The sequence below is a fragment of the Archocentrus centrarchus genome, chromosome 2 (genome assembly GCF_007364275.1).
Source record: "Archocentrus centrarchus isolate MPI-CPG fArcCen1 chromosome 2, fArcCen1, whole genome shotgun sequence".
Taxonomy (NCBI): Eukaryota; Metazoa; Chordata; class Actinopteri; order Cichliformes; family Cichlidae; genus Archocentrus; species Archocentrus centrarchus.
In genome coordinates this window covers 14,543,487-14,665,382 of record NC_044347.1, presented here as the reverse complement: position 1 = coordinate 14,665,382, position 121,896 = coordinate 14,543,487, and the positions used below count along the sequence as shown (strand labels likewise).

The window sequence follows — 121,896 nt, the reverse complement described above, 5'->3', positions numbered from 1 at the left end:
TCCTTTGGTTTATGCTTTCCTATTTTCCGTAAAACTTAATGCACTTTCAGAATTACCCTGCTGGGTATAAATGTTCAGGGGAAAGCCTGTTGTAGGCCTTTAGTGGCTGCAGCGTGAGACTCTGATACATTGAGAAGCCATATGACGTTTGGATCTTTGAGGGGACACAAAGTGGCAAAATCTCATCCTGTGCTCAGTTTATTCATTTTTGACAACTCTTCTAATTCATCCAGCAGTACATCGTGGATTTCGTGGACAAGTTGGATATAAACTGAATAAATCAGATCCATCTTGAACACCTATTAAACGTTGCAGAACACTGTGCATAGATAGCTGACATTATCAGGTCTAATGCATTATTTTTACAGTGCCTCAGTGCCTCTTTAAGCGATCTGAATATTTGCGTCCCAATTGGAAGTGACAGATGATTTGATTTTGTTGTGGTTTATGGGCTATTAAACAACCTGTTGATATTTAAATGGGGGGTTATGCCGCGCCTGAATGCGCCACGCGGATGCAGCGGTTTCTGTCTTTCCATGTGTTGCTGCAGGAAAGCAGAGGGGGTGAGAACATCTGGCCCAGCTGCACACTGCGTCTTTAAAGCCCCGCTGCTCATAAATTAGCTCACCGATCAGCTGTCGCTGTCCAGCGAGGGAGGTGCTGATTTCGGAACGCTCCCTCTCTCCGTCCCCGTCCTCCTCCTCCTCTCACTCCTCCTGTTCTCTCTCTCTCTCTCTCTCTCTCTCTCTCTCTCTCTCTCTCTCTCTCTCTCTATTGCCGCCGACCTACCGATCGACACTTGCAGCCATTTTACGCAGGACTAACCCAATCATGTCGTGAAGAGGGAAGCTCGCTGGTCACCTGGGCAGAGCCAGCAGCCGCCTCCGCCGCGCGTCCCGGTGATCGCACATAGGCAGGCGGGCACGCAGGTCCGGCCAAAATGGTGAAGAGGAAAAGCCTGGATGAAAACGAGCCGGAGTGCGGGAAGGGAATACCGTTCCCGATCCAGACCTTCCTGTGGAGGCAAACCAGGTTAGTGACATTGATAACAGGTGTTTGCCGATGGTGAAAATGAGGGGGACGAAGGGTTTGTCTCTGCCTCACACATCAGATTTTGATCCTGAGAGGCGTCAAAATAGATGTACTACATGTTTGTGTGAATGAGAAACCCTGTCACTGAGTGTCAGCTCATTGACTGTTTCAAATGGAGGAAGATGGGGATGTACATTTCTGTGAGGTGTTAACTGTGAATGGATACAGATTATATGATGTCACACCTGTAAAATTTACCAAAAAAAAAAAGTGGGCCACATAAACAAAATCGTCTGCTGCAGTGACATCTGCTCCTGTATGTCATGCACAGCATGGAGATTTAATAGTCTATAACCTACATTTGTCTTTTTTTCTATCACAAGCATTTTGTTTATATCTTTCAGTGCATTTCTGCGGCCAAAGTTGGGAAAACAGTATGAGGCATCTTGTGTGGTAAGTCATTTCATAATACCATGCTCACGATGAGAGGAAATAATCGCTTCCCTTCCCAGTAATCTGTTTTTACCTTAATGCACCTGCAAATCAAGTGAGCTCTTGATTTTACATTTAGCAAATTAGTTTTGCCCTCTGCTTCCTCCCATTACCCGGGAGCTAGACTCATATCCATAATGACGCTTCTCCAGATCCCTTTGGATCTAAACAGAGCCGCCACTGTCTCTCCCACAGGCATTTCCTTGCTTGGGGCCATGTGGGACACTTAGTCAAAGAAAGAGGCTTAAGTTCCCCGCCTGATGTCTCTCTTCTCCTCTTTTTACTCTCCCTTGGCTGCCTCCCCAGTCCTTTGAGCGGGTGCTGGTGGAGAACAAGCTCCACGGGCTGTCGCCGGCCCTGTCAGAGGCGATCCAGAGCATCTCCCGCTGGGAGCTCGTCCAGGCGGCGCTGCCTCACGTACTCCATTGCACCTCCATCCTGCTGTCTAACAGGAACAAGCTGGGTGAGGACACGCAGGACACAAATCGCCGCTGCTTTAGGCAGTCGAGTTGACAGCTTTATCCAGGTTGTACTCATTCATCAAAGCACAAAATTGGATGTTTCTTTCAGTTTCAGAGCAGGCTGGTTTTAGAGCACAGTCCATCACGGTTAATAACAGAGCATCACCTAAACGGGCAGAAAGGAAACTGATAGAATTAACATTATATAAGAGGAATAGTTAAGACAAAAAGTGTTAAACACAATTTCCTAAAGGAATCTAAATCCACAAGTTATGCAGCTGACAAGCACATGAGATAAAGAAAAGCAGCAAATCCTTCCATGTGACACGCTTGAAAGAGGTGATGTTTGGTGCAGAGTACAAGTTTTCAAATTATTTAGCTGGAGGTGGTAGACTTTTAACTAAATTGTTAAATGGCTCCAGGTGGAAATCACTGGTGCCTCACACTGCCTCACTGGTGCCTGGGGTCAGATTCTGTGTGAAGCTTGCATGTTGTCCTTGAAGGTTTTCTCTGTGGGAGCTCAGGTTTCAAGCAAAAACATGCTAGATTACTTCTCCTGTCACTATGCCCTTGACCAAAGCACTGGCTTAGAGCTGGGGTTGGTCCCTGTGTGCAGCATAAAGGCTGCCCACTGTGCTCTACGAACAGGCACCTGCATATGAATATGAAGAGTCTATAAGCGTTCAAGATTTTTGGCAGTGGAAGGTTTCTGGCCTTCAGAACTTCAACTGTAAGTGGACTAAAGCCAGGAACCAGTCACAGTTCAGCAGACAGTCCATATGGAGACCAAAATATGCGTTGAACTGGCTGAAATGCAGCCTCAAGCATTATCTGTGTGTTTGTCTTTTGGTTACATCAAAGGTCACCAAGACAAGCTGGGCGTGGCCGAGACCAAGCTGCTCCACACACTGCACTGGATGCTGCTGGAGGCTCCGCAGGAGTGCAACCATGAGCCCAGCCTGAGCCACGGCTGGTCCAGGGGCAGCAGCAGCAGCGCCTTTCTCCAGCCCATGGGGAACCAGGGTTCCTCCCCGGGAGCTCCTAGCTCCTGCTCTGGCTCGGCCCTGGGTGGATTAGGACAACAGCACAGCGGCTCCCTGGTGGAGGAGGATGAGCACACTCGCACCAAGCTGTTCCAAAAGAGCATGGCCACAGTGGAGCTGTTCGTGTTCCTGTTTGCGCCGCTTGTTCATCGGATAAAGGTCTGTGACTGCTGATACAAATGTGTACAGCCTTGGAATTGATTTTTGCAACAGAGAGCCAAGATACCAGGCTGACACATGCATCGTTACTCAGCAGTGTTAGTCTATTTCTACCAAACAAATAATGACTTTCTCAAGGAAATTTTGAGATGAAATTAATTTTAGCAGCCCTGAGTTGCTTCATTCAGTCATGACTCCAATGCCAAGCACTCCACCCACAGTCAGCATCACCATATATCTATTGATCTGTGTGTGCAAACAGATAAAAGGGTCAGCTTATATTACTCCTGGGAGTGCACTGTTTCACAGCTGTGCAGTGAATTACTGTCTTGTCAGCATGTTGTAACAGAAGTGTAAGAATCTTAACAACACAAAACATTTAAGCAAGATAGAACAGTTGTTGATTGTTGTTTACAAGTTGCTTTTTGAGAGAAAAAAAAAAAAAAGCTAAATATGTCACATTTTTTAGGAGTCGGACCTGACCTTCCGACTAGCCAGTGGTCTGGTAATATGGCAGCCAATGTGGGAGCACCGCCAGCCTGACATCCCTGCCTTTACTGCCCTCATCAAACCTATCAGAAACATTGTGACAGGTGAAGAGATTCCCACTTATACCTCCATGAAGCCCATAAAGACAGTGGTTCCTGACCTTTTTCTTAAGATGTACCCAGACAGCTATTCCAGATGTTCCTCCTTAACATCTTTCATGATTGAATATGTGCAACAGATCCCATCTTAAACTGGATCTGAGCAACTTTTAGCTTAGTATTTCTCAATTATAGTTAACAGTTTCAGCTGTCTTACTATTTCAACTATTCATTTAACAGCCACTCATTTAATTGTGTTTAGTGATTATTTTCAAATGTTTGTGTTATTTTTGTCTAGTTAGCGAACAACGTAAACAGTTTAACACTTCATTTTTTGTTGATTTTTCAAACTGTTAATTCACAAAGTTAGCTCTGATTCTAACAAAAAAATTGACATTTTATTCTTAGCTTTAGCTAACTGCTGTATTTCAACTGTTTATCTGTTACATTAAGCTAATGTGTCACTTGTGCAGTTAGCTCACATTTTTGAGTATTTAGCTGTCTGTCCTTTTTTTTTGCTATTTCAACTGCTAATCCATACAGTTAGCTAATATTTTACTTTTAGCAAAATAATTTTTCCCTTAACTTTTGCTTCTATATTTAAAATGTTTTCCATTATTTAGGTAAAAGTTTTGTTTGTACTCTTAGCCAACCGTTTGGACTGTTTGTTCTTGCCTTTTCGCTGTTACACTGAAAAGCTACAGTTACACTAGGAAAAACAGTGGTTAAAGACTATAGCATGACCCAAATTATTGCAACAATGTGCAATGAACTTGCGACCTCGTTGCGTTTGAAATGGTTGCTTCGAAGATGGAGACCTGAGGAATATACTTTGAAGGAAGCTCAAGACAGCCAGGCTTCCTTTGCTTTTGCTGGCTTGACAAAACCTAAAAGCCGGGTTGGCGATAACGGGCATCACAATGCTGGTTATGAACTCTCTCTGTTAAGCAGGCTGTTGTGCTTCAAGCTCTGTGCACTCTCAAATAAAAAGGGGCATTTCATGGGTCATGTGAGTGGTAAAATAAGCATTTTAATTCAAGTTAATTATTTTATTGCTGAGTGCATTCTCAGTGCTTGCTGTTTATTTCTAAGGTAACAAATACACATTAAAGCACTGAAACCTTTCTGCCTAATAAAGGAGACATGGAAATTGCTTTAGTTTGTCGACAGATCGGAGTGAAATTGCATTTTTAGAATCAAGCATAACAAGATTTATGGGTTTTCTGCATCACCAAATGAATACATGCACATTCCTGTGACAATGCGTTGCACTTCATTCAACTTGCACATATAAAATGTATCCCCCAAGCAGACAATCTATAATGCATTTAAAACATGCTGAAAATAAAAGAATAACAGAAAATGTGGTGCTTCTAGCAGATTTTAAACTGAAACACAACCAGCTCCCAACCAATCACTCATCTGTCTGAGAGTGACTGCAATTGTTTGACAACAGGTTGCCTCCCACCACCTATGCAATTGCAATGCGATCAAAAGTGGTTACCCAGAGGTTGGGGTTGGTGCACGCTCAACCTCTGCGTAACCAGTTAGTCACTGACAGCAAAAAAAAAAAAAATTCAGTGCAGTGACCAAGCAAGCATGCCATCCTTTTTTTGCTCTAGTGTGACTGAGCTATAACGTGAGGTAACAAATTTACACTTTTATCTTGTCTTTGCGTTTAAACAATGTTTTTCTAGTTCTGTATATGTAAACAATCTAAAAAATATATATTTTTGATCCCAAACAAAAAAACACACTGTTGTAGAACAAAAAATCATTCTAAAATCCACAAAAGCAAAGTTTGACCCGAATAATGGACATTTTCTGTTACATCCTGTTACATAGTGTAATCCATAATGTTAGCTAACAATTTAACTCATAGGTCCGCTCAACTCTTCAGTTACTGTAGTACTAATCATTCCAAGTATCCACTGCCTGCTGCAGAAGAACCCCCTGGGGTACTTGTACCCCTGGTTGGGAATTACTGCTTTAAGAGATAATCTATTTTTATTTGTTCACAATTAAGACGTGTAATCTGTTATGCCTGTCTCAACAGCAAAGAGGAACTCCCCAGTCAACAACCAGTGCAGCCCCTGTGGATCAGGGAACCCGGGTCCCATGGTGAGCTAACATTTTTAGCCCAGATCTTGTCAGATTCTGCTTCCCATGTTGATTGAATGTGCTCAGGCAAGAGTCTGAGGCTTCTTCCCCTCCCCTTTTCAATGCTCCCCCTGGGGCTGGCTGTTAATATTCATTAGCATGGTGAGCAGGGGTCATGACAGAAACCACACTCCAACCTCAGAGCCATTAATTATCAGGAACTGACTGCCTGTCTGTCTTCCTGCCTGGAAATCGACCCATCTATGGTATCTATCCATCTTTCTCTTCCCGCCCACAGGGCTTCCAGGTGGTTTGCGAAGCCGCCCAATCCGATTCCTCCTCCACGTCGGCCGGGGAGCAGAGCTGTCGTCGTGGTAACTCAGTGGAGAAAGGTGGCCCTTCTCAACAGCAACCCCCACTGGTCAAAGGCCCTTCCAAGAAAAAGTGAGCATTCTGTTGTTCAGTTTCCCCTCAAGAAGCGGTGAGATGGTTTGCTGGTGCATCATGGATTGTTGATTATGGGGTCACATTGAAGCATCATTCAGGCTTGATGCACTGAGTTGGAGAGAGCCTTTTTTTCAACTTTACTCACCAAACAAACAAATATTACCATGGAGGAAATCATGCAAGTGAACCCCATTAATCTTTTCTTTTTAATTTATAATGATCAATATCACACGTGCTGCTTTCAGAAAACCTCTCACAGATGACAAATTTTTCTGTAATGCAGCCAGTTGTGGGTTGAAGCAGCGCAGAAGGGATTTATAAGTGACCCACGCTGACACGGAGCTGGTGGCATCATCTTGTTGATGGCTAAACACTGAGCCCCATGGCAGCGTCTGTCAAACACACTGCACCACACAGCTCGCTCCACCAGCTTGTGATGAGCTGGGGTATATGAATAGATCCTCCTTCCCCTGTGTAATATGTTGCTTCAAGCAGTACTGTCTCCTCACTCAACACACACACACACGCACGTGCATGCACACACACACACTCACAGAGCTCTTTTCCTGCTTGTGCATCAGCAGACCCATGTGACATTTGCCCACATAACCAGGGTAATTACGCTGAAGTAATGTGCTACATGTCTAATGCTGGCAGAGTCCCTGGCCTGGCACGACACGGCCTGGCTTGATTTGGTGTGCCCAGGGCAATTCTTCACTGCCAGGGCCATGCTTAGTCTCTCAAGCTCAAGCAAAATTGCAATTACACCAAATCCGATGTGCAAAGATTCCCCTGATAACCACCTGAAAACATTTGCATTCTGTACATGGGGTGTGGGTGTTTCTAAGTTCATCACTGTAGGTTTGTTTCCATCCTAACCGGAGAGAGGTTCATAAGCCATCCACTGCTCATCTCAGTTCATTCTGACAACCAAACATGTCGCTCCAACACTTTTTCGTGATCCTTCTGACAGCCGGCAGCTGGCTGAAAATCAAAACAAGCCCGGAACACCCCACGCCCCCGCCCCTCTCCCTCGAGCCAATTATATCCTCACATATCCGAACACCAAAGGGTTTGAGCAGCGGTCACATGGTAATGGATTTATCCCTACTGTTTTCCTGCTTAATGATGACAGATTAATTGCTTTCTTCTTGTGTGTGGTGGGACTTTCAGGCTGACTGTGGGACCGAGGAAGACAGTGAGCTGAATGTAAATTAGATGTGCAGAAAGGGAGACGTTTGGCATTTGAAGGGATTTATTTCTTGCTTTCCTGACCAAAAATAATTTTTTTTTTTTTTTTTCATTAGCTCAGGGTTTATATTTACATCTGCCCGTCACCACGTTGCGCACACGCGCCTCTGCAATGTACCGCGCAGATAAAATCATTTCCGGCATCAGGGTCCTGTGATTAATGCAGTTTACTCATCCCCGCAATCCGCGCCACCTCTCGCAGCACTGCTGTTGCTGAGGCAGTTTCTATGGCAACCGCTGGTTGCTGCATCCTCTCCTACCGCATGGAGTCGGAGGACCGGGGCGGCTGTCGTCACTCGGTCTCTGTGGCAACCTGACACAACAGCAGTAGGCAGAGTGTGTGTGTGTGTGTGTGTGTGTGTGTGTGTGTGTGTGTGTGCGTGTGTGTGTCGGCTAGACGGTGAAACATGATACAGCCTCCCTCTGCTGTCCGCTCTCAAAGTGATTCATGTAGATATCGACCATCGCTTCCTGCTCCATTTATTACAGCAGCCGGGATTAAATGCCCTGCTCTGTCTGCCTCTCTTATAGTATCAATATGTTTCTTCACAGTTTGCGGCACTCCTCTGCAGCTCGCCGACTGCTGACCTTCATTCCGGCTTATTTATAGTGGACTCACGTAGGCTGAAGCTCCCCCTCTCTCTTTCTCGCTCTCTCTGTCTCCGCTCCTCTTCCAATGATGCTGAAGGGGGGCTCTGCCCTTGTTTATCATCCTCCTTTGATGCATTATTAATGAAGCAACGTGGCGGGAGTTGATGGCAGGCTCGTATAACACAAAAGGCCGTGATGTACTGTAATTGCATTTGTAGTTATGTGACAGCACAGAATCTATTGTGATACCTTTTGGCATTATTGTCATGATATTCAATTTAGTACTTATTAGGCAGTTTACTGTAGAGTCACTTTTACTGCATGTATCTGTTCTTCATTGCCTTGGCATTCCACAATTTGTTCTTCAACGTTCATTTTCTTTACCTGCTGCTATTAACCACTTGTATTGAGGTTTCTAATGTGAGCATGCACAATTTGCTCTAGAGTTGTCCATCATATTGGGCGTGATACCAAACACCAGTTGCTAGGAAAAATGTGTATTCCTCGACTGGTTGGCAGTGATTCTTGGAGGTTTCTGGCTGTTGCTGGAAGAAATCGATTGCAAAGAAAGTGCTGCACCCAAAACAAGCTCCAAGTGATTGCTTTGGTTGGTAGCAGAATGCCACGGTTGCCTGTAGGTTTTCACTTTTGTCTGCATATACTCACCAACTACCAGGCCAACATGTTTCTAAGTGCACAGCCACCTCCTGTGCTCTGTATGGGGGCTTTGCTGCAACTCTCCCCACCTTTTAGCACTGCTTTGTGTTTTCTCTAATGTGGCTCCCTCTCTTCATTCACCTTCTGACTTTCACAGTCACCACAAGGGCCTGATTTCTTCAGTATACCTTAAAGTAATAAAACAGAGCTTAATTTTGACACGCCAATAATTCCCACTCAATAGAAGAAGTTCCTGCAGTGTAAGAACTACTGTTTATGGCAAGAAACCAATTTTAATAAGACTGCTGAAATTATTAAGAGCTCTTTTCTAGGTGGGTTTATGAACTCTATCCTTGATTGATGTTATAGATTGATTTACTCTGTATGTGTAAAAAGGAGGATTTAAAAAAAAATCTAACTTCATCAGTCTGGTTTAAAAGGGTGAACCTATGAAACTTATTTTGTTTCCTCCCGCTTCCTCCAGGACATCAGCCCCTGCCGGCCTGCCAGTATCTTTGGCCCAGCGGGCACGTTATGCCACTTACTTTGACGTGGCCGTGCTGCGTTGCCTGCTGCAACCACACTGGACGGAGGAGGGTGTGCACTGGGCCTTGATGTACTACCTGCAGCGCCTCAGGCAGATCCTGGAGGAGAGGCCCGAACGCCCCCCAGAGCCCCTTGTCGCGCCTCTGCCACGGCCACGCAGCAGCTCCATGGTGGCTGCAACACCCTCGCTGGTCAACACCCACAAGACTCAGGTCGTTCATTAAACACAGCTGTCACTGATTCGCCTCCATGTCATCTTGAGGATGTCCATGTTGCTCTCACAGCTTCTTTACCTTTGCCCTCTGCTTTGTTTTGCAGGACATGAGTTTAAAATGCAATGAAGAGGGAAAATCTCTGAGCACAGAGACCTTTGCAAAGGTGTCTCTGACTAACCTTCGTCGACAGGCTGTCCCTGACCTGTCCTCTGACCTGGGCATGAACATCTTCAAGAAGGTCAGAGACCGACCTTGTGTTTTAATTAAACAAAAATGATAACTAAAGATTCTGAAAGAGAGGATTGTTGTTCTGCTTCAGTTTAAGAACCGTCGTGAGGACCGCGAGCGAAAGGGCTCCATCCCCTTCCATCACGCGGGTAAGAAGCGTCAGCGTCGTATGGGGGTTCCCTTCCTGCTGCACGACGACCACCTGGACGTCTCTCCCACCCGCAGCACCTTCTCCTTCGGAAGCTTCTCTGGCCTGGGCGACGACAGGCGGGCTCTGGAGCGCGGAGGCTGGCAGGCCACCATCATGGGTAGGCAGAATGAGACTGCATGCCACCAGTTTGTAGTCTTGCTTCCACTCCACTGAGCTTTCATGAGTCAGAGGATTTTGTCTGGATCTGGCTGTCAGCTAGTGAATTAGGTCACTTCATTAACATTGGTATTTCTCACTGAGTAGTGAGATTAACATTCGCTCAAGGCACAAAGACAGTTATTATTTTTATTATTATCCAGAGTTAGTGACTTTTTAAAGCCTCATTTCCATGAAACTGCTCGCCTCTTTTACCATGCAGTTACAAAATTTAAAATTTCAAATAGCCGGTTACTATATAAATATGAGATTCTTCTTATGCTGTTTAAAGTGACACTAAAGTTTTATGCAATAGAGACAGAGCACAACATGCTATAATTTGAAAATGGCGCCCACTGGAAGAGAAAACTGTTGGTCGCATTGTTTGCAACTGAGAATAGAAATTCTAATAAAAGGCCTGTAGCTCCCTGAAAACATTAGATATCACAATTCAAATGATTTTTAGCTTTAAGAAAACTGATCCACTGATACAAGGCAGGATGGATCCATGCTTTCATGTTTACCCCAAATTCTGACGCTATCACCCAAATATTGCAGCAGAAATCAAAACTCATCAGACCAGGCAACATTTTTCCAGTCTTCCTTTGTCCAATTTTGATGAGCCTGTGTGAACTGTAGCCTTAGTTGACTGTTCCTAACTGAGAGGAGTGGCACCTGGTGAGGTCTTCTGCTGCTGTAGCTCATCTGCTTCAAGGTTTCACAGAGGTGTTGTGTGTTCTTCTGTCTACCTTGGTTGTAACAAGTATGTAGAACAACCATTAGAGTTACTGTTGCCTTCCTATCAGCTCAAAGCAGTCTGGCCATTCTCCTCTGACCTTGAAACAGGGCATTTTCACCCAGAGAACTGCAGCTCATTAGATCTTTTCTCCGTCTTTGGACCGTGGGGAAAAATCCCAGTAGATCTGCAGTTTCTGAAATTCTCAGTCAAGCTGCTCTGACACCAGCAACCATGCCACATTCATAAATCCCCTGTCTTCTCCATTTTGATGTTCAGTTTTAACTTCAGCAGGTTGTCTTGACCATATATAATGTGGCTGTCAGCTGACTGTCTTTTCTCCACGATTAGTCTCGGTTGAAAAATAGTTCCAAAATGGAAAGTTGTGCACACCTCAGCGTCTGCTGCACATGTTGCCTTGATCTTCTTGTTAGACTTTGTAGCACAAGAATTAGTTCATATTAGATTCAATAATTTATTGTCATTATACGTCAAGACATACAATGAGATTACATTCCAGAAAACCCATCCAAGAAATACAACCAACAAAATATCGGAAAAAATTAAACAAAACACTTCTGATAGAGAGTAGAGAACACCAAGAAAAGGAACAGAGAGGCACATATACGCATGCGTCACAGGTTCATAATGCTGTGACAGTCCAGAAAGGCTCAGTTTTTCAGTGTGGCAGCTTATAAGAAGTTTTCAGGCATTATTCGATGAAACTGACAGGGGAGGAACTTGGGATATAAAGTCGGTGGAGAACCGTGGTGAATGGATGCAGCTGGAGAAATGTTTAACTGTGAGCTCAACAAACACCAAAGCCCACAGAGACAGACACTCGGGGGTACGCAAGACCGAAATGCACTCTGTCTCTCTGGGCTTTGATGATTGCTGAGCTAGAAGTTAATCGTTTTTCAGCAGCATCTGGTGTCCACTGTTTCTAAAAAAAAAAAAAAAAAGAACGAAATGTATTTGGTTGTTTTGTTGCTGATCTGAAACGTGTCCATTTGTTGCATCACTTTCCAGGCAAATTCACACGGCGGGGCAGCACGGACACAGCTGCAGATGCAGACAGCCTGAGCGCCAAACACTCTCATTCCCACCACTCGCTGCTCCGGGACATGCCCGACCACTCCAACAGCCACAGCGATAACACCGTCAAGGAGGGTAAGGAGAAAGCTTAAATGTGGACCAGAGCAGGTAGTTGAGAACACCTACAGTTAAAATCCTACATGTTACAACACCTAAAGGAGTCTTAAAAGGGACATATTATGAGTTTCATAATTTTCTGTCATATATACACTTAAAATGATAGATGCTCATATAAGACAAGGCCAGAGTTTCAAATAATGAGCTGTGTAATAATCCCAGTGAACTCAGACTGCTCTAAATGCTTGGGTTCAGACAGTTTTTTTATACTCGTAGAGAGAAGATATGCCTAATGTGGTCATCTCAGAGCACCCAATCAGAAGAAAGTTGGATTAAAGTGAGTGGGATTTCAGACAGTGGATGAACTGAGGGGCTGCACCAAGTCCCATTATGAGATAAATAAGCATTATTTTGAACCACGAACCACACAAAACTACTCAGGTAGAGTCTAAGAATAAAAATATGGAGCTGGAAATTAGTATAGTAAGTAGACCAATGATGATGATTTGTCTTTTGTATATATAACTAATCAACAGAACATTGAGGATGTTACTCACACAGTTTAAATACTGCCTTTTGTTGGTCCTTGGTCAAATAAAAAATAAAAAATGTAACGCCAGCATACAACAGTGATTGAGGTCCAAATCAAAATTAGCTCCCAGAGAGGCTGGCAGAGTGTAAGAAGAACAGCAAACATGCACTTTATTTGTAAGTAAAGCAAAATAAACACATTACCAACTGATGATCATATTACTGTCCATCAGCTACAAGAAAGGGAGTTCAGATGCTGCCGGCTCCTCTGAGGCCCGCTGAGCAGAGCAGAAATAGGACAGGATTATATAACAGCAATATTGCTGTGACAATGCTAATTTACACACAAACTACACACACAATAAGAGCGCTGGCTTTAGACTCTGATCCACACTGCATCGCATGCTTTCTTTTGGGTTTAGCGAGACAGGAGATAAACATAGTTGGGACTGAATTTGAAATGAATTTGCAGAGATTGAACCCAAACAGTATATATGAGTAGAGGAAACAAGTAGCTGTTATAGAAATAACTAAACTCAAATACAAGAATGAAATGGCCTCTTTTCTTTTACACACATGGCCTTCCAAATGAACCATTCTTACTTCTGTATTGCTTGCCAGATGCAGCAGCAGGGTGAACAAGCTGTTCCTGAGATGGTTATTGTCTTTTAGTGTCCTTTGGGCTCTGAGCAGACACCTCACCTAATCTCTATCATTGACCCAGTGAATCAAATCACCCACCAGAGCCTCCCAGTTTTCAGCTGTTCAAATCCCATCCCAGTTAATGCTGTTTCCAGTTCGGATGCTTTCTATTGCTTCTCTGTAAAAGCTAACAAGAATTCTTTGTGTGCTGCAACACTACAGTAACACATTAATCATTAAAGGTACAGTCAGCAATTTTTTTTAAAAGAAAAAAAAGGATATTGTACTCATAAATATACATAAATCACTTTGTAGTTATGTCAAATTGATGCATTCTCATGAACGTATAATTAAAAATACACAGGAGCGGGCACCAATTTGTGGACACCGCCATCTTTCCCCACCATCGACTAATCACATTTTGTGGCCGGTCTCTAGCCACATATGTAGCACGGCAAATGCTCAAGTGTTCTAAAAATCGCACTTTCCCTCTGATAAACTGTTTGAATACATTCTCACACCGTATGAGTTACAATGTTACACCCACTTCAAAGACAGTTTCACAAACACCGGCTAACAGCAGCTAACAGAGGCTAACAGCAGCAAAAACAACAGCGCTTACCTACAGAAAAGTTCAGGATATCCTCAACAACTCAATGCAGTAGTACTGTCATTGGTCAGACGTGAGCTTCATGTAGTCGTTGACCTGTACTGGACGCCTTTCACAAGTTTTACAGCCTCCTCTAGAGTAAATAAATGTGGACGCTTCTCAAGTGTTGATATTATTCAAATATGTTAAAATATAGTGTGTACAAATATGTGTTTTTTACACAAACAGTAGTAGAAACACACCAGCCATGGCCATGGGATATAGTCTAATTTTTATTTTTTTGGTCACTCTCTTGGCTGACTGAAGTATATTTGTCCTACTGCAGCCACCGTAGCTAGGATTATGCACTTGAATTGGGAGGGGTAAGAAATCAGAATTCAGTTGACTCCGATCTGCAATCTACTGACATCTAGTGGTGAAAATTTTACACTGTAAGTTTTTTTTGTTTTTGGCCACAGCAGCTTTATATCCAGTGTAGACAGACAGGAAACGGGGGAAAGATAGGGGGAAGACACCCAGGAAAATCAGCGACAAGCCGGGACTCGAACTCACGCCACCCACACCACAAATCGGCATATATATGTGGTCACCTGCTCCACCACCGAGCTACCCGGGCGCCTACACACTGTAACTTTAAAGTCTTTAAATCAACATGCAAGCTTAATTTTTTTATTTTCTACAATGACAATACAGAAAGTAAACAGCAAAACATGTTTCACACTTTTCTTCACAAGTACATCATGGTTTAATCAGCACAACCGTCTGGCTGTCTCATCTCTATCAGGGTGCTGCTGACCACCAAAGCCCAAAAAATAAACCGAAAAGAAGAGAGCAACAGCACATGACATATTACACCATGTTATTATTTATTAAAAAAAACTATGCCAAAATGTAGAAGCAGTGTGTGAAAACTAAGTACACCCTTACTGCTTCTATAGCAAATCAAATGCACTTGAGTAACTGATCATCATCAAGCGTGAGCACCTCTGTGAAAGCTGAAGTTTTGACAGTTTGCTGGTCTGGAGCATTCAGGTGTGTTAACACGATGCCACAATCCTCCTACGAGTGGATGTCCCAGCAAAGTCACCCCAAGGTCAGAATGTGTAATGCTCCAAGAAACTAAAAAAAAAAAAATTAGAAAAAGACTGAACAAGTATGATTTGTTTGGACGGGCTGCCAGGAGAAAGCCTCTTCTCTCTAAAAAGAACATGGCAGCACAGCTTTTGCAGCGACCCGGTCAATGCCCACACCTCAACCTGATTGAAATGCCATAAGAGAGCTGTGCATGAAGAAATTCCCATAAACTTCAAAAATATTATCCAGGACCATACATTAATTAAAATAATTTTTTCTGTTACCTAAAGTTCGATCTCAGATCTCCACCATCACCATGGCAGCATTCAACACAACCGTTGCGTCCTTTAACGTGGGCTACGCCGACTTCTTCACCGAACACATGAAGAAACTCTGCAACCCCGTGGCAGTGCCGGAGATCCCTATAGAGCCACTGGCGTGTGCCAACCTGCCGCGCAGCCTCACCGACTCCTGCATCAACTACTCCTGTCTGGAGGAAGGCGAGAACATCGAGGGGACCAATAACTTTGTGCTCAAAAACGGCATGTTGGACCTCACAGTGAGTAATTTAATTTGCCCCTGGGGCAAATACAGCTATTAGAATTTATGGCCCTATTCTGCTCCTCTAATAACCAGTTATGTCACCAGTGGGAATCTAAACTGAATAATGATGCTTTCCTTTTAAAGTCATAATATGGATGCTTTACAGTTTCCTTTATGGTAGATTTTTCCCTTATTTTCTCACTTGTATTATTGTGAATTTAAGTTTTCAAAATCTAAATGTAAGTTTTCTGGGTCAGACAAAGTTATTCTCTAATTTTCACACTCTTTTTGCCTCCCTCCTTGCAATTTAGGCTGTTTTGCGGGCTCTTTATGCTGTCCTCAGCCACGATATCAGTTCTAGGATCTGCGATGTGGCTCTCAACATCATCGACTGCCTGCTGCAGCTGGGCGTGGTGCCCGACATGGGCAAGAAGCTGTCCAAGCCCGATAACAAGGAGAACCAGGAGGCTCGTGCCAAAGACGCGGCTGCTCAGGGCCTCGGAGGAGTCACCCAGGGAGGAGGGCCAATTGCGGGGGCTGGGGCAGGTGGAGGAGGAGGTGGTGGTGGTGGAGGAGGAGGAGGAGGAGGAGGAAGTGGTGGAGGAAGCGGGCAGGGGAGCAAGGATGATGTGAAGAATAATAAGGATGATGACAAAAAGGTGTGTTCGAACAGGTGTGTTTAGATGTGAGATAATAAATGTGTAGGATGCCTAAATATATCAGCTGTGTGCTTCTCTTTACTGTGAACAGGAAGAGGGTGCTGGCCTCAGCCCCCACCGCCTGGCTTTGACCATGCTCATAAAGATAGTCAAGTCTCTGGGCTGTGCTTACGGCTGTGGTGAGGGCCACCGAGGACTATCAGGAGATCGTCTCAGGATGCAGGTTCGTCTCTGTTTTCTAATTCTTTGAATGTGTGCAAATAAATACAGTTTCTAATGCCGATATCTATCCTTTACCTATTAATTATTTACTGTATTGCTCCTTCAGTGGAATAAAAGTTTAATGAAACTGAAACTCTTTCACTGGGCTGAGTTTCTAACCTCATTGAGAGACAGCTACAGTTCAGTTTTAATTCTGATTGAACATTTTTATTAATAAACAAAAATCAAGCATAGTGTTAGTTGAGACAGACCGCAAAATCAAGCTTAGTCTGTTGGCTCAGCCGGTAGCCTTCTACACATCTGTTTGAAGTTGCTGTAGTTCCTGCAAGCCACTTTGGAACCCACCTCCACTCCAGCTCCATGGATTTTCATGCTATTTTCATCTTTGCTGTCATTGAAGTCTCTTGATCCCTAGCTTGTTTTTAAAACAAAGCAGGTTGACCTCCAAGAACTTTGCTCTTTGCTTAGTAAGTTACTTTAAAAATGTTTTTCTTTCAGGCTCAGAACTGCCTGACCAACCTGTATCAGCTGGACAAGCTTCAGTTTCGCCAGACTATGCGCGAGTACGTCAACAAAGACTCCCTCAATAACATAGTGGACTTCCTGCATGCACTGCTGGGCTTCTGCATGGAGCCCATTACTGACAGTAAGTGCTGCGTGACCTATGTGAGTGTGAGTGTGTGTGATGGGATGGGCCGCAGATACGGTACAGTCACACAGAAAAATATCATACGTGCGCATAACAAGTGCAGAAGTAGGGTGAACAACACTAGTTTTGAATCCTTATGGTGATGGGATTAATACTCAAAAAAGGTTAAATCCTGTGCAGTAGGGCTGAAAACAATTATTTCGATTGTTGATAAATCCAACAGTTATTTATCGATTAATCGCCTTGTCAACGAAAGGTCGGGAAATGCAAATGTTTACAGCCATGTCTGTTATTGAAGTCTTAATGGTACCATGCTCACAGTAACACCGAAAACATCATTTGCACTTGCTAAATAGTAGCATGCTAACATCTGCTGTTTCGCAAGTGTGTTAGCATGTTCACCATTGAGTTTATTGTCTGCATGCTAATTTGCTAGCACTTTGTAAGCACCTGCTAATCAACGTTTCCATCAGCTCAGCGCTAATTTAAATGTTTTTTTTCTTTGCATGCTAACAGGTGAAACTAAGATACTGAACATGCTAACATTGCCCGTCTAAACATCAGCATGCTGGCAGTATATGTGTGAGCATGTTAGCATCTTGAATGATGAATAAATTTAGCATTTTAACTGAAGATTGCAGTGAAAGTTAACAAAATAGAGTGCCACAGGAATGAGTCACACCACTAACAAGTTAGTATTGAGCACTTTTTTTTTTCTGTTTTTTTTTAGTGGCTACCTGAAATAAAATATATGGTTAATATAAAGCTTTGGACAAGCTTTTGTAGTCATATGAAAAAGAAAGCAAACCTTTTTCAAAGTTTTACATATCAGAACATAATTGGAGATCATCTGGTCCTTAGCAGGTCTTAAAATTTGGCAAATACAACCTCTGATGAGCAACAACACATAACATATCAGACTGTGTCATTATTTATTTAATAAAAACTAAGCCAAAATGCAGAAGCAGTGTGTGAAAAAGTTGTTTATGCACAGATCTTAAGGTCCCACAACAGCATTTCAGTCAGCTTGAGGTCTGGACTTTGACTTGGTCATTGCAACAGTTATGCTGTATCATAAACCTATATTTATGATAAACCTGTATTTTTAATCAAAGGCTTAAAAGATTAATCGGTTCAAAATAATTGTTGGGTAATCAAATCACTGTTTCATCATTGCTGTGCCGATATTTACGATCTAGCAAACCCTGTTAGGTTCATTTTACTCAGATCTTTCCCATTAGAAGGTCTAGTGTGGACACTACATTACAAACAATATATATAATATATATGTAATAACACCACATTAAAAGGTAACAATTTTAAGCTCTAGAGTGGTCGACAAAGCTGAATTGTCCTGCCGCTGTCTCACCCCGCACTTCGACTTTGCATTCCAGCGCTATCTCTGTTTATATATGTGTTTCCCCCCTTCTTCCTTCCACTTGTTTCCGCTCCTCCGTGTCCCTTTTTGTCATCCTCCTCCTTCCTCCTGCCTTCCATCCTCCTCCTTTTTCTTCATCCACTTCAACGAGCTGAATCCTACCTTCCTTACTCACTCATCCATTCTGTACACTTGCCAATCCAGAGCTTTGCCCATTACATTCCTGCTCAATCAGTGGTTTTTATCGCTGAGCATTAAGACACATCCTACATGCCAATTCAGTTTTGCACTGGAATTTGAAGCATTTTGCACAAAAGACAATTGGCAAGTTACTGAACCGATGAGTGCTTTAATTTTGAAAGTGAACAGGGCACCTTTGTTTAGTTTTCAGTGTGTGTGTGTGTGTGTGTGTGTGTGTGTGTTATTTTTTTGAGCGTGTGTGCATCTTGGGGTTCACCTCCTCGCGGAGGTGGGGTGCCACTTCCTTTCTGACACCGCCTTACATGTCTGTGCTGGCCTGATGTCAATCAACTTGTGCCCCGCCTCTTTTCTCTTGCAGAGTACGGCAGTGCAGGTGAGAGGTCCAGGAGGGCGAAAAAAGAAACATCGGTAGATACACATGATCAATAATCAATAACAGTTGATAATATAAGCAATAAGATGGCTACACTGACCTGATCAGACCCTTCCCTAGGCACCGCTTTCATTGCTGCACCCCTCACTCTGTCCGAAAAGTGACAAACTCGCCTGCAACCCTAAAAGTTATGGTTGAATCTGGCTCATATTTTGTTGCATAGACAATAAGTTTCATCTAACTGGACCAAGAGAATAAACCCCCAACTGTATGTTTTTAAAGCAGGCCTTAGTCACTTGCATGTATTTCTTACTCCCTACTCAGAATCCTTTTCAGTTTTGCTTCTCCCCCATATGCTTTATGAACCCCTTTCCTTTGCCCCCTCCCCTTCCTCACCTGTTGTTTGGGCTCACTGTTTTATACTCAGTGCTGTCAGCAATGACTAAACCACCTCCTGTGTCATCCACGGTCTCTCCTGCCTCCCTGCTGCTTCCAGACAAGGCGGGCTTCGGAAATAACTTCACCACTGGAGACAACAAATCTGTGGCCCAGAATATGGAGGCCGTGGTGGTGGGCTGCATGTTCAAGTCCCTCATCACCCGCTGCGCCTCGACCACACACGAGCTGCACAGCCCTGAGAACCTGGTGAGTGATGTGTGAAATCGTCTGCGCGTTTGCCTCTCGCTGTTTATTTTTCCAGTTCCCGGAGAGATCGCTTGATTCATTCATTGCTCCACATTAGTTGTACTCCCATTAGATTTATTAGATTAACCGTAGTTAAATTAATGCTTTGTCATACATAATGACAATAATTTGTAATAGACACACTACTTAAGCTGTTCTCTGGTCTGTTAGTACATATATTTTCTATACAGACTTATCCAGTGTAATTTATTTATATTTTGCTTCCAAGCAGCCAGACTTTCTTGTCATTTTTTAAAGCAACATTTGTCATTTTCTTGAGCAACAATTCTCCAAACTTTGTGAAGGTCCTTCAAAGCTTTTCTTTGGACATTGGCTGCTTTTTTACTCATTTTCAGTCCAGTCCTTTTACCTGACCATTTTCAGAGGGATGTTTTCTTTTTGTTTAACTACTTTCCGCTGACTCATGAATCATTCAAGCATAAAAAGGCAACTACCGTATTTTCCGGAGTATAAGTCGCACTTTTTTTCATAGTTTGGCTGGGGGTGCGACCTATACTCCGGAGCGACGTATATGTGACATTTATAACACATGAACCAAAATACTCCAGCCACTTGACATCTCCGTGAACCGGAGCTTTAAGGCAGTCTTGCGTAACCTGTGGGCGCAGTGGATGATGGATGGAGAGCACAGCTTAACGGCAACTGGGAGAATGCGCCACCCAACTTTCCTGGAAGTCATTGGATGGATCAAGAAAACATGGGCTTCAGTGACAACCAAACCATCCTGTTGGGATTCAGAAAGGCTGGAATAATTGGAACTGCAGCTGACGACGAGTCTGACTAACGCGACACAGAAGAGGAAGCGGCGCTTCGTCTACGGAGTGTACGGAGTTGTTTAGAAGTGACACCAAGGATGAAGAATTCAATGGATTGATGGTTTGGTTAACTTGTTAGTATGTTCTTTATGCTATGGTTATCTGAATAACTTAATGTTACGTTAACATACCGAACACGTGTTCGTTGTGCGTCATGTAGCTGAATGTGCTAGGTGCCTGTCAAAAAACACATCATTTGTTCCCATTTGTTCAGTTGAATATATGAGAAATGTGAAAGATAACAGTTTGACAGGAATGAAATCATATATTTGACCCAAGAAGGTGATTTCCAAAGAGCTGAAAACATGGCATATCTCAGCATGGTGTGCAGTTCAGTTCAATTCCATTTTATCTATATGATACATGTACAACTGCCTAAAGGCAACATAGAGACCCTGCACTAATACAGAGAAAACCCAAACAATCAGATGACCCCCTATGAGCAAGCACTTGGCAACAGTGGGAAGAAAAAAACTCCCTTTAACAGGAAGAAACCTCCAGCAGAACCAGGCTCAGGGAAGGGCAGTCATCTGCCGCGACCGGCTGGGGGGTGAGGGGAAGGAGACGGGACAAAAGACACACTGTGGAAGAGCCAGAAATTAATAATAACTGATGAATAAATACAGAGTGGTGAAACACTGCATCATGGGAACCCCCCAGCAGTCTAGGTCTAATCCACAGAAGAGGGGCCTGAAAGCTGAAGGCTCTGCTTCTGACTTAACTGTCAAGATCAATATCCCAGAAGGTTCTGGCTTGAGGCAATACTCTGATTAAACAGTGTTCCTTTCATTTTTTTTTGAGCAGTGTATAAGTGTGATGGTTCAAAAAAGGAGAACTCAGGAAACAGGAAGCAGGTAAAAAGTCCACCAGGACTGTGTGAACCCTACGGCAAGCACGGCTAAATTTTATGTCAATTCCTGTATTTCAGATAGATGTACAGATAGATAATTATTTCAAATATAATGAATTACTACAGGATGCCACCTGTGCAACAAGTCCAGTTGTGAAATTTCCTTGCTACTAATACTAAATTCCTTGCTTCAGTCAACTGTTAGTGGGATTATAACAAAGTGGAAGTGACTGGGAATGGCAGCCATGTAAAATCACAGAGTGGGCTCAGCAGATGCTGAGGCACATAGTAAACAGAGGTCTTCAACTTTCTGCAGAGTCATGTGGCCTTCAGAATAGCTCAAGAACAGTGTGTAGAGAGCTTCATGTAATGGGTTTCCATGGCCGAACAGCTCCCTTATGTCACCAAGAACAACGGAAAGCGTCGGACGCTGTTTGCTTTAGCATTAAGGGTTTTGGACAATTTCCTGCTCCCAACTTTGTGGGAATAGTTTGGGGAAGTACCTCTCCTGTTCCAACATGACTACGCACCAGTGCATAAAGCAGGTCTACAAAGACATGGATGAGTGAGTTTGGTGTGGAAGAACTTGACTGACCTGCACAGAGTCCTGACCTCAACCGGATAGAACACCTTTGAGATGAATTAGAGGGGAGACTGTGAGCCAGGCCTTCTCATCCTACATCCCTACATCAGTGAAGAATGGTCAAAAATTCCCATAAACACTCCTAAACCTTATGGAAAGCCTTCCCAGAAGAGTTGAAGCTGTTATAGCTGCAAACGGTGGGCTGACATCATATTAAACCCTATGGATTAAAGAATGGGACGTCACTCAATTTCATATGTGTCTGAAGGCAGACAAGTGAATACTTTTGGCCATATAGTGTATATCAGCATATCATTTTTACATGTATATGTCGTTATATATATATATATCATTTATAAAGAACCAAATTTTTGTCAAGATAGTCAGAATAACAAGATAAATCAAGCAACAACACAAAAACATAAAATAATTGAGACACCAAAACTAAATAAGAATCAGAATTCAAACTACTCAACGACTATAGTGCAGCAACCATACAAAACCTAAATCTTCAAGCACTAGAACAGCAATAAACACCGGGACCACGACAGGCCAATGCAGGCAGAGCAGCGTCATAGACAACAGATAAGTCAGACACAGCATGAAAGAGAACTGAAGGGAGGGGGGTTGCAAAATGGCTTGCAGGTGAGTAACAACTGCAGGCTAAAGCACCTTAAATAACATGACCAATATGAGATCTACCAATAGGTAGGATGCATACTATAGTTAACTACTTTTATATAGCAAAAATGTTTGTCATTTTAATCCCGTAGTAGATCACACTGCTTTGTGGGTAGTGTTGAAACTTGTGTTCTCAGCTACAATTATAGTAATGTTAGCTTGCAAATTATACATTAGCTATAAAGTACAGTAACTTCACATTGGTGTAATTTTCAGATGCTTTTTAGGATTATTGGATATGAAGTACAAGTCTTAGTAAACCTAATGTATAATTAAGAAATGTCTTGAAACTGAAATCACATCTGGTTTTATCACATGTTAAATTGTCTTGCTGTGTAAAAGAATTAGATGAGTCATGCACCTGATTAAAATAGCATGAACCCACACATTTAGGATTGTTAGAGAGCCACTTAAGGAATATACTTAAGCTGCCAAAATTTGTTCTGAATTCACCAGGAAAAAAAAGGTCTTTCACATTTTTATATCACTATTTAAGTATTCAAAATTCAATTTTTTCCAGTCAGAATTATTATCAACTATTGTCTGCACCCTCTGTAAGTGTACTAGGATCCTTCCTCTGAAAGCACTGAAGTTCCTCGGCCTCTCTGCAGCATCTATAGCGCCTTTAGGCTGGCGTGAGTGGTGTATGTTGGCGGAGGATGACACACTTTTCAAGGCAGGCTTTGTTATGGCACGAAATCAGAGGCCACCCACTCACAAGCTGGAGCTGGTGACTTGACAAAACACGAGCCTGCTCCTGCACACCATGCACATTCATACACATACAAATGCGCAAAATTACAAACTGTTCAAAGGTGCTGGCTGCTAATTCTCTTTTCTCTTTCACACTCAGCTCACACATCCCTTTGCTCTCACTTTGTTTGTCACCCTCTGTCCTTTCCCAGGGTCTGTACTGTGACATCCGCCAGCTGGTCCAGTTCATTAAGGAGGCCCATGGAAACGTGTTCCGCAGGGTGGCACTGAGCGCGCTCCTGGACAGCGCGGAGAAGGTCACCGCCACCAAGAAACCTGATGAAAAGGAAGAGACCAAACAGCCCGGTCCCAGGAGGTAAAGGCCAAAAAAATAAATCTGCATGAAATGTCTTGCTACAATCATTACTTTTAAAATATCTTTTAGCATTGTCTTTAAAACCCATCCCCTTATAAAAGGAAAACAGAGCTATGCTTCTCATCACTGCTGGGCTTTTTTTTTTTTTTTTTATGTTTTTCCTGTCCTGTCTGCATCTGTTTTTCTTGCTTGAGTGACTGATTTGATGTTCTTATTACCAAAATAATGTGGCTGCAGTGTGCTGGGCAGTCCTGCCAGGAGGCACCTCAGCTGTGTTTGCCACTTTATGTGACAACCACCACTTTAAATTGAAGTCACATGCCAGGCATTAGAGAGATTAAACTACCTGTGACTTATTTTATGTCAAAGTTTTGAGGCTACAAGGTCATGTGGCTGCTGGCTCCGAAGCAGTGGCATGCAGTGTGCTATACCCAGGTACCCTAGTCCTCCAGGTACGTTAGAGTATACTTATAGTTGCAGAAAAACACAGCTGACTCCTTGTTTCTGTAGCACTCTCTCTAATTAGAAGCATAGACTGTATATAAAAGATGGGCATAGTCACCATAATCTCACAAATTTTTTGTTTTGAAGCTTCGTTATAATCTTATGATTTTGTTTTTGTTTTTTAAAACTGAACGTCACAACCAAGGGGTGGATCTCACTGAGAAACTGAAGGGCATGCAGTAACTTGTTGTATCATCTATTTTACTCTAAATGTGATGCTCATTTACAAAGTGAACATCATGTTCTATACAATAAACTTGAAACTTATCAGAGACATGGTTACTGAGGTCATAGATCAATCAGGTCCCAATTACACGAGAACGCTCCAGTGGAAACTGTATTGTTTTTCTGTTTCCGTTTTTGAAAATTAACGTGTTCAGACGGAAACATCTGAAAAACGATCACCGTTAACATGGAACCGCAAGACGTTGAAAACAGTGCAGTTCCCGTGAGAGGACACAAGTTGGCGGTGTGTGTGTATAGGAGTCGAAAGCATAGTGCGCCTGTGGCAGTACCTCCTATTTTCAAACAGTAGCATTTTTGCTGTTTACATGGAGACGGAACAAATTGTACCATTTTCAGGGACTCAAAACACAGTTGTTGTGGAAACGACAGGGCAAAAAACATCAAAATGTTACCATTTTCACCTGAAAATGTTCTCATGTAAACGGGGTCTCAGTTTCTCATAGACTTTTATACTATATGACAGAGCTCTTCAACTCCAGGCCTCGAGAGCCGGTGTCCTGCAGGTTTTAGATGTGTCTCTGCTTCAACACACCTGAATCAAATACAGAAGTCATTAGCAGGACCCTGGAGAACTTGACTGCATACTGAGGAGGTAATTCAGCCATTTGATTCAGGTGTGTTGGATCAGGGACACATCTAAAACCTGCAGGACAGGGGCTCTCAAGGCCTGGAGTTGAAGAGCCCTGCTATATGACTTCCTTTTGGCCCCCTGCTGGCCATTAGAAAGAATGCAGGTTTAAGGCACATCCATCTTTTATATACAGGGTATGGGTAGAAGGCACTGGTTGGAAGAAGTTTTAAATGACATATATTAAATTAAATATTTAAGACGTATCAATTCAGTTGGTCATTTTGGCCTATAGGGATAACTAGTAAGTAGTGCAATACCCAAATTACAGGTTACCATGGAGCAGACAGCTATTATATACCTGAATCAGGTGGCCTGAGCTCTCTGTCTGTGTGTTGGGGTGTGTGTGCGCGCAGGTCAGAGGCGGGTGTGTCCGGGGAGAAGGGTCAGGTGTCCAGTACTGCAGACGAGTGTCGCAGCTACATCTCCAGTAGACCCCCCCAGACACCCGAACAGTGAGTGTCCACCTCACCTCTCCATATAGCACCATTTACATCGAGCTCAGCTGTCATTGTCTCTGCTCAAAGTAGAAATAGCTCTTCCTGTTGCTCCCTCTCAACCCTTCTATGAAGAGCAGGCCTCAGTGCTTCAATTTACAGCAAAACATATTGTTAAAAAAAAAAAAAAAGAGGTAAAAAGTGTGTTGTGGGAAAGCTCTTTTATCGTTACGCTTACCTTCCCTCTCCTCCTCTCTCTCCCTCTAGTGAAGAACAGATCCCGGGTGCTCTGCTGGGCAGGAAGGATTTTTGGAGGAAGATGTTCAAGTCCCAGAGCGCCGCCAGTGACACCAGCAGCCAGTCGGAGCAGGACACCTCAGAGTGCACCACCGCACACTCCGGCACCACCACCGATCGCCGCTCACGATCCAGATCCCGTCGCATTTCGCTCCGCAAGAAGCTGAAGCTGCCTATCGGTAAGGGCAACCTCTGATTAGCCTGAAAGATGTTTACCTTTCTGAAGCAAGTCTCTGAGTAGGTCACAAATTAAAGTTTTGAATCCAGCTTTCATTACCTAGTAAGCGATATGAATACCCTTAAAATAAAATTGCTACTGAAGATACAGTAAAGGCAGCCTAAGGGAAGACTGTTCTGTGTGCGTATAAAAGCTTCCAAATCATTCTTTTATTGGGCAGCAGTATACATTTCCATGACCATATCTCACTGCATTTGCTCTTACTTTGAAATCACCTCTGACACGATGTGTTTTATGTGTCCAACACTGTAACACTGCCTGCCCTGTGGCCAAGTCACTTCATCTTTTTCGTCTGTTTTGTGTTCCTTTTTGTGCCGTAGCATGCCGTGGGACTGTCCGCCTACCACTCACTCTCTCTGTCCTACGTATGTCGTTGTGGAGCCATCTTCATACTGTATTTGTACCATGTCTGTCTTGTGTTGGTCGTCTCACCCCAAGCATGTTTGCAGACCTGTGTCAAAACTGTATTTACAAGCTGCAGTTGATGAAGAGAGTACATCCTTCTGTAGCATGGATTGCTCTAGGGAAGCAAATAAGCTAGACCTGTAAACCAAAAAAGTTAAAACCTACACCAAGTTATTTCCGTGGCTTAAAATAAACCAGCTAAACAGTGCAGTGGAAATGCCCCCCAAAATTTGTATTTTGTGTTTGTAGGTAATGTGGCTGGGTATGAGCTCAAAAAGACGTCACTGAATAAATTAAGTAATTATACCACCCTTCTATTTGTTGTTCATATTGCTTAATACTATATTTTACTCCATCCACATGGCACCTGCTTCTTTGAACATACTATAAAAGTGCATTTGCAAATATTGCTAAAACCTTTTGCAAGCAAGAAAGCCAGTTTAGTCTCACTGTATTTCTTTTGAACGAGTCTGTGACTCTTTCTGTAACCTGAATGTGTGTGTTTGTGCAAAAACAATTGCGTTGTTCCCTGTGTGACCTGTTGGTGTGCATGCATAATTAAACCCAGTGTGCTTACTCCATTTATGGCTTTACATCTCTGCTCTGTCAGATTGGATGTTTATTTCAGTGTTGTTTTTTTTTATTCATGTGTTTTTAGGCAACTGGCTGAAGCGCTCCTCTCTCTCTGGACTGACAGATGGTGTTGAGGACCTGCTGGATATCAGCTCAGTGGATCGACTCTCCTTCATACGTCAGAGTTCAAAGGTCAGCTCACTGCCACAGCCTTTAGAATCATCATTCCTCTTCTGATGCAGTTTGTGTAAGGTTATATTTGGTCTAGGCTGCCAGCTGATGTGCTCGGATGTGTTTATGTGTGTTTAGGTGAAGTTCACTAGTGCAGTGAAGCTGTCTGAAGGGGCCGCGGTAGGGCCGGAGTACGGGAGGGACGAGGAGGAGAATTTCTTCAAGCGGCTCGGTAAATGGAGATCTGGCAGGAGGAATCCATCCAAGCTTCACCACACAGAAGAGAAAGATGGTAGACCTCCCCCACCCTGGGGTGCCCCTCGCCCACCCCGCGCCCATCGTCCCTTGTCTGTTCCTCTCTTCCTCTGTCCCCGCCTCTGTTTGTCACTGGTGGTGTCGTGTTTTGTCTCGCCTCGCAAGTCGTGGTCTTTTGACAGTGCTGCTGTCCACCATTCTCCATGTCAGCTCCGCCAGATAGCTGCCTGCTAATCTCTTTTAGCCCAAATGTGTGATTTTCAGCCCATCACAGTCTCAAAGCGCAGTTTGTTCTGATCATTTTCTGAACGGTCTGCTGCAAAAAAGCTTCCAGAAAGTTAATATACAACAACAGCAGTCACTGCAAATGTACTCTGTATTATTCAGTATGACCCGAAATGACTGACTGAGCCCATAAACGTGGCTGTGTTTATTTATTTGCAGCCACAGCTATCGCCTCCTAATGGTCATTAAAAAGAATGCAGGCTTCAGCATTTCCCCATTGGCTTCACTTCTCAGACCCTTTGAACTGTCGATGAGTCAAAGGCATATATATCAAACAACATAGATCAGCGAGTAATTCTGCAGAGCTGCATTATATGAATTATAGCCCCTGTTTCCCCCATACTACTAACCGCAATTCAGGATGCTTTTACCTCTACTCCTAATTAACACTTGCTAATAGTTTTAATGCCACTTTTAAAGTCATTTATATAATTACCACATAATTACCATAAGCAAATTTTATCCCAAAGCTGGTAAAGTCCGATGTTACTGCAGGTAAACATTTAGTTAAACACAACAAATATACAGTATTGTGCAGAAGTCCACTCCTTGTTTCTTTATGCTTTGCTTCCAATTAGCGAGATGTTCTTGTAATTTTTAAAGTGGTCTTGAGCAATAGTTCTCCAGGTTTTCTGGAAGTTTTTAATTTGGACATTGGCTGCTTTTTCACTCATTTTCAGTCCAGTCCTTGTACCTGACCATTTTCAGAGGAATGATTGTCAAGCCACTTAACACTGACATATGAATCAAAAAAGGCTCCTAACTCAAGGGATGAACCAGTGCAATTTAGCAGAGAACCAATTTTAAATTGGATCTTTGGGGCACTTTGTTATTAGCAGCCTATCACAAAACACATAATTTGTTCCCATTTCTTTAGTTGAATCAATGAAAAATGCCACAGATACAGTAACACAGTTTGACAGACAGACCAACAAGGTGATTCCCAAAGATCTAGTAGCTGAAAACATGACATAGCAACACTGTGTGCAATGCATTCTTAAAAAAACTGAGGCAACTGGACAAGTGGAGGATAAAAGTGTCAGGACTAAAAAATAATCCACATCACATCAGTATCTGAAAGTCCTTAAGAACCAGGATACAATCCAGCAAAAACCTGACACAGGACCTGAGAAATGCATCTGGACCTTGAGCTGATCCATCTACTGTTCACTGAAGCCTCATCAGAAATGGTCTCAGTGGAAGAGTGGCTGTCAGGAAGCTGATCTTAAGGAAGGGAAACAGAAGGAAAAGGCTGAGGTATGCCACATTACACAAGAACTGGACTAAAAATCAGTGGCAACAGGTCTGATGGACTGATGGATCCAAATCTGACATTATTGGTTCAAATTATCATCAATATGTACAGAGGAGGTCAGGAGAGAGGTACAACAATGAGTGTCTACAGCCATCTGTAAAACATAGTGGAGGTTCATCATGCATTTCAGCCAGTGATGTTGGAGAGCTTGTCAAAATTGGTGGAATTATAAACACATAAACATACAATCAGATTTTTATCTGATTGGCAACAGTTTCATTTCTCAGCATGACAATGATCCCAAACACACTGCCAATGCAGTAAAATCATACCTGGATAGAAAAACACACAGTGGAACACTATCAGTCATGGATTGGCCTCCCCAGAGCCCGGACCTCAATGTTATTTTAGTTAACTTTTTTTTTTTTTGGTTTAGTTTATTCTGTATATAGTATACACAGCAAGATGCTTTCATATCAACAAAGCAAGAACAAAGGAAAAATCCAATGAAAGCAAAAGAAACTGTAAGTACAGCACAGAAGTGACTCAAGACTTTTGCACAGTACTGTAATAAATAGCTTGAAGAAGAAGAATTGTATCTCAGTAAAATAAAACACAAAAGAACCAAAAAGTGTTTCTGTAGATTTTTGAAAAATGCCTTGATTAGTCACAAAGATCCCAAAGCCAGACATTCAGATATGCTGAAACCTGACTCTCCAAAGACGACCTGCAGTTGTTTTGCACCATTTTTAGCTCGACAATAAAAATGAAAATCATTCTGATGTAACTGATTCAAATTCCTCCGTAACACTACATTCCCTCCTCTCCAACTGTGCACGCCCTGTTCTGTCCAGCATTGGATCCTCTGTTCTGCCTTTCACCTGAAAAGAGAGGAAAGGCGGTGTCTGACAACAACCCATATCTATGAAACCATCTTTCTGCTGTGGAGCGTGTCTCTGTGCTACGTCAAGCATGACGCCGTCAGTGCTCTCTCCGTCTCTTCTGTGGTGACGTCTGGTGGTATTTTCCAGTGCTGGAGTGTCGGTGATTAAACACAACGGGCCACATACAGCTTTCCTCTGCGTGGCCGCGGTTACACCTGTCATTTCAATGAGATTTGTTAGATCCTATTACTGTATAAAGATACAGGGTGCCTGAAAATCTCATTGGCCCTTAATTTAATTTTTTTTTCCTCGTCTTTTTTAAATCCATGCGACTATTCCTGTAAAATTGAAAATTCGGGTGTAACCTCTGCCGATGGCTGTGTGTCATCTCTCACTCAGCTTCATTTGTTGGCTCAGTGCTATTTGTTAAATGTCCTGGATGGTGACGTTGCTTCATGCAATGTCTATGTCTGATCTTGAGTGCAAGCTTCACTTGTTGTGTTATACCTCTTCTCTTCACGGTGTCCTTCAGGACCTCATGGTTTCCAGGAGCGCCTCGCAGCCAGTCAGGAGGCCATGAAGAACAAGAACGTAGTGAATTTGGGCGCCATCCGACAGGGTATGAAACGCTTCCAGTTTCTCCTGAACTGCTGCGAGCCGGGAACCATACCAGACGCCTCCATCCTTGCTGCTGCTTTGGACCTTGTGCGTTTCACTTTGGAAATATTGAACTAGTGTTAAGATGTCACTCTTGAGCTCTCAAAAGCTACTGTTTACTTTTCTGTTCTTCTAGGAAGCCCCTGTTGTTGCCCGGGCCTCCCTTTTCCTCGAATGTGCCCGATTTGTCCACCGCTGTAATCGTGGCAACTGGCCCGAATGGATGAAGGGCCACCACGTAAATATCACCAAGAGAGGGCTTTCTAGGGGCCGATCACCTATCGTGGGCAATAAAAGAAACCAGAAGCTCCAGTGGAACGCTGCCAAGCATTTCTGTCAGTGGGGAGACGTGAGTTAAACATGTCAAAGATTATCTATGGTTACAGTTTATTAAAAAAAAAGAAAGGCTTTGTTAACTGTAAATGTCTCAATGTGTTAATTCTGCTCAGGCGATTGGCACGAGGCTCAGTGAACTCTGTCACTCGGACAGCGAGAGCCCCGCCAACATCCTGGGTTACATTTACGACGAAGAAACCAAACGGAGGATGAGGAAAGAAGACGAGGAAGAAGACTATTTAGATGACAGTGAGTCAGAAGAGTGTCTGTTTTTTTTTTTTTTTTTTTTACTTCTGTTCACAGGTTTCCACTTGGCCAAACTGTCACATTGCTATGCAGATGACACACAGATGTAGCTTCCCGTGAGACTTGGTGACCCAAAAAGCGCTCCCTGCTGATTTAGTTTTTCTCAGTGGCATCAACTGTTGGATGGAGGAAAACAATTTTTTCAGTCCTGCAAACCAATGCAGAGCCTTCTAAACTTCGACCTACATGTCAGAGAATTTGTCCAGTTCTGCTTCCTCCAAATAAGAAGTACATCAAAATTAAAGCCGTGCTCTCATGCATTAATTTTCTCAAGGCTTGCCTAAAGTCTCTCGCTCACCTCCAGCTGTGCAAAATGCAGCAGCTCATATGGCGTTCATATCAGTTTTAGCAGACAGCTTCACATCACCCCAATCCTAGCTGCTCTCCAAACAGTTATATGTGGAAACAGTGGCAATCAACATGTTAGTCAAACAAACGAGCAAGAAAATCCAACTTATCCTTGTATCTGTGTATGCGTGTATGAAAACAATGGTGTCCGGAAAAACAATTTCCCAACCTGGGAAGTCCGAACATCTGAGGAGCACATGAATGCAGGGTTTCATCATCAGAACCTCTTAGCTCTGGAATGATCTGCTTGAGGAGAATCAGAGAATTCAGGGAGGCAGGGAGAGCAGCAACAAGACTCCCTGAACAGAGCAGCCATCAATGATAACAAACATCACACTGATTAAATGTGAGCGAGATAGTAAAAAAGAGGAGATAGAGGTGGGTTGCAAAGTGGCTTGCAGATAACCAGCAGCAGAGATAGAGCACCCTATGTAAGAGATTGGTCAATAGGATGTATAGGAAAGGTATCAGCTGAGCTATCAGCAAATGTGGGCTGCCACTGAGAGCAGCTGATCTGCTGGGGTTGTGGGCAGAGCTTCCTGAACTATATCGGTGTTTGATTTCTGTAGATTTTGGTTTATGTAAGTTTATTGTTTATCCTGTTTATACATTTTTTTTCAGTCATCTTGTGTTCATGCTTTTATTCTTTTAGTGGTGTCAGCTATTTATTTTGAGGGCTTGTGTTTTTGAATTTCTGTGTCCTTAGTAGGACTCTTTGCTAGATCTTAAGGTTTTTTTTTTTAATTTTGTTCCAAGATCAAGAATTACTTTCAAATTCAATAAATTTTACTTTTACAAAAACAAAAGCATAGTATTGTACATTTTTCGTACATAGTTTAAATTTTATGTGTAGTTTATAGAGCTTGTTATGTTTTGTCTTATCTATTCTGACTCCAAAGACACGGTCAATCCTACAAAATGCGGCTGCCCCTTCGCTCTGAAGATGGCCGCTTGCCAGCTGTTGTTGGAAATCACCACTTTCCTGCGAGAGACCTTCCCCTGCTTACCACGACCGCGCACTGAACCGCTTGTGGTCAGTATTGAAATCAGAATCAAAAAACTAAATGAATGCCGATAAGAAATGATGTGATAGCCACTCTCCTTTTGTCTGCAGGATCTGGACAGCTGCCGCCTGCGTCTGGACCCAGAGCTCGGCCGCCATCGCTACGAGAGGAAGATCAGCTTTGCGGGCATCCTCGATGACGAAGACGGACACGACTCCCTCAACAGCAGCAGCCACACTCTGAAGTCTGACACCACCTGCGATGATAAGAAGACACAGGAGGCTCAGGGTGAGACCCGGCATCATCCAGATTGGCTCATGCACTTGATTACCGCCCCGTTTTTACTCGCTGCTCATTGTTGATTGTAGACAATCTCTCCCCACTCCCCTGCTCTCCAGCACCGGTGCGGAAGATTCGCATCGGAGGCTCCCGCCTGCTTCAGATCAAAGGGGCCCGCAGTTTTCGCGTGAAGAAGGTCGGCTCGCTGTCTTCGATACGCAGAGCAGGGAGCCTGAAGAGCACCAAGATGTCTCGGCAGGACTCCGAGTCTGAGAACGAAGAAGGGCTGCTGTCACAAACACAGAGCAGGGACACTGTTACTGACATTGGTATGTGGCAGATGAAACATGTCACTCCTGGAGAGAACATATATTGATTTATTGTGACATAAATAGGGAAAATTCAAGCGAGAAAACATAATGTTAACAGTAGTTTATTATTTTTGCCTTTTCCAGTGCTAAGTGCTGTGAAAGAGAGACAAAAACCTTTTGTTTTTATTTTTTTGTATCACATAGGTCAAGTTTTGGTACCATAAAATGTCTTCTTTCAGACCAGTAGAAAAAAAATTTTTTTTAAATGCTCCTCTCTATTGGACATAATTCAAATGAGCTCAAGAGATAGCAGCTTATTTGCATAAATCTGCACCATAAAAATTCAGAAAACTTGCAGTACAGAAATAATTGTCCTCCATGATGAGATATATCCATTAAAACCTTTACTGGTTGGTTGTGAGCCAAGAAAAATGCATGGAATATTATAATATGAGTCTTTAAAGGCTGTTTTTTGGTAATTTTTCCAATATTGGGAGCTGTAAATCTCCACTTAAGCAGCACGAAACTTTCCACTTTATGTCCTGTCTATGATCTGTGAGCTTTTACCACAATCATAGGAATGAAAAACTAACTTTTTTTTCTGGGTGTTGGCAGTGTTAAAAAGAGACTTCCCCCCTATAAAAAAAAACCCACTTTAATTCTGTCTAAAATGTCTTTTGCATTTTTATAGATTTCAGTTTTGTCAAAACCAGATAATACAATAATCTGCACAGGGAAAGGAACTGTTCTCTATTGTGACATAAACGGACAATTATCAGCATCCTGTACGGGTTTGTTTGTTCTTGTTTAACGTTGCAGGTAGTCCCTTCAGCACCAGTGAACCCAGCATCGAGCCAGAAGGTCAGAGCTCAGGAGGAGCAGAGGACAACTACCACCGGAACATGTCCTGGCTCCATGTATGTCTGTCAGCACGCGGGGTTAGTGAGGCTGTGTGTACCTTCCCGCACACTGACGCTCTCTCCTCTCTCTCGGCACAGATTATGATCCTGCTGTGCAACCAGCAGAGTTTCATCTGTACCCACATAGACTTCTGCCACCCACGCTGCTACCAGCACCACAGCCGCTCCTGCGCCCGTCTGGTCCGCGCCATCAAGCTCGTGTATGGAGAGACGGGGGACAGCCTGAGGGAGGACAGCGCCTCCTCTGGTTACGTCGGAGGACGCGTGAAGAAAAGCAAAGAGGTGGATTTCACAGACTGTTTTCCTGGTTTTCAAACTGGATGAATGACCTAATGGTATGTTTTTGGGTTAGCTTTCATTGTTGGTGCTTTATAAAAGTCTGTTTTCCACCAGTGTTCAGACAAGTCTTGCCTGAGGACCCCGTCCATGAAGAGAAGACCCACTGACTCCAACACCGAAGGGAAGAAGGATACAGGCATGCTCAAGTACATCCGCAATCAGGTGAATTATTATTTTATTATAATAATTATTGTCTAATTTCTCTCTCCTCAACCCCAACTGATGGTAACAGATGACTGCCCCTCTCTGAGCCTGGTTCTGCCGCAGGTTTCTTCCTGTTAAAAGGGAGTTTTTCCTTCCCACTGTCGCCAGTGCTGCTCATTTTGATTGTTGGATTTTCTCTGTAATTATTGTAGGGCCTTTGCCTACAATACAAAGCGCCTCGAGGCAACTGTTGTGATTTGGCGCTATATAAATTGAATTGAATTGAATTGAATAATTATCACAACACTTCCTATCTGCAGGACTGATACACCCTACTCTTCATTGCCACATTGGATATGTGTTAAGCTTTAACAAATACAGTTATGAAAAAGGAAACTGCCCAGAGACAAAGTTGGGTATTTAACATGGAAGTTTGGCCATTAGAGGAAGTTCTGCATTAGGCTAATTTTTTAGCCCCAGATGTTTCTGCTTGATTTAATACAGTAATACAGTATCAGTGGCCCTAATACAAAGGTGTATTAGGGCCACTGAAGGAAACAAAATGATGCGGGCTAGGCAGATGGGGTGAGATGGGGGTAAAATTCCATCCATCCATCCATTTTCTTCCGCTATTTGGGGCTGGTTCGCCGGGGGCAGCAGCCTAAGCTGAGAAACCCAGACCTCTCTCTCGCTCTCTCTCCCCCCAGCCACCGCCTACAACTTATCTGGGAGACACCGAGGTATTCCCAGGCCAGCTGAGAGATATAATCTCTCCAGCATGTCCAGGGTCTGTCCTGGGCAGACATGCCCGGATCACCTCACCCAAGAGTCGCCCAGGAGGCATCCTAGTCCAGATGCCCAAACCACCTCAACTGGCTCTTTTCTTGTGGAGGAGCAGCGGCTCTATTCTGACCCTTCCCAATGACTGCACTCTTTAGCCTATTTCTAAGGGAGAGGCTAGCCACATTTCCAGCACATTTCCACCGCTTGTATACGCGATCTTATTTTTTCAGTCACTATCCAAAGCTCGTGAACATAGGTGAGGGTACGGATGCAGATCAACCAGTAAATCGCTCCTGCCAGCTAAGAACAGCAAAAATTCACACAGCCTCACTGAGAAAGGGCAATAAAAAATTGGAACAAGGTTGCCTGGTATTAATTTCTGTTGCGTTATTCAGATGGTAGGGTCAGAATTTGACATAAACAGCATGAAAGCATGGATCCATCCTTCCTTGTTTCAACAGTTTAGCCTTGTGCTGGTGGTGTAATAGTGTGGGGGATATTTCCTTGACACAAGCAAGATAATAGACCATGTCACAGCACTCAGTCTTAAAGTGGTTTCTTGAACATGACAGTGAGGTCATTGTACTAAGGTGGCCTCCACAGTCACCAGATCTCAATCCAAGAGCATCTTTGGGATGTGGTGCAACAGGAGATTCACATCATGGATGTGCAGCTGGCAAATATGCAACAACTGTGTGATGTTGCCATGTTAATATGAACCAAAATCTGAGGAATCTTTCCAGCATGAGAAATTAAAGCAGTTCTGAAGACAGAAGTGGAGAGTGAGTTATTTTATCCGTTATAGGAGCCATTACAAAACAAGATAGAATATATAATATTCAAGCTTAAGTAAATTTTCTGTCTATATTGTGTGGGCTATATTGAAGAGGACTATCAAATAGATTTTAAAATGTAATATTACTACATTAGGATGGAGATGATTTTGAAGCTTTACCCTTTCATCTTAAATGAGAACATGTTTATTTTTGCTTTCTTGCAGGTAATGAGTTTGTCACCAGCTCCTCTTTCACTGCTGATCAAGGCGGCTCCTATCCTGACTGACGAGATGTACGGGGACATCCAGCCAGCAGCCTGGGAACTCCTGCTCAGTGTGGATGAACATATGGCAGCCGCTGCTGGTGAGTCGGCCATCGGGCCGTGCGTCAGTGAACCGCGGGTCGCCTCCGTAGGTCGCTGTGCCCTTCACAGCTCATGAATGTGTTTGCCCTCAACCATGTTTCACCTTTCTCTTTCCTGCCCTTTTTCATCTGTGCCCCTCCAGCTGCCATGTTCCTCCTGTGCGCCGTGAAGGTCCCCGACGCAGTGACCGAATGATGATGGCGGAGTTCCAGCACCCGGAGGCCTGCCAGCGCATCAACTCCATCCTGAAGTTTAACACGCTGTGGCGTTTCCGCTACCAGGTGTGGCCTCGCATGGAGGAAGGAGCCCAGCAGATATTTAAGGTAGTTTTGGTTCCATTTGGTTTCCCCAAAAGATCACACAGAAGGGCATTCTCTGCTAGCTGATGTGTTTATAGTGGTTTAGTTACTCTGTTCTTCTGTTTCAGATTCCTCCACCCAGCATCAACTTCACCCTGCCTTCTCCAATACTGGGCATGCCCTGTGTCCCCATATTTGACCCTCCCTGGGTGCCCCAGAACACTGGCAGCGTGCAGGATCCAATCAATGAAGACCAGTCTGTAAGTCTGAGCCCAGCTCAAATGGTTAGCCTAAGTTGTGTAAATATACTTATATAACTGTCAAGGACAGCTGATAGAGTTTATTTATAAATGAAGAGAGGGATAAGCTTTATTAAACAGCAGGGGAGTTAAGTAGGAGAGTTTTTCTAAGCTTGTGAGCCCTGTAAAGTATGCCAGTTTATAATTTCATTATTTTCTAATCCCACTTAACCCCACAATGCACCAAAAAAGAAGATACAGCACACTTTACTGCTTTGAATTACATTTGTTATTGTGGCAAGTTTTAATGTGGGAAAGTGCACCAAGAAACCTGCAAGTAGAAGAAAAATAGAGCATTGAGAGTATGAACACAGATTTCTTGGTGCCTCCTTTTGATTTCTTGTCTTTACTTTTTCTTTTTTCGGTTTATAAAGCATGAATAGAAATATGAGATTTTGATGAGCGAGCACATGTTCTATAATTTAATCGACTGTCTTTGTTTTAGTACCCCCACATTAATTCAGTCAGTCCATGCCATAGTAAGTTGTTATTCCTGTCCGGGTGTTTGTGCTGCTGATGCATCTTGTTACCTCAGATCATTAAAGACAGGAGGGGAAGCGGCCTTTTGGGTTTTCATCATGGACCAGAAGCTGGGGGGGCGTGGGTGGGCAAGTGGGGTCCATGGGTCATTTCGGATAGTTTTGCATCTTGATCAGAGACACACACACTCCACATTTTAAAAAAGAAAAAGTCTTCCAGCACATGCTTTGATTGTTAGGAGAAAATAACAGCATGCATCGGGCATACAGACATGTTGTGTGTGTTGTGCTGTTGATGCATGGTCATTGGATGAGAATGACTTTGCTGTGTTTGTTTTTCATGTCATGGCTGTTTTTAGATTTGTTTGAGCACTTGTGTGAATGCTGTGAGGCATTTACTGTGCACAAGATACAGTAAATTCTCTGTATTCCAGTCTAAACACATTTATTTATTTATCACGATTGAATTTGTTCGTATTCTGTACTTCAACAGCGTTCTTCACAATGCTCAGGATGGCATTAGAGCATGATATCAATGTGCTGGAGGAGAGTTACTGTATTAATGTGTCGTCCAGTTGCTCCTCAGAAGCCTATAGTAGCTGTGCGCACACATTCCTGAAAGATTTAAAGTGCTAATTTGTGCATTCCCCTCCCCCCCCAATTTGTTCTGAAACTCCTACATTTCTACACCCGCTGCTCTACCTCTGTGCTGTTTGATCCACACCGCTCCTTTTTAGAAATCCTTCTCGGCACGGGCGGTGTCGCGCTCCCACCAGCGAGCCGAGCACATCCTCAAGAACTTGCAGCAGGAGGAGGAGAAGAGGCGTCTGGGCCGCGAGGCCAGCATCATCACGGCCATCCCCGTGGCTCAGGAGGCCTGCTACGAGCCCACGTGCAGTCCTCCACCTGAGCAGGAGGAGGAAGGTGGGGCCACTGGGCATACGAGCGCTTGTGTTTTACACAAGAGTAACATAAAGCCAGCACAAAAGCTCCTCCAGTGGCCATTTGACAGTGCGTCCAGAAGGGAATTAACCCCCATACAGTTCAGTGTTAGCATTAAAAAGCTTTCTGCAGCCTGGTCCAAAAACTGTTTGAGCCTTTTGGATAGATTCCACCTCCATAAACTCTTGAGTGTGGTTCATTTTTTCTATGACTCATCCACCTTGATATTGGAGTTATGGTTTGGGTGTTTGAGTGCATAAACCCACCAAGAAAGTGTTTATAGAGGTCAAGACAGAAAGCCGTTTTTCCCATAGACTTCTACTAAAGTTTCTCACGTGATGTCATGCACACATTACTCAAATTGTCCACCATATTGGATTGGATACACATTTCAATCCAGGTTTCTCTGCTCTCGGTGCCATGGTTGCCTGTACTTAATACTTGTTAGCTGCTAGCCCAGCAGTAGCAAAGCTTGACAAAGTGCGTGGAGAAGTTTCACCTTCAGAGTAAATGTTATACCTCAGAGCTGCACCCAACATCTTTCAAAGGGAGCAACATTTACTTTGAAGGTGAATAGTCTCTGTTTCCGGTTTCATGAGTCTGTAACTTCCATTTAAACTACAAATGCAGCAATTGCTCGCAAGGATGTTTTTGTCAACTGGCTGGGAAATACATATTTTCCCCAGTGACTGGTGGTTGCCAGATGGTTGCAGACCAGTCTCTAGGCTCATGTGATTCAGACTTATTCACTTGATCCTACAAATAGCGGACAAATTAATGTCACATGTTTGGTGGTCCCGTGTCTGCAAAACCTCAAAAGATCAGAAGTTTTTGCAACCATAGCTATCACCATCTAGTGACCTTCAGCTAGAACGCAAGTTTACGGCCTGGTGGAGAGTGGAGTCCACCTCATGTGGTCACTACAGGAACTGCAGGGTTTTGTTAGATTCTTTCTTTTTTTTAGCCCTGGAGGTTGCCACATTAACGCAGTGTTTTGATAGAAATGAGCATGCGCCTCACATCTCTGTGCCCTGATAGCATGTTGTCTTTTTCCCCGCACCTCTGCTGGTTATGTTTGACGTTGATCCTGCCAGCAGAAGAAGTGGTGAACCTGGCATCACGCCGTCTGTCTGTCAGCCCGTCCTGCGCCTCCAGCAACTCCCACAGGAACTATTCTTTCCGCCGGGGCTCTGTATGGTCTGTCCGCTCGCTGGCCAGCGCTGAAGGTATAAAAATGTCACAAATCAATGCACTAAAAGTAAATAAAAAAACAAAATATTGATAACAGTTAGCTTGTTTTTATATAAAACTTGATCTTTGTATGTTCCATTTTTTTCCCAGATGAAGAAAACACAACAGAACACACTCCTACACACCACATGCTACAGCCGCCTCAAGCTGTCTTCCCAGCGTGCATCTGTGCTGCCGTCCTACCAATAGTGCACCTCATGGAAGACGGCGAAGTTCGAGAAGATGGCGTGGCCGGTAGCTGTCATTACACTAAGCTCAGTTCTTACTCGAAATAAGAGATAAATTCCACTTATATTGGTAGATTTACCCACAAAATGAATGTACATCAACACTGTGTGACTTTTTATTTTGTCATGTTTTGGCAAAACTGTTTCCCTCAGTGAGTGCTGTTGCCCAGCAATCCTCTGGAACTGCCTGATTGAAGATCCAGCTCTCGTTCTCCGCCACTTCCTGGAAAAGCTAACAGTGAGCAACAGACAGGTAAACACTTGCAGAGTCAGACGCAGGAAAAAGACTCACAATGAGTTTTTGTAACTTGTTTTCATTGTTTTGTTTGTTTTTTAATGGCAGGATGAGCTGATGTATATGCTTAGGAAGCTCCTGCTCAACATTGGAGATCTGCCAGCCCAGACCTCTCACATCCTCTTTAACTACCTGGTGGGCAGCAGTTACCTTTACCTTTATTTTTTTTATTCATCTTCAGTTCTGTTTATTGTCTTCATCATCATTTCTTCCCCTTCAAGGTGGGCCTGATCATGTATTTTGTGCGGACTCCCTGTGAATGGGGCATGGACGCCATCTCGGCCACGCTGACCTTCCTGTGGGAGGTGGTCGGTTACGTGAGGGGCTCTTCTTTAAGGACCTGAAGCAGACCATGAAGAAGGAGCAGTGTGAGGTCAAACTGCTGGTCACCGCATCCATGCCAGGTGAACCAGCTGATACTAAATGCTAATAAATAATAAATACTGCAGATCAAAAGTAATGCTTGTACTGTAAAATCAGTCTCCAGACTGCTTTAAACACTCAGTGTGTATCCTCAATATGGTCATCTCAGACACAGCTCTGCCTGTGATTACAAAGCCCCACCCACCTACTGTTCACCCTTCTGTTTGTTAGGGGCAGCCAGTCTTTACTTTACTTTTACTTTATTCATTTTTAAAGCACTTTAAAACAGAAACTGCAACAAGTGCTGTACAATAAAATAAGAAAAACAGAGAGCAGAAACAAAAACAGTAAAAAACAGACAATAACAATCTCAATGTGTATTAAAAGCCAAAGAATAAAAATGCGTCTTAAGAAGGGTTTTAAAAGCTGACAGTGAAGGGGCACTCCTAATGTGTAATGGCAGGTCATTCCATACTTAGGGGGCAACAATACTAAAAGCTCTATCTCCTCTGTGCTTCAATTTTGACCTCGGTACCTCTAGGAACAGCTGATCAGCTGATTTGAGGCAACGAGTTTGGCGATTTGGATTAAGTAGCTCAGAGGAAAGTTGGCACCAGGGTCCAGTATAAGACAAATAAGGATTATTCTGAACTGTGAATCATGTAAAGCTACTTCACCAGAGTCCAAGTGTAAAAATATGGAGCTGGGGATTAGCATAACACGTCCACTTTTGATACGGTGGATGTTAAAATGACTAAAATACTCTAAAGATCAGTAGATATAATTTGGTCAGTAGACGACTCCTGAATGTAAGCAAAAAATCAAAACTGATTTTCTATTGTCATATTAAACTTTAGGTTTTGAATATTATCTGTAGGTTTAGACCTTAAATTGGACATGAAGCACTACATGTACTAACCATAGTTTACAACATGGATGCCTACTCTACTTTTTACATCATCTTGTCTGAGTACAGAATATTACATCTCTGGGTTGGTTGGTTGGTTGGTTGGTTAGTTGGTTGGTGCTTTTGTCCTACATCCATTTATGTAAGCTAACTAGTTAAGCTAACATAAATGCTTGCTTAAAAGCAGTAGCCTAATGGAAAATAAGCTAAAACTAAAAAGCCATCTGTTGTCACTTTTGAATTTGATAAAACCCAAGAAAAGATTGTCCAGTTTCACTCCCTGCTTCTTGCAATGAAGAGCAGCAAGATCTATTTTATGCAATATGTTGTAGTTTTACCACAGTGGTTTCTATAGTATAGTGGTTTGCACATTTGTTTAGCAAGTGAAAGGCTGTTAGTTTGATTCCAGCTGGAGACAAAGCAAGGGAGCAGCTGAAAGTAGCAAGGCAATTTAAGTCCCAGTTATCTCGGGATACAGTTTTATTTTCCCGAGCACTTTTGTTTTCTTAGTATCCCACCAGGACTCCAAAGACACAAAAGTGTCTTTAAATAGGAAGAAATGGGAATTTTCTCCATCAACAATATAGCAACAAAATTGAACTATTTTCCTGTGTTTTGTTGCTGCAGGAACCAAAACACTGGTGGTGCACGGGCAGAATGAATGTGACATCCCAACACAGCTACCAGTCCATGAAGACACTCAGTTTGAAGCCCTGCTGAAGGTAAAGACACACACAGTGAGGGACGAGTGAGTGGGCATCTTTCAGTGTAATTATGCTGGGTGAACGTGTGCTAAATACATAAAATTTGAATGTACTTTAGCCTACGTGAACTAATCGGGACGTCTCCTCTTTCTCCAACCAGGAGTGTCTGGAATTTTTCAACATTCCGAGGCCAGGTCAGCACACTACTTCCTCATGGACAAACGATGAACCTCATCCACTATTCAAAGGTGGGAACTGATGAATTTTGTTTTGGGCTGCTAATTTGATACGATTCTTTCATTATTTGCTCAAAGAAACAACAGCAATATAAAAAGAATAAATTTTCACAAAGCTAGGTGACTAAGTGGGAACTTTACTTTAGGACTACTGTAATTAATTAACCATCAGTTTTCTTGCTAAAGTTGTTCATGGATTTTACATGTTTTTGCAAGGACCAGATGTCCTATAACTTCCTGATGACACTTCTGTCAGTCTGCCTGCTCTCTGGGCGACCAACACAGAGCACTCAGCTACAGACATGAGACCTATTTTGTCACTATACACTAAAGTTATTTAATATATAATTATTATCGCTTTCCTTCAGACATATGTTAGAGACATCTACCCCTTCCGGAGGTCAGTCTCTCCTCAGCTCAACCTGGTCCACATGCTGCCTGAGAGAGGACAGGAGCTCATCCAGAAACAGGTAAGGTTACAAATATGAAAATTAGATCAACCCCTAAAACAGGGTCCTACAGGAATAATCATAATCCAAGGTTTTGTTTTTTTGTCTGTTTTAAGGTGTTTTCTCGTAAACTCGAAGAAGTCGGTCGAGTTCTCTTCTTCATCTCCCTCACACAGCACATGCCAGCTGTGCACAAGCAATCCCACGTCTCCCTGCTGCAGGAGGACCTGCTTCGCCTGCCCTCCTTCCCCCGCACTGCAATTGATGCAGAGTTTTCCCTCTTTAATGAGCCTCAAGGTGAGAAAAAAAACCTGCAGGGTAATAAACACGATTACAACTTAAAAAGTATATATTTTGATGATTTACAGATAATGAATCATGCTTTTGCTTCGACCACCATCTTCCAGGTAAAGAGCTGTTTGGCTGGACACCCTTCACAAGGTGCTGTGGATCAAACTGCTGGAGGAAATGTTTCTGGGCATGCCCAGTGAGTACCCGTGGGGCGATGAGATGATGCTGTTCCTCAACGTCTTCAACGGGGCCCTGCTGCTGCACCCTGAGGACAGCTCCCTCCTGAGGCAGTACACGGCAACCGCCATCAACACCGCCGTTCACTTCAACCATCTGTTCTCCCTGAGCGGTACCAGTGGATCCTTCCAACCATGCTGCAGGTATACATGCCTGTGCACTCCTACTAGCTTTTACCAATGACATTGAAAGACTACTAGACACACACTGAGCCTACAGACAGTGAGTGAAGTCATTAACCTCCCTTCCCCCTGTGCTGGTGTGACAGGTCTATGCAGACTATGAGAGCAACCCACTACTGAGGCAGGGCATTGAGTTTTGCTGCCGGCAGTTCTACATCCTCCATCGAAAACCCTTCATCCTGCAGCTGTTTGCCAGCGTGGCGCCGCTGCTCGAGTTCACCGTAAGACTTCAGAGTCATTCGAATGACCCTGCAGACAGGTAGCACTGCAAATTCTTTGTCTCCTTTAATATATTTATCTTTTATTCATCTCAGACCAGCACCAGCACTGGTCTTTCTAAAGGAGTTTCTGCCCAGTGTCTGTTCGACCTGCTGGTCTCTCTGGAAGGTGAAACTCAGGATGCCCTGGATGCTCTGGAGCTGGTCAAAGCTGAGAAGCCACTTCGCTCTCTGGGTAAACTGTAAACTTACATGAAATGTGAAGAGGCCTTAAAAATGTAACTCCTATTTGAGTGGATTCTGTATATATTTGAGTTGTTCAAAGAAAACCAAAATAAGTGCCACGTTTCTTTTTTCCCCTCAGATTTCTGTTATGGTAATGAGGACTTGACCTTTTCTATCAGTGAGGCCATCAAGCTGTGCGTCACTGTGGTTGCATACGCCCCCGAATCCTTCAGGAGGTATAGAAAAACATCCAGGACGCGTCTTCATCCTGCAGCTCTGGTTTTCTCTCCTTATACTCTGCATGCTTCCGTCTCCAGTCTCCAGATGCTGATGGTGCTGGAGGCCTTGGTTCCCTGCTACCTCCAGAAGCTGAAGAGCAACACGGTGACGATGGAGTCTGCTTCGGCTGCCAGAGATGAGATTGCAGCCATCGCTGCTCTGGCTACATCCCTGCAGGCCCTCCTCTACAGCTCCGAGACCCTCACAAGGTTTGTCTTTCACCAATGATGACACTACTGAGCTGGATTTGTTCTTTTTAGCTGCTTTCAATCATCATAAATTGATCCTCCACAGGCCCATGACGGCCCCTCAGATGTCTCGCTGTGATCAGGGCCACAAGGGCGGCACTGCAGCTAATCACGCCATGTCCGGAGGGGTCAACACCAGGTCAGAACTTTAACTCGAGCCATCTTGCCTGTCTCAGAATAGAAGAGTGCAGTTCTAGAGTTTAGAAAACCGAGACTGAGGAGAGATTTTTGTTGTCAGGGACAATCTCCACCTGCTGGAAGAGGGCCAGGGCATGCCGAGAGAGGAGCTGGACGAGCGCATGGCCAGGGAGGAGTTCCGCCGGCCGCGGGAGTCCCTGTTGAACTTCTGCACCGAGTTTTACAAACACTGCGGGCCCCGTCTCAAAATCCTGCAGAACGTTGCAGGCGAGCCGCGGGTCACGGCTCTGGAGCTGCTGGACATCAAGTCCCACATGAGGTATGAGATGAATTACTGGCTGATTTTAAACAGTTTGCCAGGAGTCTGAAAATTTAGTTGGAAAACTGTGACTCATTTATCCTCAGCACCTACAGCTTCTTCCACAGTCTCACACAAGGCTGTTGTTGGATGGAAAACACACAGGCTTTACTTGGATTGGCTGAAATCCCAAAATGCTAAATGCTTTTAGCATTTTTTAAACTTTTTTTTTTTACATTCTAATAATAGGAATGTTCAAGAAGTACCTGTAACAGTCCTTTTGAAACTACTTCAAAGCAAACGTATACCTCAAAAACCACTTTGAAGTGCATTGAATGAATGTTTCTGCCCCAGGCTGGCAGAGATCGCCCACGCCCTGCTGAAGCTGGCGCCCTACGACACCCTAACCATGGAAAGCCGAGGCTTGCGGCGCTACATCATGGAGATGCTGCCCATCACCGACTGGTCGTCCGAGGCCGTCCGCCCCGCCCTCATCCTCATCCTCAAGAGGCTGGACCGCATGTTCAACAAGATCCACAAGATGCCCACGCTCAGGTGCGCTCGCCCTCAGGCTTTATGCAGCAGGTCTGTTGAATACAATCCCTCTTTTTTCTCCGTCTCCCTGTGAGTGTTTCGTGCTGTGCCGCTGCCGTGGTGTGTACAGTGAATAGACGGCTTCTTGGCGCTGCCTTCGTGGGTGCTGTACCGTAAGTGCTTCTGTGGACTGTGTTTTCCTGTCTGTGAGTTAAACGCATTATTGCATAAAAGTGTGTGACGATGTTTGTTCTAACAATGGATCGGTGGCAGCGCTCCTCTAAGCCGGAGGGCATCCAGTCTTTGGCCCTGGAACTCAATGTACAGGTTATTTTGTCTTTTTAGTAATGATCACATTTAAAGATTTTTTTAAAGTCTTTTAATATTTTTAATTACATTTTTCTTGGTTAAATTCTGATGCACTTTATAGCAGCAACAACCAAGAAAGTGGTTGCTATCAAAAATACCAGTGTAATATCACCATTGTCACAGTAATTACCTTTATACATGCTTTTTGTATATTCATTCATATCTGAAATCCAACTCAAACACTGAACCATAAACTTCAACTGAAAAACACCAAACTTTGATTTAATCATAAAAAGTGAAATTTTACATTTAAATCAAATTGTCAAACTTTTTTTCTGTATTCTTCAGACTGCTTCTGTAGTTGTTAAAAATGGCGGGGTTGTTCCATCTCCACTTCATCAATTTACAAAAAAATAAATAAATAAAATTGTCAGCTGACCATTTTAGATTAACCTGAAAACATTCCTGGGGAATTATACACATCTTAAAAGGAATTATGCAAATTTCAGGTCCACACTGTCATTATTTTTCTCCAAAACTGATATTGGGAGAATGAGAGAACCTCAGATTTTGAATATATTTAGAGAAACTTGCTCTTTCTAAAGAAGTTAGAAGTTTCCTGCAGAAAGAAGCAAACTTAACTCATCTCTCTGAAAATGAGTGCAAAGCAGCCAATGTCCAAACAAAAACTTAGAAAGACCTTCAGAAAGCCTTGGAGAGCTGTTGCTCAGAGCACTTTAAAAATAACAAACGTCTGGCTCCTTGGAAGCAAAATAGAAAGAACTGAGGGGCTGTTTGACTTTTGCTGTATAAATAAAATTGAATTGAATCGACTAATATTTATATATAACTTATAATAAAGAGTAACAAAAGCACAAATAGGCAAAAAAAAAACCCTTCCCTGACTATAGACTGGAGGCAGCTAGCTCAGAGGGTAACACTGCTCTGAGGTGTGACTTCACACCAGGATCTATTGCTGCAGTGTTTAGCTGGCAGTGTTTGTGAGCTTTGCAACATTTGTTGTCGTTGATGTAATTATAAAGATCTGATTATACAGTATTGGAAGAGTTATTTTATATATATATGATGGCTGAATGCACTTAATACTGATTATATGCCACATTGTGGTCATTTAAGACGTATAAAAAAAAAAAAAGAGAATTATTTTTCCCTGTGAGTATTTTTGTTGTTTTAAATCATGACAATGTGCTTGTATTCGGTTGTGGGGTGGTGGTGTGTGCTTGTTCGTTCTCCAGGAGACAGGTGGAGTGGGAGGCGGCCAGTAGCTTGATCGAGGGAATCTGCCTGACCCTGCAGCGGCAGCCGATCATCTCGTTCCTCCCACACCTCCGCTCGCTCATCAACGTCTGCGTCAACCTGGTGTGGAAGCACAAAGATGTAGAAAAAAGAAGCACTTGTTTTTGTTTTTGTATTATTTAATGGGTTTTTTTTTTTTTTTAATTGGCTGCATTGCCAGGTGATGGGTGTGGTCGGACCCTCCAGCGTGGCAGACGGGCTGCCGCTCCTCCACCTCAGCCCCTACCTCTCTCCCCCGCTGCCCTTCAGCACCGCCGTGGTCCGGCTGGTTGCTCTGCAAATTCAGGTACAGCAGATGAAGCCATCAAGCATCCACTCATAAACAAGCTGCTCCTCCCACTAACGCTGGTTCCTTCCATTTTTTCCAGGCCTTGAAGGAGGACTTCCCGCTCAGTCATGTGATCTCCCCTTTCACCAATCAGGAAAGGCGGGAGGGATGCTGCTCAACCTGCTTATTCCCTTTGTTTAACAGTGGGATCCGGGAGCAAAGGTAAGGTTTTATTGTGGTTGGAGTACGAGAAGTTAAACCTTAAACAGCTCTTTGGATTTTTTCGTGTTTTTTCTCCATGCAGACAGCCCCCACCTGGAGCAGCCGGAGATCTTCCTTCTCCTGCAGACGGTCATCAATATCCTTCTCCCCCCTCGGATCATCTCCACATCTCGCACCAAGAACTTCATGCTCGACGCCTCTCCGGCTCACTGCTCCACGCCGGCGACCCGGGGAAAGATCTGCGCAGGGAGGGATTAGCAGAGTCCACGAGCCAGGCTGCTTATTTAGGTACGATAAGAGAAGCGAGAATGTTTTCTAGCTTGCTTTGCCTTTCTCTTCTCATCCGCTTCCCTCCACAGCTCTGAAGGTGGTGCTGGTTGCTTCGAGCGCTCGCTGGGAACCAGTGGTATCGGTTGAGCCTGCAGGTGAAAGAGATGGCTCTGAGGAAGGTGGGCGGCTTGGCCTTCTGGGACTTCATCGACTTCATTGTCCGAACCCGTATCCCTATTTTTGTCCTGCTCAGACCCTTCATACAGTGCAAAGGTAAAGGAGCAGAGCTTCAACCTTCTGTTCCTTCAACAATTCTGAAATGTTGGGTTTCGTCGTCTTCATTTTTCTTCTGTCTTACCTTTCCTAGTTGCTGACCCAGCCGGCCGAATCCCAGGAGGAGATCACAGCACGCACCACATCGCTGACCAGCTGGAGCGGCGCTTCATCCCACGACCTCTTTGCAAGAGCTCGCTGTTTGCAGAGTTCAACATGAGCTCAAGATCCTCAAAGAGGCTGTGCACAGCGGCTCGGGTCAGATACTTACACTAAAACTTAAGCATAAGGAATAATGCAGTATGCTATTGTCATATTTTCAAAATAAAAGCATTTAATTTCTTATTAAAATGTTTCCTATGTAATTATCAACTCCTATCTCCCTTCAGCCATTTTTAAGTCTAGCACTGGCAACAGTCCCATTGCGGGTCCACTCCGAATATATTTGATAAGCTCAGCAGCAAAATCCACAAACCTTGTTGTTTTATATAGGAACTACTTTCTTTCTCCCAAACTTACCATTGCCCAAACACTATTAATGTTTACATTGTGTAATAGGTTAACTGAATAATTTAAAAACATGTATTTATTATAAATAACCTCTTATGGCCCACCTGCACCACCTTAACAGGCCACCAGGGGCCGTTAAGGCCACACTGTGGCAATCACAGATCTAGATGGATAAACAGCACTGCAGGATGGAAGAATAACACGAACATGTCCTTTAAATGTTTTCAGAAGGAACCATTAGCTCCTCTTTCATTTATGGTGATTTCTACCCCACAGCATATCAAGGCAAGACATCCATCAGCACAGTGGGCACCTCTACGTCAGCCTACCGCCTCAGCTTGGCCACGATGTCGCGCTCCAACACAGGCACCGGCACAGTTTGGGAACAGGACAGCCAACCATCACGGCAACCCTCGCAGGACACACTCAGCCGCACCGATGAGGATGATGAAGAGAGTCAGAAATATTTCCCTCTTAACAGCCATTTTTGCTCATTGTTGTAAATTTGAAGTGAAGTCACTGCCCTACGTTCCTCTCGCTCCAGATGACTCCATGAGTATTCCCAGCGTGGTGAGTGAGCACGAGGCCTTCCTGCCCAGGATGATGTCGGAGCGCCGTTTCTCCCAGCACGTCACCGCTCAGCGGCCTCTCAGCCCGAGGCCCCCCGCACCACCATGCTGCCCAGCCAGAGGTAACATTTCCCACTCCCAGTGGAAGGCACACATAGGTACGAAAAGGTGTGGTTTCGTCAGACAGAAGAGATCTTAGGTGTTTTACTGTTAGGCCACACATAGCAGGCATTCCTCTTATTTACTCATAATTAAATCAGCAAATCTGTTTTCCATTAAATCTGAGGAGTCTTGCTGGGTCAAAACACTGGCTGTTTGATAAAGGAAGCCTTGGATAATACGCAACAAGTTTTCCTGTGCTTGGAAAGTAAAGATGAGGTGGTGTGGAACCAATAAAAAGACATTTGAGACCTATTGAAAGGACAAAAGGAGGTAAAATGCATTATCACCTTTCAAAGATACATGGCCTAGCTCAGTTCTTTCTATTTTCAGTCATTTTATCAGGACTGGGTTATGAAGACATATATTATACAAACTCTGTATTGTGTTGTATGTGATTCTCAACCACAGGTTACACTGAGTCATGAAAATTACCCCAAAATTAGAGACGTATAATCAGTTAGCTCTACGGGAGTTCAAAGTTCAATCTGAGGGTTGAAGAATGAGGCTAACTGGTACCTCTAATGGCCACTTGAGGCTAAAAAAAAAAAAAAAAGGCCTACAGCCCCCCGGGAAAGTTTTGATTATATAACTCAGTTTAGGCCTGGAGACCAGTTGGTGACCTCGTGGCAACCTCCTGACCCTGGGGGAGAATGTGTTTTCCCCGACCAGTTGGCAAATGGTTGCAGGCTGTCGCCAGGTGAAATCGGCCTCGAAGAGGGTTCTGCATCAAAAACTTTGCTTGCTTTGGTTGCCAGCAGATCGCTGTGGTCGCCCCAAGTTTGTAGGGGAGACGCCAACTGGTCTGCGAATGCCCACTAAGTAACTGAGAAACCGTGAAAAATGCAAAAGAAACTGCAAACGGTGACCGTTTTTCAGATTTCACGATGACTCTGTGGTTAGTCAGCCAGTGTTTACAGACAAATTGGCGTCTTACCTACAAACTGGGAGCGACTCTGGCAGTCTGCTAGTAACCAAACCAATCGCATGGATGTTTTTGGTGCAGGATGGTATACGTCTTTACAGCCAGCGAACTCCAGCAACTACTCACCAATACATATATTTCCCTAGTATCCAAGTGGTTGCCAGGGGTCACTGATCAGTCTCTGGGTATGTTAACCTGTATGTCATTCTGGGGCATGCAGGTTAACATCATGTGATAGCAGTCACATGACTGCGAAAAATGCTCATTCTGGCTTCATGAAAACCCAGTGGGGGTGATTTTATGTACAAATTAGATTATATAAGTCTGTTTAAGCTGTTTTAAGGCTTAACTCAGACAACACCAACCCTAACTCTAATCCTAGACAATCAGTATATGTACTTCTTGTTCTTTAGGGGTTAGAGTGGGATTAGGGTTATGGCCAATGATGTCTTAGATCTCAAAGGGTTACAGTGGGTTTGTGCTTCGGTGTTAAGTCTACGCCGTCCCTGGCGTGCAAATGTTAGTATGTTATTAATCTGTGAACACACTTACTGTACAGCCTGTAAATGCAGCCTGCTAACCACACAAGCTAGCATCAGCTGATAACTTGACCCTCATATAATAGTTGACTCCTGGCTACAAAAAAGTTAAGATGGCAACACCGTAAAGCTATAATCGAGAACCACCGTGCTTCTGTCCTCCTGGTCGAACTCATCTAATGAGGTCATTTCTGTTTTCAGGGCAGCTTTCAAGAAATGTTCAGCTCTTGCTTTGTTTATTATGTAGCATGTAGAATTGACATATTGACAAGAATCAACCAATCATATCCCACTATCACAGTCATATTTTTCTGTGTATATCTCTGTTGATTTATAATGTTTTTTATTAAGCATTCTCAGGGCAGCGTTAAGACTCTGTTTCATGGTAAGAGTGTTAAAAATAAAAAGTCTGCTCTAGCTTTGGTAAGAGGAAACACCCTGGCTTGTATAACCCCCCTAAGTAAGGGGCTCAGGGTGGTGATGGATCTCACTACACTCCCTAAACTCCCATTTTCCCCGCTTCGCCCCCCTTTTTACAGTGAACCCAATGTGCTAGATGAGTCCCAGGGCCTTCTGCAGGAGGGTAACCTCTCTAGGTACAGTGGCCCTCTCTCTGTCTGTGTCCCGCTGGTGCATTCTTGCATCTGTCCGCCACTGGGAGGGGCATTGCCTCAGGACGGCCACCTCTACTGGCCGCTTCACTGTTGATCACTCATCCGCATCCAATCAAATCGCCTTGGCCCGCCACACCTCCCTCCCACCTACCTGTCTCTCTCTCTCTCTGTGTGGGTCCAATGTGCCTTGTCTCTTTCCCTTACACCCCACCTCACTTCCCCTTGAGCTCCACACTGACCCTCATCTTCTCAGCTCATCCGCTGTGCTATCCTAACCAGCCCCCCCCCCCCCCCCCCCCCCCCCCCCCCTTTGAGAAAAAAAAAAAGAGGGCCCCATCAGCCCCTGGGGCCAGGGAGCTCTCTGCCTCTGTTCTTCCTCTGTTAGCTGTGGGTCTTTATAGTTAATGTGCCATCACTAAAGTCAGCCTCTCATTGGTGCCATGGTGTTTCATACTGTTTAAGTGTCTATCAGGCTTCTCGCTGATCAAATTGGGCGTCCAATTGTGGATACCAATCTGGAGGGGCACAAGGGAACTGGGGTGGCAACACAAAAAACAAACACAAAAACAAAAGAAACAAAGAACACCTTTGTTGTTTTCTTTGTTGAGAAACCAATTTTAATTCTGCTCTGTCTGTTTCATGGTTATATGGGAATATTTTGATAGTGTTTCAGGGGGATTTTTAGTACAAAAAGAGACAAGTTGCTTTGTGAGGGTTGCCGCTCCAGCCCCTGTTATCCCCTGTTGTGTTTTTAGTGTTCGAATCAAAGCAGCACTGTTTTGTTTTTTTCTGTACTGTGACTGGGTGTCTTGTAGCATACTGTGCGTGCTGTGTAGTGAGTGAATGGGTAGAGTAGCTGCAACATCTTGTTGTGATGAGAGTTTACTGACAGCTGGGGATGCGCAGCATTTCAGTCCCTTCACGGTGACGTCGTGTTTCCGTGTGTTTTGTGTGGGCGCGCGTGGATGTGTATGTGTGTGTGTGTGTGTGTGTGTGTGTCTCTTTATGATCGACTGAACCAGGGTGGCGAGTGTGCAGAGCGAACCAGGTCAGCAGAACCTCCTGATCCAGCCTCCGTTGGGAAGAAAGCGAGGACTGAGACAGGTGTGGACATCACCTCTGTTTTTCATGTGTCGCATTTAAACACATACGGATCAAAAATGAAATGGAAAATCTAAAAATATATTTGCAAAAATTATATTAAGAAATAAAAATAATTAAAAAAAATAAAAGTTTCAGACATTTCCACATTTTTTGTTGGATTTTTAACAAAAGCCAAACAACATGACAGAATTAAAAAAATATTTTTATATGAATACATTCTGAAAAAAGAGAATGAAAAGTTATACAAGTTTAAAAAGGTAAAAAAAAATATGAGGGTGTGTATTAAGGATGAGGATCTGAGAATGGTTTTTTTTTTAATATTTAGTTAAAATTCACAAATGCAGTGAATATGAGCCAGTTGATTTATTGCACTTTTGAATGCGAGCAAAAAAAAATCCCCTGGAATAATTAAAATTAAAAAAAATAATTATAGAAATACAGGGGGAAATAGTAAATAACTGTAATTCAATTTTTTGTAGAGTTTTTTTTAATAATTTGAATTTAAATTCCATCGTGTAATAAAGACATTTTATTTTATGTTCATTTTTTAATATAAATAGGAGTCATACAACATGAGAGAATTTAAAGACTACTACTACTAATAATAAAGTAATTAAAAAAAACAAGAAGTAATGGAGAAATTATTTATGCTTCTAATAATTAATTAAAATCCAGACATTCACTCAATATGGGCCATTTGAATTATCACACAGACTTTTAAGTATTAGGCAAAATTTGTAATTTTTCATAATAATTTAAAACTTTATGTAAGAAATAAAATAACAGCAAACAAAAATCAATTATATATTCAATTCAATTCAATTTTATTTATATAGCACCAAATCACAACAAGCAGTCGCCTCAAAGCGTTTTATATTGTAAGGTAAAGACCCTACAATAATTACAGCGAAAACCCAACAGTCAAAACGACCCCCTATGAGCAGCACTTGGCGACAGTGGGAAGGAAAAACTCCCTTTTAACAGGAAGAAACCTCCAGCAGATCCACGCTCAGGGAGGGGCAGTCATCTGCTGTGGAAATCTGCTGGATGTGGAAGTATGAACTATGCATCTAGTTTTCAATTATGTTTTTTTTTTTTTTCTTAAATCATTCATTCAATCATTCATGGTTTTTCTTTGAATTTCCTGCAGATGCGACGCCCCCTGCTGTCCATTCCAAAGACTGAACCGCGCGGTCGATCCGGAGCGAGGCTTTCTACGACGCGCAGGAGCATCCAGCCGAAGAACAAACCACTGGGTAACAGCACGCATGCTTTCATCTGTCTTTTCTTAGATAAGCGACGGTGAAAGCGCATCGCGCGTCTTAAAATGATGATAAAGGATGAGTGACTCACTTTAAAAGTAACAGCCAAACTCACCCTGCATTTCAGATCAAGCGCACAAGTCAAATCTAGACCGATAAATACTTAAACCCATTAAAATACTTTATTTATTATCAGTGTGCTGACTTGAACTGACCCGCCCTTCCCATTCACGACCTCTGTCTTTGTTCCAATGCTGTTTGTTGTACCACCTGCCACCAGACTGACTCTTCTCACTCTGTTCTGTCTCATGCCTTTGTTTCGAAATAAAGAAACTTTATTGGACTGTGAAGGTGAGACACTGAACTCTTAACCCTTCCTCTCCACCCTGCAACGGCTCGCCCCTTCTATCTGCAACCTCACCCAATAGGGCGCTCTGCATGTCTGTCTTGCATTACCTCCCCGATCCCTGCCTCCCCCTCTCCTGTCCCGTCCCTGCCTCCACTCTTTTTGGTGCTGCTGATGTGTTAGCGAGTCGCTAGCTGGCGCTGTCGTCTCTGTTTTGACCGCGTGCGCATGCATGTCTGCCCACAGCGCATGGAGACCAAAAGAGGTCAGTCACCTTTACAGAGAATCAAGGCCAGCAGGCGCCTGCGGGTGGGGCCCCGACTCCCAGCACCGTGGATCCACCAGCCGAGGGTAGAGGGACGAGTCCTGTTCCATCAAAGTCCCCAACCCTGGAAGTGCCCCCCACCCCTTCACCCACAATCACTGCTGATCTGCACGGACCTACAAATGCACAGGTAGGACCAGCTGAGGGAGGAAATACAGAACTCTGTCCATGTATTTATAAGCTGCTTATTCTGTGGACATAAAGAGCAGCGTGGTCAGTTTTTAAAAATAAAAAAAAAAATGAGACATGAATTTTCATTAGGAAACACAGAATGTACAAAATTCGGTGTAAAACAAAGACATCTGAAAACTCCAGTTTTTATTTCAAAACGTCCACTTTATTTCAAATTACTTTCAGAATAAGGATGCTTTTCTTTGCACTGTTGTCTGTATGTAAAAAACAAACAGGGCGGAGCCACGTATATGAGTGGATGTTGTTTTGACCATATCTTCATGACTAAATATAGTGGGTTGCTACCATGTGATTAATTAGTAACGAGTAGCTGAACAGGTGTACCTAACAGACTGGCTGGTGAGTGGACCCAGTATTGAGCCCTGTGGCACCCCTTTTAACCAGACCATCTGGCGCCATTCCTCAAGTTTGATCTATCCTCTATGTTTAAGGAGATAAAAATATAATTTTATGTCTTATAATTTGGGTGAACTGGCCCTTTAATAGTGTTGTCTGTATGTTTTTGAAAGCTGAAATTTCAGGATCAGGTGTATTCCTGCACAGGTCCCTCCAGTGATGAGCAGCAAGGAGAAGAGAGAGCAGTGGGGGCTCCGCAGCAGCCTCTCCCCTCCCCCCTCCATCTCCCGCCCTTCCACTCCAACACCCCCATCCCGAACTTGCTCCCCTCTGTCCCTCTCTAGAACCTGCTCCCCTCTCCCTTTGTCCCGCACCTCCTCTCCTCTCCCGCCACCGCTTCCGGTGCTGACCACAGCGCCTGCCCCGGGCCCTCCACCGCCACCACCGCTCTACCACCAAGTCCTCTCGTTCCTCCTCCTCCGCCACCACTGGGGCCTTCCAGGATCAGAGAGAGCCCCGGGGACGAGGACACGACAGCTCTGCTGCCACGCAGCGACACCCTACTGCAGCTCAGCGAGGACGACGGCACAGAGAACCCGCTTCTCGCCCCACTGCTGTCCCCCCCTTCACCCCGCCGGTCACCCCGCTGCTCTCCTCGCCGCTCTCCCCTGCCCCTATCCCCCGTCGACCTGGACCTGGATGAGTCCCATGTGTGAGAGAGGTGACAGGCGGATTGTTTTTCTATCCAGAGGCTCAAAAAAACCACAAAAAAGCAAAGTTTAGATTTCCCTGAAAGTCGTAAACAGTTGGAAAGGACGGGAATGTTTTGACTTTATGTCTCCCAAATGAAGAAAACTCCTTCCTCTGTCTGAAATATAACATCAGAGTCACTCTTTTATCTTATCTCTCCTCAGTCTGAGGGTTGAATGTATGTCAAAGCAGCAATCTACATCATATCTCATCTCCTATCCCGACCATCACCCCAAGAGTAGAAGTTTATTTTTTAGTCATACTGTATTATTATTTAAAATTCCAAATGAAATAGAAAAGACGTCTATACTGAAAAAGGACATGATATAACATATAAAGTGGTGCAGATTTATATAAACATTATAAAGAGCCATTCTAAAGATAAAGTGGGTGACTTAGCTTAGCGCCTTTTATTTTAAATGAAGGGAATAAATATATAATACAGTACATGTATTTTAAACACAATGTGTGATCATATAGAAGTGGACTATGAAGCATTGTAATCGAGAAGTCTATGAGATTTTATATTTTAGAAAAATGTTTATTCTTTGTCCCTGCAAAGTGTTCACAGAACAAGTCGATGTGTTTTCAGCTGAAAGGTGACGGGCAGAATGTCCAACGCTTTAAGTGACGCAGTTTTTAAAGAAAACATCTCAGCATTGATCAAGACTTTTCTATTGGCGCTGTTGAAAAATCAAAGTTTGAGATAAGTTAGAGACACTCAACAAGATAATCTTAACAAATTTAACACTTTTTTTTTTTTGGTAGCGTAAATGCAATCCTAAAACGAAAGGCTAACATTAAGATACAAACATGACTTTCACGTGTTAAGACTTTATGATGTGTGGTCATGCTCCCTATATTACAACACAGTCTCACAGCACTTTATGAAATAGCTGCGACCTTTGTGTTTATGGATGTGTAATTCATATTTTCCACTTTTGAAAGGCAGAACAATAAGTCTACGGTTGCAGGAACTGCAGGGTTGCATGGATATCTGGGGTTGCAGGAATTGCAGGGTTGCAGGGAATGCCGGGTTGTTGGAATCGCATGTATTGGAATCCATTCACCCCATACATCAGAGGCCTACACATCACATTTATACATTTTTGAAATATGTTTCAATTAAAAATGTTTCGGTGATGGGTTTAGAAAAAAAACACCAAAAAAACCATTTCACATTTTGTTGTGAGACTGGGCTGCATACCAAGCTTCCTCAAGCTTGTCAGCAAACATCCTCCATCAGATGTGTAAAAGCTTCAAAATTTGTATTTCCTGATCAGTTTTTTATGTGGCAGAAGGAAAAAAGTGGAAATGCCTGACACTTATGTCAGCCACAGATCTGATTTCAGGTTAAGAAGAAAGTAGCAGACGGTTGCTGCAGCAGCCCGTTACCTCTCTCCCACCAATTCCCTGTGATGGTGCAGACCCAGTTCTGCCCTGGTGCCCCACACTTAAGCAGTTTACTACATAGTGTCACTATAAGAAGTGGAAAGAAAATCACTGAACTTCAAGAATTTCATGTGGCAGATCCTCCCTGAAATCAGAGGTTTCATCTTCGGGGGGCCCAGCAGGTTTGCGTCGCCTTGCTGGTGCCAGCAGCTGAGTACCGTCTCTGCTTCAGCTGCACCGACTTAACGGAAATGCAGTGATAAACTGACCGATTTCCCCTTTAATTGCAAAGACACTACATTTGAATGTGTTTCATCTGTCTGTTTGTTTTCTTCTGAACTGGAAAAAGGCAGAAATGAAGAAAGCAGGTTGTAGATTTTGGATTCACCGGTAGATGAATAAACCAAACTCGGTTTTACTGCCGCTGTCATTGTGCAGTCATGACGTCCTGCCTACGTCCCATTGCTATCAACGATAACTCTACAGTGTGTGTCGTGCACAATATTTTATTTGTGACCAAAGACTGTATCTTTAATAGCAGTTATATAGAGAAATAAGCAGATAATATTTACAGAGACACACTCGTACTGGTGTTGCTGTGCAGGTCATGCTGTTCTGTTTGTGTCTGTGATGTCTTATATTCGGCGGGGGGTGATTGCAACTGTGACAATGCAGTAGATAGACATTACCTCGTTGCTCATTTCATGCCTTAACAGAGACGTCTGTGTGCATCGGTTTATTTACTCCAGTGAAAACCTCATACCTCCAGAGCATCTACTGAAAACAGTCCCGCGGTGCGCCCGTTTGTTTCCCGTCTGCCCTGTTCGTCAAACGTAGCTGCTCACTAGCCTCACAGTCAAACCTCTCTGTGCGCTGTCGTGCTACAGAAGACAAAACGTGCCATAAGTCACACCAATGCACTGTGAGTGTTTTTAATGTTAGCCGCTTTCTTTCTTAAGTTTTGCCTTTTCGTGTCGCAGTTTTGTGGGTACGTGGAGATTAAAGTTATGCAGAGAGAATTCACATATAATTCCTAGTCTAATGTTTCAAAATGCATACCATGCCAAACCCAGAGCGTGAAGGAGAACCGGCGGTCCGGGTTTGTTGTATCGGAGCACCCTTTAAATGTAACATGTCTGTGTCGAATGATGTCTTCGTTGTGCAAAGATTAAATAATAAAGCTTCTGTATATCTGAATATTTCCTAAATATATAAATAAATGGATATTGTTTACAATGTTTTTCAGCTTTCTGTCTGTTTTGGGGATCTATTGGTTGTGCCTAGAGTGGGTGGCTAAATCTGGGATCTAAGGATCAAATCCAGGGGTGTCGCCTAATTTTGAGTCCATCTTTTCTTCTCACTGGTTTTAAATAATGAATAATGATCTTCAGGCTTTTTCCAGTGTTTATAGAAGCATTTTATAGGAGCTGCTCTTCAGCAGTGCTCCGGAGAGTAAGGGAAGCTCGCTGCTCATCACAGGGAGGGTCAGACTGAGGGTCTTCTTCATACTGTGTAGCTGGGTGGTGTTTTTTGTTTGTGTTTTTACATAACAGAACAAAAATTATTTTGTCTGATCTTTACAATAATATAATATTCATTAATAGGTGCTGCCTGTTTCTACCTGTATTAGCTTACAGCAGGGCTCTTCAACTCCAGGCCTCGAGGGTCGGTGTCCTGCAGGTTTTAGATGTGTCCCTGATCCAACACACCTGAATCAAATGGCTGAATTACCTCCTCAGGATGCAGTCAAGTTCTCCAGAGTCCTGCTAATGACTTCTATATTTGACTCAGGTGTGTTGAAGCCAGAGGTGGGAAGTAACGAAGTACAAATATTTCGTTACTGTACTTAAGTAGATTTTTTAGGTATCTGTACTTTACTTGAGTATTTATTTTTCTGAGTACTTTTTACTTTTACTCCCTACATTTTTACACAAGTATCGGTACTTTCTACTTCTTACATTTTCAAAACAGACTCGTTACTTTTTAACGTCAGAGAGAAGTTTGCATTTCCGGTCAGTGCGCCGTCAAACATCAAACGATCTGAGCCTAAACGGAGGAATATTAACATATAAGAGACGATCGTACTGGCGTATCCTCCATCACCGGGGCTTATCGGGTACAAAGGGATTAAATACACAAACCCATGTAATTAATGTCTCATTTATAGCGCTATAATCAGGGGTCACAGCGGGCCGGACCGAATCCGTAAGTTATGCTCGCGGGACATAAACAGCTTAGCTGAAGAGGAGCGAGCATGAAGGGAGTAACATGTGGCAGGTAAATGCAACGTTTCTAAATGCTCAACAAATATCAGCAAACACACAAAGTGTGTGCAGTTTGTCACACAGTGTGTCTGCGAGCTAAAAGAAGAGCTGCTGCATTTCATGGAGAGCAAAGAGAGAGAAGTTCACTCAGAGATGGAGAAAGAGGACAGGAGAGGAAGAAGAGAGGTTAGAATTAAAGGTAAGGACTGGAAAACAAACTGAAGTATGCTGACTTTGTGTTATTCAAAGATTGGATGAAAATACTGCAGTTTAGTGTGTAATAAATAGGTTATCTTGTTGTACTGTATTTACAGTAAAGCTCTGTGTTGGTGCACTTTGTGTTGATGGTCAGAGTTACAGGTTACATCAGTGCAGCAGAGATGAGTTTGAATCAAAGCTGCTGATGCTGAGATTCATTCACTGAATCCAACATTTCTACAGCCTGTATGCTGTCAGTGTAGGGATGGAGATCAGCTCAGATAGCTGTGAAATACTGGGTTACATCTTTGTGAGTTCAGTTCATCCACACAGAGCAGTAAACCTCAGAGCAGCAGCAGCAGGTCAGCTGATCACAGCCTGCACACCAACATCATTTACTGCAGCTCACAATAGAAAGCTGTGATTCTTCTCTCCATGCAGAGCCACTACAGCTGATCTTAGGGTTCCTCCAGCTTCTGAATCCCACTGTAACCCCTGAGTATCCTCATGTTGGTGTTTAGGTGGAGGCACAGTCACCCTCTACTATGGAGGACACAGAGAACAGAGCTGTGCTTAAATTCCCTTTCACAGTTTGTGATTCAAGCTGAGTACATTCATTAGAATTAAAATTTAGATTGGAATAACGTTTGTGTTCTCATGTATTATTTTATATTATTACAATAATATATAATAAGGTTCAGTTAGCTTTACACAAAAATAGCAGGTAGAAACGTCCTCCAAAGAGCTACTTTTACTTTCTTACTTTGAGTAAATTTCAGAGCCTGTACTTTTTTACTTTTACTTAAGTAGAGAAGTTGAACCAGTACTTCGACTTTTACCAAAGTATTTTTTAACACAAGTACTTGTACTTCTACTTAAGTACAGAATGTTAGTACTTTTGCCACCTCTGGTTGAAGCAGAGACATATCTAAAACCTGCAGGACACCGACCCTCGAGGCCTGGAGTTGAAGAGCCCTGGCTTACAGTACTAAAAATCATGAATTGTTGTGTTCATGTCCCTCAGAGTTCAGGATCCAAGTCCTACTTGTCCTGTTTTATGTGGTCATATTTAAAAATAAAAATCAAGTGCTTCAGAAAACACGACGCAAACATTTTACGTTGTATTTCAGAGACCACGACCTCGAGCAACATCATTCAGGTCCCCAAGGCACAGGGATGGGTTTTGGCACCCTCTAAAGAGGTCTGAGCCAAAAGAAAATGAGCAGTTAGTCAGTTTGAGGTCAGAACAGTCAAAAACAAGAAAGGCCTGTGTCAATTATACAGACTGCTTTGAAGGGCAGCCAGATCATTTTAAATTGCCAAGCTGTGGAAGCTTGTTTCTGCCATTGAAAAGCAAATATGCCCAGTAGAGCTAAGTTGAAAGTTTGAGTTAACAATTTCAAGTCACTGATGATCAGTTAATCAAGTGAATCTGATTAGCAGCACCTGGCTGCTACTTACCCTCTTAATTCCTGTGGAAGCAGTATGGTTGGACTTGGTTTTTCACAGGACTGTATATACGTAGTTACAGCAGTAGAGTAAGTTTCAAATAATGAGGTCAATGTATCTATGAGCAAATCCTCTGACTTTAGACCACTCTAAATGCTCAGATTCAGAAAGTATTTATACTGTTATATGGTTATACGAAGCACATGGCTCTATGAACACAGAAGCCCCGCCCACCTTCTATTCAAACCGTCTGCTCGCAAGAAGCAGCCAATGAGAAGACAGTTGACTTAAAGGGAGAGAGAGAAGGGAGCTAAAAGAGCTTATTTCAGACAGAATGAACTGAGATGCTGTACCAAGGCCATGTATGAGAGAAATATGGATTATTTTTGAACAGTTAATCATGCAAAGCTACTCTAGCAGAGTCCAAGAATAAAAATATGGAACTGGATAATTAGGCCATTGGGCCTGGGTAGGTGTAGCTTTCACATGCCTGTATAATGATGCCAATGTGCAGAGGAACAAATGCTAAAGCGAACCAAACACGGCATACAACTGATATGCAATTTATTGGATTATTAGCACACAAGTCCATTTCTTTTCTACATCAGGTTTCCTTCAGTGCATTTCAGAGGCCAGCAAGACAACCAGAAGAATTCAAAAACCAGGAGGATGTCCAAACCTACAACAGAAGTGCACGGTCCAAGTCTCAACATAGAGCACTGATTTTTAAAAACCCGAAAAAAAAAAAGAAATCAAAACACACACATAAACAATACATATGTCATTGCATCGGTCAGATAAGTGGGTGATGACTGCTGCACTCCTTCGCTGAAAGACGCACACATGAAGAGTTTGCATAAGGCACCAAGACTTGGAGGGAGTAGCTTATCGATGGCAGGGTGGGTTTCTGCTTTAGCGGAGATGAAACACACAGGAGAAACACTTGTATGTCACAGTACAGCAGACTGGAACAAAACTGGAAAACAAAACACTGATCGAACAAGAAATATCGAACAAGTGGTGCTAAAAATAAGAAGGGCAAAACAGGGGAAGGACACACATTTAAAGAAAATATTTATTTGCATTACAAAGGAAGCAAACTTGGTTAAAAGCTTTGACGACAGACATCTGGAAACGTAAGTGATGCATTCACAGGAGATGAAGACTTTGCAATTATGCTGCAGGATTTTCCCCCAAACACTGCAAAACCACAAAAGAAAACAAAAGATACGAAGAGTGGCATAGCAATTTTTTTTTAAAGAAGCATTCACCTGTGCCTGAATCGTTTGATCATTTAATAAAATGTGGTCATTTTCAATCTACAAAATCCCATTCCAGCAACGTGAACCTGTCCAAACAAACAACAAAAAAAACCCCAAAAAACAAAACAAAACAAAAAGAATATTAAAAGCATTCGACATTACTCCAATTACTGCCAAATTCAGTGGACATGTTGGCTGGTTATTGGGTCATTAAGCCATTTTAAAACACTGTAATTGAGGTGGGTTTTTTGTCTATTTACCTACAGTCTAAATCATAGTGGATTACAAATGCACTAAAAACACTTATATTAAGGTCGGCTGATTGGATGAATATATCAGCTAACTGCAATTAGCCACATCAGCACCATTTCATGTCATTAACGCACAATTCTTTTTGTCTCACTTTCCTAATTTAGTGGTCTGTCTCTTTGAAAACCGAACTCAGCAAGTGCAACGGATGAGTATCGCCACAAGGTGGTGCCTCCTTGCTTTTTGACATGTTAAGCCCCAGTGGAGATTTTTATCATAGCGCTGTACAGACCTGACGGGTGAACGATGAAGCGAGATTAATGGGTTAGTGAGATAAGTTTAGCCTAAAGTCAGAGTTTACACCATCACAAAGGTAAATCACCATGTGGTAACTTACATCAAATACATAACCTGCTCCGGAAAAGGTTATGTTCAGAGTAGAGTTGATATTAGCCATTTGCTGATCGATCGGTATCAACATTTATAAACAGCTGATAAAGGAAACTTTAAAGTGTATAGAAGAGATGGGAGAACCACCCTACAACCCTGTTATGAGTGTTGATGTTGCATAGTTTGTCCACCAGAGGGCAGTTTGCAAGTTCCAAGCCACAAATAAACAGCGGATCTGAGTCGAGTAGGGCGTAAACGCGTAATCCACAACATTAGACGTGCCAATAAAACAAGATTTTTAAACTGCGCCATCATATTATCTTAGTAAGGACTCATGAATAACTACACAATAAATGGTGGAGAAACCTGTCTGCGTTTCATGCATCTGAAAGAAAATACTGCAGTTTTAAAAATCACCAAATATCGCATTGGTCTTAGAACTCATGTATCAGTTGGGTTCTAGTTTCTTTTCAAATAAAGCTGGAAGGTCCTAATGCAAAAGGCCTGGGCTTATAAATGAAGCTCACCGCTGCTGAGATTATCTACTTAGCCAGCTAACACAAAGAAAGCCTGGTTATGTTGAACTTGCTTTGCAGTACACCCCTCTGGAGCTGTTAAGTATGTAAGGATGTGGCACAAAGCATCGCCGTATAAGTCACTATTCCAAGTAACAAAACAAGCCATCCCGGAGCCCATGCTAGGCAAGCTAGCCGCACATTACAGATTATGCCCCCTGATCATTTAACAGCTTATATTACCCCCAGCCGTTTGGTCACTTAGAGGCTGCAAGATGTCTCCCATCTGATTTATTCACTTTGGCCTTTTGTCTTGCTGGTACAGTTTAGTTTTACACTAAAACACCCACAAAATTGTACGTGTTTTCAGAATGTGTGTTCAGCAGTGGCGTAGCTAGCAGACTACTGCAGCGACCACAGGTGAGTAGTTATTCCTCTTCTAATTCTTGGAAGTCCACCCAAATGCAGACCCGTGGAAGCAGTGACCGTACCAAATCCATCAGAGGGTGCACATGCACACGCTTCCTCGATTAATACAGCGGCAATTTGGAGTTACTGGAGAGTTCTACCAATCAAAATAGGATACATTGCCCTACAGCTTAAAGTGCAGCTTCAAGTTTTTAACTTTGAGTTTTTAGCATGAAAAATAACCCTAATAAAATTATAATGACGCCACCAAGGTTGTCTTAGGCTTCTGTCGTGCAGGCCTAGAGACCCCGCCCCCTTTTCTGGTCACGGGGGGGGGGGGGGACCCCTAAAAAACAAACAAAAAACTCCCCAAGAAAAACAAACAAGAAAAAGGGTATTCCCCAGCTGGTTAGCAAGTGGTTGCTGGCAGTTGCAAGCTGAAATTGTCTCAAAGAGTTTTGGGTTAGGTGCTACACCAAAGACCTCCATTTCCAGTTTGCGTCAAACTCTTGGGATTCACTCCTGCTCAGAAAGTGTTTGTAGACAAGTCGGTGTCTTCCATTGCAAACCTGCTAGCAACCAAAGCAATTGCAAGGTGTTGTTTGGTGTAGTACCTAACCCAAAACTCTGAGACGATTTCAGCTTGCAACTGCCAGCAACCACTTGCCAACCAGCTGGGGAATACACTTTTTCTTGTTTGTTAACTTTTTGGAAACATGTTTTCAGTGGTCAGACACACTTTTACTTTGAAGGTGAACAGTCTCCATTTCAGGTTTGCATTTGCGTTCATAGTTTCACTTTGGCTCAGAGTATTTGCAGACAAGTCGCCATCGTTCACGCAAACTACATGCAACCACAGCAACCAAAGCAAATGCAAGAGGTTTCTAGTGCAACCTCTTTGCAACCGATTTCACCTTGCAACCGCCAGCAACCACCTGTTACAACTTGCCAGTTGGTGGGGGAATACTCATTTTTCCCCAGTGATTGGTGGTTACCAACAGGTCTCTAGGCCTGTGCGCCTAGGACCTTACCTTGGAAATAATGAGATAAATTAACCCTGATAAATGAGCAGAGTAAAGAGTAAGTGCAGTGCAGTCTATAGTAAACAGTGTGTGAATTCAGTATTCAGATTGGATTCTTTTTGGATCTAAAATACTTTTGAGCATTTTTCTTTACATCCATCAATCCAAAGTCCACAAAGTTAACATAAGCACGGTTTAGTGTGCTGTTTTATATATATATTCATTAAATTACTATTTAATAATTACTCTGAGAGGCATCCACCAAATGCTCCTGTACTGCCCAGTTCAAAATACCACATGCATGTAAATACATTCAGTAACAGAGGGAATGACTTCTCTTTTATCACCTCAAATACACAGAATCCACATTATGAGGCATTTGATCCAATTATTTGGGGTTTTCTCTCTTATTTAAAGAAGGAATTCATCAAAATTTGCTTTACCCTCGGGGAAAACCACAGCTTAAAAAGAAGAAACCACGTCTATGCAGATCATTCGAGTCCAAACAGAGCATCATTCACCAGATCATCTTAAGGCGGTGTAAATAGAGTACCATTACCTGTACAAGAATGTTTTCACTGACATTGGATTATAAAAAAAAAGAAAGAAAAGAAACTAATCAGCAGTACAAAAGCTTGTACTCGGAGGCTTCCTGAACATCATGAGATTCGAGGACACCTTCGGCCATGCCGTCTCTGTCCTTCTCCCCCCCGGGGTCGCATTCGTCTGTACGTCAGTGCAGGTCATGCTTTTCTTTTCATAACCATCAGTCGCATGCGTGTGCACACAGACACACATTCGCACGTGGACACACTCACACACACATTCCTGAATATACAATATCAACATCCAAGATAGGGGGCTGAAGAGACTAGGATTTGAATGCAGAGTTTTTCCAAAGTGGCTTGTGATAAATCCAGCCTTCGCCCTGGAGGAGGAAGAGGAGGAGGAGAAGAGACAGTCAGTGTGGTATCGTATATGAGTGTAATTAAGTGTCTGCAGAGAGTTAGCATAACTGTGATACAGTCAGACAAAACATGAGGCTGTTTAGTTAAGTCTGCAAAGTATCTGATTTGATGCTGGATTAAAAAAAAAAAAAAAAATTGCTGAAGAGCAGACATTAAATTAATGTATCGACAAGCACTGAAAACTCCTCTGCCAAGTGCTTCCCATTAAAATGACCCATTTTCTCTGGAAGTTATTAAAATTAAAATTAAAAAAAGCCAAGAACACGAGAATACTTTTAAATCGAGACACTTGAGCAGGAGACACAAATTATGAAGCAGACATTTGAAGGCATTCATGTAATTCTAATATTTTTTGTATATGAGACCTTATAAACTTTGCTTTTCATGTGAATCGTGCCAACTGCAGCCAAAGACTTAAAGGTGGAAATTTTCCTCTAAACCACTCATGAGTCCTTGGATCCAGGAGGGACATCTGGATCTGGATTAGCTTGTTCTATCTTTTTGAGAACATCAAGATGACATCTCCCAATTTTAAACTCATAAGCAAGATATAATGGGGAAATGTCTAATTTTACTCCATCTTGCAATCAATTCCAGACGTTAGTCACTTTTAAGGTGTCCCACATCAGGCAACGTTTTCATCCACTTTAAAGAACTGCTGATAAATTAACTACCAAACAGACAAACTGAACCAGTCACACTGTCTCCTTGGTGGAGGTAATACACAAGGATGAAGGGCTCTTAGAGAATGTGAACCTCTGCCAAGGCCGGACCTCAATCCTGGAATTTTAAGTGATCCACATCTGCACTAAAACTTAATGGGTGCTTCATTTAAGCCACAGTCGCACAGGCCTAAAGACCAGTCGGAGACCCTGTGGCAACCGCTTAACAACTGAAATTCAAATTTTCATTCACTAGGTGGCTGGCATCAAGAAATACACATTTCTCCCTAGCGACCAGTGGCTGCCAGGAGGTTGTGACATGTCTGTATGCTTGTGTGACTGGGCCTTTTCCCTTCTCTCCACCAACCTACCCAACCCTTTCTTTTTGATGACTTCCTTTGCACAAAGTACCGTCTGCTGTGTTGGCAAACCTCGGCAGAGTCTCTGCTCACCTCTCTGTCAAAGTATCTAGTCCTCCAGGGGGTTTCAGTCTCGGCGCGGTGCCTCTCTTCTGTCCGTTGCCTCTCCTCGAGGACCCGCTTGTGCTCGGTGGCTTTCTCGATGTCTTTCTGCCGTAAAGCCTCAGTCACGTGCTGCCACAGGCGCCTGAGAAGCATCGAAACACTTCAGCATGAAGCATTAAATACACAGAAGCCCCAGTGCACTCGATCTTAAAACTTCCCCTGACCTGGATTCAGTCGGTCCTTGCTTCTCGATCGGCCGCACGTTTTTCCTTGTCACAGGCAGCCTGGTGACGTCGACCACCCTTGTCTCCCCGTTGGTGAAGCTGAACTCCAAAACGCCGTTCCACTCGCCTTGCACGCGGCACACCACCACATTGGTGAGGTTGTGCTTCACCTCCGCTGTTACTCTACATGTGTCGAAGGAGGAACAAATTAATACACATATGCAATTATTTGATTTATGTGCAATCCTGACGTTTTGTATAGATGTGATCACCCTTTTTTTTGGGACACTTCATTTAAAGAACTGTTAAACCATCCTTATTGTTATTATGAAGGTTTAAGGAAAATCAGACAATACATTTTCTTTCCAAGACCTGTTGTGGACATAAACACGGAGACTTACTTGTGTAATTTGCCCCCATAAAATGGTTTAGTCTGGAAAGTGATGACTGCAGAGTAACCCGACTTGGCGCAGTTAATGGTGACTTTACCACCAAGTTCCACCCAGGGAACGGTGAGGATGGAGCGGGCGTAGGCGCAGGGCAGCGTGAAGGTGTACTCCTCATCGTGCTCCAGCAAATACAGACAGCCTGGAAGAACAAATACGACAGAAATATTAGTTACAGGATTTTGGTGACAGTGCGACACTTGTGCGATCATAAAACAATACAAACAAATTCACTACAAAAAATGTTGAGGTTATCAGCAAAAATGATAGTTACTGAAGTTCTCTCTGAAAAGAGATACTGTGAGTTCTGTCCTTGCTGCCAGGAGGAAGACATATACTGGCTGATATGAGCTCATTGCAGGTACAAAGATGGCTGCATAAACTGCACATCATCCAGTTATTTTAAGTTATTTACCACATTTATGTACATTTACTCAGTTCTAGTTTCGACATCTTTTATGACTGTTTTTCTCCTGTTCTCTCTGTTTCACCTTGTTTGCTCTGCTCAGTATGTGAAGTGAGGAGATATACACAGGGAGCTGAGCTAGCAGTGAAACGGGCACAGAGGAGGGAAAAGAGGAGATAACCTGAGTTGTCTTCAGTGGGATTCATTCATGCATGTGTGTCTATTTGAACTGTGGGTATGTAACTTAACGTAGACCAGAGACATACTCCTATTCCTTGATAAGGGTATCCATTTACTGTAATATTTATTCTTAGCTGGGTAAATGTAATTTAAACAGATGTGTACAAAGAGTTTTTTTCTGATCAAAGATGAAGTTTATTTTCCTTTGTTAAGATGTAACTAAAACCAAACTGAGGAATAAGGGAGTTCAGAGGGCATCTCACTGCTACTGCTGCTTACAGCTCTGTATGAAAAGATGCTTCAGCACATGTGCTGCAGCCTTGAGATTTGACACATCATAAGGAAGTGGCATGTGAGAAAGGAACTGCGCTGCTGTGGGATTTGATAGTAAAATATATAACTTGCCAGCTCCACAGCACAAAGTCCAAATGTTGTCTGATATCAATGTGTGAACAATGCAGGTAGCTTGCCAGTGAACTCTGTACGCTCCACCCAGGCAGCACTCTCGATTAAACCAGATTATTTCCAGCAGTGAAAACATGCCTGAGCTACCTTTTTCTTTGTGCTACATGTGAGAAGTTTAGATAAGAAGCCAACCTGACTCTCCTGACACTGTCTCAGGTTCATGTGTGAAAATAGCTCGTGTTTCCCCTGAACTTTTCTAGACATCCGATCGAGGAGCACCTGAGGCTGAAAATGAGGAGCAGTCGGATCAGACGATAAATGGCCAACACTTGCTGGCTTCCTCGTGCAAAGTCTGCGTGAATGTGAGGATAGTGCAGCTAACTCCCTGTTGCACTAACAGCTGGCGAGTGGGCCTCCTGCATCATGCCTCTATATGCGTAAAAACTGCCAGTGTTTCCGGTGCATCTAACCCCTGCTGTCATCCCTGCAGAACAGAAATTCAAAAAGCAAGCTGCCTCACCTTCCCCTACCATCGACACTCCAATGGACATCCCCATGAACTTGCTCTTGGTCCACACATGTGTGTTCACACACATCCGCCTCTCCTGACATTCAGCGTAGAAACCAGACACAGGGGGATGATGGGAAACCTGCTCCGCCACAAAGCGCACTTGGTAGGAGTCCTCGCCGGTAGTGGCAGAGTCGGGGCTTCCCTGCGAAGGCTCCTTGGAGGCGTCTGGTTTCTTGGGTACCTTCCAGGAGCAGTGGAAGGTCTCTCCGATGATGGGGTTGTAGGGCTTTTTGGCAATGGCACCCTTGCGGCCCTCGTGAAAGGAGGTGAGGTAGTACTCCACAAACCGGACCATGCGGTCCTCTGGACTGCTGCCGTCTGTGATGGCCATAAAGAGGTCCGGATGGGACATGAAGTCTGCGTACATCTCCAGCAGAGAGCGCTTCTCTAGGATGAAGGTGGGGAGGACCACCTAGAAAGACAGTGGATGTGCAAAAATAGCTCAGTTTAAGCAGAAACCTGTCGCATAAATTGTTAGTAAAAATGAGCAAGTGACAAAAGGACGTGACCTAAGGGGTCACAGTGTTTGCTCGATTTCCCTCTGAGGTAAACCAGTGAATCCGTGAGATAAATCAGAAACCCAAGAGGAGGATATCCAGCTACGAGAGCAAACTGACACTGAAAGATAGTGTGTCAGTGCAGGCCTCGAGTCAGGGTGTTTTTAAGCATCTGACCTTGACTACTAATTACAAAGCATGAAGAGCTTATTTCAATCTGTGACTCCTAATCCTAATTTTGAGCCTTAAAATATGTTTTTAAACAATGCAAACTACCTTCTTTATGGATGATACTGGCCTAATCAGTTACATCATTGACGATGTATAGATTGGCTGATGTGAGTTTTCTTTTTCCTTTAAAAAAAAAAAAAAAAAAAATCTTAATAGTTTGTCCAAAAGAGCAGATCTACTTTCATTGTTTGAACTACTTTATGCCACACACTGGCACAAAGTTCATTTGTATTATCCTAACTTCTTCCCTTTTCAATAGAACACCCGATCTGTATCTATATGATGTCAATATTGAAATATTACTTGAATTAAAGGAAACACGAGCACTGAAGATAAGCAGTAAGCAACTTGGATCACACAGACTCTCTGGGAACAGAGGGCTGTGCTGTGACAGCTGTAAAAGATGAGGCTCTCTGTAGACAACTCTGGATAACACGCTGGCTGCAGTGGCTGATGCTCATCTTTTTTGAGTCACATCTGTTTCACAGTTTGAGGTTTTTTTTTTTTGAGCAGGATTGTGACACAAAGTGTTTTAAACTCTGCGTTTATTGATACAGAAAAGTTCTCTGGCTCTGTGAATTCCTCCTCTGTTACAGCAAAGACTTGTTTGTGTTTGCGTCTCAGACGGGCGGCTGTGCTGATGGGAACTCGACCTACCCGCGTGAGGTCCATGCCCAGCTTCAGCTGCGACAGCAGGTGTAGGATGACGCTGCGCTCTTCCTCCACAGCACCCAGGTCCTCCTCCTTGTCGGTGAAGAAGTCCTCCAGCTCATCCTCTGCATCTATGTCTTCCTGCTCCTGTGAAAGGAGAGGGGGGGACATTAAAGACATTTTAAAACAAGGCTGGCTTACAGAGCATTAATAGAAAACTGCTAAATCATGGTAGAAAATTCTTCAGCACAGATAACTGCTGCTTTCTCTAGGTGCCTTTCTCCTGTTCTTACCCCAGAGAAGTTGCAGGATTCAGGGGTGCTGAGCTCCAAGCGGCTCCCCTCCAGCGGGCCCTCCCCCGTCACGAAGCTGCCCAGGGAGCTGCCACCGTTCTTCAGGATGTCGGGCAGTTTGGGCGCCAGCCACTCTATGGTGGGTCCTGCAGTTGACGGGGAGTGCACAGGTGCAGGTTCAGAGGTACTCATGGTACTACCCCTCCCTCCCTCCCTACCGAGGCGCCCTGACACTCACACGTAGCTCTAGACTCGGCCCACCATTCGCCACACAGCACCCCGCAATCACCCGGCAGCTGACTGGGCAGAACTTCTATTCCTGAGAGAGCTGCCCTCGACCAAAAGAGTGCAACCCAACTCCTCCGTGGAGCCAGGTATCAGGATACTTTGGCCCCGCCGACAGGAAGCATCCCCATCCTCTGATTGGCTAAACCCTCTCAGTATGGCATGAGCCCCCCCCCCCCCCCATGTATGTATAGCAGAGGACAGATCTCATTCAAATTCACCTTGTGTGCCGGACGACATAATCTGATTGGCTGTTGCGGCGAGTCCGACCTGATGAAATATATATATCGAGTAATGAGATCTGCTGTGGAAATAGTGGGACGGATTTTCCCATTTCAAACGATCCAGAGCAGAAAGCGATCAGCGAGTCTTAAGCTGCTCTCTTTCCCTTTGCTGTATGATTTTTAAATGTGAAGCTTAAAACAAAGCTGCCCTCAAGGTGCTGCAGATGGTTATTTAATCATCTGAGATCTAATTACCTGCACGACAGGTGGCGAGAATGGGTCCAGCTGCCCCCATCAATAATGCAAAATAATTCCACTGTCCGGCCAAACAGTTTGTCTAGACTGGCTGCCGACCTGCCTGAGCAAACCTATGATTTGTATTTAACTCTAATTAAAAAAAAAAAAAAAAAAAATCATGCATTCACTAAACTTGGGGTTCGGTTCAAGTTTATGTAGAATTTATAAGAAAAACTAATAAATTAAATCAGAGTTGGAGGTAGTGGGGAAGGGCAGAGTGTTTAGTGAGGACTCAGTGCCAAAGTAGGTGGTGATTTTGACCATAATGCACTGGGGGGGGATGACCACGTGAAGCATGATAAAGAGTGATAAAGAGCTAGTGTCAGCAACACACACACACACACACACACACACACACACACACACACACACACACACACACAAAAAGGAAATTCAACAGTTGTTCTTGTTTTTTCTTCCCTTATTAAGCAGGTCCCTTCATTTTCTGTGATTTGCTGCTTTAGCAGTCTTATTGTGCGCTCACACAAAGCGCAAACCTTAGCCTACACATGGTGTGGTTACATGCAGTGAAGCGAACTGATGAGACGTAGGGAGGCGAAAAGGAGAAGAGGAGAGGAATCCACGTTAGTGTGAGATTAGATATTTCAACTTCTGCAAATAAATACATTTACTTCACTTCTTGCCAGTTTGCCAGAGCAGAATAGTTCAACTTCTCTCCTGTTTTTTTTTCTGCCTCTATCCAAAACTGGTCGCGGTAAGATCAATAAATATGTTACTGTAACATGATTCCAGCTATCGGCTGTACTCCCCTTTGTCCGTCCGACTGTTTGGGGTAAATATTGGTGGGTTTCCAACATGACTGCATTCACATGAGGTGAAACTTCACTCTGCGTTTGATGTGAATGGACCATTAGACTGTCAAAGCTGTACCATCAGATTAGTGGCGTCACCCTGAATGTCCCTTAGCTACTTCCTTATTAACAAGGGCTCACCACAGCGGGTAGCTCTGCAGGTTTAATTATTTATTAAATGCCGGATTCTCTTCCTGACAAAACCCCAAAGGGATTCGTGTCTCCTCCCGGGATTGAACCAGGGATCTTTCGCTCATTAGATGAATGTGTAAAGTACTACACAATGTAGCGCAACTAAATAAACTGAGGCACGTTGCCATCCTAAAGACTAATCTGTCCACCTCTCCTCTTTTTTAGACAAATTACAACCAGTTACTCAGTTGAGTGCTGCCAAAAGCAGACCGGGTGAAGGACACTAAAAGCGCTGCCACAGGTTCAAGTAGGGGAAAAAAAAAGCTCTTGTTGACCAAAGGCTCTCTCCGCCAATAATCAGCCAGACACCACTTAATCGACAGAGTCCAAGGGTAGAACAACTCACTACATCAAGACACCCTCTATATACATCCTCTCCACGTACCTCCCAGGGAGCTCCTCTGTCGGGCCACCTGCTGCAGGTGGAGGATCTGCAGGCACTCATTGAGGCAGTTCATGGTGGCCATGGATGTGGCCTTGAGCATCAGCAGGTCCTGGTCTAGAGGGGAGAGGCCAGGGGTTGCAGGCAGGCCTTCGATGCCCTGGATCAGGTCTTTATGCTGGCCCTGAGCCTGGCTCATCATCTGGAGATAAAACAACAATGTTGTGGTTATTTTTAATAAGTGTATGGTCTCACTGGACTGTGATCAACTTGCTGATTATTACTGAATTAAGCCTGACAGTTTAACCTGACTTCTCTTTTCATGGGTGCTCTATCATAAACTAAAAGCAAAAGCGAATAATATTAAGTAACTATCATGTTCTGATTCATTCAAGCGGAAATATATTTGCACCTTGTTGTTTTTGTTGTTTTCTGGCAGCTGATCAGAACAAAAAACCCCTGCTGTATTACACTGAAGTTAAAGAAACATAAGAGCGCCCCCTTGTGGATAATCTGCAGCATTAAAATCAAGTCAGACGATTAAAGTTCATGACTCAACAAATCTCAGCTAACGGCCTACTCTAAACTAAACCAGCTCTTAAATATTTCACATTTACCACTGTGCGCCCTGTACGAACTAAATGTTTCTTGTACTTTTTCCTTGTACTTCACCTCCAGTTTAAACATTAATGAAACACTGTAGTGAGCAGACAGCCAGCCTTGTTCCTCATCTGCTCATTTACTTCTTCTCCAGGCATAGTGGTGCCTTAAGGATAATTTTATCATCATATCAAGTCATGAAATGTAGCTAGTCATCATTATTCCTTAGAATTAGTCCTCACTGCTTGCATCTTTGCTAAAAGTTCCCGATGACAGATCAAAATCAAAGTGTACGCTGATTGGTTCAAATCCAAATGTACCTCTCTTGCGTCCCCCAGGTGGTCGGGCAGCAGGGACCTCTTGCTGGAGTAGACCGACGAGCCTTTGACCTGCGACCAGCCGAACAAAGAGGTGGCGTTTTGGCCGGGCTGCCGCATGGACATGGGGGAGCTGCCGCTGCCCTGAGACGCCACAGAGTAGCTGCGGGACTTTGGCGGGGGGTGACTCTGAAGAATGAAGAAAGGCAGTCATTACGTCTGTGGGTTAGCGCTGAAAGATCAGTCACACCAATAAAACCATCGCCATTCAATAATAAAACTTTGATGTGTTTTTTTTTTTTTTTTTTAAATATAGCCTTTGTTTTTTTCCTTTTCTGAACTTGCACATCTCCAGTCCACTAAAACGGGCTGTGGGCTGCACCCCACAGAGATCAACACCCAGATCAATACTAATGATCAGTGCACTTGAACACAGGCTAGAACCTGATATTTCTTTACACCAACACTGATATTTCCCTGACTTCTGTTCCCTTCCCTGCTGGGCCTCTACCTCCGTTGCACTGCCTCCTTTGGTACCATGTGGAAGGAAAACAGGAAACTGAAAGCCCTCCAGCTCACATCTGCTCACATGAGTCATTGGTTTTATTTTGATGATGAAGCCATAAAAAAGCATAACAGTAATAATACAAAAATAATGTCCTGCTGCGTCACTGCTGAACACTTATTGACACATTAGCAGTCATTTAAGGGGCATTTGAGCCTAAAGGTGTGCAGCAGCACGAGCCTTCTGCGGGCAAAACAAAACTGGAAACAACTCAGTCTTTTTGTGGCACAGGTCATCAGAACAGAAATGTAATGAAAAATGATTACTTTCAAAAATGATAAGTAAAATGCAGCTGTTTAGGTTTTACGAGGCTTTAAAGAGACAGATCAGATTGAATGAATTGTCGTCTCTGGAGTACGCGTTTCCTATCAAGGTAAGTTTCAGGGTCTTACATGGTATAAAACTTGCAAATGTGGTGATATTATATCTCTAACCAGACATTTATTTTGCACTACTGATCTGGAATGCCAGCAAGTTTGTGATAATGATGGAGTCTTACAGGGAAAGCATTCACAGATCCATAAAGACCAGACTTTGCTACATATTTGTTAACTTGTTTGAAGCCAGTGTGTGGAGGGATCCAGTTTGTCTTGTTTGTTACAGTCAGCATCTCTGAATTTAAGGCCTTGCTTCTCGCTGCAGGCCTAATACATCAAAAACAACCAGCAAATCTGGGACACGAAAGTAAAAAAACATTTCATGCATCAAGGCACCTACATGGCTTTAGTTTTTATTCTATTAGATGATGGGTTTTTCCACAAGGTTAGGTTGGAAATATGCTTTCTGCCAAGTCCTCACTGTTTACAGACAAATGTACATGAGGCAAACTTTAGCTTAATTTCATGCAGAAAAAGCAGGGACCCAATGGGACCCTTTTCATATATACCCACCAGCAACTTTATTATTGGGTACACCTTGCTAGTTCCGGGTTGGACCTACTTTTGCCCTCAGAGCTGCTTTAATTCTTCATGGCACAGATTCAACAAGGTGCTCGAACCATTCCTCAGATATTTTGTTCCATATTGACTAGGGATGGCACGATACCACTTTTTTATGTCCGATACCGATACCGATCTTTTAAATTTGGATATCGGCCGATACCGATATAAATCCGATATTTAAAATTTATCCAGGCATTTAAAAACATTAAAAAAAATTTTAAAAAAAGAAGTCAACAGTCTCTCACTGGACAGAGCTTTTTAGGCAGTGGCACCAAAGCTCTGGAACTGTTTACCACTCCAGCTCCATTTAGCTGTCTCTGTGGCATCATTTAAAAAATAGTTGAAAACTTTTCTGTTTAACCAGGCTTTCTGGTTTCTGACTTTATTTTTATTCTTTTAATATGGTAATGTTATGTTTTCAACATAGTGTTTTCTGGGGGTGGGGGTGGGGGGTTGATATTGTGTTTAATTATTGTATAGTGCCTTTCTGTCTGTGAAAAACGTTATATAAATTAATTTTACTTACAACAATAACTATCACCTGAATCCTGTTGCTTCTGTGTGAGACGGTGATGCATTGGCTTATGGTATGTTGCAAATTTCATTAGGGCTGCAACTATTGATTATTTTAGCAATTGACTATTCTATTTATATTGATTACCTAAATAACTGGATAAGAAATACTTTTTTTCAACGGTTCATCTGCATATTTTAACTTCTGTACTGTAGTTTTTTCCTGTGTGAAACAAACAGGGTGGATGGAGCAGCTACAAAGTTCTCTTTTCTTGGTTGATGAAGGACCTCCAGCTGTTTCCCAGTAAAGGTTTATGGAGGTTACAGGGACGAAAAAGACGAAAAAAAATTTCCTTCTGCTCCATCTGAGCGCGCCGGCTCCGCCTCTTTCCGCTTGTGCAGACAGACTGCTCGTAAATCAGCTGACTGCTACTGTTTTGTCATCAGTGTTTATGTTGACAAACTGGGGGCTGCGTGAGTGTAATCTTGTAATGCTTTATATTTACAAGCATTCTCCTAAATACGTTTCTACTGTAGGTCTATATTTAGTCACAAATCAGGGATTAAAGTATCAAAAATATTTTGACGGGGAAGGGGTTCTTCCGGTACCGGACGGTCACCAGTGCTAATAGCTGCGCTCGCTCGCTAGCAGTATGTTCGGGAGCTGAAGTAGAGAAAAAAAAAATAACAGCTGATTCTCAGCACAGTGAGCACAACACACAAACAAGACAGAGAGCAGTGGAGGCGGAACAACATGTCAGCAATGATCGCTCAGTGTCCAAGGGAATCCGTCGCAGCGACGGAGAACTTTATAGAATGTGCGGAGGGTTTTTTCCTAACTCCTGATCCCCCACTCCAATCCAGTAGGTGGTGGTAATGCAGCTCTAAGCTGGTTTGGTTAGCCGCAAACCCACAAGAAGAAGAAGAAGAAGACGACGGAGCACTGTAATGCAGCTAATGTGAGCGAAACGTTATTTAATGTATCGGATTACATTTTTTATTTCTCTCCGATATCCGATCCAGTAATTTAGGCCAGTATCGGACCGATACCGATACTGAATATCGGATCGCCGCATCCCTAATATTGACATGACAGCATCACACAGTTGCTGCAGATTAGTCAGCTGCACATCCATGATGAGAATCTCCCATTCCAAAACATCCCAAATGTGGTCTATTGGATTGAGATCTGGTGACATGTGAGGCCATTTGAGTGCAGAGCACTCACTGTCATGTTCAAGAAACCAGTTTGAGATTATCTGAGCTTCGTGCCATTGTGTGTTATCCTGCTGGAAGCAGCCATCAGAAGATGAATACACTGTGGTCATAAAGGGATGGAGATGGTCAGCAGAAATAATACTCAGGGGGCTTTGATGGTTAAATGATGCTTATTTGATACTGTGAGGTCCAAAGTGAGCCAAGAAAATTTCCCCCAGACCATTACACCACCAGCAGCCTGAACCATTGATACAAGGCAAGATGGATCCATGCTTTCATGTTGTTTACGCCAAATTCTGACCCTACCATCTGAAATGTTGCAGCAGAAATTGAGACTCATGAGACCAGGTGATTTTTTTTTTTTCTTCTTCTTCCAATCTTCTGATGTGCAATTTTGATTAGCCTGTGTGAATTGTAGCCTCAGTTTCCTGTTCTTAGCTGAGAGAAGCGGCACCCGGTGTGGCCTTCTGCTGCTGTAACCCATCTGCTTCAAAGTTTGACATGCTGTGCATTCAGAGATACGCTTCTGCATGGCTTGGTTGTAAAATGACTATTTGAGCTACTGTTTCATTCCCATCAGCTCAAAGCAGACTGGCCATTCTCCTCTGACATCAACAGTGCATTTTCACCCAGAAAACTGCTGCCCACTGGATATTTTCTCTTCTTCAGACCATTCTCTGTGAACCCTAGAGATGGCTGTGTGGAGAAAATCCCAGCAGATCAGCAGTTTCTGAAACACTCAGACCAGCTGGTCTGACACCAACAACTGTGCAACAATCAGAGTCACTTAAGTCACCTTCCTTCCCCAGTCTTACCTTCCCCATGGCCTCTGTGTGGTGTTGCGTGCAGATCTGTAGCCTGCTGACCCAGTGCTGCCTCTCTTTGGCATCAGAGGCTGAGACACACACACACACACACACACGCGAGAAAAAGAAGACCTTGTTACAGTAACTCTACGGTAATCGTACTCAGCATTGATTCCTGTGTGCTTCAGCATCACCGGCAGCAGATAATGGAAAAGCATCCAGATCAATACTGTATGAACAAGATGGATGTTAATGAGGGCAAAGCTGAGCTTAAAAATGGAGACATCAATAAGGTGGAGAGCTCAAAGTGGGGCGCCACAAGCACCAGCTACACCCAAATTAACTAAGTACTCATGACTGCCAGTGTGTGTGTGCATTTAGGGCAGACACTCACCCCTGAGCTTGTACTGCTCCCCGCTGATGGCATTGACGGTGAAGGTATGCGAGTCCTCGTCGCTCGGAGAGATGACGGCCCCAGCCAGGGGGAGCATGCCACGGGGCTTCTGCTGCCGCGACTGCTCATTGACAAAATACTCCAGCAGGCCCGCTTCATTGTTTAGGACGAAGAACCTGGAAACAACCAGGACTGGTTTAGTCTACCGTGGCATGACTTAAATTACATTACACTGCTGGATCCTGATTTTCACACCTTACAATTTAGTTTGGCAAGACATAACACACACACACACACACACACACACACACACACACACACCTAATTTCTTTCTAACATGGTCGCATCTTTAAAGTTCCTTGAGATTACTTGAATCAGCACTCACCTGTACTGCCAGCCCGTTACCAGGTTGGTGTATTTCATCAGGTATCCATCGATATTCTCCATGTGGTCACTGGCATTATGAGGTAAAAGGAGAAACTCATAAAATTATACTGGCACCGAGTACACACCCATAAACATAGCAAGGTAAACATGAAACTCAATCACAGAGAATTCCTGTGACTCAGCCTGCAAACCTGATAACGAACTTAAACCCAAACTGGCGGTTTCAAGACACTTTGAAACATACTTTAACCGAGAAAGCAAACAAAGAACTCCTAAAAGCAGTCAAATTAGCCGCTAGCACGACAAACTAACACCCACCTGTACTGCCAGCTTTTGGCACTCGCTCTCCCCGAGCTCGGGGTCCTGTTCTGGGGATATACATCCAGCTTGCCTTCGTTTTCCGTGATCCGTATCGCCGCAGTTTCCCCTTGCATAGTCACTAGCAACGACACCTTCTCTGGACGCGGCTTGCTTGCTAACGGTAAGCTAACCCGTGAAGCCAGCCAAGTCGCTACAGGTTTGATTTAAAGGACGGAGGTTGTCTTACTGCGGGCTCATCGCTTAAGGAAACGCATCGCCACACAGGCTACAAACGCTGGAGCGATAACTGGCTGATAATGGCTGGAAAAACATGGTCTGCGCTGCTGAAGCTGGGAGTAGCTAACAGCCTGCTAGCTCGCCTGATATTTACTGGCTTCGTCTGGGGAAGCAGTCATGTGACTCACTTTACAGACGCGCGTTTCCGCGTTCATTTATAATTTTTTAAAAAAAAAAATAGAAAACGAATTAATAATAAACAGAAAAAAATTATCCCAGCACTTTCGAGAAGAAGAACTAACGGAGGGATAAAAGGCAAAAAAAAAACAAAAAAAAAGGAGGGGGGTCAAATTCCTAACTAACAATGACCGGAAATTTAGTATTTTAATAAAATAATGTTATTATATTTTATTATAGCTTGTTTAATAAATACCAAAAAAAAAAAAAAATGAACAAATAATTTTTATGTCAACATATTCTGCACAAAATTATTTACCTGTAGGTATTATTTAATTAAAAAGTAGAACTTTTGAAACTTTTTATATAGCAAGAACAAGCAGCTTTACATAATACTTGTGTTGTAGCTGAAAAAAGTAGATTAATAATTACACCAATAGATCACATATTAATCATGTTTTCTCCCCCTCACTAACTTGTTATTTGCTTTCTTTTGTATTTCTTTGCCATGTAATTATTTAGGTTAACTCAGTCCTCTTAGGGGTAACTATAAGTGTTAAAATGTGCGGACAAATACACATTCAAGAAGTGAGGCAGATGTGTTTTATGTGTATAAAGATCTGCAAAGAAATGTAAATAGCAGCCCAATTTCAGCTACATTTACCATAAAACTCTTATTTTAAAACATAATTTACATTGTTTTAATATTAAAAAAAATGAAACAAAATATTCATATACTATTATATTTCTTTTTCTATATTCATTTAAAGAGGTAGCAAAAAACAAGTGTTTATATTTGTTTTTGAATGCTTTTGATCCATCCTTTTTAACATACTGTACACAGAGTAAGTTACGTGTTAAATGAGTGCTGTTGTGTGAGGTGTAGTGATAATTAAAAAAAAAAAAAAAACTGTAACAGGCTTCGTTTGCGTGAGTTTTATTTTGAAATCCCCACTGGCCGGAAGCGCCGGTAAAATGCGCTTTTGTTACAATAAAACAGCGTGACCGGCGGTATTCCATATTCCCAGGCCAACGGTATATTATATTGTAAATGAACGATAATACAAATGACCGCTAAAACATGAATTTGCTTTAATTCGCATTTGAACGAAAACCTGAAAGTGGATTACGACCCTTTCAAAAGGAGCGAAGATGTCTGAATATTGACAATGCGTGAAGAAGGTTTATGAAATACACATAAATAAGAGGTGTAGCCGTGGCAGTCGGGGCGGAGTAAATCAGTAGTAGCGGTTTTTTAGGGCGTATAAGGAAGTTATAGACTGGGAGTAAAAGACAACAGGCTGCCTCTGCGGAGTCTCACACTGCCGGATTTTCCACTTTTAAAATGCCCGGAAAGAAAGTTTGCATCGTGGGATCTGGAAACTGGTAACTATTTCATCCGTATTTTGACGCGAGAACAGTAGTATTTTTTTCCGCTAGCATTTAACTAAACGCTGATTTAGTCCTTTAGAAGACACAAACCTGTTGGTATGTTCATAATATAACAGGCTTATCTTTGCCTCAGAAAGGCAGCTTTTTCCTTCATTTCTCATAAAGAGCTGTTCATGTAGTAGCAGCCCGCTTTCTAAGAGCAGCCTTTAAGTTACACAATCAAATAATGTGCCTTCAGTCTTCTCATGCAGAGTAGCTTTACCCGTGAGTACCTTTTGGGGCATTGCTGATCTAGCTGTTATAACTACAAAAAAAAAACTCCACCCAAGGCCACCTTCCTGAAAACCTCCAAGAATGCAAAGCAAGCTTAAGCCTGCCTTTTCCCTTACATACTTGTGAGAATCATCTGCTTCACTTTAATTGTTGTGGACTGACTTCCCTGAGTTTAAGCCTGTGGTTTAGGGCTGGGCTGGCTGTCTAAACCTGCTTTCACTCCCTGCAGGGGTTCTGCCATTGCCAAAATCATCGGGCACAATGTCAAAGCGTCCAACCGCTTCGACCCAATGGTGAACATGTGGGTCTATGAAGAAGTGATCGATGGGAAGAAGCTGACGGAGATCATCAACACTGAGCATGAAAATGTCAAATATCTACAAGGTCACAAGCTGCCCAAAAATGTGGTAAGTGCTCCAGTCAAAGTGGTGTTATCTGTAAATTGCACAGCCGAGTTTTGTAATTCGCTGCAATCTCAAAGCACAGGATAATGACTGATAACATTATTCAACTTTAAACTGTATGTCATGCATCCTGCCACCCTGCTGTATCTCTTGTGAATTTCACTCTTTTTAAAAAGTGTCTGATCTTAATTCATAGAAGTGCAAAAGCCTGTGCTATATTCATTAGAAACCATAACATTACACAGTAGGAGAAAAATCCACCTATCTTACAATTATGTGTTTGTAAAAAAAAAAAAAAAGAAGGTACTTGTCAGCATTTTGTAGATAAGTGTATCTGAGAAGATAAAGCTTATCACCACAGCAGATGTAGCCATGTTTGAATTGCCTTTCCTCAGGATTTGTGTGTCCTCCTGGTCTTGAACCAGTGATCCTTGGAGCGTTTGGGAAACCTGTTAACCACCACACTACAGAGCCACCATTAGTGCAACTGACAAGATATTTTGCAAAAAAAAAAAAGACAAGCCTCAGAGTTTGTTTTTTTTTCCTTGGGTTTCCCTCCATTTTAAAAGAGTTTTCCTATTAGAAATAGGGATGCATCAATTGTGAAATTCTGATAATTTTACTTCCTGTTTCAACTTCCACTCTTATACCAGCTCTAATGTGGAGTTGGATTTTTTTTTTCCTGTGTGGTGGCATGAACTGTTGAGACTGCAGTGTGTCCAGCATGCCTGAGTCAGCAGTATAAATTAATACTGGGCCGTGGTGACGTTGCAGCTGGTGCATTCAAAAGCCAATGCAGTGACCATGAACTAAGCTTTTGGGGTGTGTGGCTACTTTGTGATTGACAAGGCCATACCATATGGTCATGGTTCTCAGCTTCTAATGCTTAATTTATACTACTGGGATTGTGTCCATTTATGAATGTGTTTGCCTATGAAGAGCCCACGGAAAGGGTTTTTCAACTAATGCAACGGTGCTCCCATGCAGTCCTCCAAAATCGCAGCTGCACGTTCCTCGAAGTGGATGCTGCTGCGCATCGGTCGAATGCTGAGCAGTTGACGAGTTGGTTGTACCACTTAATTTTGACACTATTCCCATCTGACATCAGGTGGTCTCTGCAGGTAGACCTCTGAGCCATAATTTTCCCTTAAGTCAGTTCCACCCCTCAGTCCCGATGCCCAGTTTAGAAAAAACAAGGTGGTAACAGCCAACATGCTCAGCTTACAAGACTCAAAGAAGCCACAAACCAACAGTCACACTGTTCTCTAATCTACACAGGATCAAAAATATATGTACAGGCTTAAATATATACATACACTCACTTAAATCTTTTAATAAGTGGTGCCGAAGTTTCTACAGTATCTTTAACTTGACACAGCCAAGGCTTGTTAACCTCTCATTAGTGATCATGTTTGTCTACAACTGGTATTTTCTCTTTGCCAACAAAAAAAAAGATTTGTTTCACAGCACTCATTGGATTGACTAGTAGAACAATGGGAAAGTCCAAGGAACTCAGTGAAGATCTAAGAAGGAGAATTGTAGATTTGCAAAGGTCTCTTGGATTCTTATATCATCAGTTCAAACAATTGTATATGAGTACAAGTTATTCAGATGTGCCACCACTTTGCGATGGTCTGGAAGAAGACCCAAATTGTCACCCTCAGATTAGAGGAAATTGGTTAGGATGTTCAGGAGCAACCCAGGAACCACTAAGGCTCAAGCCTGCCATGAACTGGAACACACGTGTCAAACTCAAGATAACTGTATTCGGCCCGTGAGATAATTTAATATGGCTATGATTTATGGCCCGCCGGTAAATGGTGCTTCCACCACTTATACTACAAATCCCACTATGCACTGCAACAGCTGCCGTGCAGGTCAAGACCTGTGCACTAACCCATTTCCCCATGTTGCCAATGATACATTGATCAGTGATCAGCGGATGAAAACATCAGTCAGCACTTTTTACAGCAACATTTAAGCTAGGCTGACCCCCAAAAATGGCCAAACGAAAAGTGGACAGGTGGGTGGCAGAGGATCTGATCACTGACATCGGAGGTAAACCCTGTCTGTTTTCCCCGCCTGCGATGTGCAGGGAAAAGAGTGAAACTGTGGGACGGATGCAGGAGAAGATGCAGAGGGAGACCTGCACAGGTGAGCTGACAGAGCATCACTGCGTCATACGCCAGAAAACGCTCCTCAGCAAAGTCCTGAAGACAGAAGCACCGTAACACAGACAGTGAACTTTATAAGAGGCAAAGGTTTAAATCACCAGCAGTTTCATATTTTTCTAGAGGAAATAGCTTCTGAATTTGGTGACACAGCTGCGATGAGCTGCCTGAGGAAATTTGTCAGTTCATGGAAAGTAAGAAATGGAAAACTAAATAGCTTGTTGTTGTTTCTTGTTTCTGGACTTTTTGCTGATATCACATCAAAAAAGAAATCTGCATACTTTCATCAACTTGAAATGTTCTCATTTTTCCTGATGTTATTTTTGAAGAAAAATATAGTTTTATATTTTATTTAATCTGTTGAGGAAAAAGTTGCTGTATTCTGACCATTCAAATTCATATTGCTGATTAAATTATTTTCAGTTTTAGACTGTTCAATAAAGGTTTATCCTGTTTGGCCTGCAACTTCGACTGTGTTTTCAATTTTGGCCTATTCTGTGAGTGAGTTTGACACCCCTGAACTGGAAAGTGCTGGAACACCAGCATCACTGTCCACATTGAAGCGAGTTTTATATCTTCATGGACTGAGAGAGTGCCGACCAAGAAAGAAGCCCCTGCTCCAATCTCGACTGTAATTTGCAGCTGCCCACATGAAAAAGCCAAATCCCTTCTGGGTAAAAGTTTGTGGTCAGGCGAGACAATGATTGAGCTTCATTGAGCTATCATTGATGCAACAATGATAAGAGGCCTGTTTGGAGGAGTAAAGGTGAGGCTTTCGAACCTAAGAACACTGCACCAACTGTCAAGCATGGTGGTGGTAGCAAAGTGGATGGAATAATGAAGGACTACCTCCGAATTCTTCAACATCACCTCAAATCAACAACTTGACGGTTGTAACTCGGACACAGTTGGGTGTTCCAACAGGACAATGTTCTCAAACACACATCAGAACTGGTTTTGGAATGGATAAAGCAGGCTAACGTTAAGCTTCTGGAAAGCCTTCTCAAAGTCCCGACCTCAACCTGACTGAATATTTGTGGACTAAACTTAAAAGCTGGGTCTGTGCCAGGAAACCAACCAATTTAAATGAACTCTACCAATTCTGCAAAGAGTGATCAAATATCCAGCCAGAATTATGTCAGAAGCTTGTTGATGGCTACCAATAGCATCTGATCGAGGTGCAACTTGCTAAGTGACATTTAGCCAAATATTAGTTGGAGGTGTTAGTATATATTTGAGCCTGCATGTATACTTTTGACCCTGTGTGATCAGAGAAAATCCAAAATGAATTCAAACTTATGCACTTGTGTAATGTTTATTACCTTCATCTGCTATAAAATCTATTAATACTAACGTTATTTTTATAAAAAGGTACAATTCTATCTTTATTTATCCCCAGATAGTACATATCAAGGCTTTGGATCTCCATCCATTTTCTTCCGCTTATCCAATTAGTATTTGTTTGAATGAAAGAAGGTCTGATCATGTGGTTTTTAAACAGCAGGTGTCCTGCACCCTGCCGCTGTATGATTTAGTTCCAATGAGGACTAACTTTGTTGTGGTTGCCTCTAGGTGGCCGTTCCAGACATCACAGAAGCCGTTAAGGGAGCAGCGGTCCTCGTCTTTGTAATCCCGCACCAGTTCATCAGGAAACTCTGTGATCAGATGAAACCTCACATTGCAGAGGGAGCTATTGGGATATCGCTCATCAAAGTAAGATCCTGTGACAGTTCTTGTCACATTTACTGACAGCAAAAAAGGGAAATAGTCACCTGATCATTGCTGCTTATTTTCCTGTGGTTGCACCATCACGAGATGTTGTAGTTGAGCAATACTGTATGTGTCACATCACCTCAAGGCCAGCAGCCAACTCAGGCTAGAGGTTATGATTTATATATCTATATAGCCAAGAAATGTACTGATTATTGTCATCCAGGGCGTCGATGAGGGACCTGACGGCCTGACGCTGATCTCAGACATCATCCGAGAAAAACTACAGATTGAGGTCAGCGTCCTGATGGGAGCCAACATTGCCAACGAGGTGGCGGATGAGAAGTTCTGTGAAACCACTATCGGTTAGATACACTTTTTTTTTTGGTTATTTTGTGGTGATCAGTGTTGCTAAAATAATTTAAGCTAGATTCTCTCTTTGTTTAATAAACCAAATTGAACGCAGGAGCGAGAAATCGTGCAAACGGTCAAATCTTCAAGGAACTGATGCAGACTCCCAACTTTCGCATCACTGTCGTACCGGAGAGTGACACAGTGGAGCTCTGTGGAGCCTTAAAGGTAAAGAGATGTTGCCATAGTTAAAAACTCTTCTCCTATAAAGTAAAAAAGGTAAAATGGTTGCACCTCCCCCTTGTGTGTTGCTAGAATATTGTGGCAGTAGGCGCCGGATTCTGTGACGGCCTCGACTGCGGCGACAACACCAAAGCGGCGGTGATCAGGCTGGGCCTGATGGAAATGGTGGCCTTTGCCAAGATTTTTTGCAAAGGCCAAGTGAGCTCTACAACCTTCCTGGAAAGCTGCGGCGTGGCCGACCTCATCACCACCTGCTACGGAGGACGAAATCGTAAGGTCGCAGAGGCCTTCGCCAGAACATCCAAGGTGAGTCATACATTCATCGTTTTGTACTTGCATTTGGTAGCTGTTCACTGGAACTTCCTATGAGTTTAAAAGAGATGTCAGTGTAAATGACATCACACTATCTAACCAAGTCAAGAACACTCACCAATTAAGAGACGCCTAAATGGAAATACAGAGAGTTTGGTGCAAGGTGCAAACTACTGCTTACACTCAAGAACAGGAAGGGCAGATTAGACTTTGGGAGGAAACGTCTAGAAGACGTTCTTTGGGTAGATGAAACCAAGATGAACTTGTACCAGAATGATGGGAAGAAAAAAGTATGGGGGATGGAGAGAAACAGCTGAAGCAGACCACATCATCTGTCAAACATGATGGAGGTGATGTCATGGCAAGGCACATATGGCTGCCACTGGAGCCGGGTCACTAGTGTTTATTGATGGTGTGACTGCTGATAGAAGCAGCGGGATGACCTGTGAAGTGTACAGAGCTGTGCTCTCTGCTCAGATTCAGACAAATGCTGCAAAACTGGTCACACAGCACTTCACAGTGCAAATGGACAATTACCTGAAACAAACTCCAGAAACGAGTTTCTCAACACAAAGAAATGGGATATTTTTCAATAGTCACCCTGATCTCAACTGAACAGAGCATGCTTGTCAGTTAAACTGAAGACAGAGAGCTGCACAGAAGCAGTGCAGTGAAGACTCAAAGGAGGAAACACAGCATTTGGTGATGCCCATGGGTCCAAGACTTGTTTTTAGATTTCAAATTGGGCTACAGCATTTTTAACTTGAGGAAAAGTGGCCCTATCAGGTTTACTTGATGAATAATTGAAGTGTGCACGGAGGTAGCGTGCACATGCTATCTTCGATTTGGGTCATGGATGCAGTGAAGGAAAACGTGTTAGGGCTGTAACCAAATATTTGCAGGGTAGCCCTTGCATCCCTCTCACTCACGGCAGTGATCATCACGGCTCGGTTCACCTCATTGTTGCCTCCATGGTGACTTTGTTGCTATGTTAGAAGCAATCTTGCTCGTCTGCTGCTTGCAGGGCTTCAGCTCTGTTTAGCGAGTGTGGAGACGTGAAATGGTATCCGGGGCAGCCCTGAAAAGTATACTGCTGTCAACACAATAGACATGTGTCCGCGTGCCCTTTTTGTCAATATATGCAGTTGCTCAGCACACGCTTTTATGTTTGCTCATGCAGTCCATCGCTCAGCTGGAGGAGGAAATGCTCAACGGCCAGAAGCTTCAGGGTCCGCAGACCTCGGTGGAGGTCTACAGGATCTTAAAAAAGAGGGACATGGTCAACAAGTGAGTCCACATATGCTTTCATCACAGTCACATCTTTGTTTCATTGTTTGATGTGTTAACAAAACCGGTTTCCACATGTCCACAGTCCAGTCTGCTGGGTATGCATTCATTTGAAAATGTATTTTGGCTGTGCTCCTTGAAGATTGTGATCAAGGTTATAAATCACAATTATTTTCTTGAAGTTTTGTTATTAACAGCAGCATAAAATCTAAATGAAACTAATAAGAATTATCAGCATAACTGCTATCTGTAATTAACTGGAAACTGCAGTATAAACAGCCACGGTCCACCCACACCCACCTACACACACAAGTGTTTCCACTTACATTGCCTGATTACACTTCTGATTAGACCAGCAGCCGTGGGCTCGTTTTTATCTCAAACCTGTCTCGAACAATCAAGTATATTGAAATCAATTCCTCTATTTTTATTATATTTTTTTTATGATCCGCAGTTTGTTTGTTCTTGTTCCTTGACCTGCAAACGGTTCATTTCCAGTGTCCTTCTATCAACAAGCAATAAACTTGGTTGTTGTCTGTTTCTGTGCGCAGGTTTCCTTTGTTCACAGCCGTCTACCAGATCTGCTTTGAGGGCAAACAGGTGAAAGAGTTCATCACCTGCCTGCAGAACCACCCTGAGCACATGTGAAGCGATGGGTCTGCAAACATGCGCACTGCTGCTCCTTTAGTAAGGATTTACTACCACTAGAGGGCAGGAGAGAATCACGAGAGAAACGCACAATGCAACAAAGCAACTATAACTCAGAGCACTTCAGATTATCAGTGTCATTTAGTGGTGGATCATGTTTAACTAGCTTTGCTTTTGTTTTTTTGTTGTTTTTAATGTTCTGTGATATTAATTTCCTTTGTAACTGAGTCAGGGATTAAACTATCTTCAGACCACTCCACTTGTATTACTGCCAAGATCTGTCAAGATCTGTCAGTAATTGTCTTACTGACAATTACTGACATCACTACGGGATGTCTGTGTTTGTAACGTCAAAATTCAGAATATTCTTTTTAAAATCTGTATGTGGAGTTGTGTTTTCTTTTCAATAAAATAATTCATAGGAAAACTGACTTTTTGTTTCTACAAAACAAATGGACTAGTTCTTATATAGCACTTTTCTACTTGTGCGCTCTTATGCAACATGTCTCATTCACCCAAACTCTTTTTTGTACGTCTAAGCGCTTTCGATCTACATTCACATTCCAGTAAACACACTGGAAAGCAACTTGAGGTTCAGTATCTTGCCCAAGGCATGCAGATTGGAGCAGCCAGGGATCAAACCACCAACCTTCTGATTAGCAGGTGACCTGCGCTACCTCCTGAGCTACAGCCACCCCAAACCAACCAACCTTTTGCAAACATTTTGCTTGTTGAAATGGGAATTAATTTCTAGAAGCCGATATTCGCTCCTGTGTTTGCGGCTTCATGACTGAGTAGTGTTTCAGATCTCACAGTCAGGCTGAAATTGATTCCCATGGGAGCCGCGGTAACCTAGTATGAGAGAGCAGATTAAAGAACAAACAGCGTCCTTGTCCCAACATCTCAACCCAGTTATAGGTCAGCACAGTGAAACCTTTGATAGTCTCCCAACTGTCTGTCTCTTACCCCTGTTTATCTCCATAACATCAGTTTATGTCACACATTATGTCTGTGTCTTTAGTCTCACTGTTTAAGTATAAGAAGCAGCCTACATTATGTGGAAATTAGGCAAACATGAATCGAGAACTGCAGCTAGCTCAGCAAAGCGCTGTTTTGAGCTAAAAGCTAACATGCTAGCAAGCGTACAATGATGCTGATGCTCAGTTTGAGATTTTAGCAGGTTAGCATTTACATGTTTGCCAATTAAAACTGTGAATTATAGCTGAAGTTTACAGGGCTGTTATTTTTCCTGATAACTGTTTAAGTTCAGGGAAAAGCAAAGGAATTAAAGGTGATAGCAATTCCCTGGAATGCCTGGCACTGTTACTGGAAACTCATTAGTAGTGATTAATGAGTTTCCAGTAACTTTTGACCAGAAACTGCTGAATGTCACTACTGTCACCTGAACCCTAGCCCTTTCCTTTAGCCTTCACCAGCATCCCGTGCTAACATTGTAAAATACATTCCAGATAACAGCACATTTATCCACCTGTATCTTCTTTTCCTCTCTTAATAGATCCAGATTGGATTACATAAATAATAAACACAAATATTTTGGCCTAGCTCTCATATGTTTGGATGGGTTTTCAGGTAGCATCTCTCTTCTGTGCTGCTTCATTGTCCGTTGTCGTGTTCTGTGTGAAAGGAGTATGTTGTGTTTTAAACTGTGTCTCTCTCTCTGTGTCTTTTGTCCTGTCTCCCTCTGCTCACTTCTGTTTCCCCGAACCAGTCATGATGAAGGCTGCCCTTCCCTGAGCCTGGCTCATTTTTCCTTCCAACTGTAGCCAAGAGCTTCCTCATAGTGGGTTGTCTGATATTGTAGGGTCTTTACCCTACAATATAAAGCCCCTTGAGGTAACAGTTGTGATTTGGCACCATATAATTGAAATTGAATTAAAACTGAACTTAAGGAGTCGAACAGAAAGCACAGGAGAGCAGCAAGATGGGGGTGAAGTGTCAGCACTCTGGACTGCTGTTTCGCTTAAATGTGGGGAGAGCTGGAAGTTTCAAAGAGGACTTGCATGTACAAACAGGAATATGGGATATTGATCTGGTCAGTTAAGTAGCGGAGGGGGTTGTTAATCAGTTTCAGCTGCTTTGGTGTTAATTAAATTAGCACCGGGTGCACTAAAGGGCAACAATGAGACAACCCTTGAAACAGGAATGGACCCCACTGACAGTTTTTCCCTCCTCATCTTTTCAGAATTTCATCATGACTGGGATTTATAAAGGGGCACCACTGATATGCTTGACTTTATAAATTGGATGAAATGTGTGCATGGAAATCTAGAAAGACTGTAATCCATGATGGGAGAGGCAGGAGTTTCAGTGGGTGCACAGTGGGTCGGGGAAAGCTTCCACAGGTTCCCATGGGAGAGCCGGGACTCACAAGTTGATGCCCTCATCTCCAAACAGCAGCTGTCATCGGCTGGGTTTTGTGGGAGCCCTGAGAACCTTGTGGTGGTTTGACAGAAGCCCAGATTCTCTGGTTCAAAGAGAAATCCCACCTTCAGATGAGACCCAGGTTTGAAAGAAGAGCTTAATGACCGCAGTGGATACAGACATGCTCTGTCTGAAAGTGAGAGGCCCTTCGGACAACGGAAGCTAACATCACCAAATCAGTCTGGGAATCCGTGAGCTGGGGGCTTCTGCTTCTCTCCACATGGCAACTAAAGCCTGCTTAAATGTGATTGGTCCAAAGAACCTGGACGACTTGGCCCTTACCTATAGCTTCTTTGCATAAATATCTTATTAACTCTTTAAGGTAAAATATTAAGAGTTGTTTTTTAAGCTGCAGGAAAAGGAGACTGAGTCAACATCAGATTTATCTTCTCTGCTGACAGCTTAGTGGGACTCAACTGTTCAAAGAATATTCGTATATCCTTTGAGTGAGTTAGGAAGACTGATGAAAATTCCTCTCCGTCATGCGGAAAATACACATTTCATTACCTCCAAAGCTGGCTGATTAACACATTGTGTATGTTTTGCTGAACTTGTGTGAAAGGTGGAATTTAAAAACAGCAATTTGTGGTTTTAGTGGGAGCTGCATGCAGCAGTTAAGTAACAAAGAGACTACTTTGTACAGAAGAAACAGTCCACATAGAAGCTGTTGACAGTGAAATCGGTGGGTTTTCCAGTGTTGCTTTTTTTTTTTTTTTTTATAATGTGATTTTGCACTGTTTACATTTTACGAGTACCACAAACAAAATCACATTTATCTCCATTCTGAAGACGTGGAGACAGCTCTGGAAAAAAACAAAAAAACTTTGATAAACTGTCTATAAGCTGTCTGAAGCAACCAAATGACAAAGCATCCAATACAACATAGTGGAGCATTTTGCTGCATACTTCCCCGAAGAGCTGCTGGAGATCTCAGAGTATATAGAAGATGGAAGTAGCCACTGTGAGGTCACCATCTTGCTTTATGGAGATAGAAGCTGACACAGGATTGGTTAGGATCCAATCATGCAGGTCTAGAGACAGATTGGCAACTCCTGGCAACCACATGTCACTAAGAAAAAATATTTATTCCCTGACTTATTGGCGAGTGGTTGCTGGCTGCTGCTGGATGCGGTGTACAGCGCTGCACCAAAAACCTCCTCGGGATTGCTTTGGTCGCAGCAGATTGACACAATTGCACGTGGTTTGCATGCAAAACACGTTTCTAGGCCTGCGTGACTCAGGCCTTAGCAAGCTGAAGCCACAGACGGTATATTTGCAATACACTGACACAGACAGCTGCTGACTCGTATTAAATATAAAACAAGAAAACATGAAGAGACTACATTAAAGAAGCCTTTAGGTGAAGCCATTAAGGTGAAGCCTAGCAGACAACTGGCAGTTATAACTGTATTTATCAACATGTGAGTCTATGGGGATTGACTCACTTTTGAAATCAGCCTCAAGTGGCCATTTGAAGAATTGCAGTTTTTTGGAGACTCGACCCTTGGCTTAAGCTTTTAGCCTTTTGTGTTGCTGCTTATATAACACCTATTGAATTCAGATGTTACTCTATATGAAGGTGCGTAAAAGTCTTAATAGTACCTAGAGATAATAGTTTAAATAGCCTATATTTCTAAACCCTGCAGATTCATGGCCATTAACATGGAAATCATCCAGCAAGCAGTGATAATAGAGGCTAATGTCTGGTCATCACTACAAATTTTTGTTTTCTGGATGATATCTATGCAAAAAAACCAAAATAAAACAAGCATATTAAGACACTCCTTAGCACATCACACTTTATTACAGATGTGACTCATGAGGCATAATGCTTGTTATTCACAGCTGGCTTATCACACCTGTGTCTCCTGTGGATAAATGTCTCAGTTGTGCATCAAAAGTTCTCCCCTGAGCACCCCGGGATTTATTTATACTTCTAAAATATATCTGGGCCATCCCAGGCCAGACCACATGGTTAACGCCTTTAGATTTATAGCACCCAAGCTTTGCGTCAGGGTGAAACCTCACACGTTGGCTAATAGATAACTCACGATATTACCTCCAGGCAAACAAGCCTTTGCCGTTTGGTCCTGTTCATCTTTTTTAATCTCGCCTTTATATCTTTATATGTGGACACTCCTACATTTTTTGCATATCTGTGTGTTTGACACGGAGGGGCGAGAGTCTAGTCTCAGATAATTACAGGCCACTGATCCCGTCAGCTGTCACCGCCACACTCTTTTTACATGTCAATGACAGCCAAATGGGACCTCATATCCTTCCTCCAGCTCATACAATGCTCTCATTGAAAACATAAGCAGCGGAGAGAAAACCAGAAAGAGAGAAAGCGTAGGATGCCACTCCTCGTCCCAGCTGGCGCTGGCTCAGTGGCAAAGGGCACCGAGTCTTGTCCTTGCAATAACAACCCACTCCCATTCCTCTTCTCAAATCCTCCTCCTCCTCCTCCTCCTTCACCTCTGTCCGGCCGTCTTCATTACCGCCTCAGCTTAATCTCCGCACATTCCCGGGGACCTGCACCCAGACTCTGCTTCTTTACCTCCTTTTGTGTTTGCCAGTGCTCCGATAAGGGGAGAAAAAAAAGAGAAGCAAGAGAGCGTGATGGGGAGCAGGGGGAACAGGGGTGGATGAAGGCAGTGGTGCTGGTGGTTTCTTCAGTTTGTCTTTTGGGGGTAAGAGGAGAGGAGCTTGGCAGGAAGCCTGGCTGTGGCACTGCATACAAACACAGGGTGAAAACACAAGGACTGTTTGTGTGGCTTTTGTTTGACTCTCACATCCTCTTACCTAAAGGAGAGTGGAAAAAACAGCACGAGACAGCCACAAGAAATGGCTTGGCCCTCACTTCCTTCAGACAGACATCGATTCTTTGAAGCAACCAGGGGAGATGGACAGAGATGAGATGAATGGAGAGCAATCCATATCAGGAAATTACTGACCATAACTCAATGAAATTAATTTAATCTTTACAATAAAGACTTGGCAGGATGCCCAGCCTTATTTTCTGCTCAAAGAAAAAAAAAAAAACCCTCTTCGATTAAATCTGAAATACTATCAGTCTGCATGTGAATCCACAAAACAGCACCAGGCGAGTTTATCTCTACAATATATTGTTTGTCTGACTAGACAAAGAGCTGACACAGTCAAAGCTGGATCCTTTTTCTATTCTGCATTAAATCCCAGTTCATCTAAATCTCCTTAGCTCGATCTCCCGTGGACTCGGAGTAGCTGACATCAGCCAAACTGCACAATTGCGTCTGATTTGTGGAAGTTGAAATCTTTACCGTGTGTGCCGTTCTTGTCTCTCTCAGGGTCCGCGCTTACATGCTTCCTAGGGGCCGCTGATGTGAAAGGGGACATTGCCGCGTTCCCAGAGCAGCTGCAAATAACATTGAAGTGGCATTCCAACTTGTCAGTGTAGCGTGGGCCATGCACAAAGCCACTTCCTGCTCCTCGGAGGGAAATTCGAACCAGCCGCCTCTGCACCGGGATCCGGCAGCCTGATGAGATTCATTGTTTTTTCCAGTGTTTATATGTAAATTACCCCCGTGTCACTTTGTCATAGTTCAATCGTGAACAAGGCTATATTAGCTTCTTCATAAATGTCTGTCTACGTTCTGTCCTGTCAGCGTTGCAACACATCAGGACCTCTGGGATCTTCTGGTGTTTGGCTTACAGATGTTTGCAGTAGGCTCACATTCAGAATGTGCCACTGATTCGGGGACAGTCTGTGCAGGTAACACCGGAGGAGCTGTAAGTTATTGCAGCATGCAGCTGCGTTGACTGCTTTATGATCGCTCCGGTGTCAACCGCAACTGCAGCTAACAATCCAAAGAGAAGCATTGTGGTGGAATGTGAAAGAAGTCTAACATGTATGGAAGCGGGGGGGGGGCGGCTAATGAATGAAACGGGTGTTCATCCCACCCTTGAATTTGCTGTCTGTTTTTGCTAAGATAATCACATCTGTTATTCCAGTAACTGCTTGAGTTTTGGGGGATATCTGTCTCTAGGTCCATGTGTAATCTGTGACCGGTTGGTGAGTGGTTGCTTGCTGTTGCAAAATCGGTCACAAAGATGTATTCTGTGCTGCACTGAATACATCACTTTGCTCATCGGCAGGTTACCAGGGTCACCTGTAGCTTGTATGGAAGATGCCGATTTGTCTGCAAACACTTGCAGACTGCTTTGCGAGTGGTAGTGAAAAGTGCTGCTGTTGTGACTGTTTGCCTTCAAAGTAAAAGTTGCACCTTTTGAAATGTGTTGGTTCCTGAGGTAAGGTGCAGTACCAGTCAAAAATTTGGACACACTCATCCACTGGGTAAGTGTTTCCAAACTTTTGACTGACACAACTTTTTCTTTGAAGGTGAATGTTCCCAGTTTCTGGTTTGCGTTGCATTTTTTTTTTTTTTTTTACTACAGCTTGGAGAGTAAATGCAAGTGTTTGCACACAAATCAGAGTCTTCCATGCAAACTACGGGCAACCGTGGCAACCTGCTAGTGACCAAAGCAATCAGATGGAGGTTTTTGCTGCAACTCCTGGAGACAGCCAGCAACCTGCAGCAAGCGCTTACCAATCAGTCAGGGAATAGACATTTTTCCCTAGTAACCAGGGGTTACCAGGGGGTCACCAACTGATCTCTAGGCCTGTGTGACTGGGACCTAACGTGAAATAAGTGCACTTGTGAGCCAGTGCTATGACCATATGACTAAGCGGCAGCACACAAGCAGATGCGGATCTTCTGTCCATCATCCACAGCTGAGCACACTCGCATCAAGTTACAGTTAAAACAAACTTTGTACAATTTGCCATCTGGCTACGTCTGTGTGGTCAACAAAGTCTTTATAGCGGTTTCAAACATCCACTCTTGAGGGTGGGGTGAAAAGCCTCCCGTCACAAAGGCGCAAGACATGAAAATTGTTAGAAAAGGGATGATGTCACACACTTTTGGACAATTATATGTAAAAAGAAAACAGGAGAAAGAAAGGTCAAAGCTGGCAAATTTATGACCTCTGTTCAGCTGGCCTGTTGCTGCATAACACTGTGTAATAGTTTCCAAATATACAACTAACATGACTTGATTTATGCCCCAAAACTTACCCGTATGAGTTTCCTGCTTGACAATAAAACTAAAAAAACAAGATCTAAGGAGAATAGAGATGTTTTTCTTTTCTTACCTCAAGATAAGAACACATCAGAACAAGTGGAGGAGGAAGATATGGAAGACAGGATGTGATTTAGGAAGGAGGAGAGGATTTAGTCAACGTTTCTTCATGAGATAAGCATGCACAGCTGTTTACATATGCACATGCATGCTCACAAAGTGCACACACATGAACTCCATCTGTCAGGCATTCAGGTTTATGAGCAACCTGTACGAGGTCCAGAATAGGAGTGAAGGCATTTAGAGTCAGCAAAAATAAAAGCTGTAGCATGTACCTAATTATCTGTGCAAATTGAAGTCTATGAATGCTAATTTTTTTTTTATTTGAATCTAAAAAAAAAGCAGTAATTTGATTCAAGACATTTCCTCTCCGTTCCAGATTCAATAAATGAATCACAAGCTTCCAATTATCCAATCAAAGATTCCCATTATGAAATGCTAAGTGAAAAAGCTACGGTCATTCTCGTATTATTAACCCTCTCCTTGATGCCAATCAGTGTAATACTATGTTGCTTTTTTTTTTTTTTTATCCGATTAGCTCCTGACATTTAGGTTTAATTGAATGCCTGTGATTACAGGATGGCCAGAGATCGTGTTCTTTCTCGTGTCCTCTAGCTTCAAAGCAGCTAAGAAACTGTTGTTTTTGTGTGCTTGTGTGTGTGTGTGTGTGTGTGTGTGTGTCATTTATCTCCCAGCTCTCTACCGCCCCGACGTATTGCGATGTCGTCAGCTCACTTCTCCTTCTGCCTCCGCTGAGTGAACAATGTTGCAATGCAGTGAGCTTACAGGGGAAGAATGCGACAAACAGAATGGAATTGCGGGAGAAATTATTGCATTTGCGACCGCAAGGAATGCGGCGGAGACGAGGCTGAAAGCGGACCATTTGTTCACAGCGGTTAGGGATGACAAGCGGTGGGCGGTCCGTGCCTTTAGCTGCAGGGCTTGTCACTTTGGCAGGAGCCTGAAAACATGAAACCAGCTTATTTCAGTAAAACGTACTCTGTATTTTGATGCATTCTGCAAAAACAAACAGAATATTAAATAAATATGACACAAGGGATGAGATTAATTTGACTGATTGGGCTGCTCTAGAGCCTTGGATGGGTGGCAGCAAGGAATACAGCCCTGTTGAGGAGCGCCCTGCAGAGAGGGCAATGAAAAGCAGAGCGCTGGTGGCTCCCGGCCGGCATAAAGAAGTATACTTGGCAGAAAAGCCGAGAGTCATGTGCCTCCATCTAAATGAGAAGGCAAGAGAGAGCTAGAGAGAGAGAAGGGGAGGGAGAGAAATACAGGCTGAGCTAAGAGGCTGGGGAGTCCGCCAAGCCAAGACACTTGAGGAATGCAGAAGCAGCAGCAGCCCTCTCTTTGCAGTAATATCATTACTGCTATCTGAGTCAGGCAAACAGCTCTTCCAGTTCAGCCCAGTCAGCAAGACTTGTAGCCAGTGTAAACAGATGACAGGTAACACTTTAAAAGCCAAGCAGAGAGAATGAATCCTGGGAAAGAGGCTCCTCTCTAATAGCTTCCAAGCAGTGTAGCATCCCTACGTTTGCAAATCACTGCATGTGTACAAGCCGACTGTTTAAAACACACGTGAGCGTTATCTTGTCAGGGTTTGTGTGTGTGTGTGTGTGTGAGTGAGAGAGAGAGTGCGATCTGTGTGGTGTGACTCCTCCGGGTCGGGCAGTTAGTTAATAAACGCAGGCCTGTCAACAGCTGCTGCTGATGTAATGTGGAACTTCTCCTCACTCTCCTTATCCTCCCGCCCCACCACGCCTCCCCAGCTCCCTCCAGCAGCACCACCTCCCTCCCTCCCTTCTATTTACAAGTCTCACTGGGTGTGTGGCTGCAGACTTCCAGAACTGGCAGCACAGATAGTGTGTGTGTTTGTGTGTGACTCCCCCCACCCCACCCCCCCCCACTCACAACACTTCCAGGGGAATTTACAACAGCATGTTTTCAGCTGCCATCAAAGGAAGGTCCACATCATCAGGTTGTCTTCCTAGCCAAAACACTCCTGACAGTCTGGGAGCTGCAGACCTGTTGAGTGGAGAGGATCCGGCTGGCGCAGAGTAAGTTTGGATTCCTGCTTGTTTGTCTTCTGACATGATGGGAAACTGGGCAGTTTCATTGGGCTACAGCATGATGGGATAAATATAAGCTACTGCAAATTTGACATTTAATTCAATTTGTATTGTTTTCTCTCTCTCTCTCATAGCAGTAGGCCACTACAAGACTAAAATCTTTTGCTGTCTTTCAGTTTTTCTTCAGTTAAATTTATCTCTTATTTAAAACTGCAAGATTAATCTATGAAGCAGAGCCTTTTTGGGGGTTTCGGCTAATTTAAGCTGTTTATAGTAATATTTACTGTTTTACATGATGCGAATTAATGCAAACGCTAGCCAATGAGGGTGAAAAATTATTTTAAGATAGGTCAGTTAGCTCATAATTAGCCCCTCACACCCAAAAAATTGTAAATGCTTTGTATATCAGCTGATTGTAAGAAGCAATTAAAAGGTTTCCGAGCTAAATTTAACCAGCTATTTACTAAATATAGTTCTCTTAATAAATAAAAAGACACAGCTAACTAATTAGCGAGTTTGCAGCTAAGCCCGCTTTAAAGTTATGATTGCTATCCCCTATAATACTTATTTGCAAGCTCAGCACATTGCTAATTAGCCAATTTAATTTGGTTTAAGATAAAATAAAAATATATTTTGAAAACAACTCTGCTAGTATGGAAGCTTCCTGCAAAACTTGGAGTGAAATTACCGAGTAACCACATGTTGGCTGTGAAGCTCAATTTCTCAGCTTTCAGAAACCATTGGCTAGGACAAACTGAGCTACGATTAAGTAAACCATAGTTAGGCAGCTTTTGTAGCTATCCCTACATAAGGCACTTAGCTTATAGATAATAGGCCAAAATGAATGTAAATACTATAAAAGAAACTGTCACAACGAAGTGTAACATCACCTAGCCTAGCAATTAAAATGATCCCTAGCTACAAATCAATTAGGCTATTAAATAGCCTAGCTGATTACACAGCTAGGCTAATTAGCTAGGTGAAAAATAAGCAAATTAAAATATAAATATATATTTTTAGATGAAAAATGTTTAATAACAATTAATTTAGCAACTAGCTAATTAGCAAATCTTTTAGGGTGTGAACTGATAAAAAGAGAGAGCTAGTAAAGTTCACAAATTAGCAAAGTGGCTAGATATTAGTATGCAAATAAATGTAAAGGATTGCGTTATATTGTACTTAGCTGCAAACAATCCAGTTAGGTATGTCTTTTTAAAATAAAAAAGCAAACCGCTGGCTCAGTTTAATTTTAAAGTGTTAAAATTGCTTCAGAATAACCAGCTAATTTACAAAGAGTCTACATTTTTTGTGGTGTGAGGGGATAATCAGGAGCTAACTGGCATTTAAAAAAAAAAGATTTTTTAATATATTTGTGGCATTCATGTCACGTAAAGCACTCTAAACATTACTGTAAACAGCAAAAGTTAGCCTAAAAACTTAAATAAACGGATTAAGCTTGCACTTTTAGAGGAAAACAAAAGTTTTTCTGTGAGAAAATGCACACTGGAAAACATCCACACAGATAAACGCGCACAAACACGCTGTTGTTTCTCAAGCTGTCAGCAGCAGCCTGCTGATAAAATGCATGTGTTCAGTTTTTCAGCAAGCTGCCCATCGCATGATGCTCACATACCAAGCTGAGAAGGGGGCACGGTTGTGTACTTTGATAACGCTTGGAAAATTCCTCTGCCCTCTCTTGGCTTGCTGCATCACCTCTGGGCCCTTGGAGTATTTTTCTAGCTTTTTTTCTACCTGAAGCACTATCATGAGAGTTCAGTGGAGAGTCATGCTGCTGGCTGAAGCATGCTGCGGGTCCCATTGCAGGATGTTCAGTTGATTTTTTTTTTTCCCCAGGATGTGCATTAAAGTGTCCTACGCATCTGGTGGGATAAGCGCAGGGAATTGCAGGGACTCCCCTCATGAACAGGATGACGACATTCTAGTCATTGTTTTTCTTTTTTTCCACCGGACCTCCGACCCCTCCCTCCTTTTTTTAACCCTCCCCCCCCCCACACACACACATTAAATTCCCCACTAAATACTGCTGACTAAAGAGGACTGAAAGCTTCTCGGGCAGGTTCAGGCACGGTCTTTATCGCTGCGAATGACTGAGAAAGACATTTGTCTTGTTAGCAGTTTGCAGCTTCTCTTTATCTCATTTGGCACGATTTTAGTTCGGAAGTAATTAAAGCAAAGTATAACATGAGAGAACGAGCCTTTTCAGTTCTCAGCCAGGCCTAGCTTTGTTGAACAAGTAGGCTAAGTCAAATATTAATACACTCTTCAAAGAAGCGTCCCGACTGAGAAGGCCTCATGCAAATTCTGTAAAATGTATCACTAAATGGAATTAATAAATAAGATCACAATGTGGAGGACTCATACAGACAGAACTGGAGCAAAGCGAGTGAAAATATAAGCACAGCCCGATTAAAAATGCACAACTAGGTGTCAAAAATCTGTCTGATTATTGCACACCAAATGATCTACAAATGCCTCCGAGTCATCCGGCGTGTCTCATGGCTTTGTGACTGTTAAAGCATAATGAGGAGCTCCATTTGCTCCTTACTTATTAAATATGCAGGATTGTGTTGTCTCCCTTAGTCACGTCGTTCTTGCCTGTGAGCGTTTGGGAGAAACGCTTTGCTGGTTCCAGCTTCTAAATATCCAAAATCTGTTTTACATTACATCTGGTGGAGTTAAACACCTTTAGGCTTTGGGCTGTTGATGTGATGGGGGTAAAAAAGAAGCTATTTTAGAAATCATTTTAGACGTGATATGAATTTGGATTAATCTACTGAGCTGATTCACAAGGTGAATTTCTTTAATCTTGTGCTCAAAATGTTATCAATTTCTTGTGCAAAGAAGTTATTGTTTGGTCTTAACAAGGTATTATCTTGTGCACAAATATATATTTATCTCATGAATGAGATATGATTTTGCTTCAACTACGATTTTCCTGGTGACCAATTTACTTGCTGATTATCCATCCATCCATTATCTTCCACTTATCTGAAATTGGGTCAAGGTGGCAGCAAGGCATAACCTCTGGAGCTGAAACAGGAAGCCTGTGCGGTCGAGGCAAACACTATAATTCCTCTAGAGGCCATTTGAGGAGTCCACCACAGACTACCATGTTCAAATGCCCCAAATTGATGTAATTAAAAATGTGATTTATAGCCTGGTACAAAAACAGTTTTGGCCTCTATAGATAGTTTCTCCTCTCATAAGAAACCCTGAGTGGGGTGATTTTTAGCTTGGCTCGATGAAAAAAGTTGAGCTGTTGTCATAGCCTTGGCGTCAATGCCAGCATCAGTCTCGGTGGCGATGGTGGCGTCTGTTCCACGAAAACTTACCATTGGCCATATCTTGAGAATGATGTGACCTAGGATGTTCAAATTCACACCATAGATGCAGCTACTAAAAATATCGAATGAGTTTGAATCTCAGTGACCTTGACCTAAAGGTAAAGGTCAGAGGTCAGGTTTTCTGAAAATCTTGTCAATGCAATAACTTGAAAATGATCTCACCCCCCATTACGAATCCAGCCGAGCGTTGGCACCCACTCAGCGGTGCTCTTATTTTTTTGTACTGTATTATGGTATTATGTGCTTCAGTTTTGGTGAGTGATATTTTCCTGTTTTAACAGATATGTGTGTCTGTAAGTTGCACACTTTACAGATGCAGATTGGTCACTGAGCTATAAATTAGCCCTCCACCTTTTTCCTCTGCAATAAGGTAACTTCTGGCACCAGAAACCGACATAGCGGTGGCCAAAACGCTAACCTTGAAGTTTCAAAATGTGGAGCCCAAAACCAGTGGGTGAGGTCACGGTGGCCACGTCCAGCTTTTGCACTGCACTGTGGGTGGCAGCAGGCAAAGCAGAGTATTCCAGATGTCCTTCTGCCCTGGAACACTTTCCAGTTCCTCCTGGGGGGTCCCGAGGTGCTCCCATGCCAGATGAGATTGACAGTCTCTCCAGTGAGCTCTTGGTTTCTTCCCAGCTAGGCTTGCCTGGAAAAACCTCCAAATGGAGGGGCCCAGGAGGCATCCTAACCAGAACCACATCGGAGTAGAGCAGTGACTATTCCAAGCTTCCTGTCGAAGCTCCTCACCCTATCGCTAAGGCTAAGCCCAGCCATCCTTTGGAGGAAACTTACGGTACCAGTTAAAAGTTTGGACACATTCTGCCATTCAGATCTCATGACCATAGGTGAGAGGTAGAATGTCACTCTTAACCCTCTTCCAGCTCCACCTTCCCGTCTCTCATAACATACTTCTCTCACTCAACCTGCTGTTTTCTGGCACAGAACCCTTTTCTCTGCCAGTAGTTGATTAAAACCATCCACTGATGGAATATTACACTAAAATCTAACTTTATAGTCTTTTTTTTAAAGGATCAGTGACTGGTAAGTTTAAAATGATACTCTGGCAGGGAAAATGTTAAAGAGTAGAAGAACAATTATGGCTGTCTAAAAGTAAGAAAAGACACAGAAACCTTAAAGGTTGAGCTTCAGCACTGTCCATATACAGACTACTGTATATTGTGTGTGTATTCATCCACCATTTGAAACAGTTAATCCCATTCTTCAGTAATCAAGTTGTATCTTAAGTGCTGCTGGATTGAGTGGCACTTCCACTTTGTGTTCCACTGCATGCACCTGTTATGAAATTCGTTTGCTAGCATGAGCAGTGTTAGCACCAGCTTCTTTTTCTGCAGGTTAGTGTCCACGTGCCTGTGCTGAGTGTTGTTACGCATTCCTCTTTTTGAGTGGTTACAGTTGTGGTCAGAAGTTTACAGACACTCATCGTGGCCATGGATGTCATGGTCATTTGGGGGCTTTTAATGATTTCTTTGAATGGTTCTTTTTTCAGTATGTATGTATGTATACTTTTCACTCTGTGTGGATTAGAGAAAATCCAAAATCAATTCAAACCCAGTTCTTGTTTGTCATTAAAGATGTATGCTGTGCAATCATTCCACCCTGGAAAAAGAACAGTTAAACTCATTAATCATTAAAAGCCCCAAATTACCATGACATTCATGCCCATCATGAGTGGATGGAAACTTCAGACCACAACTGTATTTGCCAGTTAATATTCATTAATATTATGAATAATTAGTTCACCTGACTGGTACTTATATTGCAGACTAGCAAGGGCAACAAAGTTTAATTGTGTAGCCCACTTGCAGCTCGTCATTATCACAAATAATTATTTTATGAGATCAAGCTGTTGTTTCTGCAGACTACAGTATTATCTTGTTCAGACATTGTCAACAACACTATGATGGACCACACACTTTCTTGTGTGCACAATATGAAAAAAAAAACAAAATTCACCTTATGGCATTTTAGGGGCTCCATATTATTATGTAAGTGAATTGAAAATAATAATAAACTGCAGCCCTGAACCAGTCTTCACACAGCCTCGCCAGCTGCACTCATTCCCGCTGTGTTCAAAGGACACAGGTTGTTTATTCAGCTATATATAGGCTGTCCTTGTTCCTTTGCAATCACAATCACATTGAGAACTAAAGACCTAAGCAAATAACTGGGTTTCCCTGCACACAGTTATGCAGACATATGCATTACAAATCCTTTCCATACCTTCAACACGAGTCCATAATTTTCTAATAGTCTAGTTTAAGTGCCAGAAGGAGACACACATGCTCATGCAGCATGATCTCAGTACTAATAAACATGCGCATGCTGCGACTGGCCTTTGTGAATGTGATTAAAATGAAGGAACATAATCATGGTTTCACAAGCAAGTATAGTACGTGAATCATCCCTCACTTGGATTATCAGCATTCATTTAAAAGAGCATGTTACATTGACCTGTTAGCCTTGGCAATAAGCCTCACATCTTCACACCCACATGATAAATACTTACCTCACTTAACCTGATTACCAGCACGGTCTAAACACCGAGATACCGTGGCAGAAGCTATGCAACATTGAGACAAAACATTTGTCTTAATGATTGGTTTCCTCAGAGTATAAAAGCAACAATAGACCAGTGTAAAATATGGCTTATTGTCCGGGGCTCTCAGACACAGTAATTCCACGTTAGGCTGTGGTGCCAACTGTACCGGGACACATGCGGAGGCAGGATCAGGCAGGCCGGCCAGCAGAGGGACTCAAAACATCCGATCGGCACAGACCATCTGTGCTGCTAGAATGCAGATGGAGCTCTCTCTCTCTCTCTCTCTCTCTCTCTCTCTCTCTCCCCACACATTAAAACCCCACATCAGGCACTCGCATGCTTCAATTTTCTCCCCCATGAATGGAAAGTAATAGCAGCCCCCACTCCCTAAATGTACCCTCCCACTTCCCCCCCTGTGTAGCAAGGCGAATTAAAAGCGAGGCTCAAACGTATAATCTTCCCGGTCATTCATTCATTCATTCGCTGCGGACATGGCAATCTGGATGAATCATTCAGAAGAAGAAAAATAAAGAGAGCACTAGGCTCGGTACCGTAGGGGATGCCTCTGTGCTGACCCCGTTTCAGGCTCCCCCTCATTCAAGCCAGGGACAGGGCATGGAGACAAAATGAATTGGTTCCTGGGGCAAAGGGGGGTGCACCAATCAATGTCCAATCCTCCCCCCCAACCATCCATTTTCAGGCCCTGGCACTTCCTGGCATGCTCTTTTTTTTTTTTTTTTTTTCTTTTTTGGGTATTGATCACAGAGGTCTGAGTTACCATTTGGCCAAGAGGCTTTTGTTTCCAAGACCTAAAGGTTTCCACTAATTAAAAACTCATGCAAAATGCACATTTGGAATCCCCCTACTCCTAATCTTTGGCTCCAGATGGCCATTTAAATAGTAGCTTACATGTATTTGTTCCACTATTTATCATATAGTTTAATATATAACCCGTGACTAAACCAGTTCGTAATGTAACAGCAAATGTAGGCAATTCAAACGTACACATCAGGGGAAATTCTTTCCTCTTGCTCAGTTAAATGTTTTGTTGCGCAAGTGCCCAAGTTCAAGCCAACCCCTGTTTGGACTAACCGTGACGAGGACTTTCTTATTCGTGGGGAAGCAAGAATATGCGTGGGAGAATGCCTTACTATATTAGGTACAAAGGGTAGTATTGTCACTTGTGGCAGCGTGTGATCTATGTAACACTCGCAAGCCAAAAGCCAGAGGGTGGAGCAACAGTGTTTCTTCAGGAGGGCCCTTTACTGTATGATTATTCAGCCCTGCAAAGGAGTTAAGAGGGCCAGTTAAAAAAAAAGAGAGAAAAAAGCCAGTAATTGCAATAAATGCACAGCTGCCTAATTTATCTCACCTTACAAAGGAACAGTATCAAATCGGAGCCATGATGATCCATATTCATGGACAATCTGGGCTTATTATTGCCATTTATCCACGAGGCTTGCAGGCTGTTTTCAGTACAGCGGTCTCTCAATGGGTTTAAGTGTTATCATTAAGCTGTTATCCGCTCACATTATCCCTGTTGTAGTTCGGAGCTGTCTGGGGCTCTATGACCTCAGCTGGGTCCTCCCTTGTTCCTGGAGCAGATGTTAAAAAACGACACCCACCTCAAACACCCCCCCACCCCCCCCACCCCCCCAACACACACACACACACACCATCCTGCTTTTCCTCCCTCCTTCCCTCACCCTGGCATCTAATTAGGCCTACAGCACAAAGACTCCCAGATGTCAGCGTCCTCCTGGCCTCCTTTGATTATATCCTTTCCACCCCACTGCCTGGCTTGCCGACTGGCTGGGGGCCGTGTGGACCATAGGCGTTGACGCGTGTCACTCTGCGTAAGTCAACACTAGTCCAGTTTAACATATCCGTAATTGCTTTAGGTGTAAATCACAGGGAATCAGGAGGGAGGCAGGTCTGTCCTGAATGGGGTGCAGTTGCTGAGAGGCCCTTGGATTGTCATAAATACTTGCAAAGTGGTATTAATTCTTGGAATATGAAGTATAAGTTAAGTTAAACACAAGACAAAAATCACATTATGGTAATGGAGATTGCATTACATTAATGTTTGGATCTCTATTAGCTCGTTGCAAAACCCACTATTTGTCAATCCACATTTAAAAGAGCATTTGTCATGGCCAACAGACTCTAAGTGTTTCATTTCCTTTAAAACCAAGCAACCGAGAAACACGAACGATCGGTTGACAGTCAACAAGTCTGTCGTCTGAGGAAAATTGGCCATGGCTCTGACTTTTACAGACGGCAGCCACGGCCGTAACTTTCAGCAGCAGTCAGATTTCCATGCCTCCGTGAACACCACATCTGCCCAGTGAATGCTTAATGGATGAGATATTGATTAGCTCTTTACTGCAGAGCCCAGGATAGCACTGTGCCATCGAGGCTCGGAGAATATTTCACACTTCATCGCCGCCAATGATTCTTTTAAGAAGTGCCGACGAAACTAACCGAAGCAGTTGCAGACCAACTCGTCTTGCTTGTGGTAGTTGTGTGAAGCTGTAAAAGTTAGATCAGACGAACAGAAAACACTAAAACCGTTTTCACTCATGAAATGCAGCCCTGAGCTTTTCTAGAAATTTCCCATGTAAATGTTCAGTGCAATCACGTCCGACATTAAACAGTCTTCAACTTTACATATCTCCTGAGTCTTTGTGATGTTCAGTTGCACCCATATGAGAAAGGCCCAGATGCATTCATAGTGAGCCTGCATGCTTTACCCAGGTAGAAGCCTCACCTAAATAAAGTGAGGCATTTCCAGCATTACGACTATGTCTGAAGCACACTATTTCCTGCTGTGTGCTATGTGTGAAAAAGCACAATTTTGGACTCTGATCCTCTCTACTACTATTCTGCAGTTCATGCTTGAAAATGACTTTAGCGGATCCATCAAACGGTCTTTAACCTCCCTAATATGAGGTCCATATGATGTCTGATTGTTCCCAGGAAACTTTACAGGTGCCTGCTTCCTGAGTCTAAAGCAAATGCAGTATTTACGGCACTGAGAGCACCGTGAGATACATGACAAAAGCCAACTTCTGACAATATCTGGACCTGATTTGCTTGACACTGTCTGCAGTTCACGTGTGTAAACGGCTGTAGTCGGATCGGACATCTCCCTAGTACAAGTCTGTGCAATGTCCGATTGTGTCTTTGTGAGAAGGTGAGTGCCCTCACCTAAACCACGCAGAATATTTCCAGTAGTAGGAACGTCTCTAAAGCTGCTATGGGAGAAACAGCGACTTCAGAAATGTCCATAACTTTGCCCCCTGACACTGACCATAGCTTAGGCGTGAAAATGGCTGTAGTTGGAACCAACATCAAGAGGTCTTTATCTCCCGAGAGCTAGGTCTGTGTTGCCCAGTTGTGCCTAAGAAACATCAGAGGTGCTGCTTCTGGTATTAAGAAGGCATCTGCTGTTTCCTACAAGCTGGAAACTTCAGTGTCCCAACTTGATTCTCCTGACGTTGTCTTGAGTTGATGTAAGGCTGCACGATTATGGCCAAAATGATTATTGTGATTATTTTGATCAGTAATTATCATCATGATTGCTCATTGGTTTTAGTGACAAAAATGTTTTATTCACCTCACCTAAGTGTATTTCTTAAAATCAAAGAAAATTGTACCTGCATGATGGATGTGAATAAAATTCAAAGTATGAGATGTTTTGCATACAGTGGAAGTTTTGCCACTTTACAGAAATTATTGCGTAATGGGATAGCAATGGGATTAGAACTGTTTAGAGCGTTTTCCTGAATTTCCATGTTTATTGGACACACATCTTTGGCCAAAAGCAATGTGATTGCAATGGTGACGATTCATGTTAGCATTGCGCTGTGGTTCATGGGCTCCATGCATTCATCGTACTGCAGTTTATGGTGTGTTTTCAGATGGTTGAGTCAGTTAGTTGTGTTGCTTTGGTGTACAAACACAACTCTACAGCAACTCTACAGAGTTGCTCTAAATCTGAAGTATTTCCAAACAATGGATGAATGATAGAAACAAGTTCTTCACCTTCTGCTGTGCCATACATTTGATTTTTGTCTCAGCAGTATGTTAGCTGTTGTGTATGTGTTGCTTGTTCAGACTGTATCACACGGAGGCATGTAATCAGGTGCTGATTTAGGAAACTCTTGATTTGATTTTGCTTTGCGGTCAGTATCGCTTGGTCATGTTCATCTAATTTTGGGAAGCCAATATCGTGATCGACATTACAATTTAATTAATTGTGCAGCCCTCAGCTGATGCATGAAAATGGCTTGTGTTACCAAACCTTTGGAACTGGATATATTGTAAAAATGTGTAACATTATGATTCTTTAAATGCTTCTTTAACCCATTTTGTTCTCTGAGCTGTTACTGGTTTTAAGGGCAACTGAGAGCAATGAGACAAAGCATCATTTTGTTTGTTTAAATGTCAAAGGTAGCAGTGTTCTGGTGTTTGATTGCCTGCTTTTATCTCAGTGCCCCTGATATGTGGCTTTTAAGGTGTTTGCTTCATCTTAATCACATCCCACTGATCCACTGCTTCATCCCTCACACTGTACACCCAAAGGAAAATGCTATCCACAGTTTCTGTGTTGGTTCTTTGCAATCAAGTGCTGTGCTACATGTATAATCCATTTTAATCATTTACTCTCAATTTCCTATAACCCCCTATCTCTGAATCCAAGGGAAGCTTTACTTCCTCTCCTAATCTCTAGCGGGAAATAGCCCAATCTGAAATGCAGTCTAAACATAGACCAGCATTTCATCTGCTGCAAAACACTTTCACAATTAGTCATTACAAAGCCAGAGTAAGTGAGACAGGCAAGAGTCTGATGTTTCTGTGTCATTAAATGCAGAGCATTTCACATCCTGTTCACTGATTAGACAACTTTGTCCTACACTGGATTGCCCAGGGCTTTTCAGAAATAGGGCGGAAAGAGACAGTATCGTGTTTCAAAATATAACATCAGATCTGGATGAAAAGGCAGCGGCTGATCCTGATATTTGCCCCTTCATGTCAATAAGTCTGAGCTTAACAGATTGGCAGTGGATGGAACGTGTCATGTTGGTGTGTGGGCATATTTGACAAGTGCAGTCACGCTGCTGAAGCTTCAGACAGGGTGTAACGGACAGTGCCTGCAGCGGCTGCAAAACGGTTTGTTTGTTGCATAAGTAGGTTTGTGAAGAGTGTAAACATAACTCACCTGAATTCTGAAACCAGCCAATAGTGATACATAGCAGACCGGTAGATGCACACTTGGCTTACAGTAGTTTTCTCTGGGCCCCTCCCCAATCAGACCAGGAGCGACATGTTTAGCCGCATGTTCTCCTTGAATCGCTGTCTGTCTGAGTGGTGTCCAAAAAACGACGTGGGCTTCATAGATAATTGGCAAAGTTTCTGGGGAAAACCTGGTCTTGTTAGGAGAGACGCCATCCATCCCACTTTGGATGGAGCAGCTCTCATTTCTAGAAATATGGCCAAATTTATTAACCCTCCTAAAACCTGACTACCCAGGGTTGAGACCAGGAAGCAGAGTTGCAGTCTTAAACGCCTCTCTGCAGCTTCTCTCCTCCTGCCATCCCCCCAAAACCCCATCCCCATAGAGTCGGTGCCTGCTCCCAGACCACCAAAAACCAAAGCTAAAATCAGCAAAAAGCTATTTAAGCATAAAAATTCAAAAACAATAAATAATACAGCTTCATCAACTGCACCAAAAAAATAAAACAATTAAATGTGGCTTGTTAAACATTAGGTCTCTCTCTTCCAAGTCCCTATTAGTAAATGATTTAATAATTGATCAACGTATTGATTTATTCTGCCTTACAGAAACCTGGTTACAGCAGGATGAATATGTTAGTTTAAATGAATCAACACCCCCGAGTCACAGTAACTGTCAGAATGCTCGAAGCACAGGTCGAGGAGGAGGATTAGCTGCAATCTTCAATTCCAGCTTATTAATTAATCAAAGACCCAGACAAAGTTTTCATTCTTTTGAAAGCCTGACTCTTAGTCTTGTCCATCCTAATTGGGAAAATCAAAAACCTGTTTTATTTGTTATTATCTATCGTCCACCTGGTCCTTACTCAGAGTTTCTGTCTGATTTCTCAGACTTTTTATCTGATTTAGTGCTCAGTTCAGATAAAATAATTACAGTGGGTGATTTTAACATCCATGTAGATGCTGAGAATGACAGCCTCAACACTGCATTTAATCTATTGTTAGATTCAATTGGCTTCTCTCAAAATGTAAAGGAGCCCACCCACCACTTTAATCATACTCTGGATCTTGTCCTAACATATGGCATAGAAAATGAAGACTTAACAGTATTCCCTGAAAGCCCCCTCCTGTCTGATCATTTCTTAGTAACATTTACATTTACTTTAAATGTAAATGTAAAAACTTATTCCCCACAGCAGTGGGGAATAAGTTTTATTACAGTAGAAGTCTTTCTGAAAGTGCTGTAACTAAGTTTAAGGATCTAATTCCTTCATTGTTATGCTCTTCAGTGCCATGTGCCAACACAGTGCAGAGCAGCTACCTAAACTCTGCTCCCAGTGAGGTCGATTATCTCGTCAATAGTTTTACATCCTCACTGCGTATAACTTTGGATACTGTGGCTCCTCTGAAAAGGAAAGCTTCAAATCAGAAGTGCCTGACTCCGTGGTATAATTCACAAACGCACAGCGTAAAGCAGATAACCCGAAAGCTGGAGAGGGAATGGCGTCTCACTAAATTAGAAGATGCTCATTTAGCCTGGAAAAAGAGTTTGTTGCTCTATAAAAAAAGCCCTCCCTAAAGCTAGGACATCTTACTATTCATCATTAATTGAAGAAAATAAGAACAACCCCAGGTTTCTTTTCAGCACTGTAGCCAGGCTGACAAAGAGTCAGAGCTCTGTAGAGCCGAGTATTCCTTTCACTTTAACTAGTAGTGACTTCATGGATTTCTTTACAAATAAAATTTTAGACATTAGAGAAAAAATTATTCATAACCATCTCAAAGATTATTCTTCATGTTTGGCTGCTTTCAGCACTGCTGGTATTTGTTTAGACTCTTTTGCTCCAGTTGATCTTTCAGAGTTAACTTCAATAGTTACTTCCTCCAAACCAGCAACATGTTTATTAGATCCCATTCCTACTAGACTGTTCAAAGAAGTCTTTCCAATTATTGATGCTTCAATCTTAAAAATGATCAATCACTCTTTATTAGTTGGCTATGTACCACAGACCTTCAAGGTGGCTGTAATTAAACCTCTACTTAAAAAGCCATCACTTGACCCAGCTGTCTTAGCTAATTATAGGCCAATCTCCAACCTTCCTTTTCTCTCAAAGATTCTTGAAAGAGTAGTTGTAAAACAGCTAACTGATCATCTGCAGAGGAACGGTTTATTTGAAGAGTTTCAGTCAGGTTTCAGAATTCATCACAGTACAGAAACAGCATTAGTGAAGGTTACAAATGATCTTCTTAGAGCCTCTGACAGTGGACTCATCTCTGTACTTGTCCTGTTGGACCTCAGTGCAGCTTTTGATACTGTTGACCATAACATTTTATTACAGAGATTAGAGCATACTATAGGTATTAAAGGTACTGCACTGCAGTGGTTTGAATCATATTTATCTCACAGACTCCAATTTGTTCATGTAAATGGGGAGTCTTCTTCACACACTAAGGTTAATTATGGAGTTCCACAGGGTTCTGTGCTAGGACCAATTCTATTTACATTATACATGCTTCCCTTAGGCAGTATTATTAGAAAGCACTGCATCAATTTTCATTGTTATGCAGATGATACTCAGCTTTACCTATCAATGAAGCCAGATGACACACATCAATTAGTTAAACTGCAGGAATGTCTTAAAGATATTAAGGCCTGGATGACCTCTAATTTCCTGCTACTAAATTCAGATAAAACTGAAATTCTTGTTCTCGGCCCCACAAATCTTAGAAACATGGTGTCTAACCAGATACTTACTCTGGATGGCATTACTTTGGCCTCTAGTAACACTGTGAGAAATCTTGGAGTCATTTTTGACCAGGATTTGTCCTTCAATGCACATATTAAAAAAATATGTAGGACTGCTTTTTTGCATTTGCGCAATATTTCTGAAATTAGAAACATCCTTTCTCAGAGTGATGCTGAAAAGCTAATTCATGCATTTATTACTTCTAGGGTGGACTATTGTAATTCATTATTATCAGGCTGTCCTAAAAGCTCCCTGAAAAGCCTTCAGCTGATCCAAAATGCTGCAGCTAGAGTACTGACAGGGACTAGAAAGAGAGAGCAGATTTCTCCCATATTGGCTTCTCTTCATTGGCTCCCTGTTAAATCTAGAATAGAATTTAAAATTCTTCTCCTCACATCCAAGGTCTTGAATAATCAGGCACCATCTTATCTCAAAGACCTCATAGTACCATATCACCCCAATAGAGCACTTCGCTCTCAGACTGCTGGCTTACTTGTGGTTCCTAGGATACTTAAGAGTAGAATGGGAGGCAGAGCTTTCAGCTTTCAGGCCCCTCTTCTGTGGAACCAGCTCCCGGTTTGGATTCAGGAGACAGACACCCTCTCTATTTTTAAGATTAGGCTTAAAACTTTCCTTTTTGATCCAGCTTATAGTTAGGGCAGGATCAGGTGACCCTGAACCATCCCTTAGTTATGCTGCTATAGGCCTAGTCTGCTGGGGGGTTCACATAATGCACTGTTTCTTGTCATTCACCTTATTTATCCTAAATGCACAAAGGAGCGTTACCGCAGATCCTTCCTCCCAGCAGCTGTAAGACTTTATAACCATCACTGCTCCCAACAAAAACCACAATAGCCTACACAATGTAGGATAATATATAATATACTGTAAATAGTCCGGCACATCATGCACATTGTATATAGTGTTATTATTATTAGTAGTATTAAGGTTAATATTGTTTGTTGATTTTATATATATTCTTTTCTTAATAGTGTGAATTATTATATCTTTATTTATATTTATAATAACTGCGGCTGCTGTTACACCCAAATTTCCCCTCTGTGGGACAATAAAGGCTGTTTCTTCTTCTTCTTCTTCTTCTTCTTCTATTTACTTTGTTTATACTCCACTCTGCATTTAATCATTAATTGATATTAATCTCTGGCTCTCTTCCACAGCATGTCTTTCTCTCCCCTCAGCCCAACCGGTCGTGGCAGATGACTGCCCCTCCCTGAGCCTGGTTCTGCTGGAGGTTTCTTCCTGTTAAAAGGGAGTTTTTCCTTCCCACTGTCGCCAAGTGCTTGCTCATAGGGGGTTGTTTTGACTGTTGGGTTTTCTCTGTATTATTGTAGGGTCTTTACCCACAATACAAAGCGCCTTGAGGTGACAGTTTGTTGTGATTTGGCGCTATATAAATAAATTTGAATTGAATTGAATTGAATTGAATTGAATAAATGCCTTTTTTTAGGGTTTTCCATTTTGCACTTTTTCAATATAATATTAATTATGATCCAAACCAAAGCCACCATATAAAAGATAAAAACCAGTGTGATGCCAACTATTCATGTGGTTCTGAAGCTTGGAGTTTCAGCATGTTGGTGTTTTGAAACTGCATGTGACAAGTTAGGGGTGGATCTTTCTTAAACCGAGGACACTGTATGCTCCTAGAATAGGACAGCATCTTATTGTGGCCATACCCTAAGGCCTCAGTCACACAGGACTAGAGACTGGTTGCCAACCATCTGGCAGCCATCCAGGGAAAATATGTGTCCCCTAAGCAGTTGGTGAGTGGTTGCTCGAGGTCTGTAATTAAAAAAATTATCAAATGCAAAATCGTAAATCATATTACCGTATTTTCCGGAGTATAAGTCGCACTTTTTTTCATAGTTTGGCTGGGGGTGCGACCTATACTCCGGAGCGACGTATATGTGACATTTATAACACATGAACCAAAATACTCCAGCCACTTGACATCTCCGTGAACTGCAGCTTTAAGGCAGTCTTGCGTAACCTGTGGGCGCAGTGGATGATGGATGGAGAGCACAGCTTAACGGCAACTGGGAGAATGCGCCACCCAACTTTCCTGGAAGTCATTGGATGGATCAAGAAAACATGGGCTCAGTGACAACCAAACCATCCTGTTGGGATTCAGAAAGGCTGGAATAATTGGAACTGCAGCTGACGACGAGTCTGACTAACGCGACACAGAAGAGGAAGCGGCGCTTCGTCTACGGAGTGTACGGAATTGTTTAGAAGTGACACCGAGGATGAAGAATTCAATGGATTGATGGTTTGGTTAACTTGTTAGTATGTTCTTTATGCTATGGTTATCTGAATAACTTAATGTTACGTTAACATACCGAACACGTGTTCGTTGTGCGTCATGTAGCTGAATGTGTTACGTTAGCATAACGTAGGTGTAACCGTGTTCGTCCTGTTCTTTAATCCATTATTATTTTAAATTGCCGTTCAAGATGGAATTTCTGCTCTGGGTCTCGGATTCTATCACACCCCCCCCCCCCCCCCCCCCCCCCCCCCCCCAAAAAAAGTGCGACTTATAGTCCCGTGCGACCTATATATGTTTTTTTCTTCTTTATTATGCATTTTTTGGCTGGTGCGACCTATACTCCGGAGCGACGTATAGTCCGAAAAATACGGTATATTTGCACTCCCTGTATATAAAAGATAGATATAGTTTGGATCGAGGTAACATTAACCTGCAGTCTTCTTAATGGCCAGCAGGGGGTGAATCCTGGTTACAAAAAGAACTCTGACTGTAGAGAAGGCTATGAGAAAACAACTCTCACTTAACTTATGACCCACTTAATTTATAACCTCAATAAACACTTTCCTCATTAGTTAATAGTGATAGATGTAAATATTTATTACTACATCATGATGGTAATTTTGTAAATTATTGCCTCATTCACTAAAAAGTAGAAAAATATGTATTCTGCAATCGGTCACAAAGACAGTGCTGCAGCAAAACCCTCCTTGCAATTGCTTTAGACACTAACAGGTTGCTGCAGTTGCCAGTAAATTGCATGGGAGATGCCACTTTGTCTGAAAACACTCTCCAACTACTTGCCAAGCAGTAGTGAAAATGTTCCTTCAAAGTAAAAGTTGCAATTTTTGAGATGTAGTGGTTGCAGCAGTGAGGCACAACTTATAGCTTGAAAGGTGGACGTTTTCTGTGCCCAGTTTGTGTTGCAGGTTTTCAAGCTTCACTTCACTTTCGTGCACACTATGGGCAACCTTGGAAACCTGCAAGTGACTAAAGTAATCAAAAGGAAGCTTTTGCTGTAGCACTGTCTTTGTGACTGATTTCACCCAGTAACAGCCAGGAGCCTCCAACAACCACTCACCAACCAGTTGCAGCACACATATTTTAACCTAGTGACCGGAGGTAGCTGGGGGTCTGTGTGACTGAGTCCTACAGTAAACTCTGCTTTATCATCTATTTTTTTTTTGTAATGAGATGATAATATACAAAATTAACATCAAGCTGAATTATTAAAGATTTAGATCCATCACTAGACACTACTAACTAATAAGGAAAGTGTTAACTGAGGCCATAAATAAAGTGAAAAGTAAGGTTGATTTCTCATAGACCTCTATACAAGTGGACTTCTTTTTATAACCAGGAGTCACGCCCCTACTGGCCATTAGGAAGACTGCAGGTTAATGTTACCTACATCCAAGCTACAGTCATCTTTTATGTAGCCTACAATCAAAGAGAGTGTAATATGATATGATAAGATATAATTTTGCAGTGCTAATCTTATCTTTACATGAAGTCCATTCCAAGCAGTAAAAGAAATCCATGACCTGTATTCTTTACTTTACCTTCAGCCTCTCCCTCAGCTAGATAAGACCAGCAAGTTGTGTTGCACTGACAGTGCCTCTGACCCTCAGGCATCCAATAGCTGACCTTTGACTGCTTCCTCACCAGTGAGGAAGTGGTATGCTTACTCTTTACACCACACCAGTGAGTATAAAACCCTAGTTCTTTGTAAAGGACTAGTATGCGTGAAGTGAAGTGTTTATCTTTTGCTGTGGCCTCTGTCAGGCCAGGTCAGACTGGTTCCCAGCGCTGTTTGGAGAGACCTAGAAAAACAAAGGGCTGTAGCTTGGGGTTTGGGGTTGGGTTAGAGGCTGGGATGCCTGGTGGTGCCAAGAGCAAGCAGCAAGACATGGCTAAACAGGAGTGCTGTGATCCCAGTGTCCGGTCAGACTTAAAGAGGAATCCACACTTCCGCTACCGCTCTGAGTTTTTTGGCTGGAAGGTATGGCAACAGAAACTGAAAGAAGCGTTACTTAAAGAAGGTGGAGGGGATAGTCTGTGTCTGGTCTGTGCAGCTCTTAACCTGGACTTTGATCTCATGTAAAACAGCGGAAATGTGACCTACCGGATATGAGGTTTTCATTGTTGACTTTTTCACTGTCCTTCTGTCCTCCACTCCTCCCCTTGCCCCTCCCTCAAGGACTTCCCAGGTGTATGGATCACTGCAGGGCAGAGGAAGCATGAACAGACACCTGGAGAGGAGAGACAGGTTAAAGAGATTGTCTCTTGGCAGCAACTTTCTGGTAAGTCATTCCCAGACACTGTCAGGTTATTAGATTGGTAACTTGGTCAGAAAGGGGACAGTTTTTATTGGCTTTTCTTTGGGATTTTAAATTAAAAACTCTAAGATTATAGTGGAAGTTCATATGAAATTTATATGCAGTATAATACAGTATACTGTATTTTTTGCTAATAGCTCAGTTTTCAAAGCACTGGTGGCTACTTTTTCCTTTATTGTCACTGTTAAACCATTAAAATAAGTCTGTAATTCATGAGATTTGTAATTTTTCTTTTTTGTGATTATTGGTTTTGGGACCATGCTACCGTCAGTGAGGTTTGTTTGAGCTACATTTTCCGCAAAGCAGTTGGTTGTGCTCATGCTAAATACCTGCTCTTTTATTTATTTATTCAGTCTGCTGAGAATGAAAAAAATGTTTCATTTCCTGTCTTCAGGCTAATATTCCCCATACATGATGCACTTTTGTTCACTGTTTAGAAAAAGAAATATGATGTTAAACCTTTTATGGATTGATTGATTAATTTGCACAAATCAATCAGACAAACACATCAAAGACGCCGTGAGATTTAAGCATTTTTAAGTGCACAAACACACTCACGTGTCAAACAGTAGCCCCCCTTCCCCCATGACTGTTTGTGAAACATGCTTTGCCCACCGGTGATTGACAGGCTTATCTCTATGCCGGTCCGCTCTTGCGACTCACAGGAGTGGAAACTTGGTTTGTCTCAGGGTTAACTGAAGGTGAATTTGCTCACAAGAGGCTCTTTGGAATGTCAAGTGCAGCCTTTAACTGGCTGCTGTGTTGTGTCTGCACGAGAAGCTTACCCCCCCCCTTCCCCTTCAGTGCATACAGTACGGTCACTGCACAAGAAATAATAAATCAGAGAATCTTAAAATAGCATGAAGATATAGGAAGTGATGAAGTCATCAAGGACATATTTGTTGCAAATAAAATGGCAACTGTTTAAAGCTGCGGTTTGTCAGTGTGACTAACTAATTAAAGGAAAAATACACCCCGAAACGCTATAAAACCTTTAAGTAACATGCATGCTTATGCTGCAGGTCAGGAGTTTAATTTGTAGTTTGTTGCCTGCGTTACAGACTATCAGTCTCTAAAGAAGTCGAAACATGTTTGCACACTCTATTGAATTGACCTGACTTTATAGCTTTCTGCTGACCTTTCTGAACCTGCTGCTGACCTGCAAGAGAGCCTCAGTCCTTAAAGTCCTTAAAGGAGAAACTGAGTGCTGACCTGGTGGATGAGATATCGATTTCTATAGTTTTACAATCTTTTCTGTGGAGGACGAGAAATGGTGAAAGTATAAAAAGAAAAAAATAGAATTTAAATATAAATACACTATAGAAAGGAAAATATTTACTTTATTTGTCTTCTTTTGTGTTTGTGGCTCACTATAATACACACAATCTGTCTGTTTGTCTGCTTGTTTGTCCGCAAACTCCTTCTACACGGTGAGGAGTTGAGACACCAAACGTGGCACAGAGCTACATCCTAGGCCCCTGGAGGTTCTCATCCATATCATGTATTGTGATGTCATCATTCTCCCTAGCAACCACCTGCCAATGGGCTAAAATGACCCTTTTTTAGTATGAATCCACCTACAACACTTTTAAAAAGCCTCGTGTCCCGATAATTTCATGATAGTAACATCTAATTTATAACCACAAAACTTGAATTATGCATGATTGTATCATCATCATGTTGCTTAGCAACTATCTAGCAACGGAGTAAAACCACAGACTGAACAACACTATAGCATGGGCTTGTAGTAGTGTTTTTAAAAATGGAAACTAATACAAAAAATTAAATAATAGAGAAGTGTAAAAATAGAGGAAACAAAGAAATTTTAAAATAAAATTAATTGTAAATAAAAAGATATAAATATATAAATAATATGGATATAAAGAAATATAAAAATAGATAAATAAATGATTAAAATGCAGAATTAAACAATGAAGCAATGTAAATATCCATAAACAGGAAATGCATACATAAATAAAAATAAACACAAATAAATAAATACATGAGTTAAGAAATAGGGGGAAAAAGAATAAAAATGTAGAATATAGCATAAACCTAAAGAAAAGATAATGTATGGACATATAGAAATATTCACAACATGAATTCCTTTTTTATATGCCAAGACTGTATTTATGTTTTATTTATCCAATAATGACTTTTATACCCAAGTCATTATTGGCCCTCCATACTTTCTACCCATCCATGAATACATGTAACATGACATTACATAACAGTCATGCTTTGCCCCCAGCAGCTCCTTCACAGTCACTTCTCACGCAGATGTCCACAGTCACATTTCCTCATTGGAATTTTATTCCTAATCTGGGGAATGCAGGGAAATCACTGACTGGATGAATATAATAAAAAAAATGTAAATTAAATCATGAAAACCAAAGTAACTCCTCAGAAAATCGAAAGCAATTTTGATTTTCTCAGACAATAAACCTTTGAGGGTGTCTGTAATTTCCTTCTTAAAATGAGCCTTGAGGATCTGGAAGATTGACTGTAGTGACACACTTAAATCCTCTTAGGGAGACGAGACACTTCCTGGTTTATAATTTATTCACTGTGGTTTAGCTTTGTGAATATGTAACTTCCTTTGACACAGTGCTGGATGATGTCTCTTATTCAATGAATGTGTGATCCGTAAAGAACTACCAAATATCTGTTGTGAGACACGCTGTGGCTTTAATTGCTTAAATTGGACACACAGCGACCTGATTTACCGTGAGGCTGAATCTGGGTCATGTTTGTGATATGGGTTTGTGATTCAACATGCTCACATTTGTCCACTCAACTATCCATGCATGCATTTTTTTCTCCCTTTTCCCACTTTCTCTCTCTCCCTCTTTTTTTTTTAATCTGGTTCTCTCTGTCTTGCTGTCTTGATAATTTCACTCTCTTTTTCTCTCTTTGTCTTCCTTTATCTGTTTCTGCCTTCCCACTGCAACTCTTTCCTTCTCAGTAATGATTTATTCTCATTCAGGGCAGCAGGAGCAGAAGGGCGCTGGGTTGCTTTAATAGTGGGACATGTGGATGCCTGGAGCATTTTTGGTAAAGGTCCAGTATAGATCTGGTGGCAGTTTGCGGCAGATTTGATTCAGCGCCATGGGTAGCCATGAAAAGTGGAGCAAATCTCAAGTTGAAGATGTTGTTCGATTCGAGTTCAGTGAATTCTTTGCTCAAATATGCGCATATTGTACACTGCTATTGACCGTGCCGTAATTTCTTTAGTTAAATGAGCCTTTGTTCGACCACAAGTCAGTAAGTTTGAGGCCAACCTGGGTCTTTATCCTTCCAGGGCTGATGTGGGACATGTTGTCTCTGGCCCTTGTGGACCAGCTGGCCCTGGCACAGATAAACCCACTAAGTCCTGTAAACACTCCTTTTCCTGGGAGGATATGAGGCTCCGATACATTTATTTTTTCAGGCATCTGAGAAAACACAAGAGGCGGTTTCTGACATTCCGTCAGACGACAGGCATGAGCCTTCGTGCCCTGCTTTTCCTCCTGTGTTACCTAAAAACCAGGCGCTGCTGGGTGTGTGAATGTACACTAACTCTGGACAGATGACCCAGTGGTCCAGTGGTTGTCCCTTTTATGTAAGATTATACCCATGTTTCGTGCATAAAGTTGCTTGTGTTTCACGGCCTGTTAACGATGATGGAATAGATTTTCCACTTGGGGATGCCCCTGAAGGGTTTTTCAGTTCATGCTGGCACACAAAAATGAAGACAAAATGCCATATGTCAGCTGAGGAGCAGGTAAATAATTTACTGTATGTCTGCTCCTCTTGGATGGATTATACATGGCCTAGCTTCTGTCAGTGTGGGTAGTTTGGCAAACAGGGCTTTCGATCACATACTATGTGCTGTGTCTCCTCATTGTACAGACGTTCCTGGGTTTGTTTGCGCCAAAGCTATCTAAAGCTCTACATTTCATTGAAATAAGTAACTGACTTTTCCTCTTTTTGTATGTGTTTGATGTATGGAAAGTGTATGTGAAAGGAGTAGACCCATAGTCAGCGTTATCAGCATTTTATTGATGGCGCGTTCCTCCCCTTTCATAGTCTGGGTTGGATTATCTAATCTGGATCAGGTTATGTAGCTCAGTGATGGCCCAGAGTTGCAGCAGATCCAGCAGCAGCACTTGCGAGTAACTGGGGCAACATTTGAATTACATAACAGCTGTGTTGCTGGGTTGATTCTGTGCTTCTATTTATTTTTATCATTTGATGCCCGCCCGCGGATGAGACTCTCTTCGTCATGCTGGGACGTGCACGGTGAGCCCGACAGCCGTGGCCGGTCTGTGAGCTGCTGCTGCTGCTCCTGCTAACGGCTGCCGGCCAGCTTTAAGTAGGTCACCACAGAAGCTCAGTCAGGGATAGACCCCAACACAGTAGAGCCTAACACATTGGTGTGATTGATTTATTATTTTTGAGGATTAAAGTGCTGAAAATAAGATTGTGTTTGATGGCATATCAGGACTATGGCGGTTAAAATGTCTGTATTCTTTGGGGGTGCAAGATTTCGCTTTAGGGTGTTATAAATGGTGGACAGCAACTTAACTCTGATCATTGTTATGAGAAAGATGAATGAAGGAATCAGAAGATATGTGATTGGTTCATAAGAAGGTAGGCTGAAGGTATAAGTATGTGAACATGCTTATTTAAGCTAACAACTACTAAATATCCAAATAGTTTGTGTACACCACAAACTGTTTATAAAAAGATATGGATATGTATAGCCACTGTGATATCACCCAATGGTTTGTAAACTTTCACTTTGAAACCTTGAGTTTGGTCAGTGTAGTCACCACCACTTTTATTTGACCCAGAAGTGATCTTATTTGGATGGGAGGATGGGGCTAATTCATCAGACAGTGACAGCCAGCTTAGGCCTCAGTCACACAGGCTGTCAGTCAGTGACCCCCTGGTGGGTTGCTAGGGAAAAATGTGCAACTGATTGGCGAAAGGATGCTGGAGGTTGCTGACTGTGCATGAAAATTGTTGCAAAGAGATATACAGTGCTGAACTGAAAACCTCCTTGCATACCATGGACACCAGCAGATTGCCACGATCGCCAAAAGTTTGCATGGAAGACGCTGAATCATCTGCAAACACTCACCAACTACTTGGCAAGTAGTTGTTGAGTGTTTGCAGACCTGTGAAATACCTGCAACCTGCAATGCAATAGAGAGAAACAGAGACTATTTGCCTTCAAAGTAAAAGCTGCGCCTTTAAATGTGTCGCGTGCGGCAGTAAAGCACAACTTTACAGACAAGTCAGCGTCTTCCATGCAGACTGCTAGCGA

At 42.8% G+C, this 121,896-nt stretch overlaps 3 protein-coding genes across 3 annotated transcripts; 2 read left to right on the top strand and 1 right to left on the bottom strand.

The window, feature by feature from the left end:
* Positions 1-831: 831 nt before the first annotated feature.
* On the top strand, positions 832-58,339 carry unc80 (unc-80 homolog (C. elegans)). The gene is given in 78 exon segments (XM_030749581.1): positions 832-1,032; positions 1,437-1,485; positions 1,831-1,987; positions 2,847-3,187; positions 3,657-3,780; positions 5,831-5,895; positions 6,173-6,318; positions 9,305-9,578; positions 9,685-9,819; positions 9,901-10,117; positions 11,921-12,061; positions 15,191-15,459; positions 15,755-16,102; positions 16,194-16,325; positions 16,823-16,970; positions 19,422-19,570; positions 23,465-23,628; positions 25,363-25,461; positions 25,711-25,919; positions 27,042-27,148; positions 27,266-27,359; positions 30,339-30,511; positions 30,600-30,812; positions 30,913-31,048; positions 32,353-32,486; positions 32,568-32,745; positions 32,826-33,065; positions 33,867-33,964; positions 34,046-34,249; positions 34,361-34,468; positions 36,234-36,372; positions 36,516-36,560; positions 36,563-36,696; positions 36,801-36,932; positions 38,188-38,374; positions 39,487-39,618; positions 39,734-39,877; positions 40,024-40,041; positions 40,044-40,123; positions 40,214-40,300; positions 40,387-40,480; positions 40,483-40,569; positions 42,063-42,157; positions 42,300-42,324; positions 42,327-42,362; positions 42,365-42,387; positions 42,744-42,845; positions 42,941-43,142; positions 43,240-43,461; positions 43,464-43,495; positions 43,621-43,755; positions 43,849-43,987; positions 44,117-44,213; positions 44,295-44,465; positions 44,551-44,643; positions 44,743-44,961; positions 45,295-45,495; positions 47,040-47,163; positions 47,261-47,386; positions 47,469-47,529; positions 47,532-47,561; positions 47,564-47,590; positions 47,673-47,810; positions 47,813-47,878; positions 47,950-47,983; positions 47,985-48,141; positions 48,228-48,270; positions 48,273-48,347; positions 48,350-48,391; positions 48,920-49,099; positions 49,188-49,279; positions 49,282-49,334; positions 51,375-51,431; positions 52,472-52,553; positions 53,704-53,809; positions 54,408-54,616; positions 55,222-55,545; positions 55,548-58,339. Coding segments are annotated over 78 exon segments (10,224 nt in total). The 5' UTR covers positions 832-940; the 3' UTR covers positions 55,731-58,339.
* Positions 58,340-64,308: 5,969 nt separating this feature from the next.
* On the bottom strand, positions 64,309-79,557 carry LOC115790700 (oxysterol-binding protein-related protein 11). The gene is made up of 13 exons (XM_030744604.1): positions 79,163-79,557; positions 78,843-78,911; positions 78,458-78,633; positions 78,073-78,152; positions 74,024-74,209; positions 73,107-73,305; positions 70,912-71,057; positions 70,625-70,765; positions 69,189-69,651; positions 67,633-67,819; positions 67,232-67,414; positions 66,996-67,149; positions 64,309-65,841 (listed from the first exon to the last, which is right to left on the bottom strand). The coding sequence occupies exons 1-13, from the start codon at positions 79,276-79,278 to the stop codon at positions 65,785-65,787; spliced, it is 2,157 nt and encodes a 718-aa protein (XP_030600464.1). The 5' UTR covers positions 79,279-79,557; the 3' UTR covers positions 64,309-65,784.
* Positions 79,558-80,552: 995 nt separating this feature from the next.
* Positions 80,553-88,780, top strand: gpd1c (glycerol-3-phosphate dehydrogenase 1c). The gene is made up of 8 exons (XM_030749227.1): positions 80,553-80,944; positions 81,453-81,630; positions 85,371-85,511; positions 85,735-85,873; positions 85,975-86,087; positions 86,175-86,408; positions 87,595-87,701; positions 88,253-88,780. The coding sequence occupies exons 1-8, from the start codon at positions 80,904-80,906 to the stop codon at positions 88,347-88,349; spliced, it is 1,050 nt and encodes a 349-aa protein (XP_030605087.1). The 5' UTR covers positions 80,553-80,903; the 3' UTR covers positions 88,350-88,780.
* Positions 88,781-121,896: the final 33,116 nt, after the last annotated feature.

Coding starts and splice junctions, on each gene's coding strand:
- gpd1c (XM_030749227.1), top strand. CDS start 80,904: ATGCCCGGAAAGAAAGTTTGCATCGTGGGATCTGGAAACTG. Junction 85,874..85,974: donor GTTCTGTGAAACCACTATCG/GTTAGATACACT, acceptor AATTGAACGCAG/GAGCGAGAAATCGTGCAAAC. Junction 86,088..86,174: donor AGCTCTGTGGAGCCTTAAAG/GTAAAGAGATGT, acceptor GTGTGTTGCTAG/AATATTGTGGCAGTAGGCGC.
- LOC115790700 (XM_030744604.1), bottom strand. CDS start 79,278: ATGCAAGGGGAAACTGCGGCGATACGGATCACGGAAAACGAAGGCAAG. Junction 69,652..70,624: donor TGGGCATGGACCTCACGCGG/GTAGGTCGAGTT, acceptor CTGTCTTTCTAG/GTGGTCCTCCCCACCTTCAT. Junction 67,820..69,188: donor AGTGTCGATGGTAGGGGAAG/GTGAGGCAGCTT, acceptor TTGTTCTTCCAG/GCTGTCTGTATTTGCTGGAG.